At 39.5% G+C, this 144,179-nt stretch overlaps 3 protein-coding genes across 5 annotated transcripts; 1 reads left to right on the top strand and 2 right to left on the bottom strand.

Annotated features, from left to right (window-relative positions):
* Positions 1 to 30,322: 30,322 nt before the first annotated feature.
* On the bottom strand, positions 30,323 to 104,340 carry LOC106559386. 2 transcript variants are annotated; one of them, XM_038550868.1, is made up of 2 exons: positions 103,647 to 104,340; positions 30,323 to 32,200 (listed from the first exon to the last, which is right to left on the bottom strand). In XM_038550868.1, the coding sequence occupies exon 2, from the start codon at positions 31,115 to 31,117 to the stop codon at positions 30,419 to 30,421; it is 699 nt and encodes a 232-aa protein (XP_038406796.1). In that variant the 5' UTR covers positions 31,118 to 32,200; positions 103,647 to 104,340; the 3' UTR covers positions 30,323 to 30,418. The 2 variants fall into 2 exon arrangements, 1 of the variants encoding a protein (XP_038406796.1); XR_005365711.1 differs by lacking the exon at positions 30,323 to 32,200 and adding an exon at positions 88,679 to 88,738.
* On the bottom strand, positions 85,410 to 85,786 carry LOC100688002 (60S ribosomal protein L39-like). Its single transcript, XM_038550869.1, has one exon. It carries the CDS (start codon positions 85,769 to 85,771, stop codon positions 85,616 to 85,618), a length of 156 nt encoding a protein of 51 aa, XP_038406797.1. The 5' UTR covers positions 85,772 to 85,786; the 3' UTR covers positions 85,410 to 85,615.
* Positions 104,341 to 107,906: 3,566 nt separating the features above from the next.
* SULT1C3 (sulfotransferase family 1C member 3) lies at positions 107,907 to 142,085 on the top strand. Of its 2 annotated transcripts, none has more exons than XM_038550865.1 (8): positions 107,907 to 108,102; positions 123,078 to 123,253; positions 125,197 to 125,325; positions 133,874 to 133,971; positions 137,196 to 137,322; positions 138,342 to 138,436; positions 140,108 to 140,288; positions 140,519 to 142,085. In XM_038550865.1, the coding sequence occupies exons 2-8, from the start codon at positions 123,082 to 123,084 to the stop codon at positions 140,629 to 140,631; spliced, it is 915 nt and encodes a 304-aa protein (XP_038406793.1). In that variant the 5' UTR covers positions 107,907 to 108,102; positions 123,078 to 123,081; the 3' UTR covers positions 140,632 to 142,085. The 2 variants fall into 2 exon arrangements, with proteins under 2 accessions (XP_038406793.1, XP_038406794.1); XM_038550866.1 differs by having other exon boundaries at positions 123,054 to 123,253; positions 140,519 to 140,663.
* Positions 142,086 to 144,179: the final 2,094 nt, after the last annotated feature.

Below are 144,179 nucleotides of genomic sequence, written 5' to 3'. Positions count from 1 at the left end.
GCCTAAGGTAATAAAAGTAGAAAAAACATCTAAAGAAATCAGATAAAAAATAACAAACACATGAGAAATTTCAGGTCCAGAGAGCAATGGCAAAGCTTGACCTTTAGCCTCCCAATCACTCATGCTCCCCCGCCCCCCCCAAAAAAAATGACACCAAGAGGGAAGACAAATCCAGCATTTCTAGACACTAAGAAAATACAGTCTTCAAATTACCTATAACTAGAGAGGATAAAAAAGAAAGGAAAAGGAAACCTAGAGCTCTTAAGACAGCTCTAAGTGTGAAGCATGCAGAAGGGAAGGCTTAAAAGATTCCATGTGAGAAAGCAGAAGACTGCCCCCAAAAAGAGAAATTGCACCAATAAATACTTGAATAAGGAAAAAAGGGCCAGAAGGGGTAGCTTAGAAGAATTATGGCTTTTAGGAAGAATAGATATAAACAGAGGTGGTAGACCTTGAAGATAACTCAGTGAGGAAAAGGAGGAAATGACAGGGAAAATTAAGAATTTTGCAGAAATGAAAGACATGCTAATCCTTTCCCCCTTATGCACCACCAACATCACCATCACCATAAACTGCACAGATGGGGCACAGTCAAACTAAAAGTCCTGTTCATGAAATGAGTAGGAATAAAGAATAACAGATCACTTTCATATAAAATGACTGCAATGTGTCAGAAAATGTAAGGAAATGAATATGTACATAAATAGAAAAACTTTTCTGCTAATGAGAACACTTAACTGACAAACTAAACATTAAATTAGAGAAAACTGTACTAGAAAACTTCAAACTATATTGAATATCCTCAATCAATGTGGGGACATGGCAAAATGTCTTGAATCAAATAAAAAAGCAAAGAACAAAAATGCATATAAAAGCAGAAATAAATGAAATGGAAATGGATTTGAATTCAAGAAAGAAATAAAAATACAAAATTGGGCAATACTGGTAGCTCAGCAGTTTAGTGCTGCCTTCAGCCCAGGGCATGATCCTGGAGACCCGGGATTGAGTCCAACGTCCAGCTCCCTGCTTGGAGCCTGCTTCTCCCTCTGCCTGTGTCTCTGCCTCTCTGTCTCTCTGTCTCTCTGTCTCTCTGTCTCTCTCTCTGTATCTCTTATGAATAAACAAAATATTTTAAAAAATCATATAAAATTAAGATTAAATTACAAAATACCCAGTGGAGAACAAATTGAAATAAAAATAGAGAGCATTAAGAAATTTTTTAAAGAACAATGGAAGAAATATGACATAAAGAAAGGAATAAAAGAGTCAGAAAGAAAGTGGAAAGAAATGGAAGATAGGCAAAAGTTGAACCTATATATAATGGGTGTCCTTAAAATGTATATAGACAATTAAGCAGAACTAATATTTAAAACTATAAATTCAAGAAAGTCTTCCAGAAAAAAAAGAAGCTCCTCAACATACGTTCTAGCAAAACTAATACTTTAGAGATAAAAATAATAAGAATTTCTATCATCTCCAGGCAAAGAAGAAGGTGGAGGTGCAAAGAGGAAAGAAAAAGGAAAAGAAAAAATTTACAAAGGCACAAGAATCAGACTGAGATATTTCAAAATAATATATAAAGAAAAACAACAGAGTGTGTAATTTTGAAGAAACCTAAAGAATTTAAAAATTTTAATATTCATCCAACAAAACTTTCTAAAAGTAGTAAGGCCATAGACAAAGAGTTTCTCACATGTGAGAATGAGGGAAGACATGAACAGTTCCAAAAGAATCCAACAGAGAATGGCTTTCATCTAGCCAAAGAATGGCCCCAAAACTACACAAAATGACTTACAGTGAGCATTTCATATTTTTAATTGAAGAACTAAGAACAATAAAAGAACATGGTCATGATTAAAGATAATATGTAAACATTATGTTCAGGCAAAGTAGAAAAAAAGCAACTAAAAACAAGAAAGAACAGAAGAGAAAAAAGAAAAAGTAAGTTGTCAACAGGAGGGAAAGGGTACCATTTCAAGCTGTCAGAAGATGAAAAGTTAAGTCAGAAAAAAACATTAAGGGCACTATAAGAAGTATTAATCCAAAGGTAACCACTATAATATTTTTACCTTCTTAAATATCAAAAGAAAAATTTTAAGAAACAAAATCACCACACCAAATAAAGAAATGAAAATAGTACATACAACAATATACAAATAAATATCTGCATAAGATGATGGACAAAATTGAGACCATACAAATTAGTCATATCAATAAATATGAACAAAATTAATGTGCTTGTGAAAAGAAAAAGATTTTCAAAATGGGTCATAAACCAACATACAACCTTCTAATATATACAAGATACACTTAACATTCAGTGATTCAAGTAGGCTAAAAATAAAGGGATTAATAAATATCTACCAGGCAAATAGAAGCAATAAGAAACCATGTGCTGGAATCCCAATACCAGACAAAGTAGACTTCAAGGCAAAGAGCATTAAATGAGACAAAGGACACTTTATAACAGTAAAGGGCACATTCCACATGAAGATCTGATGTTTATGAATAACTATGTATGAAATAACACAACAAACTCTAAGTGATGCAAAAAGAAATAGAAACACAGTAATGATAAAGATTTTAACATACCACTCTCAATAGGAGACAAATAAAATAGATAAAAAATAAGTAAGGGTATAAAAGATTTGGATATATAGCAAACATAGTTTGCTGGTAAGAAAGCATATTATTTCTTTTCAACTGCACATGGAATGTTTACAAAAATTGGAAATATACTGGGCACTAGTAGGAACATTTAGGAAAGCCTTTCTAAAAAAAAACTAAAAGGAAAGCCTTTCTAACTATCACTAATATTCCAGATTCAGTAAAACGTTGATAACTTTTACTACATAAAAATGAAAAGATTGCATAGTAAAATATACACCATAATCAAACGCAAAGGACATGACAGATTGAGAGAAAATATTAGCAACATAATATTACAGATAAGAGACTTATGTCCCTAATTTTTTTTACAGTGATGTTTAAAAAAAAAAAAAAAAAAAACCACTCCTAAGCAAGTTGGAGTAACAGGGTATAATAGATTTATCTTCCCCTGAAACAACTTTTTAAAAGCATAAAAAGTATGTGAGGGGAAAAAAGTCATAAAGCAAAAAGTGTAGTGATTCTTGATATATGAGAAACAAATGAGGTAGGCCATATGATAGTCCCATTTTATAGCCTTTAGCAAGTTTCCAAGACTTGGCACAAAGAGAAAAAACAAGGATGGAGCTGACAGATTCCCAGCATTGAGTAAACAGAGCTCAGAATCAGGAACCAAGACACCAACAGTTTGTAGGGTAGAGTACTGGGACCAGAGAGCTGCACCAAGACAACTGCAAGGATCTGCAAAAGTTCCCCTCAAGTATTCAGCAATAGTGACCAATATATGCTTGCCAGGGAACTATCCAAGGCCAAGAATCACATGAGAGGACTAGAAAGAACAATGTCTGGCATTCACAGAGGGCCAGAAATAGTGCCTACTCCCACAGACTGGACTAAGTAATCCTATAATTTACAAGGTTTTGAGTAAAGAACTCAAGAATTGCCTCAGTGTGTGGGAGAATAATAAGTACTAGAATAAGCTCTGCTGCAGATCTACCTAAGAAATCATACAAATGAGAGCAAAAAGATCAAAGTGTTTCTAAGTAACTTCACTATATCATTGAATAATGAAAGAAAAAGAAACTCAAAATTTACTGAAAAACAAACATATCCAGAAACCAACCAGGTAAAACAACCATATAAGATGTATAATGTTTGACATCCAATCAAAGATTATCAAACATGCAAAAATCAGGAGAAGATGACTCAATATGGGGAAAACAAGCAATTGATTGAAATCAAGCCAGAACTATTACAGATACTAGGATTAGCAAATAGGACATGAAAAAGGTTCTAGTAGCTGTATCACATATGTTCAAAATGTTGAGTACAGACATGGAAGGTAGAGAAAGGCCCCCAAAACACTTTTAGAGATGAAAACTACAAATTCTAAGATGAAAAATTTACTGATGTAATTAACAGCCAATTAGATATGAGGGAGGGGGTTATGGAATGATCAGTGATAGTAAAGGTCTACCATTATAAACTATTAAAAATAAAACTCAGAGAGAAAAAGGAAGTTTAATAAATAAATAAATTTTTTTTAAAAAAAAGATCATATACCAAGATCAACAGGATCAAATGAGATTCATCCCTGGAATATACGGATGGTTCAACATATGCAAATCAGTAAATGTGATACATTACAATAATAAAAAGATCACAATCATATGATAATCTCAAAGAGATGCAGAAAAAGCCTTTGAGGGACCCCTGGGTGGCTCAGAGGTTGAACATCTGCTTTTGGCTCAGGGTGTGATCCTAGAGCTCCCCGATCGAGTCCCACATCGGGCCTCCTGCATGGAGCCTGCTTCTCCCTCTGCCTGTGTCTCTGCCTCTCTCTCTCTGTGTCTCCCATGAATACATAAATAAAATCTTTGTTTAAAAAGTCTTTGACAAAAGTCAACATCTTTTCAGGATAAAAACTCTCAACAAATTGGGTGTGGAAGAAACATACCTCAAAATAATAAAAGCTATATATGACTTTGCACAGCTAACATCATCTCAACAGTGAAAGGTTGAAAGCTTTCTCTCTAAGATCAAGAACATAATAAGGGTGCCCATTTTCTTTTTTTTTTTTTGGGTGCCCATTTTCACCACCCCTACTTAACAGTTCTGGAAGTCTTAGAACAATCAGGCAGGAAAAAATTTTTTAAAAAGGCATCCAATTCTAAAAGGAAGAAGTAAAATTGTGCTGTTTGTATAGGATACCCTAAAGAGACCACCAAAAACTATTAGAATTAATCTACTATTTTTAGTAAAGTTTCAGGATACAAAATCAGCATACAAAAACCAGTTATATTTCTATATGCTGACAATGAAATATCTGAAAAAGTAATAAAGAAAATAATCCCATTTATAATAGTACCAAAAAGAATAAAATACTTAGAGATAAATGTAATCAAGGCAGTAAAAGATGTTTACACTTTGAAAGCTATAAGACATTGATGAAAAAAATTGAAGACAACACAAATAAATAGAAAGATACCCATGTTCATAGATCCGAAGATTTAATATTGTTAAAATATTCATACCACCCACAGTCTTAGGTTCATGTAATTCCTATCAAAATTCCAATGGTGTTTTTCACAAAAATAGAAAAAGCAATCCTAAAATTTATATGGAACCACAAAAGACATTAAATATTCAAATAAATCTTGAAAAAAAAAACAAACCTGGAGACATCACACTTCCTGATTTCAAACTATATTACAGAGCTATAGTAATCAAAATATTATGGTATTGACATAAAAACAGACACATAGACCAATGGAATAGAATCAAGAACCCATAAATAAAGCCACACTTATATGATTAAAAAATATTTGACAAAGAATCAAGAATGCTCCATAGAAAAAGGATAGTCTCTTTGATAAATGGTGTTGGAAAAACTGGATATTCACATGCAAAAGAATGAAACTGGGCCCCTACTTTATACCGCTTATAAAAATTAACTCTTTTTTTAAGATTTTATTTATTTATTCATGAGAGACAGGGAGAGAGAGAGAGAGAGAGAGAGGCAGAGACACAGGCAGAGGGAGAAGCAGACCCCATGCAGGGAGCCAGACGTGGGACTCAATCCTGGGACTCCAGAATCACATCCTGGGCTGAAAGCAGGCACCAAACTGCTGAGCTACCCGGGCTGCCCTAAAATTTAATTCTAAGACTTAAATGTAAGACCCGAAACTGTAAAACTCCTGAAAAAAAAAAAAAAAAGAATAAGCTCCTTGACATTGGTATTGGCAATAAGTTTTTGGATATAACATCAAAAAAAAAAAAAAAAAACAAGCAACAAAAGTAATAATCAACAAATGGGACTACCTCAAATGTAAAAGCTTCCCCCTAACCAAAGAAGGAATCAATAAATGAAAAGACATCCTAAAGAATGGGAAAAAATATTTGCAAGCCATATATCCAATAAGTTGTTAATATTCAAAACATGTAAGAAACTCACACAACTCAATAGCAAAAAGCAAATAATCCGATTAGAAAATGGGCAAAAAACCTTAATACACATTTTTCCCAAGAAAATATAAAAATGGCCAACAATACATAAAAAGTCACTCAGTGAAATGCAAATCAAAATCACAATGAGCTATCACCTCACACCTGTGGGAATAATTATTATAAAGAAAAGAGAAAAAAAAGAGAGATACAAAGTTCTGGTGTGGATTTTGTAAAATGGGAACCTTTGTACACTGTTGTTGGTGGGAATATAAATTGGTACAGCCACTATTCAAAGTAGTACAGCAGTTTCTCAAGAAATAAAGAAGAGAATTACCAAATGATCTAGCAATTCCACTTTAGGTATAGTTGTAAAGGAAATGAAATTACTCTCTAGAAGAGATATCTGCAACCCAATGTTCATTGCAGCATGATTCACAGTAGTCAAGTCATGGAAATTTGGTCAATAGGTGCCCTTCAACAAATGAATAGGTTATGAATATATGACAAATCTGGACAGTGGGATATTATTCACCCATAAAAAAGGAAATCCTGCCATTTTCAACAAGATAAATGAACTTTGAGGGCATTATACAAAGTGAAATAAGTCAGACAGAAAAAATACATGTTATATAATCTGTACTAGAAAGAAAAAAACACTAGTGGAAACAGAGTAGATGGTGATTGCCAGGGGCAAGAGGGTGAGACAGTGAGGGAAAGAAGTGAAGGTGGTCAAAGAGTACAAACCTGATGTTATAAGATGAATAAGTTCGGGGATCTAATGCATACATCAGTGATTATAGTTAACAATTTGGATTGTATACTTGAAAGTTGCTAAGAGAGCATATTTTAAAAGTTCTCACCACACACACCAGAAATGCCATGTGAGGTGGTAGATGTGTTCACTAACCTTATTGTGGTAATTACTTCACAATTTATATGTATATCAGATCAATACTTTGTACATCTTAGACTTGCACAATGTTATATGCCATTTATATCTCAATAATTCTGGAAAAAATGAAACACTCAAAAATGTTTTAAAAATAAAGCCACTTAAGGGACACCTGGGTGGCTCAGCAGTTGAGCATCTGCCTTCAGCTCCGGGTATGATCCTGGGTGTAGGGATCGAGTTCCACATGGGGCTCCCTGCGAGGAGCCTGCTTCTCCCTCTACCTATGTCTCTGCCTCTCTCTCTGTGTCTTTTATGAATAAATAATTAAAATATTAAAAAAATAAATAAAGCTGCTTATTGGCCCTAGATGAGGGAGAAAAATTGAACATACCCTGAAACACAAGTCAGGCATCAGGAATCCTGGAATTACTTACACCCAGACAGATGGATATCTAAAATGCTCATAGTAAGTAAGAATTTTAGTATCTTCTATTCAATAAAGTTTTAAGTTTATAATGGGACTAATGTATGTTTTTTTCTGAAGTCTGAGAGCCGGATTCTTAAATCCAGTTAAAGTACTTTGAAGTCTCCGGAGTATACATACTATGCAAGCACAAATGTCTTTCCCTGAGTAACAACATCTGCTCAGAAAGAGATAAATCATGTCATGTATAAGACCTTTAAATGAGTGGAAATTGATATAAACAGATATCATTGTAAAAACATAGAGCATTGCCATAATGTCACAATTTATTAGAATTGCTTTATGATTTATTCTCATAAAAACAATTGTAAACTTAAGGAAGATGTTAATTAACAAGACAGACTTAAATACATGTTAGATAACTAGATTAGAAAAAACAAATATGGAATCCTGAAAAAAATGCTTTTGATTGAATTATTTTATTTATTTGATTAAAAGTATTAGGACATGAAGTTTGAGGCAAGTGACATTAACCAGCAGAATCTTTCTCTATAGGACAAATGTGTTAACAGTACACTTATTTCTAGTCATTTTACTTTTGTTTTGACTTTTTATTTTTTAATACCTGGAAAATCTCAGGAGCACATTCATGCAACTGTGCAAATGGGAACTCAAATATAAGACTCAAAATGTAAAGAGGAAAAAACATAGATCTTATCTAGTTTCAGAAATGTTTTTCACTCATTTCAAAATACTTATTCCCAGCTTAGTGGAAGCCATTATCTCCCTGCTAAATATATTTTTAAGTTAAAAACAATAAGGAAAGAAAATATGGTTTCAATAATCTCGTATAGAATTGTGCCCAAGACTTTCTTTGTAGTTTATTCTAAATAACAATGAGGACAGTGTCCAGAGCCTGGGAATTATTTTGCCATCATTGACACATCATCACACCATGTGTAACTGGAAAATACTAACAATTTCAATGTGAGAATGTGAACATTTGTACTTTGAAACTTCTTTCCTTTTTTGTTTTATTTTTGTTTTGCTATTTTTTTGTTTCTTGTTAGAATCCTTAATATAAGATCTACTTTCTTAACAGATGTGTAAGTATACATTATTGTTATCTCCAGGCACAGTGTTACATATCAGATCTCTAGAACTTATTCATCTTGCCTAACTAAATTCTATACACATTGATTAATAAACCCATTTACTCCTTACCCCAACCCTTAGGAATCACCATTCCCTGCTTTTATGAGTTTGACTATTTTAGATATATCATAAAGTGGAATCAGAAATTGGATGTACACTTGGTGGGAGTGCAAAATGGCACAGCTGCCATGGAAAATAGTATGGGTTCCTTGGAAAATCAAAAATAGAACTAACATAGGATCCAAGAATCCTACTTCTAAGAATTTCTCCAAAAGAATTAAAATCAAGATCTCAAAAAAGATATTCAGATATTCAGTGTTCATTGCAGAATTACTTACAACAGCCAAGATGCGGAAACAACCATCACCAGATGAACGGATAAAGAAAATGTGGTGTATACATGAAATGCAATATTATCCAGCCTTAAAATAGAGGAAAATCCCGTACTGTGTGACAACATGGATGAACCCTGAAGATGTTATGCTAAGTAAAGTAAGCCAGTCATAAACTTCCCTTTTTTACAGAAAGTTTCCATCTCTTTCCCCTCCCTCTCCCCACCTCTACTCGTTTCTTTTCTACTTCTCTCTTCAGGTCCCAAGTCCTTCTCCTACAGGGCAATTAAAGTTTTGCTTAGAATGCAAGGCCAACAGATGCCCAAGTGCTAGCACTGTACTACCTGCCCCAATTCTGTTGTAACTTTCTCAAAGGCAGTGCAGTTGAACACAGGAGCAGTGCCTGGGAGTCAGGAGAAGTTCTTTTCATACCATCACTGCTCTGTGTTCCCTGAGTGACTTTAGCCATTTGAATACTAATGAGATTTAACAGGAGAATCAAAGACATCTTCCAGTTCCTAACATCTCAAAGTCCAGTGTTTCTAAGACCAACAGGACTTCACAATGTAGAAACCTAAAGCTTATGGTGGAGCTCCTAGGGCCAAGTAAAGTCTGGGACTTCGCATCCTAGTAAGGAAGGAAGAACTAGAAATGGAGGCAGAAAAGGGTAGAATGGCACCAAAGACACAAGCCAGCCTAACCACTTTGAATGAAGGAGGTCATGAGGGGAAGGGAAGAGAAGGAAACCAAAGACCCAGAGGGAAAGGAGGCAGTTAGAGACAGCTTGGCTTCTTTCCAGGTTCAGGAAATTCAGGAAACACAGTTAAGGTTTGTAAAGAGTTTCTAAATAAAAATGTGAGATATAGAAAGTGTAAGAGGAGGAATATGTGGAGAAGTTCAGAGACCCAGCCTGGAGAAAATACTTGTAGTGCAAGAGGGGATTAGCATGAGATGCCACCAATTTAATTCAAGTCACAGCCTGGAATTTTAAGTGTCTTGAACTCATGTATTCATTAAACAAATGATATCATGCATTCAGGGGTCACTCTGGATCCACCATTGTACATGGTCCAGGAACAGGATAGTGAACAGAGTCATGTGTGTTTACCCTGAAAATGTTCCCTAACAATGTCTCCTCACTTCTGTAAGGACCTCAGTAAAATGCTAAAGATTGCACAACACAGAAGGTTTTACTGGCTGAAGCCTAAGCCTAAACATAAGGACATTATTAACAACTAACAGAAACAATGAATAGGAAGGCATTTTCCTCCCCGCTCTGAGCCTTATACCTGGTGATACTCCGTGGGGCAGAAAGATGAATTATTGCGGTGTAGTCAGTTGTAACTGGGTAGAATTCATTCATGAGTGTGCCCAGAACACTTTCCCACAGAAAACAAGCCTCTCTGACTCTGTAAGCTTCCCTTTCTGGCATTAGAATCTTCCAGTGGCACAAACTGCACTTACAATACAATCACAGATGCTTGTGATTCTCTTATTACTTTCAGAACTTCTTTTTTTAACATATTTTATTTATTTATTCATGAGAGACACAGAGAGAGAGAGAGGCAGAGACACAGGCAGAAGGAGAAGCAGGCTCCATGCTCAACCTGGGGTCTCCAGGATCACGCCCTGGGCTGAAGGCAGAGCTAAACCGCTGAGCCACCGGGGCTGCCCTTTTCAGAACTTTTTAAAGGCTAAGACTAAATGACCAAATGCTAAAGAGAAGAAAGGAATTATTGGTGGCAGCTTGACATCTATAAATTCAACACAGGAAATTTTAATAATTTAAGATGTTTACTTGCAGAACTCTCAGGTTAAACTACTTCAAATTTGGCAACTTTAATTCCCTTTCCAAAAGAAAAGGGAAATATTTTACTTGTGGACTACCTCAGTGAAAACAAAAACCAAAAGACCCCACCACTCCCCAAGTCCCCACCCTCATTACCTATCATCCACACTAGCTGTTGGAAGAGACTCAAATGTTCAGTGAATTCTGTTAGCGATGCCCACCTCTTGAGATAATCATGGACATAATTCTCTTAAACCAATTTCTTTTAGATTTCAGAGACTGCATATCCTGGCACCTAACAACTGTGGGAGTCTCCTAAGCAGCCTTATCACTAATCCTAGCCACCTCTATCATAATACACTTACTAAACCCAATAGGTAAAAAGCAACTTTTACTACATCTCTACCTTAAAACATATGTGCACACCGGGTAACCATATTGATTTATGATTATGTGCTTATGCTTCAGACAAATAGTGCAGCTGCATCTTTCCATAAAAAACACTCAGGAATACAGAGAAAATTTTATTTCAGTCAGCATTGCCTTGAAAATCTCCAAAGGAGATTGATAACATATAACTTTGGAAGCTAAATTATTAATGGTTGACACAGGCTAAATAAAATGTGAAATCAGGGGGAAAGCCTACAGTGAAGTCAAGTTTATAGGAAGTATTATCAAATTAAGAGAAAAGTACAGTATCAATAATTCAACACCTGGTAGATTAAACATGCAACCCACACCTGCAAGAAAAATCATACCTGGTTTTTACGTTTTAGGGTTTTCGAAAATGATTTTTTTATTTGAAAAAGCAGCAGGGATATGTCTGTCTTAATCTGTTCCTCCTACTCTGGAATTAAAGAGAATAAGAAGGGAGAAATGGTGAATTTCAGAGATACCAAGAAGGTCATTTTCTCTCTCAAGAGGGCACTAGCTTTGCTAAAAATCAGATAGAAAGATTGAAATGTACAGAAAATTCTGACTTTCTACCCTAAAATAGAAATAATCATTTTGTTAGAAATAGTACAATCATTTTTAGATCTTTAAAGAGTGGGCTCTGGAAGGAAAACATGAAAAGTGAAGTATAAACATTAAATATAAATATTACAACATTTTTGAAAAATTCCTTCCTAGACATCCAAGGCCAATACATACTATGCTCTCCTCCCACTCTGCTTACACTGGGACTGAGACCAGACAATGTACAAAAGTGAAGGCACAAGTGAGCAGCTTGGTCCTACTGCGTGGGCTAAACCCCCTCCACACACACACTGAGTCTTCACAGTAGGTTCCCCATGAACTGACGGTCACTCTATATTCTTCTGTGGACAGGGCCACCACAGCAAATGGCTTAGGGCCTCAGTGAAAACAGTTTTTTCCACTCTTCAGCCAGTACACACTGTGTAAATACCTGAATACCAGTTTCCTATCAATATGTGGCATAGTTGATCTCTCGGCCTGTCTGAATGACCAGGCCAGGAATGTTCACTGCCTTCCATCAGCTCTGATCAGAGTCACTAGCTTTATGCCCCCCTGGAATTAGGAATTCTGCTCCAGCTTCTTCTTGCTTTGTATTTGCCTAAGACGTGTCCCGTATCACCTCCATGACTCTAAACTCCTATATCAGAGCCATTGGGATTATATTCTTATTAAAATAAATGCTGAACGAATGACTATATTCCTTTCAGCAGCCTTATACCTACAACTGGAATATTTAGCAGTCACTCAAGGACCAAAATAAGAGAGGTGATTGGTATCTGCTTGTCCCTCTCTGGGCTTCAGTTTCCTTGTCTTAACAGGAAAGAGGTTGAATTGGACACTTGAATGTTCTGAGCATGGCTCCTCCCTTCTACTTGGTACCTCTCAGCCTTACACACCAGGAAGCCTCACCTGCTTGTAGCTCCCCAACTACATCACACTGCCCCATACTTCCAAGCAAATGCTAATGTGGCTCCCCTGCTGGATGCACCCCAGCCCACTGAAGATGCCATCCTCCACCTCTTATAGCCTTGTCCATAATCCATACTTTTATGACTCAGCTCAGACATCAAACCATTCTAGAAATTTAATCTCTTCCCCTCTTCCAGCGTTAGTGCTCTCAGTCTGGATTTTGGCTCCTCTTCCAAATTCTCATAATATACTGAGTATGTTTTAGTCATAACGTGTGCCATCTATGTAATTGCTTTCTTGTACACCTGCATTAGACTGTCATCTTCTGGGCAGCCGTCTTATTCATGTGTGCATTCTTGGCACTCAGAAAACTTCCTGGAGGAAGGTTAGAACCAATGTCAATTAGAGGAACTGAAAGGAAAGCAATAATGAGAAAAGATATAAATCACACTGTGTCTATTCAAATGCTTTACTTAACACTAGTCTCAGACTATGAGGATGGTTCTCATCTGTTAGAGCAGTGCCTGTTACATAGAAGGAACTCAATGGATATTTATTTAGTGGATGACAGAGGACTTTCTAATAGTTATCCTGGATGCTGGCATTGTCCTCTTCTTGGAGGAAAAACTGGTATTTAACAAAAACACATGCGCGCACACACACACACACACACACACACACACACACACATCTTTTGCATGAATGAAGACTCTACCTTGGTAAGGATAAAACTCAACACTAAAATTTACCCTAAACAAAGTGAGGAAACTTCTGTATAGGTCAATTGTTCTAGAAAATCACCCCTGTTTCTGGAAAACCAGAAAGGGAAAACACAGCCGTTAGTTACAGATTATTAAGGAATTGAAGTATTACTCATCTGAGTGCAAAACACCATTAATAACTGTTATAATCGTTACACTCTGAAATTTTAATATGTTGATATACTGAGTTAAATAAAATATTTTGTTAAAGTTAATTGCACTTTTTATTTTACTTTTTTAAAAATTTTTTTTATTTTTTTATTTTTTAATTTTTATTTATTTATGATAGTCACACACAGAGAGGCAGAGACACAGGCAGAAGGGAGAAGCAGGCTCCATGCACCGGGAGCCCGACACGGGATTCGATCCCGGGTCTCCAGGATCGCGCCCTGAGCCAAAGGCAGGCGCCAAACCGCTGCGCCACCCAGGGATCCCTATTTTACTTTTTTAATTCGAAACGTTAGAAGTACCTGTGTCTCACATTCTTTTTCCATACGATAGCACTGGTCTAAGACCTGGTAAACATTTCTTATTCTTTATTTCCTTATACTATTTCATTTTTGGTAACAAAGCTTTGGAATTCATGACAACAGAATCCTCATTTAAAGAACTACTCTGTCACCTTTCCAAACTAACTCAACCAAATCCTATTCATTCAAAACCGTGCCATCTACAGTGAGAAAACAGTAACAGCTCTGGACGTAATTTTATTCTGTGAGCCTGGCACAGCTAGTTTCTCTCTGGCTCATATTTACAATGAAACAAACATGTAGGAAAGGCATCAACTGTTTTTGTAAGTGACACTAGCACTTTTCATTGGCTATATCTTAAAAGAGAATTATTAGTTAAGAATATCCTGCTTAATTGTTCTTAAGACACCAAAAGTTAATGCTGGCCATTTTGGTTAATTATGTATTGCCTGCATATGTATGTATGTAGTTGTGCATGTGCATGCATGACTCTGCATGCACGCATATACTCATACTCATTTTCACTCCAAACATAAAGCATTCTTTCTGTGAAATGTGATTCTAGACACTTTTGATAATATCCATCTTTTTGACTTTCCATATTTTCCAATTTTTCGGTAGAATAAGGAAAAGAAGGAAGAAGTAGAGAAAGAATAATAGGGAGGGGGGAACAGAGGAAAGGAAGGGGGAAGAGAGAAATGTCTCAGAGTTACTCCTTTTAGCAAAGAAATGTCAGTCAGGATAAAAGCCCTTCTGTCAGATAGCTTGGGGGAAGCATCTAGGAAAGTTCAGTAATGCACTTGCAGGATCACACATGCCCTGTCTCATACCTCTTACTAAAGACATTTTCCCCTGGAAGGAATGGATGGCATAGCATGCAGTAAAGGCCATGTTTCCCTTTACATTCATTCAATACAAAAGCTGTTTAGGAGTCCTCTAATATTGCCTAACCTAAAGTCCAGCTGGAGACTCCTTTTTGACACTGATTTTAAAGCTGATTCCTCAGGTCAGCCTTCAGATGCTCAAAGGCAATAATTTTAAAAAGAACAACAGAATTAATAACCGAGTTCTGCTTCATTTCTTCCTACCAGCAGGTACACAGAGATTATTTTATGGCCATTGAACATCACTGCTTTCAAGAATGATATTTGCATACATGTATTTCAGGTTTCAAAAAAACGCACTTGATGTCAGAGACCCCATTGTGCATGATGACCTATTTCTGGACTAACCATCTCAATACAAAAGACAGATTTACATTCTGAGGATCTTACCAACACAAGACCAGACCCGTGGGCTGAGTACTTCTTTAGGTTGATTGATGGCCTTTTGCCACTCTACCTTATAGGCCGTGACCATTTGAAACTTCAAAATAGATGCAGTCAAACATAACAGGCTCTCCTGTTCAATGAAGCAGAGAGACAGGACTGGAAGTCAACCATTTCTTTCAGAAAAAGAAAATGTTCTGTCCAGACTAATCCTTCAGATTTTCAAACCTTCTGACATGATGCATGCACAGTGCATACAAAAGTATCTGTGATGAATGCAGATAAAACAACTAACAACATTTCTTCTATACTAAAATATACAAATTGTAAAAATTAATAATCCAGTCTATTCTTTTAACTCGATAATTACTCATAATTAATTATTCTAAATAAAGAATTGTATTCCAAAATTCAGGGATTTGTTGCAATGTTGTTTACAATCTTTAAAAATAGAGAATTGGTTAGTAAATTATAACAAAGTAATGAAACACTATGAAATAATTAAAAATCACATTTTAGATTGGTTAAAACATATATGGATAATATGTCACATGAAAAGGGGTTTCCAATTTGTATATCAATTTCATATCAAATATATGTATCAAAAAAATATATGTATCAGTAGATTTACAGATTTAATGAGACTATGAATACAGACAGAAACGGATATAGCAAAACAGGACACTAAAATTCTACTCCTAAAAATGTTAGTAGTGGAATTATGAGAGGCTTTTTTTAGTTCTCATACATGTTACTATATTTTCTCCCAAATTCCTGAAGTAATATGCAAAGTTTATATAAGAAAAATATTCATAATTACAGTCTACATAAATTTCTATCTCAATATATACCTGTGTTTATTGAGTGTTAGCATCTTCTACTAATGTTTAAGAAATATTCAATCACAGTATTGTTTAATTCTATAATTAAGCACATGTATTACTATAATACATTTTTCATGTTTCAGGTGGCCTAAGCTCCAAAGGGCTAAGAGGTCAAGGCCTTGTTTGGATGAAGTATCAGCAGAGGGCTGCCTGGGGTTACAGAGCAGATGACAAAAGATGCCAGCCATGCTTTTTATTAAGCTTAGAAGTTCCTTAGGCTGCAGGGCTTATGAAAATTACAGTATCTAAATAAATTTAAGTTTTCAATTACCATTAACAAGCAGATAACTCTTAATCACAATTTGATGAAGGATGAATAAACTGGCCACTTCCAGGAATGTGCTTTTCAGCAGGCGTAGATTTAAAGAAGTAGAAGAAATGATGAAAGTTGTCCAGGAAGAAATTACTTCCCCGATGCATCTCTTTTTTTCTCTCATCCCAGTAAGCATGTCAGAAATGGGAAATGGCTAAAAATGCCAGATTAACATCTTTCCAATATATCAGAAGATAGATCAGAAAGTTTATAGCTGCAGGATAACTTATCCTACCTTAGTAATGGCCATGAAGCAATAAGGGCCTTCCTTGGTTGGAGTGTAACTTTACAAGTCTTTGACAAATTCCAAACATATTTCATGTTTTACCAATGAGAATTATAATTTATGAGGCTCTAAAATTTAAACACAGGATATCTGGGTTTTTTTTTAATTATTTATACTTTTTAGAGAGAGAGAGAGAGTGCACAAGCAGGGGAGGGAGGTGCAAAGTGAGAAGGAGAGAGAGAATCCCAAGCAGGCTCCATACCCAGCAAAGAACCACATGAGGCACTGGATCCCATGACCCTGAGATCACGACCTGAGCAGAAATTGAGAGTTGGACCCTTAACCCACTCAGCCATCCAGGTGCCCCAGGACCTTTTATATTGACTTTGGGGCTTTTTGTAAGAATTGCTTGTCATTCTCCATTTGAATACCCCATTTCTGAAACATTCTACAACCTCTTCTATCCTGCTCCGTGCCCTGGGAGCAATCCACAGAGGACATCATCAGGGTTCCCTTGCTGACTTGTTTCCAAGTGGTTTCAGCCAGTGAATGACATCACCCAAAGGTCAAAAGACAGAGGAGAGAGATCAGGGTATTTACTTCCTATCTGTCCTGTACTCTAGAAGTAGCTATACACTTTTATAACTATAGCTGCCATAAGGTGGCCCTTCTCCCATGGTTTCAGCTCTTACAGCAATTCTCTGTGTCCCTTTGCTCTAGGATTGTCAGCAATTTTTTTCTAGTGCTAATTTCTCAGGGCCTAATCACGCCTTCTGGAAGTGGAAGGTCTTACTAATTTATACCAATAGATATTATATATAATAATATGCACATATATCAATATATATTCTTATAATATAAATGTATTATATTTATATATATAGATATATATATAAGGGAGTAAGCGAGGCCTATATTGTATATTATAAATATGATGTGTATTATATTACCTTATATTAATATCATATAAATCTCATATATTCTTATATTCATATAAAAAGCATTATGGAATATATTCTAATAGTGTTAGATCAAGGAGTGAACTCTTTGGGATTTATCATGTTAGCACACCTTGCAGGGGGAGTGGCTCTGTTTAATTAGTTGAAGCCTGTTTCCCATAGTGACCTGAAAGCAATGAGTTGAGACATGGAAACTTCTCTAGCATATTATAATTCCAGGAAACTGGAAGCTAAAATAGAAATGTGGAAGTGGACCTCTAATGTGCAAGATTTGTAGCTACTTCCTAACCTTACCCCATAACGAAGCAAAAAGAAACACATTGATAAAAGGCATCAGCATACCTGAACTTCTCTGTATGGCTGTCCTATGCAGCCTTGAGATAATGATGAGAGATTTTGCTATTGACTGGGGTGTTCTAATTTCAATGAGAATAATGACAGCACAGGGTGGCAGAGACCCAGTTGTAAAGCTAAGCTATCAGAGACAGGGGGATCCTGGGTGGCTCAGCGGTTTAGTGCCTGCCTTTGGCTCAGGGCATGATCCTGGAGTTCCAGGATCGAGTCCCACGTCAGGCTCCCTGCATGGAGCCTGTTTCTCTCTCTGCCTGTGTCTCTGCCTCTTTCTCTCTGTGTCTCTCATGAATAAATAAATTTTTAAAAAATCTTTAAACTATCAGAGACAAAGTTGGTCCCATTAGCATAACACACCACAATAAAGATGTGGCAGTCAGGGTATACTGACACTTGGAAAAGTGTTTGGATTTATTATTGGTTCTTTATTAATTAAAGAGATGGATGACTTTCTAAGGTATTCTTTGATTAATATAATCTGGAAATCACTATGTCTGATGACCAAAACAAAACAAAACAAAAAACTGAGGTGCTGGTATGAATCAACACCCAGATTCTAGACCAGTCAGTTAGCATATTGTCAGCCCCTTGAGTGAAGAGATAGTCAGGGAGCCGCTAAGGATAGACCCAAACATACTGTAAATTTTCTTCAGTTCTTTTTCAGAGAAACCTGCAGCCATTTAAAAGGGAGACTATGGGAGGAGAGATGCCCAGATCTTCAGGGTATTAGCTATTACCTCAGAAATGTTAGTCCTAGGGGACACAAACCACATGGTGATCAAAAGGTTCTAGTAGGGCTTTCAGAAATGGAGTCTTGCCCTAAATTTGTCTCACAGAGTGTTCTGCAGGCTCACAGACCCACTCTGTGTTCATTTCCCTCATTTCTGAACATGTAATTGGAATAAATATGCTTAGAACTGGCATAGTTACCACACTGAACACTTGACCTATGGAGTAAGGACTAGTGTGGTAGGAAGGACCAAGTGAAATCTTCTGGAAGCATCTGCTCCACCTCTGGACAAAATAATAAGCCAAAAGTAACACTGCATTTCTGAAGAAATAGCAGAGTTTAGTGTTACTATAAAAGACATTAAAGATGCAAGAATGATGAAACCTACTAGCACTTTAAAAAAGGACTGTGTTATTATAAATAATAATTTATATGTTTGTGATTACAGATATATTTATTAAGAAAACCCCTGGCACCTGTTATGCAGATATTGACTTGGTATATCCTCTTTTTATTCAATTCCAATAAATCAGAATAAATTAGAAGCAGTTTGCCTTCACCTGGTACAGACAGCAATACACCCTGATTGGTTATGACAACTCTCCTCTACCATTATATAGTTGACAGAGATCCTGATCATCTGATCCAGTATGTTAATAAATATGAATAGCAACAGGAAATAGTGTAATAGCCGAGGTACCATGGTGTAAGAATGAGAATGAGAACGAGAAAACCCATGAAATTCAGCCACCTTCTCTATTTCTTCATTTGACAAAAATATCAGAAGCCTGTCCGATTCTTGGACAAATGTGAAAAATATCACACACTGGCACAAAAAGCAAATGCAAAAAATACAAGACCCTGGAAATGTGTGGGAGGCACTATGGAAGTCAATGTGGGAAGTGCACATAGCACACACAGACCAATCTGGCCACTGATTGGCCCTGTGATCTTAGCAAGTTTCTTCCTTTCTCTGAGCCAAGTTATCCTCATCTTTATGGAGAGAATAAAAACCCCTGTAGTTTAATGCTGATGTCAGGATTAAATGGAATGGAAAAGCAACATCATATAGAGGGTAAGAGGGCAGGCCCCTGATATCAAACATCTGGACTTCTCTCCTGACTCCATCTCTTACTAGCTGTGTAACTCTGGGCAGATTACTCAACCTCTCATCATAGTTCCTTCATCTGTAAAATGGACAATGGTAGCATTTATCTTTAAGGTTCTGGTAAGGATTACATGAGTTGGTCCATGAGAACTCTGATTTCAATGCCTCACACATCCCTAATGTTCAATAAATGTCAGCTATGAAGTTGTCGATGATCTTGATAATGAACAAGAATAAAAATAAGGACTATTGAAGTGCTCAAAACATAAAAGAGGCTTTTTCATGTATAACTCTTCCCATAATTCAGTGATCCACATCCTCAACCGCCCTTTGAGATTAAGACTTCAACGTAAGAAAAATGATAGCACATACCAACAGAATTGTAAAGACATTCATATAGAAATTATACTCTCTGCCAGTCTAGTCAGAACCTAAGGTAATCAGATATGTTTATATTTTTTCAGGGTTCATCATGCCCTAAGCCAATTCATCTCAAATTTTTCCAGAAATAATGCAACTATTTCATTTTTTTGAGACTGTTAGAAGTCTATTCAATACTTTTACTATAAAACTCTGCCCTAAATATCAAATCCAGTAGCTAAAGCATCACCAAGCCTTTCTGTAGGGTTTGATGACAAGTGAGAAAGATCTGTCCAGACCCATGAAAAATCACTATTTTACTAAACAATATATTTCATATACCACCCTCAGACACTATGGAGGGAAGAAACTGACAGCTCTATGTAGCATGATTTAAGCATTCCAGAGATGTTGGCTTTATCATGAAACATAAATTTCTTGGCACTTTCATATTACTTTTTTATGTTGTAATATATTCAGAGAAAAATAACATGACAGACTGGACAATAATATATCATACACACAAAAACACACATATAAACACACTTCCTGCCCTCTCGTGTGTGTGTGTGTGTGTATTGTGTGTGTGTGTATATACTAGTATATACATATATATGTGTGTATATACACACTTGGAAGAGCTCATAGTCCATTATTGCACCTAGGTAATAATGCTGAAACTGAAAATATACTTTTATCTTTGTGATAAATCACAAGAGAAGAGTGGCTTTTTAAATAGTGATACCTCAAAATGAAAAAAATGAATACATATTTGTCCTAGGGAAAAAGTATGTATATGTGTATATATATCTGTCTCGATTATTACCAAAAGAGCCTTGTTCTTCTCTTCTTTTTGTATATTTCCTTATAATCAGGTTTTCCTTACATGCCTGCCTTGCTGTGCAAAAATATATGAGCCAAAGTAATACCAGTGGTTCTCAAATTAGAATGTCTTGGAGGAGAAGGTTGTTTTAACACAGATTCTTACACATGACTCCAAAAGATTCTGACTCAGCAGGTCTGGGGTCAAACCTGAGGATTTGGATTTCTAACCAGTTTCCATGTAATGCTGATGCCACTAGTCAAGGCACCACAATTTAAGAACCAGCAATGTAGAATGATCACCAGCCTTACTTAGAGTCATGGAATCAGGGTCCTGTCTCAGCTTTCCTGTGTGACCAGAGGCACATTACTTAATATTCTTGGAGCACAGTTTCTCAATAGTGAAATGATAAGTTTGCAGTAGATGAACATCAAGATCTCTTTCAACACCAAAGATCCATGAATGTTATACTTTCATTGTGGCCTCTGACCCAGGTAAGTTTCCACATCCTACTAGGGAAATGCTCCTCCATCACACTTCGGAATTGTTTTCTTGGGGGACACTTGGGTGGCTCAGCAGTTGAGCGTCTGTCTGGCTCAGGTCGTGATCCTGGGATTTCAGGATCGAGTCCCACATCAGGCTCCCTGTGAGGAGCCTGCTTCTCCCTCTGCCTGTGTCTCTGCTTCTCTCTGTGTCTCTCATGAATAAATAAATAAAATCTTTAGAAAAGGGGGGGGGATTGTTTTCTTGGGATCAGTCTCCAGCAGTGGCTTGCAAAGGTGTTCAGAAGGAACAAGAGCAATTAAATACACCTATTTCTATTTCCTATTTCTAAAAAGTAAAATGTTTTGCAACTCTCTGACTCCTTTTCATATACTTAGCAGAGAAGGGTATATACTGCAGGCTTTGGTTTCAAATGGCCAGTCCTTCTATTAACAATCAGAAGCAATATCCTAAAGATCCCCTTTTCTGTGCTGGGAGATGTTTGGTTTGAGAATAACAGACAAGCACTCTCTGTGCAGCAGCAAACCAGCTCAGGGAAGGTGTTCAGTTTCAGAGTCCCCAATTTCTTATACCTCATTGATTTCACATCCAGAGGGCACTCACGACTCTCCTGCATTGTCCAGTACAGCTGCACCCTATGCAGTCATAAATTACAAGTTTACCTATAATAATCCAATCAAATCAAGTAGTTCTGCTAAAGCATTTTTAGATAAGAATTTATCATATAGCATCCCTCAACAGTCTCTCTGGAATTATCCAGCTAGGAAATCCCACCAATGTGTTAATAGAGATTTGTTTCAGGTAAAAAAAAAAAAAAAAAAAAAAAAAAAAAAAAAGCTGCTGAGACAGGGACCTTGGGAACAAGCTTCTATGCACCCAGGGTATCCTTGATGTCTGCTACAGCTGTTCTTGCAGAGCAGAGTATGGACCAAGGAGGTAATCCAGACCAGTTCAAACTGATGGGAGACAGGATGGCACAGAATTTAACCTTTTATGGACCTTATTCCTCATTTTAATGCTAAAACACACACCCAGAGGTGGAGACTTAATATGCAAATGAGACTGAAGCACGTTCTGTCAACTGCACCTGCAGACCTATTTTTCTGGGACTCCCTGACCCTGCATGCTAAATCATCTCTCTTTCCTGGTCCCTTTAAAACTTGCCCTGGCTATTGTTCCATGAGCCAGTCTGATAACTTTGTGTGACTGTGTCACCATTCGGCTGCAGCTGTTATTACCCCAACAAAGCTTTGCCTGTGCCTTTAAATTTGGGGTCCAGCACCATCTTTGCCATTGCTGGGTCCAAGGACTCGAGTCCAGTAACACTATGAGAGTGGAGAGACTGAGTTACAGACCCACTACTGATTCTTTCCCACTACTTCCCACCATACGCAAAGATCAATTCCAGATGAATTGTAGATCTAAATGTGAAAAATAAAACAGAGAGCTTTAGATGACCTAGGCAAAGATTTCTCACCCAAGATACACACTGAAAAAAAACCCACTGATTATAAAAGAAAAACTAATAAATTAGTTTGCATTAAAATCGGTAACTTCCATTCATCTGGAAAGACACTGTTAAGACAATAAAAAAGCAAGCCACAGGGTTGGGAACAATATGGGCAGTACATATCTGCAACAAAAGATGTCAAATCCAGAATATATTTTTATTTTTACTTTGTAAAAGATTTTATTTATTTGAGAGAGAGTGATCAAGAAACAGGTAGAGGAGGAGGGAAAGGTACAGGCAGACTTGTGGGGCTTGATCTCAAGTCCCTAAGATCATGACCTGAGCAAAAGCAAGAGTTGGCTACTTAACCAACTAAGCCACTCAAATGCCCTCAGAATATATTTTTTAAATGAACTGTTAAAAAAATAAATAAATAAATAAATAAATAAATAAATAAATAAACTGTTAATAATTTAATAGGAAAAAGAGAAACCGTTTTATAAGCCAAAAAAAGGGAGGGGGGCTGTTCTTAAAACAGACTCTTTTCCACAGAGGGTATCCAAATGGCCAATAACTATATATACAAAAGAGCTCAACTTCATTATCAGGGAAATGTAAATTAAACATAAAACATAAACATAAAATAGCTTTTCCACCCACCAGAATGGTCAGAATATAAAAGATGAAAAATACCATGAATTGGTGAGTCTTATATGGAGCAGCTAGAGCTCCTGAACATTGCTGGGAGTATATATGAAAGGACCACTATGGAAAATTGGCAGGATTTCATAAAGTAGAAAATATGCCTGTACTATAGCCCACCAAACCCACATCTATGTACACAGTTAACTTAAATAAATACATATGTGCACTAAAATAAGTGGACTGGACTATTCATAAAAGTGCTAGCACTATTTGTAGTAGGCATTAACTGAAAACAACCCAAAAGTCCAGACATGAACTGAATAACTACGTTTCAATATATTCATAGCATGGAATATAGTCAGAAATAAAAATGAACAAATTATAACTAAACACAACATAGAAGAACCCCCCCCAAATACAAACTGAGTGAAAGAAGGTAGACACAAAACCTGTCATCTATTTAATCTATTTTTATTTCAAAACCAGAAAAAAATCAATCTATGGTGTAAGAGTACAGAATGGTAGTTATGTTTTGGAGGTGGGAGCAACAAGACAGAGAGGATATGACTTGAAGGAGCTGAGAAAGACTTCTGAAATGCTAGTAATATTCTGTTTCTTGATCTGTATGTCAGTGACACTGAGACATTTCCTTTGAAATCCACTGAACTGTATACCTTTCAAAATTCTATAAAAATTTACTAAAGAATGCAAACACTGAATTTTAATGTATTTATTTTTTTAAAGATTTTATTTATGTATTCATGAGAGACACAGAGAGAGAGGCAAAGACATAGGCATAGGGAGAAGCAGGCTTCCTGCAGGCAGTCTGAAGCAGGACTCAATCCCAGGACCCTGGGATCACAACCTGAGCCAAAGGCAGATGCTCAACCACTGAGCCACCCAGGCATCCTAGAATTTTAATGTATTTAGATGAAGTCTATACTGTCTAGACCACTGTGATCCCCAACTCTGTTGTCCTGCCCTGGATCTGCCTCACAGTTAACTCCTGGTCCCTGAGGCATTTAAATTTGAGTCATGGGATAAGTTAGCTAAGGTATCTTGGCCCTTTCTCACCTCCTTAATCTTGTATTATATATCCAATACACAGATATTATTTTCACATCAACTTCTTAAAAACAAACAAACCAAAAGTACTTTTTTCATCTCTGGGTGGGCAAAGCTATGAAATGGGACATGGTCATCCTGTTGGCTGAAGCTTTGATTTAAATTTTGTGAGAGGTTATTCACATAAAATACCAACCCACTGTGTATATTCTTCTATCACATGATGCTGGAGAAAATTGCTGAAAATACAGCCCAAAGTTTCTCAGGTCACCAGGTGGTTCCTGAAATCCATGTGTACATTAACATTCATTTAGCAATTTCAAACAGACAAGATGAGAACAGAAGCAGACATGCCTTGGTTGACTAAGCAAACATCAACATCTGAAGTAGTAGCACAATGAGGCCCCAGAGTGAGCATCTGACTCCATATGAATGTTCCAGATATGATCTGTGACTTCATGGCCCATGCATGTCAAGCTTTCACTCTGGAGAAGGGGTCTGGACATCTTCCTATAACTGAGCATGTGTCTCTACCTGAACTATATTCCTGGCCTTAACGTTTCAGGGTCTTGGTTAAGAGTACAAATGGAGGCTCCTATATCAAAAGTCTAAATATTTCAAAATTATACATCAATCAGGCCTAGCCACATTTCTACATGGTTCTCATGGCTTGGTTCCTGAGGATTGTCCTTGTGACCTAGAAACCAGAGGAGCCATGGTGTCCCTCTGCTGCCTGAGAAGTTGAGGGTGGATGTGGAAGGGGTTACCTGGAGTGGAATGGATGAAAAGCCACCACAGGACCAGGACTCAATGACTGTACTAGCCTAGCTTAAGGATTAACAACATGGTGAACCTCCTCCATGAACCAGTCAGTAGATTTCCCTTCACCATGCCTCATTTTTCAGACGAGGAATTTCCAGGCAATTCTAAGTGCCACTCAAAACCACATGCTTTGAACAGTTGAAGGAAGGAACTCAATTATACAGGGTCCCAATCTCTCTAGACTTCCACTTAGTGTGATCTAGGATAGTCAAGTTTCAAAAATCTAGCAACTCTTTCTTAATTTCCAAAGAAAGAAGCTGCAATTTTCTCCTCCCACTGGAATCACTCAGGATCATCTAGCCCTGCATTCTGAGTTTGGAGGAATAATCTCAACCAGTTATCCAGCTTTCAAAATGTGTATTAACAAAAACAGGAAAAAAAATATCTAAGTATAAGAGGAATTTGCTCAGGGGCTGTCTGATGGCTTACAGAATGGATGGGAGGAACAAAGAAGGTGGCAAGAAAACAAAGTCATTCATAAGAACCATCTGATGAAAGTTTTAGTCTTTGTCCCATGCTGTTAATAATCCCATTAACAGAATAAAGGAGAAAAATATAAACATCCCTACAGCTGCATAAAAATAACGTGATGAAATTCAAAACCAATTCACAATTTAAAATAAAAATATTTCTAAGAATAAAAGGGAACTGGGTAACTTTATAAAGGATAACTACCAAAACTCAGAGGCAAGCAGCATTCATAAAAGAAAAATTTTGTATTTAAAATTAGTAATCAAAAACTTCCCAACAAAGAAAAGTCCAGGATTCACTGGTGAATACTACCAAACATTAAAAGGGGTAATTCTGGTGCACCTGGGTGGCTCAATAGTTGAGTGTCTGCCTTCAGCTCAGGTTATGATCCTAGGATCCTCCCCTTCAGGGAGCCTGCTTCTCCCTCTGCCTATGTCTCTGCCTGTCTCTGTGTGTCTTTCATGAATAAATAAATGAAATCTTTTTATAAATAAATAAATAAATAAATAAATAAATAAATAAATAATAAATAAATAAATAAATAAGGTAATCCCAATCCTCCTCAAATTTTTCCAAAAAAAAAAAAGAAGAGGAGGGAGGAACATTTCCAAACTCATTTTACCAGGCCAGCACTACCCTAATACCAAAGCCAGAAAAGGACACTCTACCAGAATAGAAAATAACAGACCAAAATCCATAATAAATATAGATGCAAAAATTCTCAATAAAATACTTGCAAGCCAAATCCAGCAGCACATTTAGAGGATCATTCGCCATGATCATGTGGGATTTATCCCTGGGATGCAGAGATAGTTTAATATATGCAACAATCAATGTGAACACTATATTAATAAAATGAAAGAAAAAAAATCATATCATCTGAGTAGGTGCAGAAAAGCATTTGATAAAATTTAACATCCGTTCATGACAAAAACCCTTAACAAATTAGATATAGAAGGGATGTACCTCAACACAATAAAGGGAAGCCCACAGCTAACATCATAATCAGTGGTGAAAGACTGAAAACCCTTCCTCTAAGATCAGGAAGAGGACAAGAATGCCCATTCTCACCACTGTTATTCAACATAGGACTGGAAGTTCTCACCTCAACAATTGGGCAAGAGTAGGAAATAAAAGGCTGTCCTTGATATGAATGTTGGTGATGATTTTGGGGATATGATACCCAAAGTACAAGCAACAAAATCAAAAATAAATAAGTGAGACTATATCAAACTGAAATCTTCTGCACAGCAAAAATACACAATCTACAAAATGAAAAACAACCTACAGAATGGAGAAAATATTCACAAACCATATACCTAATAAGGGTTTAATATCCAAAATATGCAAAGAACTTCTACAATTCAATAGCAAATCATCATCATCATCCAACTGAAATGGGCAAGGAACATCAACAGATATTTTCCAAAGAAGATTTATAATTGCCAACAGGTACATGAAATGATGATGCTCAATATAGTTGATTATCAGGGAGATGCAAATCAAAATCACAATGAGATATCATTTCATATGTGTTGGACTACCTATCATCCTGATGAGGATGAGGAGAAAAAGGAAACTTCGTTGGTGGGAACATAAATTGATGCAGGCACTGTGGAAAACTAAAAATTAAAAATAAAACTACCATATGATCCAGTAATTTCACTTCTAAAAATATATCCAAAATACTATCTGCATCTCTGTGTTCTTAGCAGCATTACTGACAACAGCCAAGACACGGAAACAACCTAAGTATCTATCAACAGATGAATGGATAAAGAAGATGTAGTATATATATATTCACAAAATATTATTCAGTCAAAAAAAAAAAATCATGGGTGAGCTTTGAAGGCATTACATTAAGTAAAATAAATCACAGAGGGATCCCTGGGTGGCACAGCAGTTTGGCGCCTGCCTTTGGCCCAGGGCGCGATCCTGGAGACCTGGGATCGAATCCCACGTCGGGCTCCCGGTGCATGGAGCCTGCTTCTCCCTCTGCCTATGTCTCTGCCCCTCTCTCTCTCTCTCTCTCTCTCTGTGACTATCATAAATAAATAAAAATTTAAAAAAATAATAAATCACAGGAAAGACAAACACTGTATGATCTCGCTTGTTTGTGGACTCCAAACACAAACTCATAGAAAAAGAGATCAGGTTTGTAGTCACCAGGGCAAAGAGGGAGGAAATTTGGATGAGGTGGTCACAAGGTACAAACTTCCTGTTAGAAAATAAATAAAATCCTCAGGATGTAAATGCACAACATTATGACTATAGTTAGCACCACTGTATGGCATATATGAAAATTGTTAAGAGAATATGTCTGAAGAGTTCTCATCACAAGGAAAAAAACATTTTTTGTATCTATATGAGATGATAGGTGTTAACTGAACATGTGATCATTTCACAATATACTTAAATAAAATCATTATGTTGAACACCTTAAACTTACACAGTACTGTGTGGCAATTATAGCTCAATAAACTATTTTTTTAAAAAGACAACATTAGGGACATCTGAGTGGCTAAGTTGGTTAAGAGTCCAACTTTTGATTTCAGCTCAGATTTGATCTCAGGGTCATGAGATCAAGTGCTACATTGGGCACCACACTCATCACATCATAGAGTTTGCTTAAGATTCTCTCTCCTTCTCCCTATGCCCCTACTCCCACTCCTGCACTCTTTCTCTAAAAAAAAAAAAAAAAAAGACAATATTAATATCTAGTGTGTATGTATATATATGTACATATGCCTATCTACAATGGTTTTATATATATATGCCTATAAATAATACTGATAGTTTGTCTTCAAAGGTAAATACTTCAAATGTCAAGTGCTTTGCAAATACTAGTTTATAATGTTTATGCTTCGGTTAGCATTCTAAGAACAATCACGGCATGTTGGTAGGTTCCTAAAATTAAGAGAAGCATCTTTCTCAGTGCAGATATTCTTAGTACAATAGGGTCTGTTAGCTTCTGATCAAAACGTTACTTTTTTTCTGCCTAATAGCTAGATGACTTTAATTGTTTAAATATCTGAATTACACACAGTTTGTTGGAGTTTATTTGAAGTTTCAATCTGCATGTGATAATTCTGCTCTTTGGAGATACTCAAGCAGATCCACTTCATCCTTCATATTATGGTTCTTTTTTTTTTGCAAACACAGGAGGGTTTATTTACAAGCTCGAGCTTGGGTCCAAGTATACCCGATACCTTGGACCCCCGAGGTGGGCTTCAGCTTACTTTTAAGGGCTGGTCTAGGAGACCTCCAGAAGGGGTGGAGGAATTTCTCAAGTTCTGTTTACATTCTGATATGGGGCTTTCCAGCGCATTGAGCTCTGTTCTCATTCTAATAGGGGCTTCCTGCCCTTGGCTTGGGCTCTGTTCTTATTCTAATATGGGGCTTTCTAGGGTGTTAAGCTGTAAGCTGTTTTCTTCCTGTAACTGAATAATGTAAACTTCAGCTCTTATTCACAGGGGCCTGGGATGGTTGTACTTGTGCTAACGCTGAACTTAAAGTGGAATGGCCTTAACTTTCTCAGCCTCCACATTTCCCCCTCTCAGAGGAACCTAAGGAAGGACCCAATCATGGGTCCAGATTGCTCTCAGAGTGAGCCAGGGGGAATGATTAAACCAGGATTCCACCAACCTTGTTGCTGTTCTCGCTCCCATTTACATTTCAGTGAAGAAGCAACATCCTACGTTTAAGGCAGCACATAACCCACCCCCCAACCTTTGTTGTAAGAAGACTAAGTCTAATCCCCTTCTTCTATTTTGAAGGACAACCTCAGACTAGGGAGTCTTGGAGGTGGGAAATAAGTGAGAACGGCGCAGTCTTAGCTTTAGGGGATTGTCCTTGTCCGGTTGACTTTTCCATTCTGGAACAAAGTCCCTGAGAACGAACGGGCATGTGGGTGTAGTGGACCCAGGGAGTAATCCCTTCGACCTTGAGAATGGTGGGAGTGGTCAGGATCACGATGGAAGGTCCCTTCCAGCGAGGTTGAAGTGTCTGGTGTTGGTATCTCCGCACGTACACCCAGTCACCTGGCCGATATCGATGGGGGTCCGGGGGTGGCCCAGTCTCATAGAGGGCCTCAGCTTAGGCCACACCTGCTCATGGGTTCATTGTAACATTTGGAGGGAGAAAAGAAGTTGGTGATCATCAAATTCAGCAAGCGCCTCAGATTTTAAATTGGGGATAACAGGTGGAGGAAGACCGAACATGATCTCGTAGGGAGTCAGTCCCATCTTATATGGGGAATTCCTCACCCTACATAGGGCGAAGGGGAGGAGAGTCACCCAGTCCCCGCCAGTCTCCAGGGCTAATTTAGTTAAGGTCTCCTTTAATATTCTGTTCATCCTCTCTACCTGTCCTGAGCTCTGGGGCCTATATGCACAATGTAATTTCCAATCTGCCCCAAGTACTAGTGCCACTCCCTGTGTTACCTTAGAGACGAATCCTGGGCCGTTGTCTGATCCAATTTTAACAGGAAAACCATACCTCGGTAAGATGTCTTCCAGCAGTTTCTTGGTCACAGTCTGTGCCGTTTCCTGTTTGGTGGGAAATGCCTCCGTCCATCCTGAAAAAGTATCTACAAACACTACTAAATACCTGTATCTGTATTTTCCAGGTTTTACCTCAGTTAAGTCCACTTCCCAGTAGGATCCTGGCGGTCCCCTCAGAGCCGGGTGCCCAGGTTAGATCCATGGGTGGTGACATTAGTTAATTGGCATGCGTGGCAGCTTGCCACAATCTGCTCAATCTTTGCATGTCGTATGAGGTCTTCCACCTTCCTTGTCCCCATGTGAGTACTCCGATGTATTTTGGATAGGACTCGCCGTCCCAGTTCCTCTGGCAGGATGATGCTGGAGTCTGCGGCCCTCCACCAGCCACGCAAGCAATGGGTCATAGGCAAGTGTTTGATCCAGTGTAAGTCCGCATCAGTATAGTTGGGGGTGTTGGGCAGGGTCGGTGCCCCCAGATCGGGTAGCGTGGTTGTTAAGACCTGGGTCACCAAAAGGGTCGCCTCCTTTGCTTTTAAGTCAGCTAGCCAGTTTCCCCTGGCTACTGGTGTGTCTGCCTTTTGATGCCCCGGACAGTGGATGACGGCTGGGGCCTTGGGCAGCCAGAGGGCCCTCAGGAGTTCGAGAATCTCCGTTTGGTTTTTAACAGTCTTTCCCTCTGCGGTCAGGAGCCCTCTCTCCCTGTAAAGGGCTCCATGGATGTGAGCGGTGGCGAAGGCGTACCTGCTGTCGGTGTAGATGTTTATTCGTTTACCTTCCCCCATGGTCAGAGCCTTGGCCAGTGCGGTCAGTTCTGCCCATTGAGCCCACCTTCCAGCTGCCAGTGGCTCCGCCCAGATGGTCTCCGTTTCCATGGTTACAGCTGCTCCGGAGTATCTGACTCCTTCTTGGACAAAATTGCTGCCGACGTGTACCACCAGGTGACGTCTGCATTCGGCAGTGGCTGGTCCTGGAGATCAGCTCTGATTTCGTGCACCTGTGCCAAAATTTCTAGACAGTCATGCAGAGGGGTGTCCCAGTCTGGGTTAGGGAGACGAGAGGCATGGGGTATTGGCGGACCCTGACAGGGTCTGCCCCTAGCTTTAGTTCTATGTATATGGCCGGTCAGTGCCCGGACAACCCAGTTCCCCCAGCTTCTGCCCATGCTTGGGGAAATTCCTGCAGCCAACGGTCAATGTCAGTCATTGGGGTTGAGGGCATTTGGTGGAGACGATATTTGTCTCCTAAACTCAGGACAAGCACCTGAATCGGGTGCCCTTCCTTGTTTAGGACTTTTGCCCCTTAGGGGTAGAAGCAAATTTGTGCCCCCATCCTGGTGAGCAAATCCCAACCTAACAATGGGTAGGGACACTCAGGGATGACCATGAAGGAGTGGGATACCCAGCCCATGCCGAGATCCACAGTTCTTCGGGTAGTCCATGAGTACTGTTTGGTGCCCGTGGCCCCTTGCACCCATGAAGTCTTGTTTGGCAATTTCCCTTGGGGATGTAATAAAGCCAAATGTTTTGCCCCAGTGTCCACTAGGAATTCAACAGGTTGCCCCTCCGCTTTAAGAGTTACCCTGGGCTCGGGGAGGGGTGCCAAACCCCAAATCCCCTAATCGTCCCAAGTTCTCCATTTGCGAGATCTTGGCAGGGGCCTTAGATCTTTTGTTAGGGCAGTTTTTCACCCAATGGCCCTCTTCTTTGCAATAAGCACATTGGTTTTTGTTCAGCTTAGGGCACTCCCGACAGGGACCAGGGCCATCCTCCTTACCTGTCCCTGAAGCCAGCTTCTTGAGGTGACTCCGTCTTTCCTTCAGCCGAGTTGTGCACTTTGGGGGGTAAAAAGGGTTTTAGCCAAGGAGGGGAATTCTGGATCATGTCCTGCCAGGCCAGGATGTTGGGCACCAGGTCAGGATGGCCATCCAGTTTGTCCCTGAAGATCACGGCCTTAACCTGTAAGATAATAGGTAGGTGGAAAGTTCCTTCTCGGGGCCATCCCACATCAAAGGTTGGCCATTCTGATCTGCAATAAATTTGAAATCTCCCTCTCCTTATGTAAACAGTTATGACAGTTAACAAAGACACAGTAACACAGACAAATACACAAACAGTTAACAAGGACATAGTAGCACAGACAAACGTTCCAGTGCGGCCGTGGAGACAAAACAGACAATAACCCGAAGGGCTGGCAGCCGGCCCTCCTTACAGATGAGCACCTCCTTCCTCCTTACAGACGAGGACCTCGTCCCCCTTACAGACGAGGACCCCCACCCTCCTTACAGATGAGGACCTCGTCCTCCAGGCGGGGGCAAGGGACGTCTCCTCAAGACCCCTGGTCGATGGCCCGCCAGCACATCCGCCTAAGCCAATGCCTACCCAATACAGATTGGAATTCCTACAGGTAAAAGTACAGTTTAGAGCTCTCAGAAAATATGCACGCAAAACGTGGGAAAAGTTGAGTGCACTCACCACACATGAAACCCTCTGGATGGGGTCCTGGGGATTTCTCGGATCCCGGACAAGCCCCCAAATGTTGTGCCCAAGATTGAAACCACCGAGGAGCCGACACCAATGCAAACACACGAGGGTTTATTTACAAGCTCGAGCTTGGGTCCAAGTATACCCGACACAGCGGAGCAGGGACTTGGACCCATATTATGGTTCTTAAAATATTTGAAGATATTAAGTTCCCCCACTTGACCCCCTTCATCAGAGATTTTGCTTATAGCAACTTTGTTGCAGGTCAAGTCTATAAATTTGTTGTTCAGGCATAGTGCCAGCTTTTACTAATTATTGACCTTGTTACTCTGGACATGATCCTTGAATTCCCTGAACTAGAGAAAAGCAAAATGGTGTAGAGGCTGAAAACAGACACTGCAATGACAGGATCTGGATTTGAATCCTAACCCTACCTCTTGTTAGTTGAGAATTACTGAACACCACTCTACCTCTAAAGTTTCTTCACCAATAAAATATATGTAAGAATAACACCGATATCAAATACTTCTTGAGAGGCTTATCAGACATACCCATGTAAAATGTTTATCCAGTGACTGCAACATGAAAGCACTCACAATGACTTGCTGTCAAACATTTTATTCTTTTAACGATAATTATTTGTATGCAGAATTTTTAGTGACTGATTATTCATTTAACAATTCCTAACAATGAGATAATTTTGCAGTTTTGTGATTTTAATTTAACAGTGCAGTAAATACCTTTGTACATAAGCCTAAGTCTCTAAGGTTTGTTTCCAGATATGTAACAACCAGTTCAACGAGCTTAAACTCATTAAGTCTCATACTGCTCAATTGTTTTAAAAAATAAGACACCAATTTCCCCTGCCATCAGCAATGGGTGAGTTATGACCATTTAACTGCATCTTCAGTAGTATTCAGTTGCTAATTTTTTAAGTATTTGCTGAGATTTAGGAGCCTATCATTCTTTTTTAGATAGAAATAACTCAAATTTCTTGTAATACTTTAAATATATATTATATATATAAATATACATATGTGTATGTATGTACACACACACACATATTATACGGGTATATATCTTTGACCACCTGTAATCTCATACCCCAACCTTATTTAACTATATGGCAACTATTTGCCTTTAAAAAACCTTAAAAATCTGTTGAAATTCCTTTAGCAAATTCTTTTCTGGAGACATTCTTCTATATATTATCTAGAATTTAATTTATATAATTATATTATATAATTATATATATTTAATTTATATAATTTCTAGAATTCCTATCTTCTTTGGATTAAGGCAGAGGAACCCTTGAAATTACAGCTACAAGTGATGTGTATATATTGATAACCCTCTAAGATAATTCTGAAGTGATTTTACCTCTCCTTCCCTCAGACAACGTGGCCTAAATTAAACAGATTCTTATTAAAATACATATATTGCACATAGTATTAAATATACACATGACATACACTACATAAAAATACTTAACCATGCAAGTTACCAATTAAAACTCAGGCAGAGTATCATTATACATTGTGTGTCCTAAAAATGGATTAAAAGCAAAGTATATGTAAAATTTTTTATTGATTCATAGTATACTCATTGAAAAGTCAGTAGGGAAATGCAAATCAAAACTACATGACATACGACTTCACACTCACTAGGACAGCTATAATTTTTAGAATGGAAAATAACAAGTGTTGGCACAGATGTGGAGAAATTCGAACTCTTCTACATTGCTGCTGGGGAAGTAAAATGTGCAGCCACTATAGAAAATTGTTTGACAGTTCTTCAAAAAGTTTAGCACAAAATTACCTTATGATCTAGCCATTCCCTTCCTAGGCATATACCTAAAATACTTGAAAACAGGTACTCAAACAAATACTTCTTCGCAAATGTTTATACCAAACCTAGTCACTTAACCAAAAGGTACAAACGAAGCAAATGGCCATCAGTGGATGAATGCATAAACAAATGCTGCATATACATACAATGCAATATTTTTCAGCCATAAAAAGGAATAAAATACTGATACATATCATGATGTAAATAAACATCTAAAAACATTATGCTAAACAGAAGAAGCCAGACACAAAATATCACATAGAAGGACAATCATCATATGGTTTCACTCATACAGGGAATATAAGAAATAATGAAAGTGGGGATCCCTGGGTGGCTCAGTGGTTTAGCGCCTGCCTTTGGCCCAGGGCATAATCCTGGAGTCCTGGGATTGAATCCCGCATCAGTCTCCCTGCATGGAGCCTGCTTCTCCCTCTGCCTGTGTTTCTGCCTCTCTCTCTCTCTCTCTCTCTCTCTCGGTGTGTCTCTCATGAATGAATAAATAAATAAAATCTTTAAAAATAAATAAATAAATAAGTAAATAAATAAATAAATAGTGAAAGGGATTATAAGGGAAAGGAGGGAAAATGAGTTGGAAAAATTAGAGAGGGAGACAAAACATAAGAGACTCCTAACTCTGGGAAATGAACAAAGGGTTATGGAAGGGGAGGCAGATGGGAGGATGGGGTGACTGGGTGACTGGCATTGAGGAGGGCATTTGATGGGATGAGCACTGGGTGTTATACTATATGTTGGCAAATCAAACTTCAATAAAAAAAAAGAATTATATGATTCTAATTATATGAAATAGCTCAAGTAGTTAAATCTATAGAGGCAGAAAGCAAATTGGAGGTTACCAGGAGCTGCTGGCAGAAGGGAATTGGGAATGACAGCTTATGTTGGGGGAGGTCATTGAAAGGACATGACCACGGGTTGACTGGTGAGCTGGCCCTCAGAGCTCCTCACGCCCTCCCCGTCCTTGGAATGTGGGTTCTGCTTGCCTTTTCCACTCCCAGAGGCTGCTCCAAGTACACAGCCTTGAGCTAGTGATATGGTGTTGAGAACACCTGCACAGTACATGTGACTGAACCTATTAAGGTTTCTATTTAACTTGTAAGATTCAGTAAGCAGGCAGGTGAGGGTATCCATTTGTCTTGCTGTTGCCCAAGGCAAACCTCTCTTGTAAGTCCCCTTTGCTTATTAAAACTGCCACCCACCAACCAACCTGGAGTGACCTGCCTCTTTCTTAGTTCTCTCCTTGCCCTCTGAGTATGGGGGCCAGTTTCAGATTATACACAGGAAGCTGCTAAAAGGGTTGGGAACAGACACCTGAATGGATATAGAGTTTCTTTTTGGAATGACAAAAGTGTTCTGAAATTAGATGGTAGTGATGGTTGCACAACATTGTAGAATGTACTAAATGCCACTGAATTGTTCACCTTAAAATGGTTCATTTTATGTCATGTGAATTTCAATTTAAAAATTTTTTATTTTAATTAAAAATAATTTTTATCAATTTCTTAAATTTAACCAAGGAGGTGAAAGACTCATACTCTGAAAACCATAAGACACTGATGAAAGAAACTGAAGATGGGACAAAAAGATATCCCATGTTCATAATTTTTAATTCAAAAAATTCAAAAATTACAGAGAAAAGATGATGTATGTCCTGTTAAAGGTAAACATGATTCTCAACAAAAAATATGGTGTCCCTTGTGACACCAGGATCTATATCTTCCCCCCATAGTTTGTCCTGTAATTCTATAATCTTAAAATTATTGAAAAGTCAAAAAAATAAATAATCCAATGTCAATTTCACACTTTTATTTTTCAGTGTTCAGTTAATTTATGGTAATAATTTGTAAAAAGTACAAAAAGAAGGGCATCCTGAAGCTTGCAGGGTGCGGAAGGGATAACACAATGACAAAAATTCCAATTTTGTTGAAAAAGAGAATACTCTTCCCAGAAATGCATTTCATCAGAAAAATTTATTCAGATACATACTTTTTCCTTAAACTGAATTACTCTAAAATGTTTCCCAATATGTAGAAGAGAAAGAAAGTCACTGGCAGAACAAAGATCCTACTCTACATTTGACAAACATACTGAGAAAATGTATTTATTATTTGGCATGATTTATAATGTTCTCAATGTTCAATTAGTAAATATATTTGGAGCTACATGCATATTTGTATCCTGTTCTGCTTCCGTGAATTTCTAATGACTGAAAAATGCATCAGGTGACACCACCCTCAGTAGGGGCAACTTTGCATATGATGTTACACCTTTGGAACTGGAGAGAAAACCGATTTGAAATGATCTCTTTCTCAATTATTTGTAGATTTCTGCAGATTATAATCATATATCTATATATTTGACAAAACCACAAATTTGTACATCTCAAAGTGTCAAATACATTGCCACAAAAATTAACATTTTTGTTAAATTAACAAAGTTAGTATTGTCCATACAATTTATTTAGCTGAACAGAATACATTGAGAGAATAATAAATTATTTCTCCAACATACTATATAACTATTAAGACTAGAGCTTTAGGAATCCATGAAAAGTAATTACATTTTCAATACCACAGTTGGACCAGAGATGCAGTAAATTAATAGTTCCCAAAAGCTAATCAGTGTTGAAGATACTATTTCCATTTCTTCAAGAAGATAATCAGTTTTCTCTTCCTATCTTAAAGTCTTTCATAATTTAATCCCTTCAGTAGACCATTAACTGAGCAAATATTCACGACAAATATTCATGCAAGTGTCTTAACTCATAACCTCTCCCCAAAAGAAGAAAGGAAAAGCAGTTCTTTTTTTTTTTAAGATTTATTTATTTATTTATTTATTTATTTATGATAGACATAGAGAGAAGAGAGAAAGAGAGGCAGAGACACAGGAGGAGGGAGAAGCAGGCTCCATGCTGAGAGCCCGACATCAGGACTCGATCCCGGGACTCCAGGATCGCGCCCTGGGCCAAAGGCAGGTGCTAAACCGCTGAGCCACCCAGGGATCCCCCAGGTGAAGCAGTTCTAACAGCAAAATCAACTGTTATGTTCCACAGGGGAAAGCTTTTTTACTTTTTTTTTTAAGATTTTTTATTATTTTAGAGAGAGCACAGCAGGGAGGGGCAGAGGGAGAGGAAGAGAGAGAATTCCAAGCAGATCCTGCAGACTGTGGAGCCCAACACAAGGCTCAATCTCACGACTCTGAGATCATGACCTAAGCCAGAATCCAGCATCCAGTTTAACTGACTGAGCCACCCAGACACCCCAAGGGGAAAGGTTTTTTACATCTTCAACAAACAGACCTAGGCAGACATCAACTTTATAACGACAAAATACGCAGTAAGTGTGCAGGTCTTAACTTTTGTTTTAACACCTGAATAATGTTTTTCTCTTTCTTGCTAATAAGTTAATAAGTCAGTGTTTGTGAGTCAAAGCCGCTCTGTCAACAGTATTAATCTGAGTTAGCCTTTAACAATTTACTGAATAATACAAGAAAGAATAGTAATAGGATTTGCAGGCTTTATTGAAAGCTTTGTAGTACCCCTAAAATAGATCATGTTTACAATGTACATAAAACAGGAGAGGGAACACAGACAGAGGATCTATCAGTTTCCTGAGCAGGTGATTATGGATTATATGAATAAAATACTGCTTTTTGAACTTTGGAGACTCAAAGCCATCAGTTCAGCACTCCAGGTAAAAATAATATTAATAAGCATATATATTGCTTACTTTGTTCTGGGCACTACTAGAAGTGTTTTACATATAAGTCACTTGACCCTTTGAAACAATTTGCCAAAAGTTGGTGTAAATCTTAACAAGAATCCATGACACTGAGCACAGAAAGACTAAGAAACCTCCCCAAGGTCTTAATTAATAAATGGAAGAGTAATCTGTGTACCCAGGGCACTTAGCTTCACAGATGGTGCTCTAATAGGCTTTGATCTACAGTTTCTTAATCAAGAGCTAAATTTTAGGGGCACCTGGGTGGCTCAGCAGTTAAGAGTCTGACTTCCACTCAGGTCATGATCCTGGAGTCCCAGGATCGAGTCCCACCTTGGGCTCCCTGCATGGAGCCTGCTTCTCCCTCTGTCTGTGTCTCTGCCTCTCTCTCTCTCTGTCTCTCATGAATAAATAAAATCTTAAAAAAAAAGAACTATATTTTAGAAAGAGATAAAGAAGCCATGACTCTGTCCCAAAGGTTTAACTGAAGTTGTGGTTTGGGATGGTATCCAGGAGTCTTGCAAAATAGAGGACTGAGAGACATATTCATATAGAATTTTAATAATTAACTCTGCACAATTTTTTTTTAAATACAGGATGCTAGGAAGCATTGGGTATAAAGAGTAAAATCAGCAATTAAACAGAAATTTAACTAAGAACCAGGTGAGGGGTACAACACCTGAAGCTCTAGAGACTGTTCTAACCTCCTCACCCTCAATGACAGCCATAAATTTGTCTCAACAAATTCCTGCCCACTGACTCCAATATTCTTTCCCTGGAAATATACGCACATACACAGGGAAATGGGGTACCTATGATTTTGGCACAGACCTTCTGATTCCCTAAAATAGACTTTCTCCTCAACCAGGTTGGGGAAGAAAGAGATGGATGTGTTTGCCTCAAGGGGCAGAGGACATGAGCTGCAATTGTTGCAAGTTCATGTCTGAGGGTGCCATTGAGGCCCTTTAGTACAATATGTGAGGCTCCCATCAAAGGTTGTCACTGTAATGAATAATGGATCGTTGGCTTTTATTTGCCCATTTATACCCACTCATTCACACTCTTACTAGTTGTTTGCAGAAGCCATGTGGGGAAGCAGGACCACTAAAATTTGTAGTCACCAAGGACAGCAGAGCTGGGACTTGTATTGTAGCTGGGGGCAAGTATCAGCATCTGGTGGAGGCAGAACAAAGCCATTTGATGCAAAGTGCTCCTCTGAATCCGTAGTTCCAGACTGTAAGCCAACCCAAGACACAGCCTCCATCTACCTTCAAAAGCTCTGAAGAATCAGGAGTATTCCTCACCTGTTCCCCACCCATTAGTCACATAAACACATGTGTCTAAGTCAGATTCTTTGTTTCTATAGCTGAAGCTCCATCTAGTGTACACCTGCTGTGCCCTTGCACAGTGTCCCCGGGACTTGGCTCTGGGTTCTACTGACTTGACTTTAACTGAGATCAATGTGCTGCCTCTTGTCCCTGATTCATCAGGGAAGCCTTCCAGATTTCAGAAATCTCTCTGGTACCTGCCCACCATGAGGACACAGGAATACGTGGGGATGCTCAATACACATTCATCACACACACACACACACACACACACACACACACACACACACACACAAATGGCTCAGTGTTTGGGATCTTCAGACTGAAGGCTCTAAATAAAGCGATTATTTCATAGAGTAGACACCCAGGTGAGATATGATCTGGAACACAATGTTCACCTTCACAAGTTCGTCAATAAAATCTAACTTGAAGTCTCCCCAGCGGAATAAAAGACATTTGAAGAATAGTTGTGTTCTATAATACTATTTTGCTGTGGCAGCAGACTACAGCTACTACCAGTGATGGAGAGCTTGACCTCAGGAGGGTGACAGACCAGGATTCAAATATCAGCCTTGTCTCTTTATTAGGTGAATGACTTAAGCTCTCTAAGTCATAGATTCATTGTAAAACAGGTACTTTTTACACTTGTTACTTAAGAATTAAGACAAGAACTTCTAAAAACCTCAGCACAGGTTATGCCATTAATAAATGATACCTACTGCATTGTTAATATCAATAAGCAAAGCAGCCTGATTTGGAGAAATTTCTATCATTTAGTGAAAACATCTAATTACAAAGTCCTCGTGTCAGGGCCATTGGGACACCTGATAGCAATAAAGGGAGAGCTAACTGTAGAGGCCTCTGAAGCTCTCAGCAGCTAGCAGGGCTACTGTGAATTACACAATTCCCATTGCAGCACCATTAGAAGACTCACAAAGGAAAGGTTGGATGGGGTAAATGCCCACAGAGCACAGCTGCATATTAACTTCACAATATAATTGAACTGAAAGGCTATTTAATTCAAGAACAAGTTTCAATGTCACATATATTGCATATATTAAAACAAACTAACAAACCTTGGCTTCTATTCTGTATAATAGCTTCCTGGGGTCCAGCTGGAGGGGTGGTTCCTGAACACTGACTCAGGACAAACCAGAAGGAGTCAAGGCTGTCAGGCAGCCCTGGACAAGGGCCAGAAACTAATATACCTAGGCAAGTTCTCATTCATCAGGGCTTTGTCCTGGGAGCTCAGGTTCATCCTGTTGGGTTGGCCCATCCTCCCATGCAGCTCTCTGGGCCTTGGAGCACCTTGGGGGGAAAGCGACCCAGGGGAGAAAGCTGTATTCAGAGTTTGGGCCAGCTGTGAGATGGATCTGACCCAGGGCAGGACAGGGCTCCACTTGCCAAAGCCCAGAGGTTCTGAGTCTCTGAGTATCTTCCTCAACTACAACATTGCAAGTCAGTGCTTTAGGACTGCCTCAACCCAATGTCTAACTCTAACTATGATTTTGATGGGTCATCTATCCTGACACTAACTTTATTTTAAAATCAATAAAACAGTGGTAACACTAGTATCTGTTTTGAATTTCAAACCAAATAAGACAAGAATGCTGGAAAATATTAACTATGTATGAAACATGATAATTATAATTACAGCTGTCAAGCACAGGAGGCCCCACACATCTCTGTATTGTCCAACAGGTTACCTATACTTTAAGATGCTTCTCCACACAGTAGCTCACCTCAACCTCACCTCACCTCAACCCTGAGAGTGTCCCAAGCAGGTCAGCATCCTCAACCTCACCAGTACTCTAACACTCTGGACTCTGCAAGAATGTGCAGGCTCCTCATAACTCCTCCTGACATGGCCTCCATGATCCCTCCTTCCTCCTCTCCTTTCTGTGATGGTCCTGGTAAGTGTCCTCTTTGGGCACCTTCATTCTCCTTATACTTCTTTCCTGATTCCCAGGAGACAACCACCTCCATCACTCCCATTCACCCTTGGGACTTATGAATCAGTGTCCCCAAAGCAAGGCACCTTCCTAACATCCAGAAAATGCCCCCTTCATGTGTCCACTTTTCTGAAGGCTCCTCACAATGACACACCCCCAACCCCAGCCCTCTCACACACCAGGATGCTTCATGGAGCCTCTCCATCCAGACCATTGTCTCCCACTTTCTAAACTTAGCTGACATATGCTTTTTCTCTCTAGCTGGAGAATTACCACCTCCAGCAGACACCCTTCAGGTCAGCTCTAACTGCCTTAGGATTTTTTCCATCATGTCATCGATATACCTTTCCATACATATCATTTATCACTTTTATACAATGTTGTAAAGTGTTTACTCCATTTTCATCTTAAAGAACTAGGAATAGAATTCAGGGAAATCTATCAAGATACATAGCAAAAGTTTTTTCTTTACTTGTGCTAATCCCTCACCAAAACATAGCATTTCCTTCATTCTATTATGAATGTATTACTAAAAGTATCTGTGACTTTGTCTTGAACAGAAAACGTTTTTCTTATTCCTTTACAGTTATAAAATATTATTTATGTTTATGACTACTTCTAAATGATGGTAGTTCTCATAGACCTGCATCTAGATCTTATTTAATATGTTAACAGAGAAGCATTTAGATTGCTATGTTCAGCACATTTGTTTTTGAAATATTTTTCCAGTTTTATTGAGACAAAATTGACATACAGAGAAATGGTTTGACTTACATATGTTGTGAAATTATTATCACAGTGAGGTTAGTTAACACCCATTATCTCATGGATACAAAAAAAAAAGGGAAAAAGGAAGACAGAAACAAAGAATGAAAGAAAGAAAGAAGAAAGGAAGGGAAAAAATATTTTGTCTTTGTGATAAGGACTTTTAGGATTCACTTGTTTAACAACTTTCATAAATACCATACCACAGTGTTAACTATAGTCACCATGCTGTATATTACATTCCTAGTACTTATTTATCATATAAATGGAAATTTGTACCTGTGACCACTTTCACCTAATGCTAAAGGTAGTTCTTTGAGTGGAAGCAAAGAGGTGCTACTTAACATCATAAAAACATAAGGTATCAATGAGATCACTTGTAATTGTATTTTCCTGTGTGACTTCTCTTACTTGTCATAATTCCCTCGAACACTTCTTATAAGGCAAGTCTAGAACTGATGAACTCCATCAGCTATTGTTTGTTCAGGAAAGTCCTTATCCTTCCTTTGTTTTGGAAGGACAGCTTTGCCTATTATATGATTCTTGATTGACGGGTTGTTTGGGGTCTTTAAATACCTTGAATACATGCTCCCATTCTCTCCTGGCCTGAAATGTTTCTGTTGAGGAATTTATCTTATGATAGATTATGGAAGTTCCCTTATATTTAATTTCTCTGTTTTCTCTTGCTGCTTTCAGAATTCATTCTTTTTGACCTTTGAGGATTTTCCTCTGATGTGTCCAATGTAGCCCTATTTTGGATTCAGCCTATTTGGAGTCCTTTGGACATCATGCGACTAGATATGCATTCTCTCCCCAGGTTTGGGAAATTTTCATCCAGTATTGCTTTAAATACAATTTCTGTCCCTTTTTCTTTCTCTTCTCCTTTTGAAATTCCCATACTACAAGTGTTGTTCCTTTCAATCATGTTCCATAAGGCCCATAGACATCCTTCAATCTTGGTCATTCCTTTTTCTTTTTGCTCCTTTAACTGAAAATTTCAAATGCCCTATCTTCTACATCACTGGTGCTTTCTTCTGCATCATTGAATCTGGATGTTGACACTCTCAGTTGAATTCTTCAGTTCACTCATTGTGTTTTCAGCTTTAAGATTTCTGTGAGGTTTTTTTTTTTTTAATTCTTTGTGAATCTCTCATTTTTTTCATGCATTGTTTTCCTAAATTTGTTTGGTGTGTTTCTGTAATTCACTGAATTTTAAGACGATAATTCTGAATTATTTGGCTAACAGTTCATATATCAAATTTCTTTAGGATCAGTTATTGGAACTTTGTTAGTTTCTTTTGATGCTGTCCTGTTTGTTTTATTTTTTTATTTTTTTTACTTTTTTAATAATAAATTTATTTTTTATTGGTGTTCAATTTGCCAACATACAGAATAACACCCAGTGCTCATCCCGTCAAGTGCTCCCCTCAGTGCCCGCCACCCAGTCACCCCCACCCCCCGCCCTCCTCCCCTTCCTCCACCCCTAGTTCATTTCCCAGAGTTAGGAGTCTCTCATGTTCTGTCTCCCTTTCTGATATTTCCTGCCCATTTCTTCTCCCTTCCCTTCTATTCCCTTTCACTATTATTTATATTCCCCAAATGAATGAGACCATATAATGTTTGTCCTTCTCCGATTGACTTATTTCACTCAGCATAATACCCTCCAGTTCCATCTACGTTGAAGCAAATGGTGGGTATTTGTCATTTCTAATGGCTGAGTAATATTCCATTGTATACATAAACCACATCTTCTTTATCCATTCATCTTTCGATGGACACTGAGGCTCCTTCCACAGTTTGGCTATTGTGGCCATTGCTGCTAGAAACATCGGGGTGCAGGTGTCCCGGCGTTTCACTGCACCTGTATCTTTGGGGTAAATCCCCAACAGGGCAATTGTTGGGTCGTAGGGCAGGTCTCTTTTTAACTCTTTGAGGAACCTCCACACAGTTTTCCAGAGTGGCTGCACCATTTCACATTCCCACCAACAGTGTAAGAGGCTTCCCTTTTCTCCACATCCTCTCAACATTTGTGGTTTCCTGCCTTGTTAATTTTCCCCATTCTCACTGGTGTGAGGTGGTATCTCATTGTGGTTTTGATCTGTATTTCCCTGATGGCAAGTGATGCAGAGCATTTTCTCATGTGCGTGTTGGTCATGTCTATGCCCCAAGATTGCTAGAACTCATACAGCAGTTTGGCAGTGTGACAGGATACAAAATCAATGCCCAGAAGTCAGTGGCATTTCTACACACTAACAGTGAGACTGAAGAAAGATAAATTAAGGAGTCAATCCCATTTACAATTGCAACCAAAAGCATAAGATACTTAGGAATAAACCTAACCAAAGAGGTAAAGAATCTATACCCTAAAAACTATAGAACACTTCTGAAAGAAATTGAGGAAGACACAAAGAGATGGAAAAATATTCCATGCTCATGGATTGGAAGAATTAATATTGTGAAAATGTCAATGTTACCCAGGGCAATTTACACATTCAATGCAATCCCTATCAAAATACCATGGACTTTCTTCAGAGAGTTAGAACAAATTATTTTAAGATTTGTGTGGAATCAGAAAAGACCCCGAATAGCCAGGGGAATTTTAAAAAAGAAAACCATATCTGGGGGCATCACAATGCCAGATTTCAGGTTGAACTACAAAGCTGTGGTCATCAAGACAGTGTGGTACTGGCACAAAAACAGACACATAGATCAATGGAACAGGATAGAGAATCCAGAAGTGGACCCTCAACTTTATGGTCAACTAATATTCGACAAAGGAGGAAAGACTACCCACTGGAAAAAAGGCAGTCTCTTCAATAAATGGTGCTGGAGAAATTGGACATCCACATGCAGAAGAATGAAACTGGAGCATTCTCTTACACCATAGTTGAAAGATCTAAATATGAGACAAGAATCCATCAAAATCCTAGAGGAGAACACAGGCAACACCTTTTTTGAACTTGGCCATAGTAACTTCTTGCAAGGTACATCTATGAAGGCAAGGGAAACAGAAGCAAAAATGAACTATTGTAATTTATCAGGATATAAACTTCTACACAGCAAAAGAAACTGTCAACAAAACCAAAAGACAGCCTACAGGATGGATATCTTCCTACAGGAAGATATTTGCAAATGACATATCAGAGAAAGGGCTAGTATCCAAGATCTATAAAGATCTTATTAAACTCAACATCCAAGGAACAAACAATCCAATCATGAAATGGGCAAAAGACATGAACAAAAATCTCACCAAAGAAGACATACACATAGCCAACAAGCACATGAGAAAATGCTCCACATCACTGGCCATCAGAGAAATACAAATCAAAACCACAATGAGATACCACCTCACACCAGTGAGAATGGGGAAAATTAACAAGACAGGAAACAATAAATGTTGGAGAGGATGTGGAGAAAGGGGAACCCTCTTGCACTGTTGGTGGGAATGCAAACTGGTGCAGCCACTCTGGAAAACTGTGTGGAGGTTCCTCAAAAAGTAAAAAATAGAGCTACCCTATGACCCAACAATTGCACTACTGGGTATTTACCCCAAAGATACAGAAGCAGTGAAAAACTGTGACACCTGCACTCCAATGTGTATAACAGCAATGTCCACAATAGCCAAACTGTGGAAGGAGCCTCCGTGTCCATCGAAAGATGAATGGATAAAGAAGCTGTGGTCTATGTATACAATGGAATGTTACTCAGCCATTAGAAAGGACGAAGACCCACCATTGGCTTTGACATGGATGGAACTGGAGGGTATTATGCTGAGTGAAGTAATTCAATTGGAAAAGGACAATCATCATATGGTTTCACTCATAGGTGGAATATAAGAAATAGTGAAAGGGATAAGGAGGGAAAATGGGTGGGAAGAATTAGAGAGGGAGACAAAACATGAGAGCCTCCTAATTCTGGAAAATAAACAAAGGGTTTTGGAAGAGGAAGTGGGAAGGGGGAAAGGGTTAGGGTAACTGGGTGATGGGCACTTGATGGGATGAGCACTGGGTGTTATACTTTATGTTGGCAAATTGAACTTCAATAAAAACAAAACAAAAAAAAAAGGCAAAAAATATAAAGTATACATATTGTGATTTCCTGAATGAGAAGGCATAAGCCACCCACACAGCACTGGCAGGCAGCTCCTTCAGCATCTGAGTTCCCACCCTGGGGAAATGAAAACCCTAGAGTCATTTAGATTGAAGGTGCAGTTCCAGTACACCTTCATGAAGGAAGTAAACCTAGAGATCTCAAAAATGAAGGAGCATAATGAGCCAGGAAGGGGCATTCCTCCATCCCAGGTTACTACCAAGCAGAAGATGGAAAGCAGGGTAGGAGGCTCTTATTACTTACAAGGTGGGTGGGGTGGAGGTCACTGACTTTTGTGGGTTAGTATTACTAATATAATACTAAGTATTTTGTATTTTATTTTATTTTATTTCATTTTATTCTTCTAAGTGTTTATTTTAAAAGGTGCTTTGGGAAAAATAAAGCAGGATTTAGGAATGGGATCCTAAACCCAGGTCCTTATCTGAATTTCAGACCCTAGGTGTATAAGCAGGTTGTCATACTGTGAAATGCCTGGGCAGCAACTCGAAAGAGCTGTTTTCTCATCACAGCAGGGCTGTTGGATGGGCTACCTGGTTCCTCTGTAGATCTGGTTAAGTTTCCTGGTCCAGCAGGCTGTAGGCTGTATTCATCAATGAGTGGGGCTATGAATTAGTTTCTCTGCCCACCCATAGTGGAAGAACCAGCTGCAGGGCCAAAAGGCTCTTTGTGGTGTTAAATCAGGGTGACCTGTGCCCAAGTTCCCTGAATGAACAGAGCCACTGACTTTGCTTTGCACATTATCGTGCCTATCTGCTTGATAGTCCATTTAAACATTGCTAGGCTATGTAGCTTTTCAAGTGTTCTGTTCTGTTCAGGCTTTGTAATTGGGAAGGGCTAGGAGCTTTACCTAGCAGTGAGCAGGGTTAAGACTCAGCTACTTTGCCTGGGCAGAGAAGGAGAACCTTCTGTTTCCAATACTGGCTTTGTTCTAGGGCAATCAACTGTATTTGCCATGCTTGAGCATTGCTGGGCTGCAGCACGTCCAGGTATTCTTGCCAGTCTTTCTGGTTGGATGCAGCCAAGAGCTACATCCATTAATGGGCTGGGCTATGACTCAGCTCCCTTTCTTGTATGGAGCATACCATGTTCCCAAGCTAGCAAGGTTCTGTTTGAAGACCTAAAACAGGCAGACCTGCAGCCTTCCAAGTTCCCTAGTCAGATGGAACCATTGACTTGATTCAGCAGATGAGAAAGAAGCTGGTTGAGATTATTCCTTAGGCTCTGTCGGTATGAACTTGGTCTACCAAGATCTGAGTACTAGTTGTTGTGAACCTCTGCCTTCTTCATAATAACCACATTCCAGTGATCAAACCCTGCCAATTCCTCTGCAAGCCTCATGAGGTAAAACCAAAGTAGGGGCTCCCAAGGAATGACTCACCATGCTGAGGGAGCTGGATATCCACCCTGGGCTATTTTTCCCCACTGGAGGACCAACAGGCTCAGGAAAGACCTCTCCCCATGATACAATGCCAACCTGGAGGAGGGGCTCTTACCCTTCTGATGTGGTCTGTCATGGTCTCTGTGGTGCAGGTGATGCTTCATCATCACCTTCATGCTGTAGAATTCTCTCCATGCTGTCTTGTCTGTGAATATTTGTTAGTTGTTCTTCTCATAAGGAAGTTGACATCAGGAACAATCTATGTTGCTATCTTGGTGATGTAGGCAGAATGCTCATGTACACATTTTAACAACTATTTCCAAAGGATGGGGGCTTGAAGGCCTCTGATCCCTTCACTTACTTGCCCAGAGCAAAAATTGTTGGTACATTAAACCCTAATCACTATTCCGTTTACTAAATAGAAGTATAGAAAACTAAGTCAGAGAATCTCTCAACAAATAAAATCCTTAAGAGATTGGCAAGCCACACATTCTCCGCCTGTTCTGCAGTACGTGACATATAGGAGAGGCATACAGATGGGGGTGTACCTTGTTTGTTTAATTATAATTATTATAGTCTGTTACCTTCATTTCCTTCCTGTGAAAAATGGGAACATAGTTATACACAATGGCAGAGGATCATGGGATGCTTACTAGTAGCCTGGCAAAGTGTAGATCCTCAGTAAATAAGAAGTTAGGAAATAAATCCTTAGGAAAAAGTAAGACTGACTTCTGGCTCCTAGATCTTGACAATCTAGATTATTTGATCAGCGCCCACTTTAAGTTCAGGGAAATTTATAACAAGTATCTCTGCAAATGAATAGCTAGACTCCTGGTTTCCAGTTCTGCCTGTAAGGAGTTTGGAAACTGCCACTCCCTTTTAACAAATAGAAACCTGAACAGACTGAACAATCAACAACTCTTCTTGGATCCATAAAATAGGCAAGGACACAGGGAAAACTTCTGCCTCAGGTGAGACTCACAGCAGTAACCACCGTGAGAATCAGTGCCAGAGTAGGAAAACTGGAATTGAAACTGGTAAGTTACTGGACGCTCAGTGTGGATAAGCCTGAGAGTTAAAAAGTCCAAAGACCCAGCTGGGGGGAAGGTGGAGTATGCAATATTGTGAGATTTACCACCAAGAGCTCAACCAAGTTCTCACAGTATAGATCAGAAAAAATCCCCTTGTGCTTTCAGCAGGAAAAGTGGAAATAGGAAACATTTTGAAATACATCAGAGTATTCTGTTCCTCTTAATAAGTTCTGTACTCAGGGGAAACTAGTGAACCAGAACCTAATCTGCTGGGATTACGGCAGAGCCTAACCTACCTAGGGAAAGAAAATACCCATATCTAGTCCACTCTGGCCACCAAGCCCCACTTAAGAGGGGAGGAAAACTGAGAAATGAATAATTAACCTCAAAGGGTTTATGTTCCAAGAATATAGAAAAAAAAAAAAAACCACAATGGCAACTGTACAATATGCTTCTGAATCTGCCCCAGTTGGGAGAAGAAGGGGGTGTGGAGAGGAGATTCAGAGTCACTACTTGTTTTCATCATCTAGACCAGCACTTCTCTAACTTTAAGGTGTGTTGAACCCCAAAGAATCTCATTAAAATGTGAGCTCTGATGTAGTAAATGAGACAGGTCAAGATTCTACATTTCCCAATAATCTCCAAAGTGGCTAACTTTGAGTAGCAAGGCTAAAGGCTTGGGTTTTAATCACTATACAGACAAAGGAGATGAGGCCTTAGGCCCAAGCAGTCCAGAGTTCAGAATTGAAACCCCTACATAGTACTAGAATTCTTTAAAAATGTGCACACTCAGTGAAAGGGTGGGCTAGTGGGAAAAAGTCTTACCAGCACAAAGAAATGGCTAACTATCTGTAGATTCCTTGTTATGTCTTTAACTTCTTTGATTTCTTGGCTTTCTCAATTTCAATCTTGATATCATTCCTCAATGATTAAGTTCTGAAATTCCAATAAGTGCCCCCTTGATTTTTACCCTAGTGATGTAAAATCTATCAACTATTTTTTTTTTGCCTCTCCTAACGGTCTAAGTTGCTTGCTAATTAAAGATTTTTATATCCATGACTTTTTGCATCTCCCTTTTGTTTAAAGTTAATATCATCAACAATAAGTTATTCAGCAAGTGATAAAGTTTGCTTAACATTTGCTATGTGCTGATATTGTCCTAATTTCCTTGTACAATTTACTCATTTTTAGCAACCCTATGAGAAACAATAAATATTAGTCCCATTTACAGATAAGAAAACCTAGCCTTGGAGAGCTATGGAGGACTTCAGTGTCCTGTTAAACATGGAAGCAGCTTGAAGGTTATCACTCCCATCAGCATAAAGACAAAGCTGAACAAACTAAAAATCTACCACTCTTCCTAGAATCATCAAAGAATTGAGGTCAGAGGGAAAAGTGCTACATCAAAACTGGACAGACAAGTCAATACCAACGATTATAGCTTAACGGCAACAAAGGCTCAGGAGCAGGAACTGCCGCAGGAGCCAAACTGAAGTGGAAAGCTTAAACAATAATTGCTCAATAACCAGAGGCTCAGTGTGGACAATAGCAATAGTTAAGACCTCAAGGAAGCCCAGGTTTAGAAAAATACCCCCAAACTCATATGAATTTTACCTCCAGGTACCAACATATCAGGTCTTCACAGTGAAGACTGCAGAAAAGCTCCTGTGGTTGGGGGGGCGGGGGGGGATGACTCTTTTGAAATATGCTTCTCAGAGCTCTCTGTTCTTTACAAAGTCCTGCCCTCATAGGAGACTATTTCTCCAGAGCCTACCCAGGATGGAAAGTTGAAAATACCCAGCTCCAGCCACTCCACCCATTCACATGGGGACAAAGAAATCCTTAGCTACAACCCCTATAGCCTTTCTGCCTCCTCTAAGGAAGTAAGGAGGAGGTTGAGAAGCACTTAAAAAGGTCACTGGAAGTTTCACAAAAAACTGAGACCTAATTATAGATATATAGAACACTTCCCCTCTTCCAACATTTCACTACCACCTTAGTTGGGTTTCTGTATAAACACAGGATATTAGAGCTAAAAGAACTACAAGCCTTAGACTCTATTCAAGGAGTCTCTAAGAAAAAGCAAAGACAATGGAAAAGATAGAAATGAAGACACTATATGAAACTGAAGTCTCCATTAAACTCAGCCACACTCCTAGCCAGATAAACATAAAACCTCACATTAACATGCTACTTACAATAGTTCCTTTTACCTAATACATCATGTCCAATTTTCAACAAAAATTTCCAAGGCATACAAAAGACAAAAACCACAGTCTGAAGAGAGTAAGTAAGTTTCAGAACCAGATCAGATATGGCAAAAATTCTGGAATTATCAGACTGAGAATTTAAAATAATTGTGGTTAAGGGGCTCCTAGCTGGCTCAGCCAGTTAAGCCTCCAACTCTTGATTTCAGGTCATAATCTTAGGGTTGTGAGATCAAGCCCCATGTCAGGCTCTGTGCTCAGTAGGGAGTCTGCTTGAGCTTTTCTCTCTCTCCCTCTCCCTCTACCTGCACCCACTCTGCTTGTTCTCTCACACACACAAATAAATAAATCTTTAAAAAATAAATAAAATAAAATAAAATAAAATAAAAGTGAGCAACATGCAAGAACAGATGGGCAATGTAAGCAGAGAGATGAAACTCTAAGAAAGAATCAAATACTAGAAATCTAAAATTAAAGATGAATAGCTAAGAGAAGTCAATCAGACATTTGAACACAAATCTGGCTAATTGTAAAGAAAAAACATAACCATCAAATGCTAGAGTCTAACCCTCTTTTGAAAGTTTAAGTGAAGGGTGCTCCATCTGCTGGCACCTGAAGAGATGACACAGTGCAGAACAACTGAAGGATCCCACTCTTGGTAAGTTTGCAGACTGCTATGATCTAGAATTTATCATTATATTTCTGCATAAGTTGCGTATTCTAATAACAAAATTTATACTGAATGACAGATGCCTTATTTTTCTGTTTCAGATGGCTCAAATCTCATAAACAAAAACCAGACAGATTTGGTTTTTTTTTTTTTTTCCTTCTGTGCTAAGTGAAAGGTTCAGTTCATTGGTGTGGAAGATGCCTTCCAGAACCAAAGCCCAGTAACCATAGACCTAGCCCCAGTAGCAAGAGCTATTGTATCTGAGCACAGAGATCAAACAACTCTCCAGGCATCCAGAGATGCTCCACCCTCTCATTAGTGCCTTAGTAGAATCAGGTTCCAGCCTCTGTCCTGACAACATCTGAGAAAAGGCTTCCAAGTGAGAAAAATATAGAAGAAATCCAACTAATAGAACAAAAAAGAAGAGGAAGTGAACTGAAGGAATTTTAGGGCTTTAAGCATATACTTCTTCACCACAAGTCCTACTGTAGTGTCTTAAAAACCTCTTTACTAGCTCTGTGCAATTCAGCCCTTTTTCCTGTTTATTGTAAAAATTGTTTTTAAAAGAATTTTAAGCTCTTTTAGGGAATATGCATGCATTCATCCAAACCACTTTCCTTGTTCTAAGAAAATATTAAGATAGCATTGGCTCAGACTGTGCACATGGAATCCCCATGGTGTGTGGATGAGGTGCAAAGATCTTTCTGACCCAAACCTATCATTTTTGTAAAAAAAGCATGATAGCCACTTACACATAGCTCATGTTTCTTTGAGAAAAGGCAGGGACAAAGATGTGTTACAGGGACAGGAATTTCTTGGAAAATGCAAGGGCAAGAGGTCTCAAACAGCTGACTGTCCATGCCCTTCTCTGAAAAGCTGACAGTTATCTTTTTTATTTGTTTCTCACAGTTATTTACACTTTTTAATTGGATAAATTTTAATATATAAAAGTGTAGTTAAGAAATTTAAAATTCACCCACAATCCCCACACCTAAATATAAGCATCATCAATATTTGGCAACAATTATTCCAACAACTTCTCTAAGGATACAGAAAGCTAGCAGAAGAGCTACAAATAGATACAATCTTTATTCAACATTTAGTGAGTATCTATGATGAGGTAGTCACTGTGTTAGGCACTGGAGAAGAGATTTAGTAGAAAAGAGAGCCAAGAGTTTGCCCCAAATAGTTTACTTTAGCAATAATAAATTAACAAATGCATATGATATGTCAAGAGTTAATAAGGAAAAAAGAATAAGCAGAGATTAAAATAAATGAGGGTAAAGCAGTGTTCTAAGCCAAAACAAAAGACAAACAAAACATTTCATCCAGAAGTCCTAAGATTGGAGTGTGCAGTGTCCCAAAATAGCCAGAAGGCCAGGGTAGCTGGAGCAGAGCAAGCAGAGGGGAAAGATGTGTGAGGGAAGGTCAGGCAGCATAGCAGCTAGGCACACAATATCATGAGCACCCTGAGGGCCTTGACTTTTACTCAGAGTGAAAACAAAGTCACCAGAAGTTTTTAAGCAGAGGAAAGACATAAATTGACATATATTTTCACAATTATTTCTCTTGTTGCATGACAAATAGCTATAAGGAGCAAGGGTGGGGCAAGGTGATAGGTCTTGAGGCTATTCCAATTCAGGAGAGAAATACTGGAGACTTGATGGGAAGTGACCATGTGATCATTTGTAAATATATTCGGGCAATATTTTGGGAAGAAAAGAATCTACCAGGGAACACTAATATACCTCCAGCCTCAGAAACACCTGAGGATTTGACTAGCAGTTAAATTCTTTACAACACTAAATTAAAGAATGTAGAAAAGCTTAACAGATTCCAGACAAGTGAAAGTTTTGCTGCGATCACTATGTACTGAGCGCAATATCAGACTGCATTATACTGACTTCAGAACAGTTATTTGTATAACTGATAAATTTTGAGACACAGCTACACTGATGAATGGATATAAATCACATGCAAAGTATTAAAGCTAAGGAACCCCAGAACTTACGGCTTCACTGAGCTGAAGTAGAACACATCTACTTACTCAGTCTCATTTCTCATGACAACACACACCCATGCATAATGACTGGGATCCTTGGAAACTTCCCAGGAATACAAGACTTTACTATGTGGCATCTGTGTATACTCTGTCTGTCCTGTGTTGTTTCTTAAGGCTTAGAAAACTTGGTACTTGGAAAGTCTTTTGTGTCTTGTGACTTTCTCAGCCTGAATAAGAACTTCTTTGATTTTATAGGTAGACTGGACAGTTTGATGATGGATTGGATGCAGGGTATGAGCAAAGAAGAGGAGTCAAGAATGGCTCCAGGATGGAGAAACATTTTTCACTCAAGTGGATGTCAAAAGAAAGCCAGAGCAGCAATACTTAGATCAGACAAACTGAACTTTAAAACAAAGACTATAACAAGAGATAAAGAAAGCTACTATTTCATAATAAAAGAGACAATCCAACAAGAAGATATAACAATTGTAAATATTGTGCACCAAAAAAAGAAGCACCCAAATATATAAAACAATAATAAACAGAAAGAAACTCATTGATAATAATACAAAAATAATAGGGGACTTTAACATCCCACTTCAGCAATGGACAGATCATCTAAGCTGAAAATCAACAAGGAAACAATGACTTTGAGTGACACGCTGGATCTGATGGACTTAACATATATTCAGAATACTTCATTCCAAACCAGTAGAATACACCTTATTTTCAAGTACACATAGAACATTATCCAGAATAGATCATATACTGGGTCACAGCTCAGTCCTCAACCACTACAAAAAGACTAACACCATACCACACATATTTTCAGAACACAATGCTATGAAACTTGAAGTCAACTACAAAAAAAAACTTTGGAAAGACCACAAATACATGAAGGTTAAAAACATCTTACTAAAGAGTGAATGGATTAACCAGGAAATTAAAGAAGAAAGAAAAAATACATGGAAGCAAATGAAAATGAAAACAAGACAGTCCAGAACCTTTGGAATGCAGCAAAGGCAATCATTGGAGAAAAATATATTGCAACACAGGCTTATCTCAAAAAAACAAGAAAAGTCTCAAATACACAAATTAACCTTACACCTGAAGAAGCTAGAAAAAGAACAACAAATGAAGCCTAAAGCCAGCAGAACACAGGAAACAATAAAGATTAATTGCAGAAATAAATTATATAGAAACTTAAAAAAAAAAAAAACAATAGAACAGGTCAATGAAACTAGAAGCTGGTTCTTTAAAAATTTAACAAAATTAATAAACCTCTAGCCAGACTTAACAAAAAGAAAAGAGGAAGGATTCCAATAAATAAAATCATAAATAAGAGAGGGGAAATAATAATCTATACCACAGAAATACAATTATAAGAAAATATTATGAAAAATTATATGTCAACAAATTGAACAGCTTAGAAGAAATGGATAAATTCCTAGAAACATATAAACTACAAAACTGAAATGGAAAGAAATAGAACATTTGAACAGAACAATAACCACAAAAAAAATGGAATCAGTAATCAAAAAATTCCCAATACAAAAGTCCAGGACCAGATGACTTCACAGGTGAATTCTACCAAACATTTAAAGAAGGAGTAATACCTATTCTTCTCAAACTATTCCAAAAAAATAAAATAAGAAGGAAAACTTTCAAATTCATTCTGAGGCCAGTGTTACCCTGATACCAAAACCACTAAAAACAAGAACTACAGGCCAATATTTTTGATGAACATGGGTGCAAAATTTCTTAATGAAATACTAGCAAACCAAATCAAAAAATACATTTAAAAAAGTATTCACCACAGTCACCTGAGATTTATTCCTGGGTTGCAAGTGTGGTTCAATATTTACAGATCAATCAACATTATACACCATATTAATTTTTTAAGTATAAAAAAAACATATGATCCTCTCAGTTGATACAAAAAAAGCATTTAACAAAGCACAACATCTATTCATGTTAAAACCTTCAATAAAGAAGGTTTAGAGGGGACATACCTCAACATAATAAAGGCCATATATGAAAAACCCACAGCTAGTATCATCCTCAATGAGGAAAATCTGAGAGCTTTTCCTCTAAGGGATATCCACTCTCACACTGTTATTTAACACAATATTGGAAGTCCTATCCACAGCAATCAGATTACAAAAAGAAATAAAAGGCATCCACATCAGCAAGGAAGAAGTCAAACTTTTACTGTTTGCAGATGACATGTTATTCTGTATAGAAAACCCCAAGACTCCACCAAAAATGTACTAGAAGTGACGCATGAATTCAGTGAAGTCTCAGGATACAAAATCAACATACAGAAATCTGTTGCATTTCTATACACTAATAATGAAGCAGCAAAAAGAGAAATCAAGGAATCAATCTCACCTACAATTACACCAAATACAATAAGATATATAAGAATAAACCTAACCAGAGAGGTGAAAGACCTTTACTCTGAAAACTAAAAAATACTGATGAAAGATATTGAAATGACACAAAGAACTGTAAAGACATTCCATACTTATGGATCAGAAGACTATTATTAAAATGTCTATAGTACCCAAAACAATCTACACATTCAATGCAATCTCTGTCAAAACACTAACAGCATTTTTTACAGAGCTAAAACAAAAAAAAAAAATCCTAAAATTTGTATGGAAACAAAAAAGACCCCAAATGTCCAAAGCAACCTTGAACAAGAAAAGCAAAGTTGGAAGCATCACAATTCTAGACTTCAAATTATGTTACAAAGCTGTAGTAATCAAAACAGTATAGTACTGGCACAAAAACAGACACATAGATCAATGGAACAGAACAGAAAATCCAGAAATGAACCATAACTATATGGCCACTTAATCTTCAACAAGGTAGTAAAGACTATCCAATGGGGAGGAGACAGTCTGTTCAACAAATGATGTTGGGAAAACTGCACAGTAACATGCAAAGGAATGAAACTGGACCCCTTTCTTACATCATGCACAAAAATAAATTCAAAATAGGTGAAAGATCTAAAAGTGAGACATGAAACCATAACAATCCTACAGAACACAGGCAGTAACCTCTTTGACATCAACCATAGTATCTTCTTTCTAGATGTGTCTCCTGAAGCAAAGGAAACAAAAACAAAAAACAAACTATTGGGACTTCATCAAAATAAAAGGATTTGGCACAGCAAAGGAAATAATCAACAAAACTAAAAGACAACAAGCAGAATGGGATAGGATATTTGCAAATGAAATACATGATAAGAGGTTAGCATCTAAAATGTATAAAGAACTTATAAAACTCAACACCCCAAAAATGAATAATCTAATTTTAAAAATGACCAGAGAGATGCCTGGGTGGCTCAGCAGTAGAGCGTCTGCATTTAGCTCAGGGACTGATCTCGGATTCCAAAGATCAAGTCCCACATCGGGCTCCTTGCATGGAGCCTGCTTTTCCTCCCTCTGCCTGTGTCTCTGCCTCTCTCTCTGTGTCTCTCATGAATAAATAAAATATTTAAAAATTTAAAAATAAAAAATAAGCAGAGACATGAATAGATGTTTTTCCAAAAAAAGACATCCCAATGGCCAATAAACACATGAAAAGATGCTCAATATCTCTCATCATCAGGGAAATACAAATCAAAGTACAATGAGATATTTCCTCACATCTGTCATAATGACTAAAATCAACAACATAAGAACAAGTTGGTGAGGATGTGGAGAAAGGGGAACACTCGTGTACTGATGGTGGGAATGCAAAGTGGTGTAGCCACCGTGAAAACAGTATGGAGTATCCTCAAAAAGTTAAAAATAGAGCTACCTGACAATCCAGCAATTGCACTACTAGATTTTTACCCAAAGAATCCAAAAATACTAATTCAAAGAGATACAAGCAGCTCAGTATTTACAGCAACATTATCTATAATAGTCAAATTATGGAAACAGCCTAAGTGTCCATTAATAGATGAATGGATAAAGAAGATATGATACATATATAATATATATATATAATGAAATATTACTCAGCCATAAAAAAGAATGAAGTTTCGTCATTTGCAACATGATAGAGCTAGAGAGGATAATGCAAAGTGATATAAGTCAGTCAGAGACAAATGCCATATGATTTCACTTGTATATAGAACTTAAGAAACAAAACAACTGAGCAAAGGGGAAAAAAAGAGAAGCAAACCAAGAAACAGATTCTTAACTATTGAGAACAAACACTGATGGTTACCAGAGGGGAGGTTGGTGAGGGGAATAGGTTAAATAAGTTATGGGGATTAAGAATTACATTTGCTGTGATGTATGGAATTATTGAATCACTATATTGTACACCTGAAATTTATGTTACACTGTTTGTTAACCTAACTGGAATTTAAACAAAAAGAAAAAAATAAGGAACGGCTCCAAGTTTTTGGAAATGAGCAGCTAAAAGTACAAAGTTGAGATTCACAAATACAAGAAAGATTCAAGAGGGATAGGGGAAACGAGGGATGCAAATCACGAGTTCAGATCGGGATGTGTTAAACTCGACACTTACTATACATCCCAGGGGAGTTGCCCAGTAGTAGCACTGGATATATGAAAACGGAGTTCAGAAGAGAGAAGGTATTTCATATTGAGTGCTTAGGTACTTGAATATTTAAATGTCAGGAAGAAGAAAATCAGTAAAGAAACTAGGAAGGAAAAAAAAAAAAAAAGAAACTAGGAAGGAATGGCCATTGAGAACAGGTGACAACATAACCTAAGAACTAAAGAAGGAGATTCAACAAGGAGGTTTCTCTGAGGTTATCTCTGTCAAATACTGCTGATTGTTTAAGAAAATGACCAAGAGCTAAATGGCCTACCTAACTACTAGAAATTGCTAGGTGAAGTCATAGACAATACTTGAAGAGAATGGTGAGAATAGATGGAATGTCACAAAATTGGGATTTTACTGCACCACAAAATGTACTATTTATGTCCATTGTTCAACTGAAGTGAAACTAGAGGGCTTGCTGAGCTTGAAGAGGATGTTTGTCACAGTTAGTAACAGTTATTTTAAAGTCAACCAGTAAAGTCAAGAAACAAGATTACAACAAACACTGAGCAGTTGGAGTTTTCGCTATTAATTACATATTCATTTTTTGTAAGTCAATTTTTGTTGGGTTTATTACTGATTTTGTAATAGAAAAGGATATAACACCTACTTCTTTACTTTTAACTGTAGTTCTTACAGTTACTTAGTCTGGAGTCTTTACATAAATGAAGTAATAATGATCAATACCTTTTACCATGGAGCCACCATACTCAATTTAAATTGATTTGCTGAATTTAATCATCAAAGAGTGTTGTTTGGTTTATTTGTTTTGTATTTTTGTTCTGTTTTCATTTTTAAAGAAAGGTTCAAAGCTAAATTTCCTGAGTTCCTCTATGCTTAATCATTTTGTTTCTTTTGTTTTTGTTTTTTTTTTTGTTTGTTTCTTTTTTTTTCTTTTGTTTTTGAAATGCAAGATGACTTCACCATCAAGAAGAATGAAATCTTGCCATTGCAATGATGTGGATGGAGCTAGAGAGTATTATGCTAAGTGAAATAACTCGGTTAGAGACAAATACCATATGATTTCACTCATATGTGCAATTTAAGAAACAAAACAGATGAATATAGGAAAAGAAAGAAAAGAGAGAGAGAGGGGGGCAAACCATAAGAGACACTTAACTATAGAGAACAACTTGAGGGTTGCTGGAAGGGAAGTGAATGAGGGATGTGCTGAATGGGTGATGAGTGCTAAAGTGGGCACTTGTTATGATGAGCACTGGGTGTTACATGTAAATGATGAATCATGAAATTATATTCCTGAAACCAATATTACACTATATGTTAACGAACTAGAATTTAAATAAAAATTTGAAACAACAAAAGAAATGCAAGATGGCTTCATACAAAAAAATTTTTGCTGCATTTTCTTCCTTTTAAAGTTTTATAGACATTACTCCTTTACTTTCTGGAACTAAGTATTAGAATGAGAAAATCTAATACCAGCCCAATTTTTCTTTTCTCCAAAAGACTTGTTTCTCCTGACTGGTATCTACTTAGTTCATTCTTTATTTTTGACATTTGGTAATTTTATTAAGATACTAGTAGATATTGTTCTATCATGCTCCTCTCTGACCCCTCTCTAGATAATGCCTCATCTCAACTGAACATGTTTGTTTCTTGAGAATAGCATGCACCTGGTCACACTTCATACCTGGAAAATATTTCACTTTCATCTCCATAAAACAAATTCATCCTCCACGTTTCAGCCCAAATGTTGCTTCCTCTAGCAAAACTACCCTGACTCCACTCTCAATGTTTTGTGCCCCTGCTATGTGCATTGCCAAAACATGGTGCTTCCATTTTCATGATATTCCTCTCACTTTGTGCAATTACTTTTTCATTGTCTGTCTTGTTCATATATTCTGTGAAGGCAATGACCTTGTGCACCTTGCCACCCATTCATCCTCAGTGTCTTTCATAGGCCTATTATACATCTAAGTTTGCACAGAGTAGGTCCGTCAAAGTATCTGTTGATTGGAGGAGTGAACTCACAAAACTATTAGTACATTTTGAGTCCATAGTAATTACTAGGACCTTTACTTACCTTTCTGTCTTGAAAATGTTAATTGAAACTAAAAATGTTCTTTACGTCATTGAAAACAATTGAAATTAGTTAGCTGGCATTATCAGTAAAGATCAACATTACCTCAAAATTGAACAGACTTGTTATGGCTAACTCATTTTCATTTATAAATAAGGGTAAATTATAGGGTATCTGTTTCTTACTTCAAAAATATCAAATGCCTTTGGATAACAATATACATATGTTTACTTTAGCCTCCTCAAAAAATGTTTATACATTATTAGAACATATAAAATTTACATTCTTCTAGGTCTAATCTAAAATTTACATTCTTCTAACTCTAATCCCAAATTTATTTGGTCTTAATACTACTATTAATGAGATTCAAGATTCACATCTAATTCTTTTCCAGTTTTTTTTTTTTCAATTATATTTTCAGTAACTAAATATATTCTAGAAGATTTCTCAAGAGGGTCTAAGGACAGAAAATGCTTACCACTTTTCATCTAATGATCTAACCTCCACTGAAATATTGTTTTACCCTTTGCACATCATGGTCCATAACTTTAGACCCAACCATCTTTATCCTTCAGGTGAAAGGATAAAGGTGGTTAACCTCTCTTAGGGAACTAGCTGTGCTCCCTACAGACCTTCCACACAGACTCCCTTGGATTATCTGATTTAATTATGCTTGTTGATGCTTCATTTAAAAACAAAACAAAACAAACTAAATTTCAGAAGTTTCCAAGTGGGCTATGCTATTAGAAACTTCAGTTAACCACTCACATCTAAGCTTACTGAAATTAAACAGTTCAGATGGCTAACTTACTTGCCTTAGGTCAAATCGACCAAATGACAAAAGACAAAAGAGTGCATATTTAAACTGAAAGGAGATATATGATTTGGGGCCAAGTCTACATCTTCAAAATGCTTCAGAAACAAGAAAGAATACCTGACTTCTGCGGGAACTACTATTAAATGGATGGCAAGTTAAGGAATATCAATATGCTTTGCTATTGCCCAAGATGATAGTCATAATTCAAGTGGAGTTTTTCCAAAAATGTTCAATAAGATTAACTGTAAGAGCAGAGATATATTGGCCTTGATACTGAAGGGACATGGGTGGATAATATAAGTGTCTTGCAAAAGTTTACCTGTCAATGAGGCCATCTCAGCAAGATTATAGAAAAAGGACACAGACTGGAATCCAAACATCTAGACCCCTTTGAATGCAAATGAGCTGTGAATACAGGCACTCACTGTTGTTTATTCTTGGGGTGGACTGAGGCTTCTACTTACTGAAGGAGAGCTGTGGCTGTAATGGTAGAAGGAAATCTTGATTTTGTATTCCCCATTACAGGTGTCCCAACCTCCCTATCCAACAATAGGGGCATGCATTTCACTGATCTCGTTTTTCTTTTTTTTTTTTTTTTTTTTGAGTATGGCATTGCCATTTATTTTATTTATTTATTTATTTATTTTTTTTTTTTTTAATTTATTTTTTTTATTGGTGTTCAATTTACTAACATACAGAATAACACCCAGTGCCCGTCACCCATTCACTCCCACCCCCCGCCCTCCTCCCCTTCTACCACCCCTAGTTCGTTTCCCAGAGTTAGCAGTCTTTATGTTCTGTCTCCCTTTCTGATATTTCCCACACATTTCTTCTCCCTTCCCTTATTTTCCCCTTCACTATTATTTATATTCCCCAAATGAATGAGAACATATAATGTTTGTCCTTCTCTGACTGACTTACTTCACTCAGCATAATACCCTCCAGTTCCATCCACGTTGAAGCAAATGGTGGGTATTTGTCATTTCTAATAGCTGAGTAATATTCCATTGTATACATAAACCACATCTTCTTTATCCATTCATCTTTCGTTGGACACCGAGGCTCCTTCCACAGTTTGGCTATCGTGGCCATTGCTGCTAGAAACATCGGGGTGCAGGTGTCCCGGCGTTTCATTGCATTTGTATCTTTGGGGTAAATCCCCAACAGTGCAATTGCTGGGTCGTAGGGCAGGTATATTTTTAACTGTTTGAGGAACCTCCACACAGTTTTCCAGAGTGGCTGCACCAGTTCACATTCCCACCAACAGTGTAAGAGGGTTCCCTTTTCTCCGCATCCTCTCCAACATTTGTTGTTTCCTGCCTTGTTAATTTTCCCCATTCTCACTGGTGTGAGGTGGTATCTCATTGTAGTTTTCATTTGTATTTCCCTGATGGCAAGTGATGCAGAGCATTTTCTCATATGCATGTTGGCCATGTCTATGTCTTCCTCTGTGAGATTTCTGTTCATGTCTTTTGCCCATTTCATGATTGGATTGTTTGTTTCTTTGGTGTTGAGTTTAATAAGTTCTTTATAGATCTTGGAAACTAGCCCTTTATCTGATATGTCATTTGCAAATATCTTCTCCCATTCTGTAGGTTGTCTTTGAGTTTTGTTGATTGTATCCTTTGCTGTGCAAAAGCTTCTTATCTTGATGAAGTCCCAATAGTTCATTTTTGCTTTTGTTTCTTTTGCCTTCGTGGATGTATCTTGCAAGAAGTTACTATGGCCGAGTTCAAAAAGGGTGTTGCCTGTGTTCTTCTCTAGGATTTTGATGGAATCTTGTCTCACATTTAGATCTTTCATCCATTTTGAGTTTATCTTTGTGTATGGTGAAAGAGAGTGGTCTAGTTTCATTCTTCTGCATGTGGATGTCCAATTTTCCCAGCACCATTTATTGAAGAGACTGTCTTTCTTCCAATGGATAGTCTTTCCTCCTTTATCGAATATTAGTTGCCCATAAAGTTCAGGGTCCACTTCTGGATTCTCTATTCTGTTCCACTGATCTATGTGTCTGTTTTTGTGCCAGTACCACACTGTCTTGATGACCACAGCTTTGTAGTACAACCTGAAATCTGGCATTGTGATGCCCCCAGATATGGTTTTCTTTTTTAAAATTCCCCTGGCTATTCGGGGTCTTTTCTGATTCCACACAAATCTTAAAATAATTTGTTCTAACTCTCTGAAGAAAGTCCATGGTATTTTGATAGGGATTGCGTTAAACGTGTATATTGCCCTGGGTAACATTGACATTTTCACAATATTAATTCTGCCAATCCATGAGCATGGAATATTTTTCCATCTCTTTGTGTCTTCCTCAATTTCTTTCAGAAGTGTTCTATAGTTTTGAGGGTATAGATCCTTTACATCTTTGGTGAGGTTTATTCCTAGGTATCTTATGCTTTTGGGTGCAATTGTAAATGGGATTGACTCCTTAATTTCTCTTTCTTCAGTCTCATTGTTAGTGTATAGAAATGCCACTGACTTCTGGGCATTGATTTTGTATCCTGCCACGCTACCGAATTGCTGTATGAGTTCTAGCAATCTTGGGGTGGAGACTTTTGGGTTTTCTATGTAGAGTATCATGTCATCGGCGAAGAGGGAGAGTTTGACTTCTTCTTTGCCAATTTGAATGCCTTTAATGTCTTTTTGTTGTCTGATTGCTGAGGCTAGGACTTCCAGTACTATGTTGAATAGCAGTGGTGAGAGTGGACATCCCTGTCTTGTTCCTGATCTTAGGGGAAAGGCTCCCAGTGCTTCCCCATTGAGAATGATATTTGCTGTGGGCTTTTCGTAGATGGCTTTTAAGATGTCGAGGAATGTTCCCTCTATCCCTACACTCTGAAGAGTTTTGATCAGGAATGGATGCTGTATTTTGTCAAATGCTTTCTCTGCATCCAATGAGAGGATCATATGGTTCTTGGTTTTTCTCTTGCTGATATGATGAATCACATTGATTGTTTTACGGGTGTTGAACCAGCCTTGTGTCCCAGGGATAAATCCTACTTGGTCATGGTGAATAATTTTCTTAATGTACTGTTGGATCCTATTGGCCAGTATCTTGTTGAGAATTTTTGCATCCATGTTCATCAGGGATATTGGTCTGTAATTCTCCTTTTTGGCGGGGTCTTTGTCTGGCTTTGGAATTAAGGTGATGCTGGCTTCATAGAACGAATTTGGAAGTACTCCATCTCTTTCTATCTTTCCAAACAGCTTTAGGAGAATAGGTATGATTTCTTCTTTAAACGTTTGATAAAATTCTCCTGGGAAGCCATCTGGCCCTGGACTTTTGTGTCTTGGGAGGTTTTTGATGACTGCTTCAATTTCCTCCCTGGTTATTGGCCTGTTCAGGTTTTCTATTTCTTCCTGTTCCAGTTTTGGTAGTTTGTGGCTTTCCAGGAATGCGTCCATTTCTTCTAGATTGCCTAATTTATTGGCGTAGAGCTGTTCATAATATGTTTTTAAAATCGTTTGTATTTCCTTGGTGTTGGTAGTGATCTCTCCTTTCTCATTCATGATTTTATTAATTTGAGTCTTCTCTCTCTTCTTTTTAATAAGGCTGGCTAATGGTTTATCTATCTTATTAATTCTTTCAAAGAACCAACTCCTGGTTCTGTTGATCTGTTCCACAGTTCTTCTGGTCTCGATTTCGTTGAGTTCTGCTCGAATCTTTATTAACTCCCTTCTTCTCTTGGGTGTAGGATCTATTTGCTGTTTTTTCTCTAGCTCCTTTATGTGTAAGGTTAGCTTTTGTATTTGAGTTCTTTCCAGTTTTTGAATGGATGCTTGTATTGCGATGTATTTCCCCCTTAGGACTGCCTTTGCTGCATCCCAAAGATTTTGAACGGTTGTATCTTCATTCTCATTAGTTTCCATGAAGCTTTTTAATTCTTCCTTAATTTCCTGGTTGACCCTTTTATCTTTTAGCAGGATGGTCCTTAACCTCCACGTGTTTGAGGTCCTTCCAAACTTCTTGTTGTGATTTAGTTCTAATTTCAAGGCATTATGGTCCGAGAATATGCAGGGGACAATCCCAATCTTTTGGTATCGGTTCAGACCCGATTTGTGACCCAATATGTGGTCTATTCTGGAGAAAGTTCCATGTGCGCTTGAGAAGAATGTGTATTCGGTTGAGTTTGGATGTAAAGTTCTGTAGATATCTGTGAAATCCATCTGGTCCAGTGTATCATTTAAAGCTCTCGTTTCTTTGGAGATGTTTTGCTTAGAAGACCTATCGAGTATAGAAAGAGCTAGATTGAAGTCACCAAGTATAAGTGTATTATTATCTAAGTATTTCTTCACTTTGGTTAATAATTGATTTATATATTTGGCAGCTCCCACATTCGGAGCATATATATTGAGGATTGTTAAGTCCTCTTGTTGAATAGATCCTTTAAGTATGATATAGTGTCCCTCTTCATCTCTCACTACAGTCTTTGGGGTAAATTTTAGTTTATCTGATATAAGGATGGCTACCCCTGCTTTCTTTTGAGGACCATTCGAATGGTAAATGGTTCTCCAACCTTTTATTTTCAGGCTGTAGGTGTCCTTCTGTCTAAAATGAGTCTCTTGTAGACAGCAAATAGATGGGTCCTGCTTTTTTATCCAGTCTGAAACCCTGCGCCTTTTGATGGGGTCATTAAGCCCGTTCACATTCAGAGTTACTATTGAGAGATATGAGTTTAGTGTCATCATGATATCTACTCAGTCTTTGTTTTTGTGGACTGTTCCACTGAACTTCTTCTTAAAGGGGAGTTTTAAGAGTCCCCCTTAAAATTTCTTGCAGAGCTGGTTTGGAGGTCACATATTCTTTTAGTTGCTGCCTGTCTTGGAAGCTCTTTATCTCTCCTTCCATTTTGAATGAGAGCCTTGCTGGATAAAGTATTCTTGGTTGCATGTTCTTCTCATTTAGGACCCTGAATATATCCTGCCAGCCCTTTCTGGCCTGCCAGGTCTCTGTGGAGAGGTCTGCTGTTACCCTAATACTCCTCCCCATAAAAGTCAGGGATTTCTTGTCTCTTGCTGCTTTAAGGATCTTCTCCTTATCTTTGGAATTTGCAAGCTTCACAATTAAATGTCGAGGTGTTGAACGGTTTTTATTGATTTTAGGGGGGGATCTCTCTATTTCCTGGATCTGAATGCCTGTTTCCCTTCCCAGATTAGGAAAGTTTTCAGCTAGAATTTGTTCAAATACATATTCTGGCCCTCTGTCCCTTTCGGCGCCCTCGGGAACCCCAATTAAACGTAGGTTTTTCTTCCTCAGGCTGTCGTTTATTTCCCTTAATCTATCTTCATGGTCTTTTAATTGTTTGTCTCTTTTTTCCTCAGTTTCCCTCTTTGCTATCAACTTGTCTTCTAGGTCACTCACTCGTTCTTCCACCTCGTTAACCCTCGTCGTTAGGACTTCTAGTTTGGATTGCATCTCATTCAATTGATTTTTAATTTCTGCCTGATTAGCTCTAAATTCTGCAGTCATGAAGTCTCTTGAGTCCTTTATACTTTTTTCTAGAGCCACCAGTAGCTGTATAATAGTGCTTCTGAATTGGCTTTCTGACATTGAATTGTAATCCAGATTTTGTAACTCTGTGGGAGAGAGGACTGTTTCTGATTCTTTCTTTTGAGGTGAGGTTTTCCTTCTAGTCATTTTGCTCAGTGCAGAGTGGCCAAAAGCAAATTGTATTGGGAAAAAGAGAAAAAGAGAGGAGAGAAAGAAGGAAAGAAAAGAGAAAGAGAAAAAAAAAGGGAAGAAAAGAAAAAAAACGAGAAAAAAAAAAAGAAGAAAAAGAGAAAGAAAAAGAAAGGAGAAAAAAAAGGGGGTGGGGGAAGGAAACAAATCAAAAAGCAAAACAAAACAAAAACAAAAACAAAAAACAAAAAACAAAAAAAAAAAAAAAAGAAAACCACAGGGGAGTATCTTCTGATTCTGTGTTCTTTAAGTCCCTTGGCTTCTCCTGGAAGTTGTCCGTCTAGCTGATCTTCTGGGGGAGGGGCCTGTTGTGCTGATTTTCAGGTGTTAGCAGTTGGGGGAGCTGCTGTGCCCCTGCCTGGTGCAGGGCTCAGTGGGGGTTGTTTACCCCGTGAGGCCGCAGGAGGAACAGCCCCAGTGGCGGGGCAGCTCTGGAAACCTGGATTCAGCTCCGGCAGGAACTCCGGAGCTCTCCGTCTGCAGGGCCTGGAGGCTCCGGGGCGGGGCCGCTGATCTGCTCAGCTGGGGCAGGAGCGTCCTCGCTGTCCTGGGCCCTCCCGGCCTCTGCCTGTCCCGGGGGAGGCCGGATCCTGGGCTGTGTCCCGGCGCCCTGTGCTCCGGAGCCTGCGCTGGTGGATTCGCGCTCCCGGGCCGCGCAGCCCCCTCCGCGGAGCCGCCGCCCGAGCCCCTCCGAGCTGCTCCTGGAACCGCGCAGCCCCCTCCGCACGGAGCCTCTTCCTCTGCCCGAGCCCCTCCGAGCTGCTCCCGGGGCCGCGCAGCCCCCTCCGCGGAGCCGCCCCCGAGCCCCTTCAGCTGCTCCGGGTCCCGCCGGGTCCCGCCGTGCGCGCTGCAGCCCTTAGGGAGCTCGGCGCACTCTCCTGGGCGCGCAGTTGCTGTTACTGTCCCCGGGAGCCCGAGGGCATCCTCGCCCTCCTGGTTCCTGCTCCAACTCCCCGCGAGCCCCTTTCCGCCGGGAAGGTCGGTGCAGCTCCTGCTCCTCCGGGACGGGGCTCTCCTGTCCTGGGGACACTCGCCCCGGCCTCAGCCCGGCTCCTCGCGGGGCCCCTCCCCCTTGGAGGCCTTTGTTCCTTTATTTCTTTTTCCCCGTCTTCCTACCTTGATAGAAGCGCGAACTCTTCTCACTGTAGCATTCCAGCTGGTCTCTCTTTAAATCTCAGGCCGAATTCATAGATTTTCAGGATAATTTGAAGGTTTTCTAGGTAGTTTGGTGGAGACAGGTGATTTGGAGACCCTGCTCTTCCGCCGTCTTGCTCCTCCCCCCCACTGATCTCGTTTTTAAAGAGCTTTGTGAAGTTTTACATTTTACTCAAACTCCACTGTCCTCATCATCCCCAAAGTGCAGGAAAAATAAAGAGAACTAATGGAATTTTAGACATATAATTATCAAAGGTCTTAAAAACCCGTGAACTTCCAAGGTCCAAAGTAATGCCAGGCTTGATGGCAATCATATCAGTCTTCTGCGGAACACACAGGCTACCTCCTTCTGAGTTAAGAACTGGCTTCCTCACCTCCGAGATTCCTTCCAATACTGGAAGGATTATAAACTTATATCACTATGAGGTACCTATTTATATGCTTGACTCATTTTTCTTTAGGGTTTTTTCTTGTTTCTTTGGAGACATTCTCTTATTATTGTGCATGTCAGTTTCAGACACAGCAAATGTGCCTTCCCATTCTGCCTCCATTCTGTTAAGTCTATCATTAGAGCCTAAGGCTAACCAAGGATCTTTAACTGTGTTGTAGTAAAATCCACCCAATTTTCACATGACAACTTGTGTTTAATAAATGTATAGCAAATCATGAAGATATTTCCTTGCATTTTATCCTATTGGTTTCTGTGGTTAATATTTTAGACTTTAATACATTTGGAATTTATTTTTATGTATTCTATGAAATACTTTATTTCTCGATATATATACTGAGGAATTTGGCCCAAATTGGTTACAAAATAATGCCTTCCTGCCACTCATATTCATAAAGTCACCACTCTTACCTATAAATTCCTCATCACTACATGGGTAAAGAATTTCATTCCATTGATCTACCTGTCTTTCCAGCTCCAGTAACACACAATTTTTATTGTTGTGACTTTAAAATAGTTCCTAATATCTGGTAAGAAGATTGATTTCTGATTTGTTTTTCTTTCCTCAATTGTTTTATCTGTCCACATTCCTTTATTGTTCTACATAAGTTTTAAAATCAGCTTGTCAAGTTTACCTCAAAATCCTTTTGAAATTTTTATTAAGGTTGCAATCTGTGGATTAACTTAGGGAAAACTGACAGTTTTATCCAGTGTTTTCTTTAAGTCCTGAAAGTTTAAATCATTCTTTATAATCATTCATGCATTCTTCATGTATATTATTTGATTTTCATTATATTTTAAGATTTATATCTCTATGAAAAGCACTATTTATTGGAGTGCTCATGATATATCAACAACTTAGAAATAACTTATTGGTATTGTTCTTTTTATTTATGAGTTCTCGCTGTATTTTTTCTCATTTTTGGAAAAGAACAAGTGTTATCTCTCTTTTATCTCTTTTTTTTTCCTCATCTAACTCATTTTTTTTCTGGACATTAGTACCATGTTGGCCAGTAGCAATTATAGCAGGCATCCAAGTCTTGTTGCAGATCCTAAAGGAAATGCATCTAGACTTTCTTCATTAATCAGATATTTTATTTTTTTGCAAATGGGCTATACCAAGTTGAAATTTTCTTCTAAACTTGGTTTCTGAAACTTTAGTTTCTGAAAGGCTTTTGTTGTTATCATTGTTCTTATTGTTGTTGCTTAATCATACACAAATGGTAAACTTTTTGCCATGATAAAAATACTCAGTTCATGATTGTGGTAAATCACTTTGATAGATTTGTCTAAGGTTGAATTATTATTCTTAAATGAGTTATAAATTTTTAGTATGCTATTAGATTCAATTAACTAACATCTTCTTTAGGATTTCCATGTCTGGAAATTTCCATGTCTGGTTCCTAAATACATTTGTGCTAAGTTTAGAATAAAGTTTGCTAGATTCAGAATTTCTGTCATGAAAGAAAGATGACACAAACATAAGTTTCAGGTGGTTAAATAAAACCCTGTAGATCTGAATTTGAAATGGAAATGCCAATGTGAACTAATCAAATATTTTCTCCTCAAAAGCTACGTATTCTTAACCATGACCAGTGAAAAAGCCTAGAAACCAATGAACATGATGGAAATGAGAATGCTTAGGCATTTTAAGGCTCCCTAGTCCCTTCCCTGCTAAGGAGAAGTGAGGGCTCCTTGAAGGTAAGGCTGATTGCTAGTCTGGGATGAGAATGTCCCAAATGAGCCTGCAACTTTTTGTCATGACACATAGCATGTGAAAAGACTCAGGAACCAACCTGAAGAAACTTCCACTACCAAAGATGGGGTAATTTGGCAATCAATAAATATATCTGCGGGATCCCTGGGTGGCGCAGCGGTTTGGCGCCTGCCTTTGGCCCAGGGCGCGATCCTGGAGACCCGGGATCGAATCCCACGTCGGGCTCCCGGTGCATGGAGCCTGCTTCTCCCTCTGCCTGTGTCTCTGCCTCTCTCCCTCTCTCTTGGTAACTATCATAAATAAATAAAAAAAAAATTTAAAAAAAAATAAGTATATCTGCAATTTATTAACACACATTACACATATTTAAATTTATTTGTCTTAATGAGAATGACATGTATGGAAGCAAAAAAGTGACATTTTGTCCTGCTTCCAATACAACTAACAACTGTGCACATACCGCATTCAAAAACAAACAAACAAAATTGTAAACTTTAAAATGAAATGAATGAAAGGCCTTTGTAACTGGCTGCTCCAATGGCAGAGGAGCAGGGCACCCTAGTTTCATCTGGTCCCCAGAATTCAACTAGATAGCTGTCCAAACATTCTGAACACCGATGAACTCAACCTGAGATCCAAACAAGAATTGCTACAATTCTACAAATAGAATAGTGACCACTTTTTGCATGGCAGGAGATGCAAAGAAGTGAATCTGAGGCGACAGATTGGAAGATAGACTGAGGGAGGAGGGAGCCTCCATAAGCCTGCTACCAGAAAGTGATATAGCAGCTGAGCATAAAACTAGAACATCTAGAAGTGTGCTTTAGTGAGGGATGTCCCTGACTGAAAAACACTCAGGCAGCAATGCTGGGCAGAATTCTAGGTGGGACAGTGTGGTGTCAGGATTGGGGTTACAGAAAGAATGGTGGTGCCTGAGTGCAGCGGAGTTCCCAAGCATAGGAGCAGGGAACAGGCTATGATCAACAAGCCCAGGTGTGGGTTTTCAGCTTAGTGTTGCCATAAACCCCAAGCCCCAGAACAATCTGGCAACTGCTCTCCTAGTGCAGACAGAAACCAGGGAGACAAAGGTGATTGACTGCTTTTCCCTGCACTGAAGAGTGGAGGCCACCATCCATTGCTCAGCTCTTGGGCTGGAGATTTGGTCACCACCATTTTTTTTTTGTCTTTCTTTTTTTATATATATATAAATTTATTTTATATTGGTGTTCAATTTGCCAACATATAGAATAACACCCAGTGCTCATCCCGTCAAGTGCCCACCTCAGTGCCCGTCACTCAGTGACCCCCAACCCCTGCCACCATTTTTATTTTCATCCTGTAAAGTGGTGTGGAAAGCCTTTAGGGAACAAAAGCCACATAGAGCAATCCAGAGCCACTTATAGTGAGCATGGCCCCCTGGTAAGGGCAGTGCAAATCTGCCCAGGTAAGGGCACCTGAAAATCAGTGTGACAGACCCCTCTCTCAGAAGACCAGCAGGAACATCTGGCTAATATCAAGTATACCATTCACACAGAATGCAAAACTCCACCATTGGGGAAAATAGTATATAGGATTCAAGGATTTTTTTTCTCATGATTCTTTAATTTTTTCATTTAAAATCTCTTTTTTCTTATTACTCTTTTTTCTTCTTCCAACTAGTTTCTTATTTTATCAACTCTTAAATTCTTTTTTAATTTTCATTTTTACATTTACATTTTACATATATTATTAATTTTTGGCTTCCTTTCATTTTATTCAATTCAATTCTCATTGCATTTCATTACAAAATGTTATTTTTGTATATGTATAAGTTTGTTTTTCCTTATAATTTTGGGATCTAGTTTCTTCTAACAAACAGACCAAAATACACACAGGACATAATGTATTATCCTGTTCTGCCCACCTGTTTGATTATATTCTCTTTTTTCCTTTTTTATATTTTTCTTTTTCGGTTTTTGATCTCTTCTGATTTGTGGAGGTACACATTGCTGCTATATGGTTGATATTTTTGGATTTTGTTCTCTTGTTCATCTCTTCTTCTCTGAACAAACTGATAAGATGAAAAAACTCACCCCAGAGAAAAGAGAGTGCTAACTGCCAGAGACACAATAAACATAGATATTAGTAAAATTTTGGAGCTAGAATTCAGAATAATGATTATAAAGATATGAACTGGGCTTGAAAAAACTATAGAAGACACTAGAAAATCCCTTTCTGGAGAAATAAAGGAACTAAAATCTAATCAGGTCAAAATAAAGGACATTACTGAGATGCAATAAAAACTTAAGGTTCTAACTGCTAGGATAAGTGAATCAGAAGAGAGAATCAGTGACATAGATAAAATGGTGGAGAATAAAGAAAATGAAGAAAAGAAAGATAAACAACTACTGGATCACAAAGGCAGGGATCAAGAGATCAGCGACACCCTAAAGAGAAACAATATTAGATTAATTGCGGTCCCAGAGGAAGAAGTGGGCGCGGGGAGGGCCAGAAGGTATATTTGAGCAAGTGGTAGCTGAGAATTTCCCTAATCTGGGGAAAAGCACAGGCATTCAAGTCCAGGAGACCCAGAGAACCCCCCATCAAAATCAATTAAACTAGGTCAACATTTCAACCAAGTCTCAGAGACAAAGAGAAAATGCAGAAGGCAGCTCAGTCAAGAGGTCCATAACCTACAAGGGCAGAAACATTAGACTCACAATAGATCTATCCACAGAGACCTGGCAGGTCAGAAAGGATAGGGTGCTGAATAAGAAAAATAAGTAGACAAGAATACTTTATCCAGTAAGGCTGTCATTCAAAACAGAAGGAGAGAATTTAAAAAAACAAAAACAAAAACAAAACAAAACAAAAAAAACACTATCAGAACAAACAGAAACTAAAAGAATTTGTGATCACTAAACCAGCCCTGCAATAAATATTGAAGGAGATCCTTTAAGCAAAGAGAGAGCCCAAAAGTAACACAGACCAGAGAGGAACAGAAACAATATATACAGAAAAAGTGACTTTACAGATAATACAATGGCACTAAATTCATATCTTTCATTAGTTACTCTGAATGTGAATGGTCTAAGTGCTCCAATCAAATAACACAGGGCACCAAGTTAGGTAAAAAAGCAAGAACAATCGATGTGCTGTCAGCAAGAGATCCACTTTAGACCTAAAGACACATCCAGATTCAAAGTAAGGGGGTGGAGGATTGAGAACCATTTATCATGCTAATGGTCCTCAAAAGAAAGCTGAGGTAGCAATCCTTATATCAGATAAACTAGATTTTAAACCAAAGACTGTAATAAGAGACGGGGAAGGACACTATATCATAATTAAAGGATCTACTCAACAAGAAGTTATAAATATTTATGCTCCTAACTTGGGAATAGCCAATTATATAAACCAATTAATAACCAAAGAAAAGAAATATTGATAATAATACAATAAAAGTAGGAGATGTTAACACCCCACTCACAGCAATGGACAGATAATTTAAGTGGAAAATAAACAAGGAAACAAGGGATTCAAATGACACACCGGACCAGATGAACTTCACAATATGTACAGAACATTCTATCCTAAAGCAACAGAATACATATTCTTCTTGAGTGCACATGGAACATTCCCCAGAAGAGATCACATATTGGGTCACAAATCCTGTTTCAGTCAGTACCAAAATATTGGGCTCATTCCCTGCATATTTTCAACAATACTTTGAAACTGGAACAAATCACAAGAAAATTTGGAAGGAACTCAAATACATGGAGGTTAAAGGGCATCCTACTAAAGAATGAATGGGTCAACCAAGAAATTAAGGAAGAATTTTTAAAATTCACAACAACAAAAAAAGAAAGCATAACTGTTCAAAATCTTTGCGATGTAGAAAAGGTGATCCTACCAGGGAGTACATAGCAATACAAGCATTTCTCAAGAAACAAAAAAATTTCAAATGCACAACCTAACCTTACATGTAAAGGAGCTGGAGAAAAAACACCAAATAAAGTTTAAGCCAAGTAGGAGAAGAGAATTAATAAAGATTAGAGCAGAAATCAATGAAATAGACCAAAAGAATCATACATAGAACAATTCAATTAAACTAGGAGCTGATTCTTTGAAAATTAATAATATTGATAAACCCCTAGCCAGACTTATCAAAAATAAAAGAGAAAGGACCCAAATAAATAAAAGCATGAATGAAGGATAAGAGATCACAACCAATACCTAAGAAATATGAATAATTATAAGAACATATTATGAGCAACTATATGTCAACAAATTAGGCAATCTAGAAGAAATGGATGCATTCCAGAAACACAGAAACTACCAAATCTCAAACAGGAAGAAATAGAAAATAACCACCAAATAAATTGAAGCAGTAATAAAAAATATCCCAACAAACAAAAGTCCAGGGCTAGTTGTCTTCCCATGGGAATTCCACCAAACAAGAATTACTACCTATTCTTCTGAAGCTGTTTCAAAAAGTAGAAATGGAGGGAAAACTTCCAAACTCTTTCTAAGAGTCCAGCATTACCTTGATCCCCAAACCAGAAAAGATACCACCAAAAAGGAGAATTACAGACCAATATCCTGATGAACATGGATACAAAAATTCTCGCCAAGATACTAGTCCATAGGATCCAAGAGTACATTACAAAGATTATTCACCATGACCAAGTGGGATTTATTCCTGGGTTGCAAGGGTGATTCAACCTCTGCAAATCAATCAATATGATACACTACATTAATAAATAAAGGTAAGAACCATATGATCCTCTCAATAGATGCAGAAAAGCACTTGACATAATCAGCATCTTTTCTTGATTAAAACTCTTCACACACACACATACAAAAACTCTTCACAGTGTAGGGATAGAACAAACATAACTCAGTATCATAAAATCCATCTATGAAAATCCCACAGCAAATATCATTCTCAACAGGGAAAAACTGAGAGCTTTTCCCCTAAGGTCAGGAACACGACAGGGATGTCCATTCTCATCACTGTTGTTCAACATAGTACTAGAAGTCCTAGTCTCAGCAATCAGACAAGACAAAAAAAAATAAAAGGCAAAGAAGAAGAGGCGAAGAAGAAGCCAAACTCTCACTCTTTACAGATGACATGATACTCTATGTGGAAAACTCAAAAGAGTCCACCTCAAAATTGCTAGACCTCATATAGGACTTTAGCAATGTCACAGGATATAAAATCAATGCACAGAAATCAGCTGCATTTCTGTACACTAACAATGAGACAGAAGAAATAGAAATCAAGGAATCGATCCCACTTAAATTGCACCAAAACCATGATACCTAGGAATAAACTTAACCAAAAAGGTAAAGGATCTGTACTCTAAAGTCTATAAAACACTCATGAAAGAAATTGAGGAATACACAAAGAAATGGAAAAACATTTCATGATCATGGATTGGAAGAACAAATATTGTTAAATGTCTATTCTTGCCAGAGCAATCTATACATTCAATGCAATCTCTATCAAGATATCATCAATGTTTTTTGCAGAGCTGGACCAAATAATCCTAAAATTTTTATGGAATCAGAAAAGACTCTGAATAGCCAAAAGAAAGTTGAAAAACAGAACCAAAGCTGGAGGCATCACAATTCCAGACTAAGCTGTATTACAAAACTATAATTCACAAGACAGTATGGTACTGGCACAAAAACAGACACATTGATCAATGGAACAGAATAGAGAACCCAGAAATGGACCCTCAACGTTATGGTCAACTCCTCTTCAACAAAGCAGGAAAGAATATCCACTGGAGAAAAGACCATGTCTTCAACAAATTTTGCTGGGAAAATTGGACAGTCATGTGCAGAAGAATGAAAGTGGACCATTTTCTTACAACACACACACACACAAACCCTGAAAATGGATGAAAGACCTAAATGTGAGACAGGAATCCATCAAAATCCTAGAGAAGAACACAGGCAGCAACCTCTTTGACCTCAGCCACAGTCCCTGGCTAGACATGTCCCCAAAGACAAAGGAAACAAAAGCAAAAATGAACTATTGGGACTTCATCAAGATAAAAAGCTTCTGAACAGCAAAGGAAACAGTCAACAAAACCAAAAGACAGCCTACAGATTGGCAGAGGATTTTTACAAATGCTTTATCAGATAATGGGTTAGTATACAAACTCTATAAAGAAATTATCAAACTCAACACCCAAAGAACAAATAATCCAATTAAGAAATGGACTGAAGACGTGAACAGACATTTTTCCAAAAAAGACATGCAAATGGCCAATAGACACATGAGAAAATGTTCTGCATCACTTGCCATCAGGGAAATACAAATCAAAACCACAATGTGATATCACCTCACACCAGTAAGAATGGTGAAAATTAACAAGTCAGGAAACAGCAGATTGGTGAGGATGGAGAAAAGGGAACCCTCTTACACTGTTGGTAGGAATGCAAGCTGGTGCAGCCACTCTGGGAAACAGTATGGAGTTTCCTCAAAAACTTAAAAATACAGCTACCCTAGGACCCAGCAATTGCACTACTAGGAACAGCAATATACCCCAAAGATACAAATGTAGTGATCCTAAGGGACATCTGCACACCAATGTTCATAGCAGCAATGTTCACAATAACCAAACCATGGAAAAAGCCCAGATTTCCATGAGATTAATGGATAAAGATGATGTGGTGTGTATGTGTATGTATACAGAGCAATTCCTATATATATATTATATATAGGAATATTACTCAGCCATCAAAAAATGAAATCTTGCCATTTGCAACAACGTGGATGGAACTAGAATGTATTATGCTGAGCAAAATAAGCCAATCAGAGAAATAATTATCATATCATTTCACTCAAATGTGGAATTTAAGATACAAAACAGAGGAGCATAGAGGAAGGGAGAGAAAAGTAGAATATGATGTAATCAGAGAGGGAAACAAACTATGAGACTCAACCACAGAAAACAAACTGATGGTTGCTAGAGGGAGTTGGAGGAATGGGTAACAGGGGAAGGGCATTAAGGAGGGCACATGATGTAATGAACACTGGGTGTTATATACAACAGGTGAATCACTGAACTCTAACCCAGAAATTAATAATACATTTGTGTTAATTAATCAAAGTTAAAAATTTTTTAAAAGACCACATAATTTAATGTTTTGAAAGAGGATGGAGTCCCTTTGTCAATATCATCAAAATAAATGTGAGATAAAATCTATAATTTCCAAGCCAGACCTTATGATCTTATTCTGCAATTTACCCAAAGTCAAGTAAGGGTATCAAAACATATAATAGGGTGCACCTGTGTGTCCAGTGGTTGAGCAACTGCCTTTGCTTCAGGGCATGATCCTGGGGTCCTTGGAGCGAGTATCACATCAGGCTCCCTGTGGAGAGCCTGCTTTTCCCTCTGCCTGTGTCTCTTCCTCTCTCTGTGTCTCTCATGAATAAATAAACAAAATCTTTTAAAAAACTTATAATAATGTTCTACATTTGGACATGAAACTATTGGACATTCATATTGATCAATAAAGCAAGATTGGCATTTGGGGTAGAATAATTTCAAGAAAAATAAAACCTGTGTTCACCCTTAAATGTGTACATATAGGTACAGCTTTATTCAAAATAGCTCCACAGTGGAAACAATTCAACTGTCCACCAATAGATGAATGAATAAACAAATTGCCCTGTATCTATCTATAAAATTGAGTTCTCACCAATGGAAAAAAAATACTACAAATAAGCACATTAACATGGCTGAGTTCCAAAATCATGATATTGCATGAAAGATGTCAGACACATGAGTAATATATATATTGTATGGTTCCATTTATATGAAATTCCAGAATGCATAAAACCAATTTGTAGTGACACGAAATAGACTAGCAGTTGCTTAAGCCAGAAGAGGAGGGATATTTGCCTACAAATGGACACAATATTCTAAACCTGACTACAGTAATGGTCACTTGGGTGTGTACATTTGTCAAAATTCATCAAACAATACATTTTAAATGGGTTCATTCTCTTCCATGTAAGTTTTACACCAATAAAGCTTATTTCAAAAAACTATGAGTCCATAATGACAGCAGAAAAAGAAAAAAGGAATAAAAATGTATTTGGCACTATTGAAGATAACTATTATTCATGTCTTACCCTAAAAATGAGTAACTAAAGAAAAGAATTTGGAGGAATTGTAGTTCTTTCCCAATTAATGGGGGAAGTTCTTGATGGAGGATTTACCTAGTAAATAGAGAAGAAATGATAGGATTAAAAACTTAACATCTCGCAAGCCACAAAAAAATTAGCTCAGGCAGTGTCAGGCATTCTGCTAAGTGAAATAAGCCAGACACAAAAAGACAAATACTATATGGTTTCACCCATATGTAGAATCTGAAAAAAAAAAAAAAAAAAGTTTAACTCATAGAAACAGGGAGGAAGTGGTGGTTGCCAGAGGCTGGGGGATGAAATGTATTGATATTAGCTACTTACTCTCAAATGGTTCCATCAAACACAACAAATAAATAAAAGATGATGGCTAGATATATGTGGATTATGATAGATAGATGAATAGACTAGATAGATTCAGACAGATAAAAGAGAGGCTGAAGCCTACAGAGCAAAACGATTTTCAAAATTTGAATGTTTTGAGTGTGCTTTATACTAGGTTTCCAAGTTTTCTGTGAGTTTAAATTTTTTTTTCACAATAAAAGGTAAAGGGGGATCCCTGGGTGGCGCAGCGGTTTAGCGCCTGCCTTTGGCCCGGGGTGCGATCCTGGAAACCCAGGATCGAATCCCACGTCGGACTCCCGGTGCATGGAGCCTGCTTCTCCCTCTGCCTATGTCTCTGCCTCTCTCTCTCTCTGTGACTATCATAAATAATAAATAAAAAAATTAAAAAAAAAAACAATAAAAGGTAAAGGTATTCTAAGTCCTCCCCCAGGAAATTCTGTGACCACCTCATACCTAAGGGGAAATCTAATACAACAGAATGTTTCCTTCCTGCCTTTACAACCTCATCTAATTCCCAATTCGATTTAAAATAAATTTCCACCTCTCATACTCCTGTCTTTCTTCAAAATATTCGATTACTTAGGATGAAAATCCAGCAGACTAAAGAACTATTTCTAATGTTTTCAGGCACAACCTGGATACAGGAAATTTTAGACATGATTCCTAATGATGGCAATGTGGCAAAATGCAAACAAGCAACCTCTACTGAAGACATCCTTTTACTGAATTAGAATTCCCCTATGAAGAAACACCTGGTGAGCAATACGCAGCAAGATTGAAAAGGCTCTGACCACAAGGTAACCAAACAACTCACAGGGCCTCAGAAAGGGGGTCCTTTTTGGAGGTCTGGGAGAGCCTATTTCCTTCTTATAACCCAACTTATCTGCAGTTTAAGAAGTCAAGCTCTGGGTTTGGCACCAGCAGCATCTCCTTGTGTTCTTAGGTAATGACCTCTATCTTACTAACAAGTTACTCTTTCTACTTCTTTCCTTTCTGATTCCTAATGAATTGATGGAGAGTGCTCTCCTCTTTTTTTTCCTATTTCCTGTGTTTAGATCAGTGAAAGGACCAGAAATTGGTTTTGAACTATTGTAAAAGGATGGGAATGATGATTCCTAAAGGAAAAAAAGAAGGAGCAGGAAAAGAGGAGAGGCATATATTATGGACTTTCACAGAATTCACTGAGGGAGCTAAAGAACTGTCCTAAAAGTCTAAACACCCAGAAAATAAGATAAAATAAAGAAATATTTACTTGAAAATAGGAAGAAAGGGATGGTCTACACATCTTTTTGAATATACAGCTATGGTCTCCTAGGGAAAAAATAAATAAAACAAAATCACTCTTTAACCTAAGACAAATGTGATTTCAAGGACTTCCCACAAGTAATAGGAATAGATGAAAAATATGAATTGTGGAATGCCTAGCTAGCTGAGTCAGAAGAATCTGTGACTCTTACTCTTGGGGTCATGAGTTCAAGCCCCACATTGGGTGTAGAGATTACTTAAATGAATGAATGAATGAATGAATGAATATGAATTGTTTTTCTAGATATGGCTACAGCTCTTGAAATGCCTCACTATGAATATTAAAAACACTTTCTTTCACATCAAATACCATCATCTTTCTGGAAATAAAACTGCAAGTTAAAAATTCTGATCTTTCAAATTTCTCTTAGCTTGATATAAATGATGGAACTGAAGGTATTTTCAAGATCACATTTTCCTAGACCTAAGTCCTTAAAACCAAGGATTATATGAATTGAAATCTGTGGATATCCATTTTACTAAAATTCTGTTTCCTTTGACCCTATTTCATGATAACTCCTTTGCCAAAGTTTCCAAAATAATTTGTATTGTTATAAATGAGAATAGATGAGGAGTTAGAATCAATGGAAACACTTTTTAAAGTAAAACCTGTTTGCCTTGCTCTGCCAAAATATTAAAGGATCTTTTCCTAGCCTCAGAAGCAAAAGTGTAGGATAAGCTTCTCTTAGAGGGTTTCCTGCATCCATAAACCACCCAGCTGGATGGATTCAGACCTGTCATCATTTTTATCTCCTTTGCCTCCATATCTGGCACCTCACAGAGTCCAGTTTGTTCCTTAACACCTCTCCAATCAACCCCGTAAACACATCACTAGCAGCTTTACTCATGTCAGGGCACTCTTTGCCTTCCAGTTGTCTGCCTGCATTTCATCTTGACCCTTCCAACCTTTCTTTTCTGTAGTCAGTAATATTTGTAAAATACAAATCTGACCAAGGCATTTCTCTACTTTAGAGATGGATTAAAGATTGAATTCCAAGTTTTTCATATGACTTTCAAGGCCATTGGCAGCCTGGGCCCTGTTTCAGCCATTCCATTCTTGGCTACAATCATCCTTTAACTCACAATGCTTCCCCACACCCTGGATCTTTTCATATGCTATTCATCTGACTCACACCCCCTCTCATCTTTACCTGGATAATAATTCCTACTTCTCTTCGGATCTTTACATAGACACTGCCTACTCTTGGAAGCTTCCTTTGACCACCCAGGGCTGGATAAGTTTCACATATATATTGACTTAAACGTGGGTATGTTTGTCCTATCATTGTATTCATGCATTGTCGTTTTCTCTTTTCTCTTTTCTTGCCTGTCTCGACTATGAGTTCTTTCCTTTCTTGACTGACTTCCTTGAAGGAAAGGACTAAGCCGGGCACATAGTTGGAGCTTACTTGTTTGCTCAGGCATTTATGATTGCATGAACAATCATAAATTCTCAATCAGCAGATTGCCATGCCACTCTCCTTATTTTGCCTGGATTCCCTGGGTGAAGCCAAAAGCAACCCAACTAAGAAAACAATTATATATTAGCAAAAACACTCTAATTCTTGAGAAACACTGTCTGAGACATTCCTCAGTGAAGATTCTTGTCAATATATCCAGGTTCTCTGGGTATAATGGAGGAAGCTAGACTCAATGCCCAATTTTCTCTGTTTCAGACCTGACCCCATTGAATAATAACATATATTAATAAGAAAATCCCTCAAATTCTCTAAATTTCAGTTACTTCACCAGTTAGAGGAGGAGAGTGTCCCTTCTCTTCTTACCTATCCTTAACATTTATAGGAGTCAAATAAGATAGTATGTGCAAATGTTTTCTCCTTCCCCAATTGTGAAGCTTTAAAATTCCTGTTCACCTGTCAACATACATCTGAGACTCATCATTTCATGATTCCTCCGCTGAATGCCTAGGAATGCTCTGTCACTTCTTCCTTTTGTGAGTACTTGGCATGTTATTTTCGAATCATAATTTTACAGTACTGTGCTAACATCTTGTTCATCCTCCTACTATATAACCATTCTAAGCATAGGGCTGTTTCCTTGTCTCTATGCTCCACATGTCCCTCAAAGCAGCAGGGTCAACAAGATGGAATCTGTTTATTCAATTACTATTCTTAATTAATAAATGACTAAAATTTATAAATTATTACGTATTTATAAGGTGTACTTAATCACTGTGTTGGAAAAGTCTTCTATAGTTTTGTCTTTCCTTTATGACTTCCTTTCCTCTCATTGATTTCCTCTCATTGAAATCCCAAGGATTGCCTAATATCTAACTACTACTTTCACAGGATGACCTCATTAATGTCTGACTCTCAGAGCTTTGGAGGAGTTTTGTGAGAAATTCACACCTGGAAAAGTGGAGTGCAAATTGCTTTTGTGGTATTTTGTCTTTCAGGAGATTCTAACAATGAAGGGCCCCTGGAATCCTAGGAGAGAATGCCACTGAATGCTATCCTGAGCAACCAGGTCCTATCTTGGGGAAATAGAGACTGGGGAAGCCAGATAGAAGAGATTTTTTTTTCTAAAATTGGATGCAAATGTAAATCAAGGTCAGTGCAGGGACTAAGGTAAAAATCTCCAAATTCTGGAGTTGAATTTTAAAAATTAACTTCAAAACTATGGAGAACTTATTTCAAATGAACTAAGGAGACTTATTTCAAATGGAAAGATCTACAGCAACAGAAGGTAATTCTAAGACTTCATGCCAATTTGATCTAACTGTGTTATTGAGCTGCAGACCCACTGTATACAGCCATAAAAGTTTCACACTGCACAACCACAGAGAGTGCCATTCCCATAGACCATATGTGCAATCTTATATGTCTTCTCTAGCAGGGTTTTCAAATTAGCATTAACAGTTGTGGCCTCTCATCTTCAATATTAAGATCACATCTGGGCAGCTTAGGAAACTAGTGAACACTTTAGGGATATACCTGTCAAAAAAGCAATTGACCAGAATTGGAAGGTGTCAAAACAGACTGAAAGGATCCTAAAACCTCCACAGAAGAAGATATCTCAGGGATACAACACTGTTTAGACAGAAGAGACTAGAGGGTTACATGGGTGATTTAGGATTTAAGGCCTGTACGTACCTTCTTCACATACAACTTTAAAGTAGAAACAAGTTTATAATATGTCATTACATTTTATATTGCAATGGAAAGAACTGAGACAAATGGATGGATCTCTGCTCCACATACTGAGTATCTCTCCAATAAGTATAGTTCCTATAAAGGAAATGACTAGTTTTTAATATTGAGAGTGCCCAGTCTTTGGGCTTCCCTGAGTAAGCATCTGTCAGTATACTGGGCAAAGGACGGCTTTCAAGCAGAAAGTAGAACCAGATGACCCTTAACTGTCATCAAAGACAAAAATAATACATTGTCAAAAAAATCAAGATAACAGTATCTCAGAGCCCCTAATGACAATCCATTTATCTGATTAAATTTAATTAAATGTCCAAATCAGGAAGTATTTGCATTGCCCCCACAATTCATTATAGTCAAGCCTGACCATTATGACCAACACATTATAGCCAACCCTTATCCTGACCAACCCTTTCTCTTGAGGGAAAGAAAAAGACCAAAATGAAAGTACTTCCTCAACGCAATTTGTAATAAAACAGAAATCTATGGAAACATAAATTAAAAATAGTCCCTATCAATTATGTCACTCAGGTGAATTAAGAGAGAAGACTCTGTCAAAACAACTTCTCTAGAAGCAAATATGATGAAAGAAGGCAGACAGCTAATGATAAGAAAAATTACAAAGCTAGATAAGACTCCAATTGAGTACATTTCCCAATATTTATGCAGAGAATTTTTGAGAATAGTCACGGAAGAAGGATGCATGGGAGGGAGAAGGTATCCAAGACTTCTCTTATGATTATCCTCAAGTCCTGTGTTATGATAGCTCCACATGTCAATTTGCCTGGTCTATGGACCCAGTTAGTTAGCCAACCAATCTGGGTGTTTCTGTGAAGGTATCTTATAGATCTTATGAACACCTACATCAGGTAACTTTAAGTCAAGTTTACCCTCAGTAATGTGAGTGGGCCTCATCCAGTCAACTGAAAGCTTAAGAGCAAAAATTTAGGATTACCAGATAAGATGGATTCTGCCTCAAGACTGCAATATTAAATCCTGCCTGCATTTCCAGCCTGCCAGCTTGTCCCATGAATTTCAGACTTTCTAGCCCTCACAATTGCAGGAAGCAATTCTTTAAAATACACACACACACACACACACACACGTCATCTCCTATTGATTCTATTTCTTTGAAGAGTTCTGACTGATACATGTATCAGTCAACATGATGCATGAGGGCTGTAGTCAGCCACAAACATACTTCTCTGTTCATACTGACTTAGAAAAGAACGTTTCAGCTACTTGCCTTCTTGTTCTGTAGACTCTTTAATCTCTGAACAAAGTTTCACGTCTACTTTACACAATGCTTACAAACATAGCAAACATCCAATATTAAGATTACTTTTTTATAATTAGTCATATTGTAATATATACTATACATAACATATACATAATATGCTAATATAGTTTTTATAATTATTGTGCAGAGCCAACATCAGGAAGCTGCCACTTGTACCAATCCATCTGGTACACTATAATATCACCGGAATGAACTAAAAGTATGGTACTAGCTAACTAAGTTTCCATTCATCCCCCTATGATGTGTGAATGAAAATCTTTAAAACTAGTGAAAGAAAACCAATCCCATATTTGCCAAGTAGGCAAAGCGCATTCATCATAATAAAAGTTATCCTCAGTGGTATCTCTCTCTCTCTCTCTTTGTTGTACCTCTTTCTGATTAATCAACTGTGCATTGCAAAGCACAGCCATGAGGTGAGAGCCACAGGAGGACCCTTGCTCTAACGCTGAGCTGCCAGATTCAGTAATGGATCTGAAACTAAGTACCGTTAACCAGGAACAGGCGAAGTATTTCATTATTAAAATTGTATGAGACCCACAAAATGGTCTATGTGGACAAAGTCACATATGATAAATGCATATGATGAATCTCCACCTTAAACTGTAAAGATGGATACAGCTTTTCTTAGTCGCAACTACCTGTCCTTCACTAAATAAGCTGAATAAAAGTGTTAGAAGCTTATTTCAAAGAGATGCCAATTTTTTTTTTTAAAAAAAAAGATTTTATTTGAGAGAAAGCACATGAGCAGGGGGAGGAGCAGAGAGAGAGACATGTTGACTCCCCGTCAAGATCTGAGCCAAAGGCAGACGCTTAGCAGACAGAGCCACACAGGCGTCCCCTAGCCACACTTTAAATACTTTGTTGTCAAGGGCCATTTCTATCACTGCAGAAAGTTCTATCAGATGGTGCTATGTGAGATCTGACAGGAGGGGGAATTCAGTACTTCACAAATCAGCACACAACAGCAGCTCAGCTGAAAGGTCTCACATTTATTACTGAACCAACCTACTGGTATAGAGGCATAGTAACAGAGAAAATCATTCTCTTGATAAGACATGTCTATTGGCCAGGTAGGAAGGATGTTTCCATATTGATAAGATAGGAACATGTGATCTCCATGTGGCTTAAATATGTGTGCCAATTATGTTTGCTATTTCATGATGTGCGATGCTTCCTCACAGACCCAGTTTGGTTCTTCTCCAGTGTCTCCTCTTGGAATTGTACCTGATTTTATTACCAGTTTTCATCCGAATCCACTGGGGAATAGGACAATTCTGCTTTTGTTTCTTGGCCAGGAATCGCTTGATTCTGAAAGTCTTGTGAGAAGACATGGCGATCACAGTCAACCACACGCAACCAGGATGGCGGCGGAAAGGAGAGAGCGAGATGCCAAATTAACCGCATTGCTTTGGGTTTAGCCCTGGTATTGAGATCTAACGGTGCTCTTACCTCCTCTAGTGGTTCATGGCTCCTGGTATGACCACATGAAAGGGTGGCAGGCTGAAAGAGCAAGCACCAGATTCTCTCTCTCTCTCTCTCTCTCTCTCTCAGACGTGAAAAAGATTAAGTGCCACTAACTGTCATTGATCAGACCCAGCAAAGCCTCCTGACAATTACTCCATACCAGAACCCGTCTTTTAAATTAGCCAACCTCTTCTTCTTTTTCCCCTCTTCATAACATTTTTCACTATGGCCAGAATCCAAAATGTGAGATCCACCAGCTCTTGGAATTTTTAGAGAAAATCTTATCAGAGGATGTTATAAATAAGAACATCCACCATAAAAAAATAAATAACTTTTAAAAAAGAACATCCACCATACCTCATCTGATGTCATGAACAAAATCCCATGGCAAGCCAATCTACCTTCACACATAAATGATTTCACCATCTGCAGAATTCTTAAGGAAAAGTTGGTGGCATTTCTTTTAACTCAATTCTGAAAAATATTCTGCCCTGCAAGTCAAAAATAATTGTAAACTTAATTTTCAGGAAGAAGTGCTATCTTTCAATCACAGTAAGAATCTCTACCCCCTTCATCCTGCCTTTTTGGCAAAAGCCCAGGCCCATGCTTCTCAGACTTGATCTATAGCAGGGACCCTAGAGGGCTTACTGAACACTGACTACTGGCCTACCCCAGAGATTCTGACTCAATAAGTCCAGAAGGGTCAAAGTATCTGCCTTTTGAACAAGTTTCCAGGTGCTACTGCTGCTGCTGCTGCTGCTGCTGGACACTTTGAGAACTTCTGTCCTTCATAAACATTAAGACCCAACTCAAGCATCACCTCATCTCTTGCATGTCTTGCATCCTCTGGGCAGCTATGGTTACTTTCCTTGCTGGGTCCATCAATATTTTTGTTCAGAGCTCATTTAGCCCCCAGCATGTAGCCTCATAACTATTTATTTTCATGCCCATCTCCATGCAAAGACTATGGATTGTCCAGAAGAGAGTGTCAAGCTCAGTTTTGTTCCACTAGCACCTAACACAATACCTCACATACCACAGGAACTCAGTGAACATCAGCTGGATGAATGAGCAAATGAGTGTATGAATGGATATACAAATGAGATATTATTTCTGTCCTCAAGAGGTTAACAGGCTCTTAACTATTACTGAATTAGTAGAAGGTCAGAGTTCTATAAGGGGGCTATGACAAGTGGGTCCCAAATACAGTCCACCTGCCTGAGACAAAATTAACTAGAAAAGCCTAGCTTCTGTGATGCCATTCCTAAAGATTTTAATTCCTTGGTTAAAGTTAGAATCTAGAATTCCATAGTACTGTCAAGCCCTTCTGGTTAAACAGCTTGCAGAGGGGTGGGAAACCACTAGAAAGAATTTAAAGAAATAATTAACCAGTTCTGCATTGGTTGGACTGCCAAGGTACACTGCTCTCTAAATGCCACCTGTGAGGAATGAATTATATTAGATTTCATCCAGTAAGAAACATCTAAGAAGGCAATACTGCCTTGTAAAGTATTTCACTGTTCCTGAGGGAATGAAATAGGTAGGGCTGAGGAAGTCTGCAATAGTAACAAGCTGTGGACTTCAAGTTAGATGGCATCACAGAGCCAATAGTGGACAAGAGGCAGAACAATACAGTCCAGGTGGGCACCTTTGTGGGACCTGCAGAACTTGAAAAAAAGGAGCATGATGTACCTTGTGCCATGCGATGGGAAGGTCAGGCTGGGTGAAGCTGAGAGATTGCCTGTGAATTTCTTTGCTGTCCTTCAGGGATGCCTAGAGGTTTAAAGAGCCATCTAACCTGGCCTTAAGTAAGAAATTTGGCAAGCTTATAAAAAGATGGTAAGGAACATACAGACCTTCTGCAGAGAGATCTGGAAAGAACTAGAAAACAGGAGACTATGATAAATACACTGCCCTTTATCATATTGAGCAAGGAGGTGTGTATGGAATGTGAAGCTTATTAGCATTCAGTCTCTTTCCCCCAAGAGGTATGGCTAGTTTGGCATAGTAATAAAACATAACTTAAAATACTGATCTGCTCCAGCAAATGAAATGAGTAGAGAGAAGTGGCTGAGCATTGTGAGAATTTTTTTTTCCAAAATTTTTTTTAACTTTTATTTATTTATGATAGTCACAGAGAGAGAGAGAGAGAGGCAGAGACACAGGCAGAGGGAAAAGCAGGCTCCATGCACCCGGAGTCTGACTTGGGATTCGATCCCGGGTCTCCAGGATCGCGCCCTGGGCCAAAGGCAGACGCTAAACCACTGCGCCACCCAGGGATCCCAGAATTTTTTAAAATATATGTGTGCTGTTTTGTACATAACAGATAAAGCAAGAGCAATCATACGATGCATTTACGTGTATAATCTTTTTATTTATTTATTTTTTATTGGTGTTCAATTTACCAACATACAGAATAACCCCCAGTGCCCGTCACCCAGTCACTCCCACCCCCCGCCCTCCTCCCCTTCCACCACCCCTAGTTCGTTTCCCAGAGTTAGCAGTCTTTACGTTCTGTCTCCCTTTCTGATATTTCCCACACATTTCTTCTCCCTTCCCTTATATTCCCTTTCACTATTATTTATATTCCCCACATGAATGAGAACATATAATGTTTGTCCTTCTCCGACTGACTTACTTCACTCAGCATAACACCCTCCAGTTCCATCCACGTTGAAGCAAATGGTGGGTATTTGTCGTTTCTATTGGCTGAGTAATATTCCATTGTATACATAGACCACATCTTCTTTATCCATTCGTCTTTCGATGGACACCGAGGCTCCTCCCACAGTTTGGCTATTGTGGCCATTGCTGCTATAAACATCGTGTATAATCTAAAGTGTATTTCACAACAAAAGAGATAAATCTCATGAGTTCTCTTATTAAGAGAAGGGACAATGCGTAGGCATAGAGCTTTCAACTCCACTGTCATATTTATGGATATACAACTTGCAAAAGAAAAGAGTTGATAAATAGGTTTTATAATCACAATTTTAAATAGCAACCACTCCATGTATCTGATCTACAAACTGAGATTTGGGGTGAAAGCATGTGCATTGTCATTTCTCATAATTAGCTTGAGTCGCTCTAGTAATAAGTATAATCTCAGATTCACTATACATTTGGTGTTTCAACTATGCTTCAGTGAGGAGCTGACTTTTCATTTAACCAAGGAAAACTGTCCCATTTGAGGAGAAGCCACTGAGAGGGTTTATTGACCAGGAGCTGCCATCTGGGCAGAAGGCCTCAGAGAAACAGAGGCTGCAAGGAAAGTATCAAAAGGGAGGAATTTAGAGTTTTAAACTCAGAAATAAAACCAGAGAAATCTAAAAAGACACCTCAATCTCCATTTCAAAAGGTAATCAGGAACAACATACAGAGACTTCAATGCACAGAACAACATGTGCTTGTGATTGCTGCTCCATTTGATTGTAGTAGTGAGACAGTGCTTTGTTCCTCACCCCAAGCAAAAGAAAACCAGGAGGAGTATGTCCCATTCTCTAGCCAACTTAGAGGATGTCTTTAAGAAAGGAAAGCAAAAAAAAAAAAAAAAAAAAAAGGAAAGCAGCGAGGCTCCAGAGACTGCTATAAGAAGAGAGGATGGAGGGTGTCCTGGCTGGTTTCCCTATCAGGTATCACTGCCTCTACCAACCCTGTAACCCAAACCCCTAAAATACCCTCTCAGAGTATTTCCACTATAACTCCTTAAAGGCAGAGTAAAAATAGAGTCATCTATCATCTCTGAATTGGACTTAAAACCTGGTTACTGGAACTAGTAGACTTTGAAATCTGAGAAGTGAGAAGACATAATGAATAAAGAGCCCTGGGGACTAAGTCATGGTCCACATCCAAAGTAGACCTCAAAAAAGAAGAGACACTGAAGGAAAAATGAATCCAGTTTTCCTACTGGGAAATCATTTCTCTGCTAATTGAAAATCAATTGAATGGTATTAGTAAAAACATTTCCTGTGTTATCACTTGGACTCCTTGAATGCTCATTACCTGCTTTCTTCAAGGAGTGGATTATACCTGCATGGCCCTGCAGGTATTAAGGGTGCAGTACTGAGATTCAGGTGTGTGCCAGGGCTAATGTACTTGGGGCAAAGCATATTGGTTATGTGGTGCCAAGAACTGGGAAGAACTGAGAATCCCTTGATGAAATCCCTTGATGAGGGTATGAACAAAGTTGCCATGTACTTCTTGTTCATGGAGGGTTTGAGCTACTCTTTATCCTTCAGCACCATGTCTTGGCCGCAAGCTGGGGAGACCTAACAGAGTTGATAGATATGTGGATATGCTGGATCACCTCCCATAGAGGCTTCCCCAGGGATGTTCCCACCTGGAGTGTAGAAGAGGACCAGTTTTCCCACACTTTTCCCTCCAATGGGCCTTATCATCACCCCTTAGTTTTTGATAATCTGATAGCCAATAGATTTTACTCATTTTCATTTTGTGTGATTTGTTTTGTTATTGGTATTATGTACCATTCATGCTTTAGAGTTTTGTGTGTGGGAGGGGGGTTTGCAAGTATGCGTTTGTGTGTGTGTGTGTGTGTGTGTGTGTGACTGATTTCCCTGTTTCATACTATTGTTACCTCTATTGTTTTGAGGTGTTCATACTTTTTCTTACTGGTTTATAAGGTATGGATATGTTTATATATTATATATCTGCATGTATATGTATATATTTAATTTCTCCCAAAGTTCTTCATTTATATTTAACTTGGTTTATGCTTTTTTTGTCATGCAGATATTTTTCTATTTTCTCAAATTTTTAGGATTTGTAATCAAATCCTACATTTATTTCCTTTTATGGTTTTTGATATTCATTTCAAGATTAACAAGGCATTAGGGACACGTGGCTGGCTCAGTCAGTGGAGCATGCAACTTTTGATCTTGGGGTCATAAGTTTGAGCTCTACACGGGGTATAGAGATTACTTAAAAATAAAATCTTTTAAAAAAAAGAGAGAGAGATTTGGAAAGCATTCATCCATCTCTAAGGACACTTGCAGGTTAAATCTTAAATGTGTCCATAATCATATATAGCATGACGTAGGGATCTAAATTAATTTTTCCCCAATTTTCCAAACATTAACCAAGTAACACATTATTTCCCACTAATTTGAGATTCTACATTCTTTCTGAAGCGATGATTACATATATTCTCTTACACTAATCTGCTTATCTATGATAATGCCAACCTATAAGAATAAAATTATCACTTCCCTTATTTTTGTTTTATAAGTTGATTTAGAATATTTTTCAAAATTAAAGAAGTTGTAATTTCATTGAAACTGCATTATAGAATAATTTTATATTCTTGCTTAAATTAAATCTTCACTTTCACAAACAGAATATAATTGCACATATTTACATTTTATAGAATTTTCTTCCTCTAATAATTTTTATATTGATATGAACATATTTTGTGAATTTTTTTATTTTTCACTTTCTTTGTTGTCTTGAAAAGGATCTTCTTTCCTTTTTTGTTTTTAACTTTTTTCTTTAGTACTAGCATCAAAAAAAGTCATTGATTATATGCGTATATTTTATACATGGGTGTGCATGTGTGTGTATGTGCATGTGTGCATGCATATAGTGATCACTTTACCAAATTTTTGTTAGCTCTGTTTCTGGTTAGTTTTCTTAGGTTTTCTTTGTATGTCAGTATCTTCTGGGCACTCCCAGAAGTGGATATGAGGCAATAATTTGAATATAAATGGTTTCCCTGGTAGATGAGGAGATTCCCACCAGAAAAGTGGGTGTGATTCAGGGAGGGAGAGGGAGACCATGTGAGCTAGCCCAGATTCATAGAGGGCCACTAAATGAGCATGCCACAAAGAATCTCTAAGAAATCCTGAAAAGCACTGTTAAAGGAGGTCATAGAGAAGATGTGATTGCTGGTTGGCCCTGACAGTTGGAGTCTCCCAAGCTCTAGACATACTCCTCTCTGCCTCCAGTATATGGTACCAATTCTTTCATCAAGGTAATCAGGTTGATTACACCTGGCAACATAGTTATTCATTTTTGGCTACTGTTCCACAGTCATGAAGAGGCAAAACTGGCCAGGGCAATAACAATAACTTTAAATTTAGTTGTACTTTTATCAAGTCCCTTTCAGAAATGTTCTTCCTCTGGGGACTAGGAACTCTGGTCCAGCAGTCTGAAGTGGATGTTGTGAATCCTTTATGGTGGGCATTGTAGGAGACACAGACACAGAGGTCCACACACTTTATTCCCATGTGCATAGATCCATTCACATTGCTCTGCCCCAGATCTCCAAATTTCCAGTATTTAATCTTGCTCCTCCAAGACACTGGTCAACCTGTGGCCCATTTTATTCTGCCCAGAAGTCCGTGTATATTCTCAGCTCAGGACAGTTTTGCCTCCACACAAATGATGCTCAGAGCTCTGCTCACTGAGAATTCTTTACCTCATTATAGTCTTACACCATCCCAGTGATATGGAAATAGCCTATGACTGGATCTCAACAACATAAGGAACACACAGACTACAAATCCATCCTAATTCACATCTTTACTCCATCAGCTGGTCATATGGAACTCTTCACAAGGTGATAAGAATGAGCAGGAGAGAAGATGAGACGACAGAAGAAAGTGTTGAGAATCTATTCATGAAACTGATGCCTTCTGGATCTGCTCAGGTCTGATCCTAAATGTCCATTTCTAATAAACAATGGATTGCTGCTTATGCAACTTTATGATATGATGGGTCTGACAGTACCTAGTTCGTGGTGAGCAGTTCTGCCTTCATAGTCACTTGACCTTTCAAGAACTGGTGCTTATGAGGGGGGTACTTGACGGGATGAGCACTGGGTATTATTCTGTATGTTGGTAAATTGAACACCAATAAAAAATAAATTTATTTTAAAAATAAATAAATAAATAAATAAATAAATAAAGAACTGGTGCTTAATCTGCTACCACTGAGTATGCTGTGCCATGGGCTGGTCTTCAGATAACAGCTCTCTACTGTAAACAACAAGATCTTGCTCCAGAGCCATAGGAGTGTGCACTGTGGATTTCTTAGTGGGACTTACCAGAAGCTCCACAGAGCATCTTTATCTTCCCTGGAAACAAAGACTATTTTCCTCTTCTTCTAAAACAGTGGTTCTTAATTGGGAGTGAGTTCCCCTTCCCCCAGGGGATATTCAATAGTCTGGAGAAATTTTTGATTATCACAGCTGGGGAGACACTACTGACATCTAATGGGCAGAGGCTAGGGATGCTATTAAATACCCTACAGTGCATTCAGTGATCCTCCTTCCCCTCAAAATATCACATGGATTGAATTGAGAAAACCTGCTTCTTGGGGTATCATTTTGTAGCTGTGAGGGGTCATCCCAGCAGCAGCAGAGTAAGACTGGCTCCAGACCACCTTGTCAGGATGTTAAATTTGGAATCATGGGAGAGTGTCCTCATGATTTAACTCTTTTCTAGTTCTATAGCCTGCCCACCAGGCCCCAGTCAAACACACTTTATATCCACTCCCAAGTTATCTACCACTTCCTGGCCTCGTCCTTCAACGCTTCTTATGTACAATCCTTTTCCCCCAGAAACAGGATATACCTTTCCCAATTGAGCCATAATGTGACCAATTTTGTAATACCAGAGTGTTTCAGGAAAGTACAAAGACTTGAGGTTCTCAGGATATTCCAGGTCTGAGTTTCTATGCTTCCTGATATTAGCAAAGCCCTGTCACATCTGACACAGAGAACAAAGGCAAATAGATAAATGTAGATAAAATTACATTTCCTTACAACTTACAGCCTATTGACAAATACTTGAGACAGGCAGAGCATGACATTCTTCCAGGAACTCCCAACTCTCTTAATATTAATGTTTTGCTAGAGGCAAAAAACAATCTTAGCCTGACAATGGCAAGGCCTCTGGGATCCTTGTAAATCTTCTTTAATGTATGAAAATCCTTTTGGAAATTTCCTTTGCTTCTCCCCATCATCCCACCAACTTAATAGTATATAATCAATCCCTCTTCATAATCCTAAGGCCACTCTTTCTGTCCATGGGTCCTGTCCCCATGCTTAAATAAATAAATAAATAAATAAATAACCTTTCTTGCACTGACAACATCTCAAGAATTCTTTCTTGATTGTTTGCTCCTGGACCTCACATCAAATCCCACCAACACCTGCACATTAAATCTGCCATGTCGTTCTGCCACACTCACGATTAAATCCTTAGTGTACTTTTCTGCAGTGTTCTTTCTAGAAAAGATAGATGGCAGTCTTTTTGAATGCTGCCAAGGAAGATGTCTTACTCCACAACAGGCCCTGAATTGGCAGCTGGCAAACTTGGGCCTTCACTCTATCCCTTCAGCATGTCACTGGCATTTAACAACAAACCACCAACCCTGTGGTCCTTAAAGTCACTACTGCCATTCGCAGTTGATGCTTGCATCTATCCAGAAAATCTACATATATTTTGAATTTCTCACATATGCAATCATTAACCACAAATGAATATGAGAAAAAAATCCCATTTACAATAGCAACAAAAAGTAAAATACTTAGGAATTAATATAATAAAAAGATAAATAACATGTTCATTATCAATAGAATATATCCAAAGAATATGATGTGATATATGTGGGCTAATGGCAGCTGTTTTTGTATAAACTTGTTGAATCAATATGGTTGTACACCTGAAACTAACATAACATTATGTGTCAGTTATACTCAAATATTAAATATATGTGTGTGTGTGTGTGTGTGTGTGTGTGTGTGTGACAATAATATATATCATGTTCTTGAAAGGCAAAACAATGTAAAAATGTTAATGGTACCAGCTGGGTGGCTCAGTGGTCAGGCATCTGCCTTTGGCTCAGGTTGTGATCCCAGGGTCCTAGGATCAAGTCCTGCAACAGACTCCCCACAGGGAGCCTGCTTCTCCCTCTGCCTATGTCTCTGCCTCTCTCTGTGTCTCTCATAAATAAATAGATAACATCTTTTTTTTTAAATGTATTATGAGCAACTATATGCCAACAAATTAGGCAATCTGGAAGCAATGGATGCATTACAGAAACACAGAAACTACTAAAACTAAAAAAAGAAGACATAGAGAACATGAAAACACCCCTAACCAGGAAGGAAATTGAAGTGGGAATCAAAAATCTCCCAACAAAAATCTCCCAACAAGGGACACCTGGGTGGCTCAGTGGTTGAGCATCTGCCTTTGGCTCAGGGCATGATCCTAGATTCCCAGGATTGAGTCCCACATCTGGCTCCTTGCATGGAGCCTCCTTTTTTCCTCTACCTACGTGTCTGCCTCTCTCTGTGTCTCTCATGAATGAATAAATTAAATCTTTTTTTAAAAAGTCTCCCAACAAACAAGATTCCAAAGCCAGATGGCTTCCCAGGATAATTGTACCAAATATTTATAGAAGAACTAATATCTATTCTTCTGAAGCTGTTTCAAAAAATAGAAATGGAGGGAAAACTTCTAGACTCTTTCTATGAGGCCAGCATTACCCTGATCCCAAAAACCAAAAGACCCACTAAAAAAGAAAATTACAGACCAATATCTTGAAGAACATGGATGCAAAAATTCTCATCAAGATACTAGCCAATAGGATCCAACAGTATATTAAGAGGATTATTCATCATGACCAAGTTGGATTTATCCCCGGAATGCAAAGGGGGTTCAACATTGATAAAACAATCAACGTGATAGATCACATCAATAAAAGAAAAGACAAGGGCAGCCCAGGTGGCTCAGTGGTTTAGCGCCGCCTTCAGCCCAGGGCGTGATCCTGGAGACCCAGGATCGAGTCCCACATCAGGCTCCCTGCATGGAGTCTGCTTCTCCCTCGGCCCGTGTCTCTGCCTCCGTGTGTGTGTGTGTGTGTGTGTGTGTGTCTTTCATTAATAAATAAATAAAATCAGAAAGAAAGAAAGAAAGAAAGAAAGAAAGAAAGAAAGAAAGAAAGAAAGAAAAAGACAAGAACCATATGATCCTCTCAATAGATGCAGAGAAAGGGATCCCTGGGTGGCGCAGTGGTTTGGCGCCTGCCTTTGGCCCAGGGCGCGATCCTGGAGACCCGGGATCGAATCCCACATCAGGCTCCGGGTGCATGGAGCCTGCTTCTCCCTCTGCCTGTGTCTCTACCTCTCTCTCTCTCTCTCTCTGTGACTATCATAAATAAATAAAAATTAAAAAAAAAATAAAAATAAAAAAGACTGTCTGTTAAAAAAAAAAATAGATGCAGAGAAAGCATTTGAACAAAATATAGCATCCATTCTTGATTAAAGCACTTCAAAGTATAGAGATAGAGGGAACATACCTCAATATCATAAAAGCCATCTATGAAAAGCCCACAGTGAATATCATTCTCAATAGGGAAAAACTGAGAGCTTTCCCCCTAAGATCAGGAACATGACAGAGATGTCCACTTTCACCACTATTGTTCAACACAGTACTAGAAGTCCTAGCCTCAGCAATCAGATAGCAAAAAGAAATAAAAGGCATTCAAACTGGCAAAGAAGAAGTCCAAATCTCCCTCTTCGCAGATGACATGATACTGTATGTAGAAAACCCAAAAGACTCCACCCCAAGATTGCTAGAACTCAAATAGCAATTCAGCCCTGTGGCAGGATACAAAATCAATCCATAGAAATCAGTAGCATTTCTATACACTGACAATGAGACTGAAGAGAAATTAACAATCCCATTTACAATCCCATTTACAATTGCACCAAAAACCATAAGATACCTAGGAATAAACCTAACCAAAGAGGTAAAGGATCTATAGCTAAAAACTACAGAACACATCTTAATGAAATTGAGGAAGACACAAAGAAATGGAAAAACGTAAAAAAAATAAATAAATAAATAAATAATAAAAAATAAATAAAAATAAATAAAAAAAAAAGAAATGGAAAAACGTTCCATGCTCATGGATTAGAAGAATAAATATTGTGAAAATGTCCATGCTACCCAGGCAATATACATGTTCAAGGCAATCCCTAACAAAATACCATGGACTTTCTTCTCAGAGTGGGAACAAATAATCTTAAGATTTGTAAGGAATCAGAAAAGACCCCCAATAGCCAGAGGAATATTGAAAAAAGAAAACCAATGCCGAGGGCATCACAAGGCTGGATTTCAAACTGTATTCCAAAGCTGTGATCATCAAGACAGTGTGGTACTGGCACAAAAACAGACACATAGATCAATGGAACAGAATAGAGAACCCAAAAATGGGCCCTCAATTCTATGGTCAACTAATAGTCAACAAAGCAGGAAAGAATATCCACTGGAAAAAGGACAGTGTCTTTAAGAAATGGTGCTGAGGAAATTGGACAGCCACGTGCAGAAGAATGAAACTGGAACTTTCTCTTACCATACACAAAGATAAGCTCAAAATGGTTGAAAGATCTAAATGTGAGACAAGAATCCATCAAAATCCTAGAGGAGAACACAGGCAACACCCTTTTTGAACTTGGACATATAACTTCTTACAAGATATATCTATGAAGGCAAAGGAAACAAAAGCAAAAATGAACTATTGTGACTTAATCAGGATAAAAAGCTTCTGCACAGCAAAAGAAACTGTCAACAAAACTAAAAGACAACCTACGAATGGGAGAAGATATTTGCAAATAACGTATCAGACAAAGGGCTAGTATCCAAGATCTATAAGGACCTTATTAAACTCAACATCCAAGAAACAAAAAATACAATCATGAACTGGGCAGAAGATATGAACAGAAATTTCACCAAAGAACACATACACATAGCCAACAAGCACATGAGAAAATGCTCTGCATCATGCCATCAGGGAAATACAAATCAAAACTACAATGAGATACCACTTCACACCAATGAGAATGGCAAAAGTTAACAAGACAGGAAACAACAAATGTTGGAGAGGATGTGGAAAAAGAGGGAACCATCTTACACTGTTGGTGCAGTCACTCTGGAAAACAGTGTGGAGGTTCCTCAAAAAGTCAAAAATAGAGCTACTATATGACCCAGCAATTGCACTACTGAGTATTTACCCCAAAGATACAGAAGCAGTGAAATGCCAGAACACCTGCACCCCAATGTTCATAGCAGAAATGTCCACAATAGCCAAACTGTGGAAGGAGCCTCAAAGTCCTTCAACAGATGAATGGATAAAGAAGAGATGGTCTATATATACAATGGAATATTACTCAGCCATTAGAAAGGACAAAGGCCCACCATTTGCTTCGACATGGATGGAACTGGAGGGTACTATGCTGAGTGAAGTAAGTCAATCAGAGAAGGACAATCATCGTGTGGTTTCACTCATATGGGGAATATAAGAAATAATGAAAGGGATTATAAGGGAAAGGATGGGAACCTACTGGGAAAAATTAGAGAGGGAGACAAACCATGAGGGACTCCTAACTCTGGGAAATAAACAAAGGGTTGCAGAAGGGGAAGTGCATGGGGGTTGGGTAACTGGGTGATGGACACTGAGGAGGGCATTTGATGGGATGAGCACTGGATGTTATACTATATATTGGCCAACTGAACTTAAATAAAAACAAATATAAGAAAATTAATTAATTAATTAATTAATTTAGAAAACAAAAAATAGAAATGGAAGAAAAACTTCTAAACTCTTTCTATGAGACCAGCATTACCTTGATCCCAAACTGGACAAGATACCATCAAAAAAATTACAGAATAATATCCCTGATGAACATGGATACCAAATTCTCACCAAGATACTAGCCAATAGGATCCAGGAGTACATTAAAGGATTATTCACCATGACCAAGTGGGATTTATTCCTCGGCTGCAGGGACGGTTCAACATCTACAAATCAATCAATATGCTACACCACATTAATAAAAGAAAGGATAAGAATCATATGATCTTCTTAATAGATGTAGAAAAAGCATTTGACAAAATAGTGTCCTTTCTGGATTAAAACCCTCCACAATGTATAAGTAAAGGGAACATATCTCAATATCATAAAAGCCATCTATGAAAAACCCACAGCTAATATCATCTTCAATGGAGAAAAAGTTTAGAGCTTTTCCTCTAAGGTTAGGAACACAACAGGGATGTCCACTCTCACCACTGTTATTCAACATAGTACTGGAAGTCCTGGCCTCAGCAATCAGAAAACAACAAGAAATAAAAAGAATCCAAATCAGCAAATAAGTCAACTTTCACTCTTCATAGAAGACATGATACTCTAGGTAGAAAACTCCAAAGACTCCACCCCAAAATTGTTAGAACTCATACAGCAATTCAGCAATGTCACAGGATATAAAATCAACACATAAAAATCAGTTGCATTTTATACACTAACAATGAGATAAAAGAAAGAGAAATCAAGGAATTGATCCCATTTACAACTACACCAAAAACCATGTAATATCTAGGAATAAACCTAACCAAAGAGGTAAAAGATATATACTCTGAAAACTGTAGAACACTTATGAAAGAAACTGAGGGAGACCCAGAGAGATGAAAAAATATTCCATGCTCATGGATTGGAAGAACAAATATTGTTAAAATGTCTATGCTAGGGAAGCCTGGGTGGCTCAGCGGTTTAGTGCTGCCTTCAGCCCAGGGCATGATCCTGGAGACTCAGAATCAAGTCCCACATCAGGCTCCCTGCATGGAGCCTGCTTCTCCCTCTGCCTGTCTCTCTCTCTCTCTCTCTCTCTCTCTCTCATAAATAAATAAATCTTTTTAAAAAAATCTATGCTATCCAAAGCAGTCTACATGTACATTCAATGCTATCCCTACCAAAATAACACTAGCATTTTTCACAGAGCTGGAACAAAGAATTCAGAAATTTGTATAAACCAGAAAAGATCCTTAATAGCCAGTTATGTTGAAAAAGAAAACCAAAGATGGAGGCATCACAATTGCAGACTGCAAGCTCTACTACAAAGCTATAATCCTCAAGACAGTACGGCACTGACACAAAAACAGACACATTGATCAATGGAAGAGAACCCAGAAATGGACCCTCAATTCTATGGTCAACTAATCTTTGACAAAATAGGAAAGAATATCCAACTGAAAAAAGACAGTCTCTTCAACAAATGGTATTGGGACAACTGTTCAGCTACATGAGAAGATGAAACTGGACCATTTCCTTACTGCATACACAAAAATAAATTCAAAATAGATGAAAGACCTGTGAGACAGGAATCCATCAAAATCCTAGAGAACACAGGCAACGACCTCTTGGACCTCAGCTACAGCAGCTCCTTGCTAGACATGTGTCCAGAGGCAAAGGAAAAAAAACAAAAATGAACTATTGGGACTTAATCTGAATAAAAAACTTTTGCATGGCAAAGGAAACAATCGACAAAGCTAACAGACAACACACAGAATGGGAGAAGATTTTTGCAAATGTCATATCAGATAAAAGGCTAGTATCGAAAATCTATAAAGAACTTATGAAACTTACCACCCAAACAACAAAAAATCCAGTCAAGAAACGGGCAGAAGACATGAACTGACATTTCTCCAAAAAAGACATACAAATGGCTGACAGACAAATGAAAAAATGCTCCACAATGCATTTGAAGCATTGCTCATCATCAGGAAAATACAAATCAAAACCACAATGAGATACCATCTCACACATATCGGAATAGCTAAAATTAACAATTCAGGAAACAGCAGATGTTGACTAGGATGTAGAGAAAGGGGAACCCTCTTACACTGTTGGTGGGAATGCAAACTGGTGCAGCCACTCTGGAAAACAATATGGAGGGTCCTCTAGAAGTCAAAAATAGAGCTACCCTAGGACCCAGCAATTGCACAGGTATTTATTCCACAGAATACAAAAAGAGTGATTTGAAGGGGAACATGCACCCCAATGCTTATAGCATCAATGCACACAATGGCTAAAATATGGAAAAAGCCCAGAAGCCCAGGGACAGATGAATGGATAAAGAAGAAGTGGTATATATGTGCAACGGAATATCACTCAGCCATCAAAAAGAATGAAATCTTGCCATCTGCAATGACATGGATGGAACTAGAGGGTTTAATGCCAAGCAAAGTAAGTCAGTTAGAGAAAACCAAATACTATATGACTTCATTCATAGTGGAATTTAAATAACAAAATATTTGAACATAGGGGAAAGGAAGGAATATAAAATAAGATAAAAATGGAGAGGGAGGCAAACAATAAAAGACTCTTAACTATAGGGAATAAACTGAGGGTTACTGTGGGGAGGTTAGCAGTGGAATGGGGTGTCTGAATTAGAGGCATTAGGGAGAGCACTTGATGTGGTGAGCTCTGTGTGTTATATACATGAGTCACTGAACTCACTGAACTCTACCCTGAAGGAAGTAATGAAGTATATGTTAACTAACTTGAATTTAAATTTAAAAAAATCAGGGGCTAACACTTGAACCAAATAAGGCTGACATCTTACCAAAGTCTTCCCATTAAATGAATAGATTCCAGGGGGAGCTGGGTGGCTCAGTTGGTTAAGCATTTGCTTAACCAGTGCTCAGTTGGTTAAGCATCTGCCTTCAGCTCAGGTTATAATCCCAGGGTCCTGGGTTTGAGCCCCATATCAGGCTCCCTGTTCAGCAGGGAGCCTGCTTCTCCCTCTCCCTCTGCCTGCAGCTCACCCTGCTTGTGCATGCTCATGCTCTCTCTCTCTCTCTCAAATAAATAAATAATCTTTAAAAAAAATTGTTTAAATAAAATAAAATGAATAGATTCCTAATGAATCAATGATTTAAAAGCAAAAAGAAATTAAAGAATTACTTTGAATCTCAGAATAAAGAAGCTCTTGCAAAGCAGAGCACAAAACCCAGAAGCCATAAAGGAAAATATTGACAAATTTAAGTATGGATATATTTATATACATTAACTACCAGAGAAACAGGCCACAAAGTTAAAAGACAAATGATAACTGGGGTATTGAAATACATGTGCAAATATTTGGTTTCTTATATGTAAATGGCTTCTATTCAAACAGGGTACGTTTCTCCTCATAAACTAATAAATATCACAATGTTGGAGAATACCCAGTGCAGAAGGGGTATGAGGAAGCAGATAGATGCTCATCCTGTAGTGGGAGTGTACTTCTTTTCTTGGAGGAAATTTGACTGTATCTATCAAAACTTTAAATGTACATTTCCCTGCCCTACAATTTTGCAGTGCAGATCTGATCATGAAACTTTCCAAAACGTATGTCCAGAAAAACTCTCTACAGCCTAGGGGACTGCTTAAATAAACTATAAGTGTATCTTTCCAATGGAATAGAGTAGTCACGCAAAAGAGTGAATGAGAAGGAACATCTGTAGGCACTCAAATCAAAAGCTACATGAGCTTTACTAAGCTTAGAAAAGCAAGATACAGGGGCACCTGAGGGACTCAGTCAGTTAAGGGTCTGACTTTTGATTTTGGCTCAGGTCATGACCTCAGAGTCATGAGGTCAAGCTCCAGGTTGGGTTCCATGCTCAGTGGGGAGTGTGCTGGAGATTCTCTCTCCCTCTCCCTCTGCCCCTCCCCCCTAATAAATAAAATTGTTTTAAAAAGCAAAGTACAGAGCAGTGTGTTTAGGATGATCTCTTCTGGATAAACAAGATAAAATAGAGAAATAAAACAGAGGTGATTGATAGATAAAGGATAAAAAATAGATAGTACACCTACACACATATTTGTGTAACCTTTTATTGGAAAGATACATTAGAAAACATTGACAATTGTTTACCTTTGGAAAAAAGAGCTGAGAGTAGAAACAGAGGGAAGAAAGACTACTTTCCAACCTATCTTGTCTTTGTGTTTTTTTGTTTTTGTTTTTAAATATTTTATTTATTTATTCATGAGAGACACAGAGAGAGACAGAGAGAGACAGAGAGAAAAGCAGAGACACAGGCAGAGGGAGAAGCAGGCTCCATGCAGGGAGCCTGACGTGGGACCCGATCCGGGTCTCCAGGATCAAGCCCTGGGCTGAAGGCGGCGCTAAACCGCTGAGCCACTGGGGCTGCCCCATGCCTTTGTGTTTTTAAATTTTTTCTTACTTTCAGTTTTGAATTAATGTTAACAAGTTAATAGGTCATGGAATTATGTTAACTTTGATTTTCTTCCTATACTTTAGAGATTTTTTTGAACTGAATAAATACCATTAGTTTTAAGCCCATCAAGCCATCAGGTTTCTTTAAAAAAAAAAAAAATTTACTTATTCATGAGAGACACACACAGAGAGGAAGAGACATAGGCAGAGAGAGAAGTAGGCTCCCTCCAGGGAGCCTGATGTGGGACTCAGTCCCAGGACCCTGGGATCACGACCTGAGCTAAAGGCAGATGCTCAACCGCTGAGCCATCCAGGTGTCCCAAGCCATCAAGTTTCTATATAAATGTAGTTATTCATTCAGTAAATACATACAGATTGGCTACAATGTGCCAGGCACTGTTCAGTGACTGGGGACACAGAGTCATCAAGTCACATCTCTGCTTTTGAGAAGCTTATGATCTTTTTGGTGAGAGAGATGCTCATTCAGAGATTTACTGACAACATTATATCACGAAGTGTCATGGAGGTTCAGATCAAGGGATGACCCTACATCTCCTGTTCACCCAGGAAACAACAAGTTTAAATCCATTATCCTGTGAGAATTGCTAAAATTAAACCCTTTACTCCACTAGGTGATAGATTATACAGTCACCTGAGGAGAGGGGCAAAAAACAGTGTAGAGCAGGGGACAGAGGTCAAGGAGGACCACCACAGGTCAAGCTTACCACCAAGGAGGTGAGAAGCTTCAGCTGAGTCTTGAGGAATATCCATAGTAGCTTGCTGGGCTGATACACAAAATACCATAGACTGAGTGATTCAAACAACAGAATTTATCTTCTCATAGTTCTGGAGGTTAGAAATCCAAGATCAAGGTGTTGCCAGGTTTGGTTTCTCCTGAGGCGTCTCTCCTTGGCTTACAAATTGCTGCCATCTTGCTGTGTCCTCACATGGTCTCTCCGTGTGCTCTCTGCCCTAATCAACCCTCTTATAAGGACATGAGTCAGACTAGATTAGAGTCCACCCTAACGACTTCACTTTAACTACTCAAAGACCTCATCTCCAAATATACATTCTGAAATACTAAGGTTTAGGACTTCAAGATAAGAATTTAGGGAAACACAATTCAACTCATAACAAGATCCTGGCCAAAAGCTAAGTTGGGAGGTAGTCCAGGCAAAGGCAACTGTAACTTGCTAAAGATTGCAATGGAAGTATCATTTTCTCTTGACCTTTAACAAATGTGTCTGAATTTCTTTCTAGACTCTCTTTTGAGCTGACTAGTTCCCAGCTACACGTTCCAAGAATGGTTACAAGCTGAGGGCCAGACACTCCAAGCCACTCAGGAGAGACTAGTTGCACTCATTTTCCTACTTGGTTAGGAAAAAGTCCTAACTATAGCTTTGCTGGGAAAAGTCTCCATGTCAGTCATGAGTTTCCAAGCAGCCAAGCCTGATTTGGTTCCAGTTCAACTCCGGAGCGAGATTCACATGCTTTTGCCCCACCCAGCCTCCTAACTTGGCAATCATGAGTCTTCCCTTAAGGAGACGTGAATTCTCTGAAAATACCAACGCCCCAGCATGCCTAGCTGGCTCAGCGGTTGGGCCGGCCTTTGGCCCAGGGTGGGATCCCCAGTTGCTGGATCAAGTCCCACATCAGGCTCCTTGAGAGGAACCTGCTTCTCCCTCTGCCTGTGTCTCTGCCTCTCTCTGTATATGTCTCTCATGAATAGATAAATAAAATATTTAAAATACCAACATCCCGTAGAACACCTTCAGGACCCATCTCAACTAACTCCCTCTCTATACACTGTCCTGTGACCTCCTATCCCAACCAGGACAAAGAACAGACTCTGGGGACATGCAGATGGGTCATGGCCCCTATCTCAGGAAGTTCATTAATTAAAGAAGAATCTATTAAAGAAATACACATTGAGGTAGTAAGTTTCCCGGGCGTGGGACTCCATCACTAGAAAAGTTTACTTTTCTCCCCTAAAATTTTTTGTTTTGTTTCATTTTGGTCTCAAATACAAACTTACCTAAAATTATAGTCCTATCCCTTTCTGAAAGTTGAGTTTCACTCAACTGCATTTTTCTTCTTCACCTGGAAGGAAGGAAGAAGTCAGTGGGCAGCCAGGACAAGCCCATTATCCACAGATCAAATGTGTTCACAGGCTCCAACATGCCCTCTACTTCCTCATAATCAGGTAAATAATTCTTTAATCCTCTTGTTTTTAAGCCCACCAATGATGAAATCATGTGATATCTCACAAGTAACTAGTGAGTCTAACTTTCTATGAAAATGCTTCTTTTGTGGACAGAAATTAATTCAGGTGTCCAAATAGTAAGTCAATACACCCCAACAGGTGTGTTCACTAAAAAGGTGCCAACAGGTAAGGCAGCTGGGATCTGTGACTGGTTTTTTTCCCCATGGATGCCACAGGTCTGTAATAGCATTAACCAGAGTACATGTTCCCATAACTGTTGCCAAAACCTATACTCCAGAATGAGTCTATAAAGTGAACGCCTTTGTAACATTATTCCAAAGCTGAACAAATTCCAATAAGTAATTATGTGACTGCAGAAGAGTTTCTGAAATTCTCTTCCTCTTTGGCATTCCTGTGTCCTACCAACCATTTTCCAACAGCAGTCAGTGTGCTCCCTGTCTGGTGTAAATCACAGCTCTGGTTTTTAGCAAGGGACTCAAACCCTTCAAAGGGGTCCTCTTAATTTAGAATAAAACCCACACTTGCTTTCAGTCCCAAAATCTGCTTAACCTGATCACCATCTACTTTTTGATCTTGCCCCAGGTCAGTACACTGGAGCCTTCTATTGGCTCAGAAGCAGGTAATGCCCTGAGTCTTAGGACCTGCTGCTCTGTCGGCCTGCTATTCCCTTGTCAAGGCTCTTGGCTAGCCTGGCTTCCTTCCCGCCTGAATTCCACCACCTCCAAGAGCACTTCCATGACTCTCAGCTCTTTATCATGTCATGACCTCATTGCTCTTTATCATGGCTTTTCTTATTTCTTCATAGCATAGCACCTGCTACAATCTTGTTTATCATTTTGTTGTTATCTGTCTCCCTGTACCAGATGTGAAGCTTCATCGCATTCAGGAGATGCCTAGCATATGGAAGTTATTTAGTAACTATCTGTTGGACAATGGATCGATGCATGGATGGACAAATAAGGACCATTTATCTACCTAAGAGTTCAGACAAAAGACTCCATAGTTTTCTAGTTCTGAACTATCTAAGTTCCTATACTCTGTATTTCCCTACATGGTACCCACAAACCCACTTACTATTTAAATTATTATAGTCCAGATGTGAACAGCAGTCCAGCCTTCGCTGGTCACTTCTCCCTGAGGATTCATTCTGCCATCCTTCCCATTGGCTAGTTCAGTTAGAAGTCCTGAGGCATTTCTACATGGGTAGCAGAAGCAATTATTAAGTTTTATTTGTGGTTCACAATTGAACACATCATCCAGATAACTGTGATTTAAGTTCTGGGTGTGGGCCTCAAGAGTTGATGAATATTAACAGTGTTGTTGAAAGTTCAGAACATAAAATTTCCAGAAATTGCCAATCCTTGTAAAGAGAGGTATATGATTTCTACCGTCTCACTCTTTTCTCCCCAGAACAAACAGAAACAAACAGATTTCATAAACTGAAATCAAATATATAGTATATTAGAATTTAGTTTTATAGTTCAGAGCAAGGATCTTCAGTAAACACTTGGCTTACCTATCTTAGTAGGTAAGATAATTGGTTTAACATATAGAACCTTAAAGTATGGTTTATTTAGACAGTTATGTTTACCACTCTAATTTCATAATCTAATCTAATTTTATAACATAAAGTCATTGCTTGAAAATGTGGAGAATTCAATGGATCTAATATATCCCATTCTGTCTGTTCAATGTGAGCATCTTGGCACTGAACTGTAATGATCACCTTTACACTTGAAACTTCTCTTTCCACTGTGGTAAGAACAGTATAGTGACCAAGAAGCTTTGAACCTCAACTTCCTGGCCAAAGATAGGATTCTGGGGGGTTATTTAAGCTCTGTTAGACTTAGGTTCCTTATCTGTAAAATAGGAAAAACGATAGTATCTCTCTGGCATGATTATGGTCAGAACTTTAAAATTATAATAATACAAGTAAAGCACTTCGAAATTGAGCCTAATATATATTAGCCTTTAATAAGTGTTAGCTCCTTATTGTTTGACTTAATTCATTTGGGGGTTCAGTTTCCTTACACGGTAATTTCTGTAAGTGGGCAAATATTAAGTTTTGAAAATATCAGAAAAAATGCAATTTAAACTGAGTGAAATAAAATCAGAAACAAATGTAGCTATCACTTTGTGAAGTAAATAAAAGCAAAGAGATTTTTTTAAATGTGTAAGATAACCCTGCAGTGTGTCCAGAAGGATATTTTATGACTATAGAATTGTGTGAGGCACCCAGGGAGTCCAATGAAACAAACAAAACAAAATAAAAATGCTTAGTTTGCAATTATCAATGAATGGAATTCTAAACAAAGAAAATCCACTGCATTTTTAACTTTTGGCATATCCTATCAGAGCATTATGTACACTATAAACCAGGGATGGCAAATAGGTTTCATCTTTTAGCCTACTACTATCAATGGCAAGTAATGGAAGTGACTCTTTGGAACATTGTTTAAGGAGGATTCTGAGGACACATCAGAGTTCATTGGAAAGAATTCCTTCATCAGTTTTCAAAGTACACTACAAGTACAGGAGGAAAAGTGACACTGTGCATGCCACAAAATTACTCCTCCTTATAATTCCAAATTTGCAATTCCAAAATAGTTTGCCAGTGTCAGAAAATGTATAGTCACAAAGCAAAAACAGTTTGGAACCAAAGGTCTGTGTTGTCAGTGAGATCTGCTGGAGATAATCACCAGAGCTTTCATTGGTTATTTCCTTCACCACCTCTTTCCATTGTGAAGCATAGATATAGCCTGATCCTTGACCTACCTTAAGCAGATCCTATATCAAGGGAACCAAGGCACAGGATCAATGTAAGTCCTGCTCCACCGGCCCTCCTGATCTGTGGCACACTTCTGAAGCTTTGAAATCACAAAGCATCCTGGAGAAAACACCTAAAGCAAACAGAAAGGAAAGATCAAGGTCTCATTAAACTACTCAGCTGGAATCTTGTGAGTATTTCCTGAAAGTCCTTATATGAAATCACCAGATTAGTTTCCCTCTAGAACAGAGAGCAAGGTCGGGAAGATGGGAAAAAAGTCTCTTAAGCTCATAAAGGAAAAATAGGGGATCCCTGGGTGGCACAGCATTTTGGCGCCTGCCTTTGGCCCAGGGCGCGATCCTGGAGACCCGGGATCGAATCCCACATCGGGCTCCCGGTGCATGGAGCCTGCTTCTCCCTCTGCCTGTGTCTCTGCCTCTCTCTCTCTCTCTGTAACTATCATAAATAAATAAAAAAATTTAAAAAAAAAAAAGGAAAAATATGTTTTTCAAAGATCTGAAGGAGAAAACAATTTTAGTCCCATATTCCCAAGGCCTCTGTCCATTGATCATATGGTGGCCTTACTGAATTAAAGTATAACTCTTTCCTCAAAGTTAAGTTAAATTCCCCCCGAGCATACTATTGCTAGGTCCTTTGCCTCCTCCAGGTGGGAGACACTACTGCTCCACCTCCATGGAGTAAGGCTTCCAATCTGAGTCTGTCAGATAACTGTGGCCATCCTTTAAAAAAAAAAAAAAAAAAATGAGAGACACGGAGACAGAGAGAGAGAGGCAGAGACACAGGCAGAGGGAGAAGCAGGCTCCATGCAAGGAGCCCGACGATCCCAGGTCTCCAGGATCACACTCCAGGCTGAAGGCGGCACTAAACTGCTAAGCCACCTGGGCTGCCCAACTGTGGCCATCCTAAAACAGGGGTCAGACCAACCAAGGACAGTCAGATCCCAGGTTCTCTGCCAAGAGTATCATCCTTGAGCCAGATTTCCCTGCTTGTTCACTGCAAGTTGTTTTGAAAAAAAAAAAAAAATCAGGTTCACTGCAAGTTGTTCTGAAAAAAAGGTTCAGCCCAGGCAACTGCAGACACTTTGCTCTGACCTTCTGGAATCACAGAAGGCCCAGAAAGTTCTTTATCAGGAGACTGGAAGGGCAATGGGCAGAAGGAGAGTCCCAGGCATAGAGGAACTTCTGCCCAGGTAGTCGCGACATTCCAAAGCCACAGGAGAAACAGGAGTCGGAGGTTGTACAAGGCATTTTATATTACCTATATCTTGCATAAACCAGGCTCAGAGGTTCTCTGAAAGTTTCACCCTTTACTTCAGTTGACCTGTTACTGAAGCTTCCCACCCCCACCCCAAGATGCCAGAACTTGGGTGGTGAGGACAATCCCTGTGTGCCCAGCATGATTAAGTCAGCAGATTACCCTGTCACCTTCCAGAGCTGAACCTCTCCCTCAAGTGGGCACTCATAGTGTCCTAGAGGGACCTGCCCCCCGCCCCGTAACCTCCTGAAAGCTGCTCTACAGGGCAGTGTGGGCTCCTGAGCCCTTCACCCTGCGTTGGAGCCCCACAAAAGTGCGTGAGGATGTAGTAAAATAGATGCATAGGGAAGCAAGATGCATCCCTGGCCCAGCAGAACACATTCACATTCCACCAGGACAGAGCACCAGCCCCAGAGGTCTGTCGGGGCACTCAAAGGCTAGTGTCCTGGGCAAATCTTGTCACACGCAAACCTTCATTGCCTTAGCTGTGATCAAGGTTGTATCCAAAGGATCTGAAATTCCCTTGGGAACCAGGATGAAAGTTCCACCTTCACCGTGTACAGAAGAGCTGACCCCATGCCAATTCCCTTTTCCCACAAGGAAATCTATAGGCTGGGACTTTGTCTGTAAGTAGCAGTAATGATGATGTACAGTTGGGGTTAGGGGTGGGCAGAAGGCAAGCTGTGATTCGAGAAGAAAAAGATGATTCTTCCTGTTTGATGGGTGGATAAACAATTTCAAAGTCATTTAATGACAAGAATAAAAATCAGGCTCTCACCCTGTGCCAGTTATCAGACCAGCACTAGAGGCACCAAAATGAATAGAATGTTTCCTGGACTGGGAAGTTGAAATGAGTTTGTTTATAGACTTCCAAGGCAAAGTTTGTTTTTGTATGCCATGGAAATTGTTTTCACCAAACTTAATGTGTTTAGATGACCTTTAATTCAGGAAAGAATTTTATTTTTAAATAAATGTGGGTTTTGTTTGACTCAATGTAAGACTTTTAAAAAGTTTAAACATGTGCTCAGGGAGGTGCTTTCTGCCTGTTTACAGAATTACAGGTTTTGTTGGTGTTTGTTTGGGTTTTTTGTTTGTTTGTTTGTTTGTTTGTTTTTACCTAAACCAAAAATAATAGATTAAGGAACTTTCTGTTCCAATAACAAAACAGACAAATTTACTTGAAACTCCTGCCAATGCAAACACCAAGAAACTCCATTACATACAGCAAACATTCTATTAAATGTGGAGCTGAGTATGAAGGAAGAAAAAGGTGCCCAGGAAAAAAGGTTTGGTGTAGCAGAGTACTGGCGCTGGGTGTGCTGGGTCAAATGCCCATCTCACGTTAATGCCTGTGAAGGTCAGGAGTGGAGACCTGTGAGAGCCTGGACACAGTTCCATTGTGAACTTGGGTCCCTCAGAGCACTCTGGAGAAAACTGGTCTCAGTACTAGGAAATAGTGAAGAAATTTAACTATGTCATTCTGGGTTGTGGATGAAAAAGAAGTGTCCCCTCAGAATTTATAACTATGAATCTGTGCTACAGATCAAATTACATGACCCACTTGGCTCAGGAACCCCCAACACAATAACTTAATAGAAAAACCAATCACAAATTAGTAATACCACTGGGCCACCTGGCAGGAACACAACCAAAACCTCAACCAGACCAGAGAAGACTCGGACACATGTCCCCACAGAAAATGATCTCAGACGCAAAATTACACCCTCACTTAGAAAGAACCAGCAGAAAGCACAGACAGCATATGAAGATTGCTTAGAACTTCAGGTAATAAGAATAGAAAGCCATCAATACCTTAGAGTATAGGTTGGGCACAGCCGAAGAGACTTGTATGTTTAGAGAAGTAAATACCCCAAACAGGCCTTTAGCAGCAGAACATCTTTTTTAAAAGCTAGACAAAATGTTTTTTAAATATATCTTTTAAAATGTATTGTGAAGCCAGCAAAACTTCAAGTAAAAATCCACAACCCTGAACGCTCCCCAGGAGGATCGGGGTGGTGGGGGGAAGGTGTCTGATGCTGAGCTCTGGCTCTGACAGCCAGGGAGAGGGGCTAGGAAAGGAAGCCCAGCGCCCTGCAGGAAGGGGAGCCTGGCAAGAGGCAGAACTTCAGGAAAAGCTCATCCTGAGAAGACGGGAGGCAAGGGACCTCCTCATCTTGGCCTGGGGACCGGGGAGGGGGGAGAAATCTCCCCACTCATGAAAAAATCACCAGCTGGTCATCACCCATGTTAGAAGCCCACACTCACAGTATCTAGATGTCAGAAAAACAAGTGAGACTTTTGTTTTCCTCCAATATTTTTATTTAAAAAAATTTTAAACTACATAGAAATTTTTTAAATAGTGCAAAGAATACCTGTAAATGTTCCCCTAGATGACCTAGTAAGATTATGCTGCACCTTCCCCAGCCCCCCTACATACATGTATCTGTGTACATACACACTGTGTATATATACGAACTAATGTATATATTATTTTAAAGAAACATCAGAATGTAAGTTGAGGTCACTGTTACACTCCCCACCCCACCCCAACGTACTTCAGCTGATATTTCCTAAAATGAGGACGTTCTCCTCTCTCATCATAACACTGCTGGACGTACAGTCTGTGCAAATTTCCCAACTGACCCAAGAATGTCCTCTAAAGCTGCTTTTTGCCCTATTCAGAATTCAGTGAAGTTCCTTGCATTACATTTTGTTCCGTCTCTTTCGTCTCTTACAGCCTGGGACAGTACCCCTGGCCCAAACATTTTCTTTCTTTTGCTATATATTTCCCTAATGTTGATTGGTTTGAAGAACTCAGGCTAGTTGTCTCACAGAACATCCCCATTGTGGTTGTATCCAATCATTTCTTCATGATCAAATGGAAGTTCAAACATTATTACCAGAAAATGCCCCACGTCCTGCTTCTGACATCTTGCTGCATCACAGCTGGCATATAATGCAGGTCATCCTGCTGTCAGGGTCGCTAACTGACAGTTGGTAGAGGTGACTCCCCTCCAGGTCTCTTCATTAGAAAGCATCTTCCCCTCTGTAATTTGCTGTGACTGGATGCTTCGAAACTGTGTGACTATCCCATTTCTCTCAACATTGTATCCAGTGGTGTTCAACTTCCACTGGTGCTGTCTTTAGATCTATCATTTCTTTTACATTTGTTAGCTGTATTCTTCCATAGAGATCAGCTGAAATGCTTAAAAAGCAGACACACAGCCCAGCAAAGCAAACAAAAATGTTTCCTGGAGGAACTTACCTTCCAAATAGAGCTAAAGAAGTCCCACATATAAAGTGTTACTGATTGTAAATTGCGCTGAGAAGGCAGAGCAAGTGTATTGAGCTATAACCTGCTGAATGAAGAGGTGCAAGCCACCCACACAGGGGCAACAGGTACCTTCCTCAACATCTGAGCTCCCTCTTTGGGCAAGTGAAAACTTTGGAGTCATTTTGATTAAAGATCCAGTTTCAATGCACCCAAACAAAGAGAGTAAAGCCACAAGACTTATTATTTAGAGATCCCAGAAGGGAGGTGTTGCAATGAGCTGGGGGAAGGGCAGTCTTCAGGCCCAGGTCACCAGCAAGCAGTGGATTGAGAGCAGGGGAGCAAGCACCTCCTAATTACAAGGAGGTCGAGATGGAGGTCACTGGTTGTGGGCTTAACTCTAAGTAGTTATTTTAGAAGATGCCTGGGGGAAATGAACCAGGAAATTATGGTGCCAATCCTAAACTCAGGTCCTAGTCTGAATTCTAGATCTTGGGTGTGAGCAGGGCTGTCATACTGTAAAATGCCTAGGCAGCAAATCAAAATAGCTGTTTTCTCATTGCAACTGACCCCGCGATCCCTTGGCATTAGTCTTTATGGAAAATCATGGGCACTGCCCAGGCAGCAGAGATAATAAAAGCCACTAAAAAAATAAAAATAAAAAAAAAATAAAAGCCACTAAAAGGGAGGGATTGGTCACCCAGTATATGAAACATGTGAGCAAAGCATAAATGTCAATCAGTAGTATCATTGAACAAACCACAGTTTGAAATCCTGTCACACCATTCCCTTCATTTATTGAAGTCCAGCCAACAAAATAAGTCAGAGTCTTTGGATAAGGTTAAAGTAGATTTGATAACTAGGGTGAGATTATGGAATACTTGTAACCGTTGAGTTGTCTGAATTTGTCCAGAATCATCGATATATATATATGCAGCACGTGGTAGTCTTTATAGCACATACACCTTCTTGCTGTGTCGATAAGGAATCTAAAGCCAACCGTCTGTACTAAGAAATCACTAAGGAGTGACTAACGAACAAGATGATTAGAGGCTTCACAGGAAGATCATGGAGCCCTGTATGGTGACTGATGGGGAAGGGTCCCCTTGGGGTGTGTAGGAAGGTGACTCTGCAGCTTTGATCCTGTAAAGGTGCTGTGGTGGTGGTGGTATCTGCAGCCAGGGAAGGGTCCTCTCAACAGAAATTAAATTCACTAACTCCTAGTAGGATGCATGATGAGGACCAATCTAACAAGAGTGGTGAGAGTAAGCCATTGAGTAAAGGGTTTTGGGGGCGGGGGTGGGGGGGCACAAGGTTGTAAAACTGGACACATACCTGGCTTTCTAAAGCTTAAAGTCACAGTAGAGAGGAGCCTGCCTCACAGTCAAGCGGCAAGCAAGGAGGCTTGGGGTAAACATAGCTAGCTCTGGAAAACACCACTCAAGGGGGTTACCAGCAGGGAATTATGATAAGTAAGAGTTCAGTTCACAACCAAGCTGGAGAGTGTTCACCATCATCAGCTGTCATGCATTGCTGGGTGCCATCTCTGCTACAGGCAAAGGTCCCAGAGGTACCATTCAAGATGAGGCTGTGTCATGGGTGAGGACACTGCCACATCTTGAATCCTCGCTGTCCATGTGGTCATGTCTCAGATTGCCATGCCATCATGGGCCTGGGTGTCATCATCTCCAGCATTGCCACAGATGAAGGAACCATCCCAGAGGAGGGTGACTCAGGAGGGGCACTGAGAGGCCAAAAGGTCTCATGGATTCAAGATGCCCTGATTAAGGTTTGCTTGCACTGCCAGGAGCATTTACTGGTATCACAAATTCTCAGTAAAGTTTGGGGGCCCCCAGAGATGCACCTCACAAATGACTGAATAGTACTCTCTTCCAAGGCATGAGTCTATCATTGAACAGAACCATTTGAAGCACCTGGATAGCCTTGATCTAAAGAAAATTGTGTGATATGCTCCCAGCAGTTTAAGGAGTGGCCTGGTTGGTAGTACCAGAGATGCATCTGAACTGCATAAACCTATCAGCCAATTAGGATTGAAATTAGGGCAGTGTAATGGCCTGTTTCTGGAGGCCAGGATGCTCGTGACCAAATCGGGCAGGGCTGGTGGCCTTTAAGCATTTGTGCCAGGGGTCCCTTAAATGTGAGAGAGAAAGCTTGACTCATCAGCTAGTATCCACATCTGGTGTCATCTCAGGCTCAAACCCTGAAGGGCTGACTTCAAACACTAGCCATGCCCCAACCCTGGGTGCAATTGCAAACGAGTGGCTGTGCTGTTTCAGCTTTTCCAGGGACAGGAGAAGCACCACCACCCAGACGGCACAGTACAAGAGGCAGCAGTGAACATTTGCATTTTATAGTTTTCAAGCCTACACACTGACTGCCCCATGTGGAGATTTACTCTGGGGCTGTTGTGGGTTGGCAACCCACTGGTGGCCTCCTCCAAGGTGGAGTAGGGCCAACTATTGTGACTGTTGCACCACACTGCCATCTTCTAATGTTGCTGGTGTCAGCCAACCTGAGGGCCTCTTTCCCCCTTTTAAGGATCCACACTCTTCTGTTGGTTGCTCTGGGTGCAACTGTCTCCACTTCCTATGGGGAGGTGTGATTAGGAGGAATGAGCCATCCACTAAGGCCACTACACTTTGGAATTTCAGCTGGAATTTGCATATCAAGTGGGTAGGTGTGGTCCAGCAGCAGAGGGGTCTTCGTTTTTCTAATGGGCCAGGACTGTCTATAACCAGGGGGTGATCACTAACCAGGTATCCCCCATTGGGTCACTAATGAATATTGGAAGGAGAGATGATGTACATTTTATTTTATTTTATTATTTTTTATTTATTTATTTTGAGACAGAGCTAGAGAGCATACACAAGCAGGGGGAGGAGCAATGGGATAGGGAGAGAGAATCTCCAGCAGAGTCCACACTGAGCACAGAGCCTGAGGCAGGACTCAATCTCACGACTCTGAAATCATGACCTGAGCCTCAATCAAGAGCAGAGTGCTTAACGACTGAGCCACCCAGGTGCCCCATGATTGACATTTTAAATTGGTAAGGGACTCAAAATTGTTGGGAAACTTGTAAATAATCTCCTCCCATAAGATGAAGGCAGCAGATTCCCCTCTGATAGCAATCAGGCAGCACAGCCAAGCAAGCCCAGTTGATGTAAGGAAAGTGGTAGCCACGTGGCCAAAAGTTTAAATTGTCACTGCAGCAAGGAAGCCCGTTTAAGAGTCCATGTACTGTCCTGGAACTTAAGGAGCAGGGATTTTAAAAGACCACTGAGGGGTTCAGTAATGCCAGAGGCCTACTGTGGTAGGGGAGGTGAAAGTTCCATTGGACATCCTGCAGGAGAGCCTAGGGCCGTGTTAAACGGGCAGTAAGATGAGATCCTTGAGCTGAGTCAGTGGTGCCAAGGAGGGCTGAATGGGGGCAGGACGGACTTAGGAAAGAAAAACGATCTGTCCTGGTGGGTGTAGCCAGCAGTAGGCTGGGAAATGTATCTACACACGTAATAGTGAAGCAGATAGTGCCAGTGACAGAGGCAGTGGTCTATGAAATCAAAGGGCCAGTGGCTGAAAGGGTGCCCCCCCCCCCCTTGCAGCATGACCAGTTTCCAGTGTTTGGGTTAGGAGTGTTATTTGCAATTCAGAACAATGTATTTGCAAGGGCTACCACAAGTGTGGTGCCCTGCAGTAGGCCCAGACCAGTGTGGCAACAGCTCCCTCGTGACCTGGAGATGTGGGAGCAATACGGAGTGTGGGAGTGGTAACCAAGAAAGGCCAGAATGGTGGAGCTGAGGAGTCCTGGATTAACACGGGATATGGGGAGCCTGCAGAGTGGTTGGTAGGGTCAGAGGTTGAGAGCCCAAATGGCTGGTGACCCAGATTAGAGGAAAGGCATATGCCTTGTGGTTAAGCATAGCCTTTGTGTGGTCATTTGTATGCACTGAAACCTGGGTAACTTCCTTGGCAATGGTTCCTGGGCAATGTCCCTCCCAAATAGGACGGCCTTGAACATGAAAATCATCCAGCTGCCATTGACCTGACCAAACTGGAGACAGTTAACAACTGTCCATGAGCCAAAAAAAACCCTAGACCAGAGGCTTATCATGGAAACCTCCTCTACACACTCATTTGTACCACCCCCAGCTCAATAAACTGAGCCGCCCCACATGCCATCTTTGATAAGCATGGCGCTGCCGGCAGGATAACACACTGCCACTCTCTTTCCAACTGGAAAGGGAATTCATAAAATAAAAGGGAGGGCTGGGGAAATCACATAGACTACAGCCAGAGAAGCAGAGCAAAGGAAAATATGGAGAGGCTAAGAGATACGAAGACAGAATCAGAACGTCAGACATAAAGCCAGTTAGTTCCACAAGGTAAGAACAAAGACAGTGGGAGAAAGACAATATGTGAAATACTCTATGAAACTTACAAATACTTGATATCAAAAAGTACAAGTTCCAGGCAAGGTAAATAAGAATAAATACAATCTTAGATATTGTCCCAGAAACTTGAGAACACCAGATAAAATACTATTTTGCAAAGTAGGGAAGAAAAACATGTTAGAAGGAAAAAAAAAAAAGAACTATTTAAGAGACTGGATTTCTTAATGGCAGAAAGAAACCAGTAAACAATAAAATGAGTAAGCCTAGGAAAATGTATACCAGGAAAAAACACTATCTAAAGAGTAGCTACCATAGTGGCCATTGGTATCAGACACACAAAACTTTAAGAAAATAGCAGTATCAGAAATAAAGGTGGCGTTTCATAATAATAGAAGGAAAAATTTACTCAGAAGGTTAAACTTTTGAGCTAGTATGCACTCATTAGCAGATTCAAAGTATAAAGAATTAAAATTGAGAGAAACACAAGAAGAAATTGGCAAATTTTATAATCTTAGTAGCTATTCTATTCCATAAATGTTGAATCAGACAAAATAGAGTAAAGCTATTGAAGACTGTTAATAACACAAATAACATACGCAAGCAGAGAAATGAATAGATGAGCAGAGTTCATTGAATATTGACTCACAGTACAATCATGAGAATAAATCAGCCAGAGCTATTCAAATGCTCTCCTGCTTAGGCATAATACCATTAAACAGTTTGTAGTCAAAGTTCCCCAACTGTCTCAAGAGTATCTTGTTTTACAGTTTTTTTTTTCTTTATTTATTTATGATAGTCACACAGAGAGAGAGAGAGAGAGAGAGAGAGAGAGGCAGAGACATAGGCAGAGGGAGAAGCAGGCTCCACACCGGGAGCCCGATGTGGGATTCGATCCCGGGTCTCCAGGATCGCGCCCTGGGCCAAAGGCAGGCGCCAAACCGCTGCGCCACCCAGGGATCCCTGTTTTACAGTGTTTTTAAATCGAGATCTAATCAAGTTTCAATCAAAGCATCTGGTTATTTCTCTTTAGCCTCCTTTATTCTAGAACAGTCTCCCAGCCTCTGTTTTTTTTTTTTTTTTAAGATTTCTTTTTTTTTTTTTTTTTTTATGATAGTCACACAGAGAGAGAGAGAGAGAGAGGCAGAGACATAGGCAGAGGGAGAAGCAGGCTCCATGCACCAGGAGCCCGACGTGGGATTCGATCCCGGGTCTCCAGGATCACGCCCTGGGCCAAAGGCAGGCGCTAAACCACTGCGCCACCCAGGGATCCCTAGCCTCTGTTTTTGATGACCTCTGCTTCCATCATCCCAGTCCCTTTTTCTGAGTCTGATCCCCTTGCCTCTCTCATGTAGGACCTTGTGATTATATCAGGCCCACCTGAATCATCAGGAATAATCTCCCCACCTCAAGACTCTAAACTCTAAAATCCCTTTTCCCATGTAAGGTGACATATGCATAAGCTCCAGGGATTAAGATGTAGATATTTGGGGGCCACTCCATTCTCTCCAGTGCTGTGGGATTGCAGATGAAGTTAGTGAAAGGCCTGCTTTCTGCTCAGACATCAAGATAAATGAAATGTGTTCCTCTGTGCAGACACATGGATATCATGCTAATCCTTGGCAATAGCATTCAACCGCAGCCTCCCAGCCCCCCAGTGCAGCACTGGAGGGGTCAGGCCTGGGTTGTAGGAGCTGCACCAGTCTCCTTTGGGGGAAGAGGTGGGGACTTGAGTCATATTTCTGGTCTCAGGGCTCTACCTAGTTCCATTCACAAAATTCTACAAAGAATTGTGGATTGACACAAAGGAGATGAATAACAGGTGTACACTTTCCAAACTTAAAACATCAGTTCTTTATATACTCTGTGCTATGTGACTTGAAACAGGCGGCATCTATTTTTTTCCTCGGAGAGACATGAATAACCTGATTCCTTCCCTGCAAAAACATGTTGCATAAAGTGTAAATAGAGATGTATGAGGTTGATGTGCTGTATGGTAACAATATATGGTCAAAGCACAGTGAAGTTACATTTTAGTGTCTAGAAGAATAAATTGGACATTGATTAGCCAGGGGCAAGGGCATAGATACACAAAGGCAGGGTTGTGAAAGGTTGAAGACCACTCAAGAAATGGAAGTAAGTCCAGTGTGGGTCCAGCACAGGACATGATGGAGAGAAAGAATGATGGCACATGAAAAAGGATCTCCATTGGGACCAGATTTTCTCTTCCTTGTGGCCATGTTTGGAATCACTGGTACAGTCATATTTCTCTACACTTGGAAAAAATGCCATTTTTTAATATCTCAAACTTCTACCCAAACCTGAACAATTTCTAAGAGAACTCAGGCAAAACAGGCATTCCATTTATGAGGAAGCAGTAGCACCAACAGGTGTGGCAGGCAACAATTGCTGACATCTGCTCCACTGGCCTGTTTGAATTTTCCACCATTGGAGTCACTTCTTGAAGTTCACACTATGTCCCATGGCCCTATGAAAGCCAACCTGCCAGACTGGTAACCTGTCAACTTTATTTTTAAACACATCATGAGTGCTGCAAAAAATACGTGCAGCAGGCCTGGGTGTGCCTCAAACAGACTACATATCTGTGAAGCATCCAGTTGGCTTGAACATTCTGGGTGGATAGGAAACATTTTTAGACAAAACATTAATAGATGTATCACAAGGAAGAATGGAAAACTCATTTTAACTTTTTAAAAAGATTTTATTTATTTATTTGAGAGAGAATGAGCAAAAGAGAGAGCATGAGTGGGGGGAACAGCAGAGGGGAGGGAGAAGCAGACTCCCTGCTGAGCAGGGAGCCCAACCAAGGCCTCGATCCCAGGACTCTGAGATCATGACCTGAGCCAAAGGTAGACACGTAACCAATTGAGCCACCCAGGTGCCCCTCATTTTAACTTTTTAATGGACCCTATTTTCTAAAGCAGTTTTAGGTTCACAGCAAAGTTGAGAAGTTGGCACCGAGATTGCCCATACACCCCTCCTCCCACATACCTAGCATCACCACCAAAGACTGCGTTCTGGTTCAAGATGGCAGTGTAGAAAGATCCTGAACTCACCTCCTCTCACAAACCACTGAGTCCACAGTTACAAATGAAACAATTTCTCTATAAGCCCCTAAAGATTGGCTGAGTGACAGCTACACATCGGGCAAATGGGAAGACCAAATTGAAGTGGGTAGGACAGGTTGGAACAAAATCTCACTATAAATCCTACCTTCAGCGCCACATCCCACAACTGAAAGGGAACTCAAAGCCCAGGGCTTCTCCCTAAGGAACAAAGTGTCCATACCTCACATTAGGCACCCCAACTTTTAAGGCATATACCTCAGAGATGAATCTCCAGAACATCTAACTTTGAAAACCAAGGACTATGTCCCAAGACTATGTAGGAAACTGAGAAACAGCTCTTCAGGGGCCCATGCACCCAAACTCCCCCACCTTGGGGCCCGCACAGAGGCAGCAGGTCACACCGAGACTTAAAGCAAAGGAGGCTCACATGTTTAATAATAGTAACAAACAGCAAGTGATGGTGAGGATATGGAGGAAAGGGAGCATGTGCACTGCGGTTGGAAAGGTAAATTGGTACAGCCATTGTGGAAAACCGTATGGAGATTTCTCAAAATATTAAAAATTGATCTACCATATGATCCAGTAACTCCACTTTTGTGTATTTATTGACTTTAAAAAGATTTTATTTATTCGTTTGACAGAGAGAGAGCACAAGCTAGGGGAGCAGCTGGCAGAGGCAGAGGGAGAAGCAGGCTCCCCACTGAGCAGGGAACCCAGTGTAGGGTTCAATCCCAGGACCCTGGGATCATGACCTGAGCCAAAGGCAGACACTTAACTGACTGAGCCACCCAGGTGCTCCCACTTTTGTGTATTTAACCGACTGAGCCACCCAGGTGCCCCCACTTTTGTGTATTTAACGAAGAAAATGAAAACGTAATTCAAAAAATATATGCACTCCCATATTCACTACAAAATTATTTATAATAGCCAAGATATGGAAATAACCTAAGTGTTCTTCAATGAATAAATAGGGGGGATTTGTGATATATATGTATATATTCCATATATACATATATACATATATGTTTATATATATATGGAATATAATAATAATGGAATATTATTTAGCCATAAAATAAGAATAAGGGGCACCTGGCTGGCTCAGTCTGTAATCAGAGTTGTGAGTTCGAGCCCCACATAGGGTATAGAGATTACTTAAAAAAAAAAAAAAAAAGAAAAGAAAAGAAAAAGAAATCTTGCCATTTGCAACAATATGGATAGACCTCAAGGGCATTATGCTAACTGAAGTAAATGTGACAGAGAAAAACAAATACTATAGGATCTCTCTTATATGTGGATTCTAGAAAAAATATGCATTTTTAAAACTAGGCTCATAGATACAGAGAACCGATGGTGGCTGTCACACGTGAGGGGAAGGTATTAGGAGAAATGGGTGAATTATTTTGGTTACATAAAATGAATTTTTAAAAATATCCCCCCACAAAAACAATAAAATAAAAGTTATTATAAAAATTATATCTTAAAAAAGGTAAAGGGCAAGCATGATGGAAGAGGTATGTAAGATACAAAGAAGACCCAATTAAACTTCTGGAAATGAAAAAAAAGAAAACAATTCAAATACAAACAACACTCTGAACAGGAGAAACAGCAGACTGGACACTGTTGAAGAAAAGATTAGTAAACTCGGAGATGTAACAATAGAAATTATTCAAAATGAAGGGGTCTCAGAAAGCAAAAGCATCCTGTAAATGAAATAGTCACAATTTTATTTGACTTTCGGCTAAGGAAAATGTTCATTTAGATATGCAGTTAAATCAGAGGCAACTTAGAGTTTACAGAGTGGACCCCCTCATTTTACAGATAGGAAAGCAAAATTCGGAATTAAGATTAAAACCAGAGTCTTGCACCCCGTAGTAGGTCACAGAGTATCAGGTGCATATGAGTCAATGTTTTCCACTTACAAAGTCTTCTTTAACCTAGTTAACAAAATTCTCATAAATATTTCAAATTGCATTTACTCTCTTTAAAGGCCTCAGTTGTCTGATAATAACAAAAAGAGAAAGAAATTCTAATTACTTCACTAAATCTTACAAATCTAGTAAAATTAAGCTTATGAATTGATTCTTAAATTCTCCTAAACTTTTTTAAATTAGATAAAATCATCTAACCTTTGAACCTAAAATCCCAAGTCTATATACTAAAATACTCAATAACACATTAACTTCTCATTGCAAGGCTCATCTATTGGATATTCCAGTATGTCAAAGTTGCTTCTACATAAAAAGTACTTACGAAATGTGCCAACATTACTCTTAAAATTAGTAATACTGTGGTTTGATTTAATGTGCTACATTTCTACAATAAATGTAAGATTTCAGGAAACAAGCAAAGTTATCTGCGAAGGGAATAGTTATGGTATCCCACGCCTGTGGGGGCTACTCCCCCAAGCAAATTGGGGTTACCTCCTCAGCTGGCGGCTAATTCTCTTCAGCCAGCGATTGGGGGCAGGGAGTCACCCCTAGAGCTGTAGATGCACATGGGGACTTTTATTTAATCCAGACCTGCCACACTGAAACTTCTGCTGGTCATTGTGCTGAAAGGGAACCCTAATATGAGTTTATTTCTGCCCCACCTGCTCTGTGACTTGTGTCAGCTCTAGAGCTATTGATAAATTCACCAACCCACCCGCAGCCTACTTCACTGTTGGGTTGTAGAGGGCCAGCCTAAGTGCTGATTCCATTCTGGCCCCTCTGGTTGCTTCAAACTTGACAAGGGATTGTGAACTCAGTGGTCTTCTGGCCTGGTCCCCTCCTGTCACTCAGGCCTCAGACAGACAGGCTATCTCTAACAAGCCCATCGATACCCATCTGGTCTGGCACATCTTCCAATGTGCTTTTCTCTGAAATATATTTGTGTCTTTACCATCCTGATACCCTGAAAGGAAGCTATTGAGAATGCTTCTGGCTCCCCTGTTTTGACTTCTCTCACTTAAATTAACATTAAGCATAGTAGTGAATGCCCACTACTCTCCTCTCCTAACTTCTCACTCTCTTCTCCTAACCTACACCTCTCCTAACTTCCTCAGAGAATATTTTTCTTGGCAGGAATGACTGTTTTGAGAATTGACCTTTCTTTTAAGCACCTGTCTGTTAAACCTACATAGAAAGATGCCCCTCGAAGAAATGAAAGATCTCCAGCTGGTGGGAAAATACATAAAACCAGAAACCACAGAAGTGAATGGAGTCCTTATGACCAAGATAATAAGTGATAATTGGGACAACATCTGGAATTTCCAAGCAAAATCTGATGATCTCCTCATTGCATCCTATGCAAAGTCAGGTAGGTTTGGGAAACTCACAGTGGGTAAGCTGTAGAGGAATGGTGATGCCTGGAGAGGCCTCCTTATTTTAAAACTGCAAAAAATAAAATAAAATAAAATAAAAAAATAAGATAAAATAAAATAAAATAAAATAAAATAAAATAAAATAAAATAAACTGCAAATTTTCACCAGGGCTGGCCCTGGGAAAACTGAAACCAGACTTGCTTCTGAGCTCCAATTCCCCAGGATCCAAGGTTCTCCTGTTTGTGTAGGTCCCTGATAAAGAAAGAGATTGCCAGATCCTGAATTACAAAGTTATTTAAAAAGCAAAGTCTGAGAAATTACACAAAAGTTCTCACAGTAATCTTGCCGAGTCATTCCTGGTTCCCATCCAGCAATCTGGGAAGTGACCGCACTCTTTGCCCATAAGAAGCATCTCTTAGTGGGGGACACTAACATGGAAATGAGGGCTTTCACCCCAATATAAAACATTCTTGAAGCTTTAACAAGTTTGGAAAAGTTTCTCAATGGCCATTAAACTCCACAAGAGGAACTCTCGGTATTCATTACCAGAAAGATTTCAGAAGAGGGTCCATTTACCATAGTTCTTTGAACCTTCCTTGGAACATTTCTGTCCCCCGTGGCTGGGAAGTCCCTCCTTAGCCTCACTCTGTTCTCATGACTTAGCATTACTTGAACTAAGGCAGGGGCTTCCTGTCAGCAGGGCTCAATTTCTCAAGAATCTCCTTTTCTGTCTCCTTTGCCCTGGATACTTCCTTTGCCCAGAACTGAACTTGGATTTGCATTGCACCTTGGAACAGGAATTTTTTTTCAGCTCACCTTTGAAATTATGCAGTCAATCTCAAAGCCCCTCAGGACATCCCCCAAGTTTCCAGCCTTATCCCTACCTCCCCCACCACCTCTTACCCCCTGGGAACCTATATACACTTCCAATGTGGAAATGTGACTGTCTTTATTCTGGTTCCTGAGGTTCCCCACCTGGGATCCTGAGATGCCCTGACTTCTTAATGCAGATGGATATTCCAGTCCTGCTTCAACTCTTCACTCCAAAGCTATCATCTCAACGGAGCCTTACTGACGCCTTCAGCAGCAAGTTGACTGTCCTCTGAACTCAGGCAGTCCTTTGAATATTCTTTTGCCCTTATTCTATAGTGTTCATCTTCTAGTGATCTGTGTATATGTCATATGTATCAGTGAGCAGCAGGTCTGGCTAAGAGCGAGAGAGACACCAAATACTTTTGATGGGAAAAGGAAAATGGATATTGGTGGACAGTGAGCACAGTCTAGCTCTTTGCCAGCCTATTTGCACTCCTCTTCTGTGTCAGTTAAGAGTCAACTTGGCTACAAGTGTCAGAAAACCCAAAAGAAAAAGCAGCCTGGAGATTAGTAGTCAGGATTAAAATGTTGGCTGCATTGATTATCGAAGACCTTTCTGACTTCCTCCACACATTCCAAAAAGCAGCAAGAGGGTAGGAAAGGAGGAATAAGGTCATGTTCCTCGTCTTGAAAGACAACTTCCCAAAATGACATGGCCACGTCATGCAAGAAAGACTGGAGAATATTACCTTTGAGGCAATTAGCCATATGCCCAGATAAAAATCAAGGATCTATTAATTTGAGAAAGAAAGGAAGAATGAATATAAGCTAGGCAAAAGGTAGTCTCTGTCCCAACTTATCTAATCCAAAAAGATTGTAAACTTGTTAGGACAAGGACAGGGGTTAATTCATCTTTGCATCTTCCTACATGCATTTGATTCAATATTCATTCGTTCAAACTATGTTTACTAGGTACAAAGCCCTGTGTGAGGCACTGGGGATTAAGAGTGAGCTGATTCTGCTTAACATTCAGCATATGTGAATTTTACTGCATACATAAATAATCGAGGAAATGAATTAACTTGTGCAGTGAGTGGATGAAATTAACAATAACCAATACTCTAGGCACAACCTGGACACAAGAAATTGTGGACCTGATCCAAAATGACGGAGATGTGCAGAGGTGCCAGAGGGCCAATACCTTCGACCAGCATCCTTTCATTGAGTGGGCTTTACCCCCACCCCTCAACTCAGGTAAGTTTGCCCAAATAAAACTCATGAAGCTATAACTAAGACCCATGACCACTGTGCTAGGTCAGTTTGCATCTGAAAAGAGAATTATTTCTACAGCCTTCTGGAAAAAATTTCCAAGGGACACCGGGAAAACAGTAAAGGTCAACATACTCCCTTCAACGGAGAAATTAGACTTCCAAATCTCTATTCTAAAATATATGATTGGGTAGCATGACACAGCACATTCTCTACTGGTGACTGGGAATTCAAGACTGATGATGAATGTATAACAGAGAAGGCAGGGTGATGATTCCTAGCATCCTCTTTCATCATGCTCCCTTCTTTTAGAGGATTGTCTTCAAATATATTTATCTATAACCTGTCTACCACCGAATCAAACTAAATTATATATATCATTATCATCAACAATTATACTTCACTTCAAAGATACTAAGAAATATAAGACACAGACAACACCCTTAAAAAGCTTGAAATCAATTAGAAATAAAGGAGATGGGTACACCTGGGTGACTCAGTGGTTGAGCATCTTCCTTTGGCTTTGGGAGTGATCCTGGGATTTTAGAATCGAGTCCCACATTGGGCTTCCCACAGGGAGCCTGCTCCTCCTTCTACCTATGTCTCTGCCTCTCTCTCTGTGTCTCTCATGAATAAATAAATAAAATCTTTTTTAAAAAAAGGAAATAAATGACGTGTTTTTATAAAGTAAATAGTGGCAAATAGTAGCTTTTGTAATAGGAGGTCACCCAGTGCTGAAAAGCCATAGACTTTGGAATCAAACAATTCAGCTTCAAGTATTTTATATAGGGGACACTGAGCAAATTATTAACTCTCAAAACCTAATATTTCTTCATTTGTAAAGGAATATCTATTAAAAACCCCTAATAGATTGAGCCAACTAATCTAGCACATTTAGTTCAAAAAAATTATCTTTTTTCCCATTGAATAACCTTGGCCCCTTTTACAAAATCCATTAACTATGTGTATATGGGAATATTCTGGATTTTCTATTCTGTTCCTTTCCATCATGTGTCAACCTTTATACCAATACCACCCCCTTGGATTACTTTAGCTTTATAAGTTTTGAAATTAGGTAATATAAAAATCTCCAAATTTTTTCTTCTTTATAGAAGTTGCTTTATTTATTTCAGGATCTTTGTTAATTCTAGAATCAAGCCATAAGTTTCTACAAAAATTCTGATATTTGGGTGGGATTGCATTGAATCTATTGATCTATTTGGGGAGGACTATTACTCTTACAAAGTCAGGTTTTCTGATCTGTGAATGTGGTTTATCTCTTCAATTACTTAGGCCTTGTTTAATTTCCCTCACCAGTGTTTTGTACCTTCCACCACTTAAGTCTGGCACATCTCCAATCGAATTTAGCCATAAATATTTTTGTTTTATGCTATTATAAATTGTATTTTTTAGTTTAATTTTTAATTATTTGTGGCTCATATACTGAAATATGATTGATATTTGTATTTGAACCTTGTACCCTGCAAGTGTACTTGTACTAGCTTATTGGTTCTAGTAACTCTTGTACATTCTCTTGGGTTTTCTACATGAACCATCATGTGTTCTGTAAATAAAGAAATTTTTACTTTTTCCTTTCTAGTTTGGATATCTATTATTTCTTTTCCTTATTTTCTTGCACTCCCTGAACCTCCAGTGCAATGTTGAACAGAAATCATAAGAAAAAAAAAGAAATCATGAGAGCAGACATCCTTGTCTTGCTCCTGATCCTAAGGTAAAAAAGCATTCAGGTCTTACCATCAAGTATGATGCTAGCCACACCTTTTTTGTAATGTTATTACAAAATGGCGAGAGTTATTCTTTTCTATGGCTGAGTAATATTCCATTGTGTATATATACACCACAACTTCTTTATCCATTCATCTATTGATAGATACTTGCTCTGCTTCCATAATTTGGCTTTGTAAATGCTTCAATAAATGTAGAAGGACATTTTGATAGGGCTTGCATTAAATCTGTAGATTGCTTTAAGTAGTATGGATATTTTAACATTTTTTCTTCCAATCTATAAACATGGAATATCTTTCTATTTTTTTGTGTTGTCTTCAATTTCTTTCATCAATGTTTTACAGTTTTCAGGGCACAGATCTTTTAGCTCCCTGGTTAAGTTTATTCCTAGGTATTTTATTATTTTGAGCAATTGTGAATCAAATTGCTTTCTTTATTTCTCTTTCTGTTGCTTCATTATTCTTGTATAGAAATGCAACAGATTTCGTACATTGACTTTGTATCCTGTGACCCTACCAAATTTATCAGTTCTAGTAGTTTCTCGATGGAATCCTTAGGTTTTCTATATCGTATCATTCACCTGCAAATGGTGAAAGTGTCACTTCTTCCTTACCAATTTGGATGCCTTTGTGTGCCACTTTTCTGGTTTGCTTTTATTTTGAGTTTTTGTTTTTGTTTTAAAGATTTTAGAGATTTTATTTATTTATTCATGACAGACACAGAGAGAGGCAAAGACACAGGCAGAGGGAGAAGCAAGCTCCCTGCAGGGAGTCTAATGCGGGACTCGATCCCACAACTCTGGCATCACCACCTGAGCCAAAGGCAGAAGCTGAAACCACTGAGCCACCCAGGCGTCCCATTGACTTTTTGTTTTTGTTTAAGAAACTTTTAATTTTCTTCCTAGTGATTGGTTGCCTGTGTATTATTATCCCCTTTTATAAGTACTTAATCCTCTTTTCTCTTACTTAAAGTTTTATTACCTGATCTGCCAGTTTCAAAGGAATTTTTTAATTCTTTCGATTATTTATACAACCACAAATAATCTCACTCTAAATTTTAAGTTGCATTTTTTCTACTTTGTTGGAAACTTTAAGATTTACATGTTGTTCTTCCACCCATCCCCTTACCCTTTTAAATTTTAGTTCTAGTATTAAATATTGTGAAATGCTCATCATCAAGCCTTGTAATAATGCTTTCCTAGTCATCTCTCAGGGAAATTAAACTCACCCTACTAAATTGCTCAGGAATATATATATATATGTATGTATGTGTGTGTGTATATATATGCATATGTATTGTATTCTGTGAGTTCTTGCATTTTTTTAAAGATTTTATGTATGTATTCATGAGAGACATACAGAGAGAAGCAGAAACATAGGCAGAGGGTAGAAGCAGGCTGCCTACAGGCTCCCTACAGGGAGCCTGATGGACTCGATCGCAGGACCCCAGGATCATGACCTGAGCCAAAGGCAGACATTCAACCTTTGAGCCACCCAGTGTCCCCAGTTCTTGCATGTTTTAAACTTTTTTCTATAATCTTGATACTTGAGGCACAACTTGCTTGGGTATATCTTTCATTCACACTTCTTTAAGTTTCTTAAAAATGTTGCTGTGCTGTTTCCTTGCTTTGTATGCTATTTTGGAGAAGCCAGTTTAATTCCCTTGACTTTATGAACCATTTCATCTGGAGACACTAAAGATTTTTTTTCTTAAAACACAATAATTTCACTTTGGTGTATCTCAGAGTTGATCAACAGAAATCAACTTTTTTTTATATATGCATGGTTAAGAAGATGTTGTGAGGGGGCACCTGGGTGCTCAGTCATTTCAGCATCTGCCTTCAGCTCAAGTCATGATCCCGGGGTCCTGGGATCCAGCCCCACATTAGGCTCCCTGCTCAGCAGGGAATCTGCTTCTTCCTCTCTCCCTCTATCCCACCCCCTTGTGCATGCACTCCCTCTCTCCTAAAGGAGAGGGAGAGGCATGCATGATTGTGGCACAGCTTTGTGAGAACCCCATCCACAATGCATGTAGATTCTAGGCACATTGACAGGCTCATTGTAGGGACATTTTGTGGATTGCAGCTTATAATCCAGTGATAAGTCCATTAAAACTATGGTAGGGTGGTGAGAGTATAAACCTGCCAGCCAGATGGGTGTAATTTGGTTATATCAGTAGGGCCACTCAGCCTGGGATATAATTTGAGGTATGGTGTAAGGATGGAATGACTCCTTTAAGCACCGCTCCCACTGGCACCATTTAATATAGAGGAAGATGAGCTCTGGGTCAGAATCCACATCTGGTAGCATGCTAAAAGAAACTCTTCTAATAGGGCCTGCCACCCTTGGTGCCCAGCCATCCCGCAGAACAATTGTGTGCCTGGCTGACTTTTTTCCAGCACAGATATGGTTAGGCTGGAGGGATCTACCAACAACCCTATTACCCAGGCTAGCCACAACGGTGGCACTGCCGTATGTGAAGAACACTGACTCTCTTTCCATGTCAGACACACAGTCCAGGGAGCTTTTCAAGCTGCTAGAGAGGCTGACAGTGGGGATACCACCAGCTGCACCTCCATTATCAGTGGGCAAGAGGTTAAGTGTGAGGGAGACATGTCTTCCTATTATCTGGAAAGCCCTATAATATCAGATTGAGCCCTTTTTCGAGGGTATCATTTTTATTTTAACAGTGAGGTCTTAGGAGCCATGCTGAGCCTCTGCTGGATTGAATCCCTAACCCAGTGCAGGATGGGAACTTGTTGCAAAACAGTGTGGGCTGTGAATGCCTCTGTCTCTAAAAGGGCTCAGGAAGCTGCCAAAATTTGGTGCTCAAGTTGCTTGTGCTAGGCTGCCATGGGGGGCAGATCTTTGATCCAGATCCCCTGGGCAGCCAGATAAAGCTGTGCTCAGTCCAGAGACTCCACGAGGCCTAATCCGATGTCTCCATTGATTCAACTCAGAAGTCTGAACCCAGAGAGACTAAGGACAGAGCCTGCTGTATGCTTGCTAGGCCAGCTACAAGGCAGTTTGGTGAGATTCTCCCAAATGGAAAGAAGCTAGTTTGCATCTAACAGCACAAATAGGCTTTAGTAAAGTGGTGTGTGTAGAATGTGTTGCCCCCAAAAGGTGAAGGAAGACACCTAATATGTGCTGTGCCTGCCAAAATATAATAGGAGGCTTAATTATGAGAGGTTGATGTTTTATAGTGAGAGGGATTTCACAGTTCTCAGCTGCCTCCTGATGCTAAGAAACTTGAAAGAAATGGCTGTTTCTTGGACCTTATGCAGGGTAATGGCCCATCCTCTTTGCTATAAATGTGTTACTACATGTAAGTCTTCTGGATGGCATCCTTAAAGGGCTCTGGAAGGAGAATGTCACTTATATAATACCAAAGGTGGCAGCAAGTTAGTTTGAGTGAATTTAAATCTTGTCTGCATAGGCTATATGTAATGGCAGGAGTACCTAAATAACCCAAGGGCAGCCAAATAAATGTTCAAGGTGCCCTTGAAACTGAAAGCAAATTGAAGTTGGGAGTCTCCCATTGTCGGGACTGATTGAAACACATTGGCTAGATCTAGGACAGCAAAGTAAGGACCCCAAGCTTTTGGGGTAGCACCTACTATCTCTATAATACTGGGAATGGGAACCTTAATGGCAGAAACCATCAAACATAGTTTGAACGAATGGCAGGATGATTAGGGCTGGCCCCTAGGCCCCAAGAGTATAGAGCCAGTGCCTTGGCATGTTGGTACATCTTGACACTGATCAGTGCCCATGCCACCTTTACAAGTGTTTTACATTTAGTGGGAAGCTGGCTACTTTCCTCAGGCACTTTAGTTGGTGCAGGTACCAGGTGCTTAGGTCATTTGTATTAGGTCATTAGATTTTGTACAGTACACACCAGGAGTGGGACCATGTTTCCCCTGGGGCCAGGGAACAAGGTTCCACAGCAGCAAGGTACACAGTGACAGAGGGTCCACAGGCCCCAGCCACTCTTGCCTTTTTGAGGGGCCATGACTTCCCCAGTGAGGGCATCCCTATCATCCAGATTAGAACTCAGAGTCCTAGTGCGTCCTACAGGCACAGCCAATCAAGTCAGGAGAGTCTCCTCTTAGGGGCACTGCGTCTCTATCTGGTCCCACACTTGGGCAAGGTTTACAACTCACATGTTCCCCTCTATTAACTAAGAGCAACAGACCTTGCGAAATTCTTAGCCAGTTGTCCCTAACAGTAAGCAAGTGGGTCTGTGCTAAGAGCTGAGAATCACACTCAAAGTCTAATACTTAGCAAGTGTGTACCCCCCTGGGCATTAATGAAAGGAAAACACATCTACATGCAATTAGCAATACTCTTGAGGTTTGATAGAACTCTGGTTGCTTTTGGGGGAGCTTGTACTTTTGGGATGGGAACTTCAAGCAGCCTCTCTGAATGGACGTATGCAATAGCACAAAGCAGTGCACAAAGTCCAGTAGGCAATGGACTCCTACCACCTGAGAAAGCCAGTTGATAAGCCATTTGCAGCTAAAATGCATTTCTCATTATCAAAGGGAAACTGACTCAGTCTTACCCTGCTTGTGAAGCCAACTGTGACTTTGTTAAGCTAACATTTGTTAAGTAGAGCCCCAGGTGGGCTGGTGAGCCTCAGTTCAAGAAAAGACCACAGGGAATTGAAATAGAGAGGTTTACTACTCCCAGGTCTTGGGGGAAGCACGGGGCATGCCTCAAGGGGCCAAACAGAAAGATGAAGACAGGATGCAGGCAGAGAGACAGGACCTGGGACACATGCCCTTATTAGGGTCCACAGAAGGAAAACTTTGGGGTTCCTGGGCTAAATCCAGATTGGTCAATTCAAACCAAAAGGAGCAGGGTTTAGGTAAACTCTGCAGGGGTCTTATCTAAGGGAGTGCTCAAGGGAAAGGTCCTGGGAGGCAAGGAGACTGTTGATCCCAGGGGTATTGGGGAGTTTCTGCAGGCTGTTGTGCCCCTGGGCATGAGCTGGCAGGAGGGGCAAGGTCAGCTCAAAGCCCCTGCAGGTCACCTAGCCACACAGAATGGATGACAGGGTAGCAATATTATGGAGTAGTTTAGCCAAAATCTCGACAGAGGCAAATTCAAGTCTTCTTTTCCAGAAAGCTTTTTCGGGTTACAGGTTTAAATATTACTTCTATTTCACTGTTTTCATTTTCTTCTCAGGACTGCAGTTTATGTCCAAGTTAGAGCTGCTGTGCCTGTCTTCCAACTCAAACACCTTCTCTCTGACCCTTTTTACTTATTTATTTCCTCACTGCCTGTCTCCTGGTTGTCTCTTTCTTTTTTTCCAACAACTTAGATTAAATTTTCTTTCAAAACTATCCTTCATTGTCAACCTTATGATTTAATCCTCACTTCTTATGTTATTGTGTCTTTTTTCTTATCTTTTTCTCCTGATTTCCATTGAATCTCTTCAATTGTCCCCTTTTTCTCTTTTTTGGGGGAGGGGGTGAGACATCTATTTTGGTTCCTAATTTTCATATTTCTGAGTTATTTGTTCATATTTCCAAATGTTTGTTTGGGATATTTAATTAAGTTTGGAGTGTCACGTTACAATTTTGTTTAGGTTTGTAACTGGGTTTGAGGGTAGCATTTTCATCAGGTTAAAGGTCTTGATTTGCCTTTCCTGGTTTTTATAGCAGTTTTGTATTCATGAGATCTACTTTTTTCTGTTTTTATTAATTTCATTGCCCTAGTTCCTAGTTTGAAACACACTCTTTTCTCTGAGCTGTCCTCTGCCGTGCAGTTTTGCTTACAGGTGGTGTAGTGGTGGGCAGGGAGAAGGAATTAGCATGCCATTTCTTTCACTTCTGCAGGATTTTTAATTTTCTTCCTCATACTTCCTTCTTTCCCGTCACTGCTGGGTCTCTAGGGGTGCTTCCCCTTCTCTATATATCTGATTCTCCACCAGAAGTTGTGCTTCTCCAACCAAGGCTGCCACTCTGCCTCCCTTGTGAGCCCTTCCCCAAATCTGGTGCTGTGTGTGGCCAAATCCCAGCCTGCATTTGGTATTTTAACATTCAGCATTGGGCATTCTGTTTCCAAGGAAGATTTTATCTGTTATCTAATTATCCCTTGCCTCTCTGCTGCTTTCCACAAAGTCTGTTAAGCCTCCCCCTCTATAGCTTTCCACACCCACAGTCTAACAGATTTCCAGTCCTGGCTATCACATTTACTAACTTGAAGAAATTACTTGATCACTGTAAGGCTCAATTTTTCATCTGAAAATATATGCCAGCACAGAGCACAGTGCTGGTGTTTGACTGGTGGCATTGCTATTGGTCTGTAAAGGTTAAAAGAAAGACTGAAGCTATTCCCATGGAACTGTTAGCCTTGTAGAACTGGCCAATAGCCCTCCTCCCTTAAGAGGGATGCCAGCTTTTTTCCAGCTGCCTTTATCTACTTCCCATTGAAGAAACAGAAAAGCCCCAAAGGACAAATATCCAAGTAATTATTGGGGTCAGCAGCCTCAGACCTCCCAGCACATCTTTATCCTCCCACACAAGTACAACCAATAACCAGCAAATAAGGAAAGTACCGTTGCCTGCATGGTTTCTAGTATCTTATTAGTGCTTTCCTCTAGCTGAATGGACAGTAAAGGTGTCATTAGGAGGGGAGCATTTAAACATATAAGCCATAATTTTAGGCAGAGGCAACTATTTGGTAAATCTCATTACAGATATTTAACAAAATAATAATATTGAATTCATAGAGCTGCTTAAAAGTGTTTAGCTAAATGGTGTGGCCTTCTTTCCCAGGTCTGGAGTTGGCCAAGAAAATGCCTTCTCCTAGAACTATGAAGACTCACCTGCCTGTTCAGTTGCTGCCACCTTCCTTCTGGAAAGAAAATTCAAAGGTATGAAAAGCCAACTTTTCAAACCCAGTTTTGGTCAGTATGGACAGACAATGTCTCCATAGAGGTGGAAACAATCAAAGATATTGAAAAATCAATAACCAATGGAGGTATAGGGCAGAGGGTGACATTACTCCCATATTCCCACATACTGCATGCTGGATCCAGCTTTCCTTCCAAATATTATTTCTGGGTACATGCTAAAAGGTTTTCAGACAAAATCATTCTAGTTGGTTGCTGATTAAGCCACAGCCAAAAGAGAGCAAGTGGTAAAACAAAGACACATTTCCTGAAGAAGGCGATCATATTAGTTCAAATCATCTAAGAAGGAAAAAGCCAAGGCCAAGGAAGAGAATTTATTTAGGTAAAACCTGTGGAGGGAAAGGTAGAGCAAGACAAAGGTGGATGGACAACCATAAGACCATGATATTACATTGGCAACCCTTAGAGCATATCTCATGGAGCAAACTCCCAGGAACTTTTACACCTCTATGCTCTCCATTTTCAAAAATTTCCATTTATTTTGACACTTCCAAATTTGGGTTCAATGTGGAATGTACATCGAATATACCAGTATTTCTTTTTGATAACTGCTTCACTGGTGAGTCTTAAAGTCAATGAACTATAGAATATAAATCAAATATTGATTTATACACTTGCCACAAAAAGTGTAGCCATCTAGCAGAATCAAATCAAATGTATCTAGCTTGTATCAGCTAGACATGTCTTCTCTCTGGGAGCAAGGTATTTTAGAAACCCAGACTGAATGGATGCTAAGGAGGGCACTTGATGGGATGAGCACTGGGTATTATACTATATGTTGGCAAATTCAATGTAAATAAAATATTTTTAAAAAAGAAAGAAAGAAACAAAAGAAAGAAAGAGAAAGAAGAAAGAAAGAAAGAAAGAAAGAAAGAAAGAAAGAAAGAAAGAAAGAAAGAAAGAAAGAAAGAAAGAGAAAGAAAGAAAACCCGGACTGAACCCTTACCACTGAAACCGTTAAGAGTCGTCTGTTAGCCAAGATACTCTCTCCTCTGTGCAGTGCTCAGATACACAGTGCAAGTAATTGCTTTTGACTCTCTTCTTTTCTGGACTTCTCTGAGTCACCAGCTCTCCATCTTGCCCATCTCCAAGCAAGGTACAATACAATTGAATAGGATTCCACATATCAAAGCGCTATCCCATTACTTTTTTTAAAAAGATTTTATTTATTTATTCATGAGAGAGAGAGGCAGAGACATAGGCAGAGGGAGAAGTAGGACTTAATTCCAGGACCCCGGGATCACCACTGTGCCACCCAGGGGCCCCACTATCCCATTCCTAGATCTGCTTCCCTGAGATTCTACCCAGGTCACCTTGACTTGTGAAAACTTCCTGCTTTAGTCACACAGATAGATAACTTCACTCATATGTGACTGTTGCTGCTCAAGAAGCAATACTATTACCAAATGATATTGTGGACTCAATGTCAGAATACACAATAACATATTGTTAGTCATCACACTAGCATCTTCTTTTTGTAAAACCAGGCCTCTTAAAAATGTAAAAATCTCAATGACAGCACCTCTTTTTATCTACACAGAACTGTGGATTGAGTAGGAAGTAACATTAGAGAGTTTAGCCCAAGATTTTCATTTTATGATGCAGTGGTAAGCTAAATAACCATCCCCTAAAGATATCCATGTCCTAATCATCAGAAACTGTGACTGCTACCTTATATGGTAAAATGGGCTTTGCAGATGTGATTAAGCTGAAGATCGTGAGATGAGAAGATTATCCTGGACCCTAAATATCAACACAATGATCCTTATAAAAGGGAGGCAAGAGGATAAAAGGAAGACGTAGATGTGACAAATGAAGCCAGGGATTGAGTCAAAACCCGAGGAATGCAGGTGGCCTCCAGATGCTAGCAATTGCAAGGGAAGAGATTCTCCCCTAACCTCACCAAAGGGGACTAGCCCTGCCAACAGCCTGACCTGAGCCTAATGAAATCTAGTGAAATCCCAGAACCATAGGAGAATAAATTTCTTATTGTTTTTTAAGCCACTACACCTGTAGGAATTTGTTACAGCTGCCGCAGAGGACTCACACAGATGGATCAGCAGAAGGTGTATTGGACGTTAGGTCACCCTGGGTCATCTCACTCCCACCACGAGCACACTGAATATGTTCCCTGTCTAGCCAGACTGCCCCTTCACAATTACTCAGCCTTACAAAAAGCCAATAACCAACACAAGCATTAAGAAATACATTTACATTATGACAAGATGGTGCAACTGTGTCACATTTTTTGGTTCCCTATATGCTCTCATAAATATCAGAGAAAAATTGAACAATAGAAAAAGAGGCAGAGAAACATTCCCAGTTCCTGCTCCAAGGCAGCAGTCTGTGGAAAGGCAGTCAGAAAAGCCAGAGCCTGGGTTGATTGCCTGAGAGGAAAATGTTACTGGGTGAGTGGTTCTGTTGGACACAGAAATTCTGTTCAGTAGTGAGACTTAGGAAAATGCTTGAGAAACCCTTTATGTGCTCTTCCTCCCCAGCTCTGCTGAGAATGCACATAGCAGCACAGGTGGGCATGGAAGTCTGGGCAGTGAATGGGAGAAAGGGAATTGCAGGACAAGAAGCCAAGGGGTCAGCTCTCCCCAGCCAGACCACCTCCCTGATTTTCCAATGAGAAGAATCGTCACAAGCAGCTCCAAAGAGAGACTTAGCACTGCCCTCAAAAATCCTACAATCTTGCCACAAATGAAAAGTAGGAGCAATCATTCATCTGTAAGGCTGCAGCTCATTGTATGTAGAGAAGACTAGACTAGTCAGCTAGGAGACTAAACTTTAGCTCCCCCATGCAATAACCTAGCTAGACTCCTTGCTTAATGCAAGCCAAGAAGGACCTATCCTTCATACACTGGAAAATACCACAGTGGCCTCCTTAGCCTCTAGGAATATCAGTGTTAAGGGGACTATAGTATTTATCATGCAAACCAGGATACTTTTGAGGGGGGTGGGGCATGCTCCTAATCATTATCTCAGACCATACATATACAATGGAACTCTGGCTGAGCAAACTGAAAGATGTGATCCTCCTGCTCATAGAAAATGCATGCATGTTCAGTTACTCATATGGGATAATCTAAGATTCTTCTAATAACGCGGTCCTGTGCACTGAGCAAAAGTATTTCTCTGTCTTGTTTTCTGTCTGTCTCAATTCCCTTGCTGGCTGATTTCAGATTATCTATGTGGCTAGAAATGCAAAGGACTGTCTGGTATCCTACTACCATTTCTCAAGAATGTGTAAACTGGTACCTCACCCTGGTACATGGGAGGAGTATATTGAGGCATTCAAAGCTGGAAAATGTGAGTAAAAGGAAATTATGGGTTCATGTTTCCTCATTTATTCTTCACATTTCCTTGTTCACCACTGACATCAGAAAGGAAAGGTTTTTGTTGAATGATCATGGTCATCAAGGTCATGGGAGGATGTGGATGGCACATTCAAACTGGATCATTTGGGGAGAATTTAGCTAAGAGACTCTTTAGAAAGCTATGGGCAGAGTTTAAGGAAATGAACAAGTGACAGTGCAGCATTCTGTGGTGAGCACCAACAGGGAGCCATTGCGTCCTGAGAAAGGACAGAGTCCCTTAACAGTAGCTGAGGCCTTCAATAGGGGAGAGTCCACCACTCTCCCCTAGTGAGCCAATAGGAAGGGCATCAGGGATATAAACACACCCTTCTCACTCCTGCCTCCAAAAGCCTCTCAGTGCCTTCTACTGGCAAATCCCAGGTGGAAGCCTGAGCACAAAAGAGCCCATTGACAGGCACTGAGGGGGGCACTTGGCAGGATGAGCACTGGGTATTATGCTATATGTTGGCAAATTGAACTCCAATTAAAAAAAAAAAAAAAAGAGCCCATTGACATAGTCCCTAGAGGTCAACCTCACGGGGTGGAAGAAGGTGAAGGGCCAACAAAAAATACCCAGTGCACCTCTCTTCTTCCTGGTCACCATTATAGAGAGTAAAGATGTCCAAATATCTGGTAATTATAGATTTTTAAGAATGAAAATCAGCCCACAAGGAGATAGTATTGCATAACTCTAACCTAGACACAATGCAGTGATACCGGGGAAAGAAACCTCATGAGCCCTGGCCACTACACACTATCTCATGTGGTAGTACATTCAAGGGCAGAAATATAAACCAAGGAATCCAGGATACTTTTTATCGTCTCCCTAAATATTAAAAAGTCCTTGTCTTCTGCAAATAGGACTTCTGGCCAGGGTCTGTGTCTTCTTTGTCCCTTTTACTTGAGATATCCATGCTCATTTTGTAAGTTTCAAGTTGATATTGATTCCCCCTTTCTCCTTGTTCCCTCCAGTGCTGTGGGGTTCCTGGTATGACCATGTGAAGGGATGGTGGAATGCGAAAGACCAGCATCCTATTCTCTACCTCTTCTATGAGGACATAAAGGAGGTGAAGTGCAGCACATTCTCCATTAGACCCACTATGTTCTCCAGTGAAGTAAACCACATATGGGACCCTGATGTGTGGACTTGCCCATAGAAGAACCTTCAGTGCAAGTCCTTTCTCTCCATGACACTCTTCCCAACTCAGTTTTATACTCAAAAGTTCTAACTACTTTTCTGCTCTTCTCAATCTTCTTTGCTTCAGTTCACAACTTCCAGAAGATCCTTCTTCCTCAGGAAATGTCACATGCCTTTATAGTCTAATGAATCCTGACACTCATGAACCACATGTCTTCACCTGTGAAATGGGTATCATCTCATTTTGTATCTCACAAAATACTATAAGGATTTATGAGATCACATTTGCAAAGTGCCTAGTTGTGTTCGGTGAATACTCAGGGAGAGTTTCCTTCTCCCCATTCCACACCCCAGACCCACATCACAAATGAAGTTTAATGCATATAAATGTTGGCAGGATTGGTCCCGCATATTGGGACAGAGGACAGATTTCTCCTTTTCTTTTCTTTTTTAAGATTTTATTTATTTATTCATGAGAGACACACACACACAGAGAGAGAGAGAGAGAGAGAGAGAGAGGCAGGGACACAGGCAGGGGGAAAAGCAGGCTCTACGCAGGGAGCCCAACATGGCACTGGATCCCGGGTCTCCAGGATCATACCCCGAGCTGTAGGCAGCGCTAAACCGCTGAGCCACCTGGGCTGACCGATTTCTCCTTTTCAAGTCATTGGATGAGAAGCATGACAAATTCACTATCATAACCCCAGCAAATAGTGTCCTATAATTATAAACTACTTATGATGCCAATGCCGAGGAATCTAATCAAAAGTGTAACTCCTTGGGGCACGTGGGTGGCTCAGTGGGTTGAGTGTTCAACTTTTGGTTTCAGCTCAGGTCATAATCTCATGGGTCATGGAATTGAGCCCCATGTCTAGTTCCACACTCAGTCGACTGCTTGAGGATTGTCCCCCTCTGTCCTTCCCCCTGCTCTCTCGCTCACTCTCGCTCTCTCTCTCTCAAATGAGTAAATAAATCTTAAAAAAAAAAAAAAAAGAAAAGGAAAAAGGAAAAAGATAAAAAAAAAAAAAGCTATAGCTCCTTTTCTGCAACTCTTTCAACAGAAAGAACCAGTGCATAAGAATTTGTATTTCTGGGTCAACTTAAGATCTTTGTATTCATCCCCTTACTAGCCTCCTACCAAACTCACAGGCTCTTTTGCCATCTTTTATAGCTCAAATACGAGAGTGTCATACCGTACTTCACCAGCAACATTTTTCCATCCTTTATACAACTTTTCCTGATCTCTACCAGGAGTCATAATTGTTCTTTTCTTTCTTCTTCTTTTTTTTTTTTACAATTGTTCTTTTCAACAAATCTCATGGCACTCTCTGTGTGCAAGCAACACGTTTTGCTGTTAGTTATGCTTATATCCATCTCCCTGTTGCAGGGTGAGCCTCCTAAGGGAAGGAATGGCTTTCAAATTTGTGTCATGGCAGCACCTGGGGTGGTATAGTGCCTTGCACATAGTCATCACCTGAGGGATAGTTGTTGAATATATTTGAACTGATTCCTTAATTCATTCCTCTCAAATACTATTGGTCCAAACAGAATATCCTGAAAATCCAAAATTAATTGCTTTGTATAACTGATCTGCATACAGGATCCAAGGCGGGAAATTCAGAAGATTTTGAAGTTCCTGGAGAAAGAAATGCCAGAAGAAATTCTGAATAAAATCATCTATCACACCTCCTTTGATATAATGAAGCAAAATCCGATGGCCAACTATACCACTTGGCCTACCAACCTCATGGACCAATCTATTTCCCCTTTTATGAGGAAAGGTAAGATTTATATTCTCAAATGCCAGCTTGGACTCTGTAGTACCCATGATCTGCTTAGATTTTTCAGTAATGTCTCATGCCCCATTATTCATTCCTTTCAATGACACTACTGCATAATTTTTCAGAGGCAAACTTCCTTTTTTCCCCCCATTCTTGTGCTGGCTCCAAGGATGCGTGCTCCCTCCTCCCTGTACTCTTCTGGCAATTCCTGAGACTTTGCCTTGTTTTAGGGATGCCTGGGGACTGGAAGAACCATTTCACTGTGGCCCAGAATGAAGAATTTGACAAGGACTACCAGAAGAAGATGGCAGGGACTACCCTGACCTTCCGCACAGAGATCTGAGAACAACAGGGGAATCCATCAGTCACGACCTCCTTCCTAGATTTTAGACATTTGAGCCTCATAATCAAGAATACTTAAAACTACCATACCTGTCCTCCAATCCTGAGCTTTCCTACACTATCCATAGATTCTATGCCACTATAATATACTTCATCCAAATGTAATCAGATCCTGGGTAGATGTTTGATGAAATCAAAATCTGGGTAGAAATTTAAAATTATATTATGTGATCATTTGCATAGACACCTCTTTATTGTGTTGCACTAACCTGGGCACCATACAGCGATGCAGGGTAAAGAAAGATTATGATCCCTGACTGCTACACTCTGTCTCATGTGGTAGTAAATTCAAGGGCAGAACTATAAAACAAGGAATCCAGAGTACTTTTTATCATCTCCCTAAATATTTAAAAGCCCCTGTCTTCTGCAAATAGGACTTCTGGCCAGGAGTCATTGTCTTCTTTGCCTCAGTCTCTTTTACTTGAGACATCCCTGCTCATTTTGTAAGTTTCAAGTTGATAGTGATTCCACCCCATCTCTCTTGTTCCCTCCGGTGCTGTGAGGTTCCTGATATGACCATGTGAAGGGATGGTGGGATGCAAAAGACACATGGCATAATCTCATCACTAGCTCACAATAGCCTGACTCCCCAGATGCAGAACTCATGAAAAGAGAGAAATAAAAGTGGAACATCAACCTAAGAGAAAGAAAGTGAATGAGAAGCAGAGGAAGAGAAGTGAACACTAGGAAGAATATATAGGGAGAACCAGAGTTTATCCCTAACCATCAAGAATGAGACACAGAGGATGACCCAGCTCTTGGAAGTACTAGGTTATGAGGCACAGATGGTGCTAGTGAGCTGTGCTTGATTCAGGCGGTCTCAAGTTGGCTATGGTCTCAAGACCAAAGAGAAAAGCGAGAGTGGGTATGAGTGATGAGCAGCGCAGGACAAACAAGGAACAGTTTACTTCTGAGGCCAACTCAAGGCTGGAAGGCAGAAAACAACTTATATTTCAGATGGGCTTCTTAGAGACAAAGGGGACAAATCCTTAAATTGGCCTCCTGTCCCCCAAATAAAACAAAATACAAGCACCACACGCACTTTAAGAAAATCTTAACTACCACATCTCTGGAAGGATCACATTTCATGCTTCTTAAAAAGAGGTTCCTAGCAAAATTGTCAGGACCACCAAATTATTCAGGCACACATATAATCATATTCTGCTTCTTTTTCTTTTTCTTTCATTAAAACCAGTCGCAAGGGGCATCTGGGTGGCTCAGTAGGTTGAGCGGCCGCCTTAGGCTCAGGTCATGATCTCATGCTCCTGGGGTCAAGACCCATATCTGGCTGCTCAGCAGGGATTTTGCTTTTCCCTCTCACTCTCCCTCCATGCTCTCTCTCAAATAAATAAAAAGCAAATGAAAGTTTAAAATAATAAAACTTGTCTCAAGGAAGTGTGTGGAGTCATTTACACAAGTAGCACAAAGATCAGCGTGTTATTTTAAAAGAATGGTGGGAAGGTGCAGCTTGTGCAAGTGGGTGCACCACCTAATCATAAGATACAGGAAAGTAGCAAGTCCACCCAAGAACAAAGAAGGCCATTTGCATTCTTCCACCATTCTGCTTTCTAAGGTAAGCATGAAAATCACGAACCACATGGCAATCCCATGCAGTATCCGTGCAGTGTTGAGGTGCTCTGAGGAAAGACTTGAAGTGAACCACGTGGATACATTTAAAATAAGTTTTATTCTAATTACGCGTTTACACATACACACTCCTGTGTATACCACAGCCGTGCAAGATCACACGTTGTAAATGTTCGTGGCTAAGGGACTTTAAAGCCATGCCCTTGGAGAGCACACAGCATTGGGAAATAGGATTGGATTTGGAACCCTGAAGCTTCAGAACGAGAATCCAAGGATCAGTTCACAGGGTCCAGTGACCTCACCTGGGGTGAGGCCCAGCCTCCCCAAGCCGCCCCAGCCGGCCTCCCCAGCCGCGCCGCAGCGGGCTCCCGGGACCTGGAGCTCGGGGGCCGTGCACGGACGGCGGGGCTGTCTGCAGGGAGCGAGGCGGACTCTCCGGTCTCCGCTCTGTCCCTGCGACAAGCGGTGATGCGGGCGCTGAAGGCAGAGCGGCTAGCAGCTAGCCTGGGGTCCCCTCGCCCCCCACACCCACATCTGATAACCGACAGGGCCAGGGGAGGGCTGCGAAACTGAGCAGAGTCCTTTAGCAAGGGAAGGACTGGGGCAGCAGACCGTCCGCTGCCGCCGAAGGCCCTGCCCGACGGCCCTGGGGACCGAACCGAGATGGTCCACCGCGCGGGGCCGACGCGGGCAGCGCAAGGGCCGCCCCGACCTCCGGACTGGCCTGGCCCTGGGCCGGGTAACCGCCCGCACCTGGCCGTGGCGCGCCTTAGCTCCGGTCCTGCTCCGCGTGCTGGGTGGGAGGCGAAGTTCAATCAGGCGGTCACTGAATTCGGAATCCCGGACCCGCTTGCTAGCTTCGCTGTGCGATTCGCCCACTGCCTGGCCTCGGGGACAGGCCCAGCTCCCCATCCTGCATCTACACACCTCCTGTCCCTTCCGCATCTCATTGGTGATACACCTGTGCAGGTTCACCAGTATAAACTCAAGTTCCTCCAAGCCAAAATCTGATGACTAGCTTTCTTCTGAGAGGTTGACTCTTTTTTTTTTTTTTTTTTTTTTAATTCATGAGAGATACAGAGAGAGAGAGAGAGAGAGAGGCAGAGACACAGGCAGAGGGAGAAGCAGGCTCCATGCAGGGAGCCCGATGTGGGACTCAATCCCGGGTCTCCAGGATCAGGCCCTGGGCTGAAGGTGGTGCTAAACCGCTTGAGCCACCCGGCCTGCCCTTGAGAGGTTTACTCTTAAGTGGAAAACAACCCATCCCCTTATTGTCAGTGCCCTCCTCCTCTCTTCCCTCTGGGTTGTTGGTCTTGGGTCATGGGGGTTGAAAAACTATGGCCGTTGAGTCAAATTCGTATTCGTCTTGTGTGCCCAGGAGCTGAGAGGGCTTTCCTATTTAAAAAGGTTGTGGCAAAAACATCAACAAAGAAGAAGGGACCTACAAAGAAAGCCTGAAATATCATCGACTACGGAGTCTCTGAGCTGAGTTTCTGCGTCTGCATCAGCTGAGCCAGGACCTTGTGTGAAAGAATCTGGAAGCATCCTGAAGAGCCATATTTGTGAAGACTCAGGCTCCTATATTTGGAACTTGAGCTTCTCCTTCGGCTGCCCAAAGAACAGGAAGAGGCACCTCCTGTTAGGAGTGTGTGCAACCAGGGTGGGGGCCTACCTCCATTTGAGACTTGTGAGGGTAGTACTTCCAGCCATGTAAGTCCAAGGAGGGCTCAGGTCAGTAGGGATGCCCGGTCCTGAGGTGGGGTCTGCTCTGCCAACCCTATCTGGATGTCCCTCTGAGAAGCAGTACACATGTTGCAGGTTCTAGAAGCAGGCAGATGGGCAGAGTCAGGACCCATGGTGGGCATGGACCAGGCTAGCAAGGATTCTAAAGTACAGAGTACA

The sequence above is a fragment of the Canis lupus genome, chromosome 10 (genome assembly GCF_011100685.1).
Source record: "Canis lupus familiaris isolate Mischka breed German Shepherd chromosome 10, alternate assembly UU_Cfam_GSD_1.0, whole genome shotgun sequence".
Classification (NCBI taxonomy): domain Eukaryota; kingdom Metazoa; phylum Chordata; class Mammalia; order Carnivora; family Canidae; genus Canis; species Canis lupus.
This window is presented reverse-complemented; position numbering and strand designations above follow the sequence as displayed.

Excerpts from the sequence above, each read along its gene's own strand:
- SULT1C3 (XM_038550865.1), top strand. The coding sequence starts at position 123,082 with ATGCCCCTCGAAGAAATGAAAGATCTCCAGCTGGTGGGAAAATACATA. Across the intron at positions 123,254-125,196 it reads TGCATCCTATGCAAAGTCAG|GCACAACCTGGACACAAGAA; the intron begins GTAGGTTTGGGA and ends CCAATACTCTAG. Across the intron at positions 137,323-138,341 it reads GGCATTCAAAGCTGGAAAAT|TGCTGTGGGGTTCCTGGTAT; the intron begins GTGAGTAAAAGG and ends TGTTCCCTCCAG.
- LOC106559386 (XM_038550868.1), bottom strand. The coding sequence starts at position 31,117 with ATGGAAACGGAGACCATCTGGGCGGAGCCACTGGCAGCTGGAAGGTGG.
- LOC100688002 (XM_038550869.1), bottom strand. The coding sequence starts at position 85,771 with ATGTCTTCTCACAAGACTTTCAGAATCAAGCGATTCCTGGCCAAGAAA.